At 41.6% G+C, this 144,179-nt stretch overlaps 1 protein-coding gene across 1 annotated transcript; it reads right to left on the bottom strand.

Moving 5' to 3' along the window:
- Window positions 1-41,630: 41,630 nt before the first annotated feature.
- Window positions 41,631-108,856, bottom strand: LOC112249089 (cadherin-11). The gene is made up of 13 exons (XM_024418735.2): window positions 108,637-108,856; window positions 108,375-108,532; window positions 60,132-60,653; window positions 59,013-59,307; window positions 58,202-58,321; window positions 54,489-54,656; window positions 50,992-51,179; window positions 47,768-48,021; window positions 47,192-47,328; window positions 46,455-46,576; window positions 46,158-46,275; window positions 43,723-43,974; window positions 41,631-43,323 (listed from the first exon to the last, which is right to left on the bottom strand). The coding sequence occupies exons 3-13, from the start codon at window positions 60,369-60,371 to the stop codon at window positions 42,827-42,829; spliced, it is 2,391 nt and encodes a 796-aa protein (XP_024274503.1). The 5' UTR covers window positions 60,372-60,653; window positions 108,375-108,532; window positions 108,637-108,856; the 3' UTR covers window positions 41,631-42,826.
- Window positions 108,857-144,179: the final 35,323 nt, after the last annotated feature.

Raw genomic sequence — 144,179 nt, forward strand, 5'->3', positions numbered from 1 at the left:
CTAAATGTGACTAATGCCTGTAATATGATCCAGATTATCACTCAAACAACTAAAGTGCATACCAATAGTGATGGATTTGTGACATCCACTTGTATTGATCATATCTTCCCTAAGGCTGCAGAGCTTTGCTCCAAAGCAATATCAGTTCCTATTGGATGTTGTAGCAATAACATGAAAAGCCAAAGTGTCAAAGGTCAGGCCTAAAGTAATTTGTTGAAGATGTTAAACATTTATGTTGGTCTGGTGTATATGAGGAAGTGAATCTAGATTAGCAAAATTATTAAATGGCAATGTTGACCAGCATGCACCTGTCAAGAAATTAACTGTGAGAACTGTTACAGCCCCCAGGATTGATGATTAATTGAAAAAGTGTTTTGCTCATAGAAATTATGCAGAAGAGGTGGCAAACAAGTCAGGCTTCTCAGCACTGTAAATTGAGACATTTTGTAACTAAATGGGTGATTCTATCCTACATATCAGCACCCGCAGCAAGTGAGGTCACTGAAATTCTAAACACGGGGATACAGTCAGTATCAGAATGGGTGATTAAAAATAAACTTGTCTTAAATACATCTAAAACTAAAAGCATTGTAATTGATTCAAAACATTCTCTAAGACATAAATCTCAATTGGAGTTACGCATAAAGGTTGTGACCATTGAGCCAATTGAGAAAGCTAAACTTCTAGGTATAACATTGAATGGTCAATTACCATGGCCATGTCATATTGACAAAGTTGACTTGGGTAGGGTCTGTTATAAAAAGATGTTCTGCGTTTTTGACACAAATCTACTGTACTAGTTGTTCAGGCTCTGGTCTTGTCCCATCTTGATTACTGTCCGGTAATATGGTCAAGTGCAGCAAAGAAAGACAGTAAATCTGCAGCTGGCTCAAAACAGAGCAGCACGCCTTGCCCTTAACTGCACATACAGAACTAACATCAACAACATGCATGCTAGTAATTCCTGGTTGAAGGCTGACGAGAGATGAGCTGCTTCTCTTCTATAGTAGTTTTTATGACAAATATTACTGTGATAAAATGTCAGATTGTATGGATAATCATGCCTCAGCAACCTTGGTCCCCTTTATCCCTTGACTGTTACTGATCTTCCCCCCTTCTGATGGTTTCACCACCATTCTGGTGGTAGTGGATAGATTCTCGTGTTGTTTAATCTCTCTTCCTGGTCTTCCCACTGCTCTCCAGGTTGCTGAGGCACTCTTGCTGAGGCACGCAGGTCTTCCAGAATTAAGGACTGAGGACATCGTCTCGGACCATGGCCCCCAATTCACATCCCGAGTATGGTGGGCCTTCTTGGAGAATCTCAGGGTCACAGTTAGCCTCCCATCCGGGTATCGTCCTCAGTCTAACGGGCAGGTGGAGAGGATGAATCAGGGGCTAGGGAGGTTCCTGATGAGGTACTGTCAGTACCGGCAAGGTGAGTGGGCACATTTCCTTCCATGGGCCCAGAACTCTCTACTGTCACGTCTGCTCCTTCTCCTCCCCTCCGGTGTACAACGTCAGCTGAAAACGAACCACCGGTCCTGTGGTTCATCATTACACACACCTTGCACTCATTACTCGCACTTGTGAATTATTATGATTCACACCATTACTTTCATCACTTCCTCCCCTTTATGGCACTCTCCCATGTTCACTCACCAGTTGGTATTGTTCTTGTTTATCAACGTACTGCCTTGTTAGTGTCGTGGTATTGGTTTTATTCAAACATTTCACCTGCTTCCGACTCACCACCCGATTACAGAAATGGCACAAGCAGACACACTATAACACTAACACAATCTACACACACATTATTATTTAGTTGTATTGTTTATATATCGTTGTATTTTACATTTGTGTAACTTTTCTTGTCTATCAGTGTGTTACTTGTCATTTTTTGTGTGGACCCCAGAAAGAATAGCTGCTGCTTCAGGAAAAAAAGCTAATGGAGATCCAATAAACCAAACCTACATCTTTGTTATGGGCTATTTTGATTCTGTTTTAGACAAAATCCTGGTTGCCAGGAGACTGAAACTTGGCCACAAATGGATCTTCCAGCAAGACAATCACCCCAAGAACACATCAAATTCAAGAAAGAAATGGTTAATTGGCCATCTCAGTCTCCAGACTTGAAACCCATTGAAAACCTGTGGTTTGATTTGAAGAGGGCAGGCCATGAGTATGGATGAAGGATATCAAGGATCTAGAAAGATTCTGTATGGAGGTATGGTCTAAAGGCAACAAATAACACTCTTAGAAGGATCTTATTTGAATGACTCATCTCTAAGTATCCCGTTCAAAGGTGATACAATGAAAAATGTCTCAAAGTTTGACACTGACAGGACAACATGGATGGTCTCTAATGCAGAGTATATAAAACAACTCCCAAAGATTCCCAAGTTATATGCACTGTGACAACCAACCCATGTGTCAACCAGTGTCTCATATCCTGATTTTCTATAATGAAACATACTGACATTTCCCATTCAACTCCATTAAATAAGATTCCTATGACCTAGACTCATACACTTGTCTGGATGTGTATATTATGTCTGTGTGTATGAGATGCCGTGGCATGTGTTCTCACAGACTTCGGTTGACAACAGGACTTTCTTATTTATGAGTGAATGGAATACGCAATAACCAAGCTGATGTCTAGAGGGCTCACATGGCAACATGTCTTATAGTCCCCTAGCATGGTGAAAATGTGTTCACTCACCTCCATCTGTGAACCGCATACTCCCATCTGCCAGCACTGTTTCAGGCCCACCTTGACACCCTTATTCGTCAGAGGACAAAGACAGTATCTGAAAGGTTGTTAAAGAGAAGTGACACCAAATCAATATTTGGATAAAAATGCAAATGTTCAAAATAAGAGACTATTTTCACAGATTATTAATCCAATTCACAAGAAGACTTTAAATAATCACTCTATCATACATGCCTACTCCTTCTAAAAACCTACTCTTTCATGTGTGTATGTATATATGTACTGTATGTCAACTTCTATTGGCTGAAAAACAGCGAAAACAATCAGAGGAGTAGTTACAATGCTCCAAGGCATACCCTATTTTTGTCTCATCTCTCTCATCTCATTTGGTTTTCCTACTCCCACTCTGATTCACCTACTAATTAGATTAAGACATATAACACTTCTCTGACAATTCTTTAAAGAACATAAAGGGAATATGAATAATTGAGACCCTATTATCCCTGCCTATTACTCAAGGATCACAATGGCAGTGTGGGGGGTGGTGGCGTGTCGCATGCTTGCTGAGAATTTCAAAGAGACATGTTCATATTTGATTCAAACATTTAATCATCTGATTGCCACATGAAAATGACAGACAAATACACATTCCCAGAAAAACAAATCTCTTTCCAGCTCATGGCAGATGTTTGAATGAAGGACCTCCTTGTGGGTGCACTGAGTCCATTCCAATCAGATTTTTTTTTTCCAGGGAAAGTGTGATATCTTTAACTGTTATACCCTCTCTGGTATGAGGGACAGCAGCTGAGTTTCTCTCTGCACCATATGGCTGAACGCAGTATCAATTTAGCAGCCTCAACTAGCAGTATCAATTTAGCAGCCTCAACTAGCGGTGTGCAATATTCTGGAACTCATTTCACCTACAAGGATTTGCCTCAGTGTACAGGGCAGTCATGTATACTGATGCAAATAGTTAATACATGATATGGAAATAAGTCAAGCCAGGGATATACGTAATTCTGATTCATCCCTTCTTGTATTCCCTCTGTTGTTTGGTTGTGGATTTGTTTGTGTGTGTACTGCTTACTGTACATTAGTCTCTGTGTAATGCTTAGATTGGCTTTTTGATCTAATCACTAATCAACATAACTCTAAATCTCAAGATCAGCCAAAATGGTGTTTTGAATGTAAATGTTGAAGGCCCTACCTCAAGCATCAGTAATCCATCTATACCATGACAGGGACAGGTGGTTAAATTCCTCTCCAGACCATGCAGACTCAGGGTCATGCTCTCACTTCTCCATAATGGGGTCATACCCATAGCCACCAAGGAGACTCATCACATTGCTTTAACTTAATTACACATGACAGGAGTGGTTATGGTTCAGACTGGCCAACCTAGTGGACTGATCCCTTAGAAGGTAACCTTTGAACTCAAGCAATCTTGCCAAAAGTGGGGTCTGACACTGGTCACATGCCCAAGTGTATGACAGCACAGGCTGTACATATCCCATTTAAAATGGAGCCCCTTGTGTCTATCCCCACCCCCCATTTGACCCAATATTGTGTGACATATACGTCTTCTACCCTTGACATAACCTCTGTTAGTCTCAAGTGGACGATTTATCATTCTGGTTGTTGAGGAAGAGAGGGTTCTTGATGGTGATTGGGGCTGACATTCTCTGGGGTGTAGCTTCACTCTGCTCATCTGTATCTTCATAGGGTTCCTTCCTTTCATCATGATCAAGGGAAACATACAGTCAAAATTATCGACACCTTTATGAGAGACGCTGGATGTTAACTTAAACCATTGGTCAAACTGAACAGGGCACAACTCAAGTATGTTACCTAGGGGTTTCCTTACCCCTGCCATCCCCCCTTGTCACTAGATCATTGCATGCCTTACTGGAAATATCCTTAGAAAAACCTGCCAGAGGAGAGGAGATGCAGTATTTGTATTTGTCAGACAAAGAGTTCCACATGTTCATCAATAAATGTGGTTTATTGTTTTGTAAGAAGGGAATAAGAGTGCATAGTGCTGGTAAGAAGGATTGATGCTTTTACAATCATATACAGTACTCACTATCCACTTGAGTCAATGAGTTGGAGGATAAAGAACTCCTGAGTGGCATTTTGTTTTTCAGGAAAATAACTACCAGCAGTAGGATTATCCTGAAATGAGCATGTGTTTTTGAAAAGCCTCTTATGGCCAGAGATTATCCGGTAATGTTAACTTCAGTTTTTGACTTCCTGCTTTAACACATACAGTTCTGAACCATACAGTGAGAGGATTTAAAACGTTGAGTAATGACACTAGTGCTTTTCTGACTGGAGTGTTACCCTGCTATTCCTCAAGCTGATTTATTTTCTTTTTGAGGAGCTAATTGCCAGTTTGTGTTACAAAAATAATTCATACTTCTTGATGCTGTATTTATTCATATAAAATGTTCCTTTAAGCCTGCTCATGTTCACAAACTCCGTAAACGACACTTTGACTTATTTTCTCCACTAAGTTCTTGCAAATTTAGCTGCCATTCACTTGGCACTCTAGTTCTAAATGTCACATGTAAAAAATCCATTATAGGGATCGGGTCCTAGCAATTACACCACAGGAATTACTGAGGTGTCCCTGACTAACCAGAAGGCAGGTGTTGTGTGGACACACTACCACAATGAATAAAATGAAAGGTGCAACTGTACCATTGGATCTCTGTCTCTGCCTCTCTAAAATGTATCCTATACAGCTTATTACTGGGCCGTCTCAACTCCTACACCCAATTTCACAACCACTATACAAACGCAAGTGTAAAATTATGATTAGCGTTGTCAAAATAATCAGTTTGTTGTATTCATAGAGGGTTGAGTATAATGACAGTGCTTCTATTGGTAGCAAAACAAATGGAGAGTAGAGGGGAGAACCCCTTCGGAGCTAAAAGCTAATGAAGTTCAGAGTTCTCGGGGCTCTCCGGCTTTCCTGTGTAAATTTATCAATTATAGGGAGGGCTCCACTAATGAGGTCCCTGGCCAGTTTGGGGAGTAATCAGAGCCAGACAGCTCCAGAGTTCGTGCTTGTTAAAAATGCCTGTTTAATAAAGCGGGCACCCATCCCAGGGAAAGGTCCTGGAGCGGAGGAGTCATTCTTAAAAGGACAATTCCACCACATTTTGATGTCATACTACACAAATCCTTGTTTTTATATTTTTTTAAGGTCGTCTACAGCAGGGCTCTCTCAACCCTGTTCCTGGAGAGTTACCGTCCAGTAGGTTTTCACTCCAACCAAAATCAAACGCGCCTGATTTTAATAATTAGTTAGTTGATAAGCTGAATCAGGTTAGTTACAGCTAGGGTTGGAGTGAAAACCTACAGGAGGGTAGCTTTCCAAGAACTGAGTTGGAGACCACTGGTCTATAGTGTACTACAATTCCCAGGCTGCATTTTTTCTCCCATGATGCAATGTTCCTCTTAGTTAGCCTGCAGTTAGTTTAGCTGGCTAGCAAGCAAAGATAAAGTTTATGTCATAAGTTTTGAGTTTATTACCTTTGAGTTGCAATCATATAGATATACACATGTCCTCACACTGTCAATTGCGTTTATTTTCAGAAAACTTAACAAGATTCAACAACTGAGACATGAACTGAACAAGTTCCACAGACATTTGACTAACAGAAATGGAATAATGTGTCCCTGAACAAAGGTGGGGTTCAAAATCAAAAGTAACAGTCAGTATCTGGTGTGGCCACCAACTGCATTAAGAACTGCAGTGCATCTCCTCCTCATGGGCTGCACCAGATTTGCCAGTTCTTGCTATGAGATGTTACCCCACTCTTCCACCAAGGCATTGGCAAGTTCCCTAGCCCTCACCCTCTGATCCAGCAGGTCCCATGCGATTGAGATCCGGGCTCTTCGCTGGCCATGGCAGAACACTGACATTCCTGTCTTGCAGGAATTCACGCACAAAATTGGCAGTATGGCTGGTGGCATTGTCATGGTGCAGGGTCATGTCAGGATGAGCCTGCAGGAAGGGTACCACATGAGGGAGGAGGATGTCTTCCCTGAAACGCACAGCGTTGAGATTGCCTGCAATGACAACAAGCTCAGTCTGTTGATGCTGTGACACACCGCCCCAGACCATGAAGGATCCTCCACCTCCAAATTGATTCCGCTCCAGAGTACAGGCCTTGGTGTAATGCTCATTCCTTCGACGATAAACATGAATCCAACGATCACCCCTGGTGAGACAAAACCGCGACTCATCAGTGAAGAGCACTTTTTGAAAGTCCTGTCTGGTCCAGCGACGGTGGGTTTGTGCCATTGCCGGTGATGCCCGGTGAGGACCTGCCTTACAACAGGCCTACAAGCCCTCAGTCCAGCCTCTCTCAGCCTATTGCGGACAGTCTGAGCACTGATGGAGGGATTGTGCGTTCCTGGTGTAACTTGGGCAGTTGTTATTGCCATCCTGCACCTGTCCCGCAGGTGTGATGTTTGGAGGTACCGATCCTGTGCAGGTCTTGTTACATGTGGTCTACCACTGCGAGGATGATCAGCTTCCGTCCTGTCTCTCTGTAGCGCTGTCTTAGGCCTCTCACAGTACGGACATTGCAATTTATTGCCCTGGCCAAATCTGCAGTCAGTGCCTCTTTGCATGACATCATGGGAAAATCAAAAGAAATAAGTTAAGACCTCAGAAAAAAATTCATAGACCTCCACAAGTCTGGTTCATCCTTGGGATGAACCAAACTCCTGAAGGTACCACGTTCATCAGTACAAATAATAGCACGCAAGTATAAACACCATGGGACCACACAGCCGTCATACCGCTCAGGAAAGAGACGCCTTCTGTCTCCTAGAGATTGTTTTTTTAGTGCAAATCAATCCCAGAACAATAGCAAAGGACCTGTTGGAGGAAACAGGTACAAAAGTATCTATATCCATGGTAAAATGAGACCTATATCGAAATAACCTGAAATGCCGCTCAGCAAAGAAGAAGCCACTGTTCCAAAACTGCCAAAAAAAAAAGCCAGACTTCGGTTTGCAACTGCACATGGGGACACAGATAGTACTTTTTGGAGAAGTGTCCTCTGGTCTGATGAAACAAAGATAGAGCTGTTTGGCCATAATGACCATCATTATGTTTGGAGGAAAAAGGGGGAGGCTTGCAAGCTGACGAACACCATCCCAACCGTGAAGCACGGGGGTGGCAGCATCATGTTGTGGGGGTGCTTTGCTGCAGGAAGGACTGGTGCACTTCACAAAATAGATGGCATCATGAGGACAGAAATTTATGTGGATATATTGAAGCAACATCTCAAGACTTCAGTCAGGAATTTAAAAGCTTGGTCGCAAATGGGTCTTCCAAATGGACAATTACCCCAAGCATACATCCAAAGTTGTGGCAAAATGGCTTCAGTATAACAAAGTTAAGGTATTGGAGTGGCCATCATAAAGCCCTGACCTCAAGCCTATGGAACATTTGTGGCCAGACCTGAAAAAGTGTGTACAAGCAAGGAGGCCTACAAGGAGGAATAGGCGAAGATTCACCCAACTTATTGTGGGAAACTTGTGGAGGGCTACCCGAAGCGTTTGACCCAAGTTAAACAATTTAAAGGCAATGCTACCAAATACTAATTGAGTGTATGTAAACTTCTGACCCACTGGGAATGTGATGAAAGAAATAAAAGCCAAAATAAATCAGTCTCTCTACTATTATTCAGGCATTTCACATTCTTAAAATAAAGTGGTGATCGTAACTGACCTAAAATAGGGAATTTCTACTCGGATTAAATGTCAGGAATTGTGAAAAACTGAGTTTAAATGTGTTTGGCTAAGGTGTATGTAAACATCCGACTTCAATTGTATATATATATATATGTATGTATGTGTATATATATATATATATATATGTTTGTGTATATATATATGTACGTATATATATGTGTATGTATACATATATACACTGCTCAAAAAAATAAAGGGAACACTTAAACACCACAATGTATCTCCAAGTCAATCACACTTCTGTGAAATCAAACTGTCCACTTAGGAAGCAACACTGATTGACAATAAATTTCACATGCTGTTGTGCAAATGGAATAGACAACAGGTGGAAATTATAGGCAATTAGCAAGACACCCCCAATAAAGGAGTGGTTCTGCAAGTGATAACCACAGACCACTTCTCAGTTCCTATGCTTCCTGGCTGATGTTTTGGTCACTTTTGAATGCTGGGGGTGCTTTCACTCTAGTGGTAGCATGAGACGGAGTCTACAACCCACACAAGTGGCTCAGGTAGTGCAGCTCATCCAGGATGGTACATCAATGCGAGCTGTGGCAAGAAGGTTTGCTGTGTCTGTCAGCATAGTGTCCAGAGCATGGAGGCGCTACCAGGAGACAGGCCAGTACATCAGGAGACGTGGAGGAACCCAGCAGCAGGACCGCTACCTCCGCCTTTGTGCAAGGAGGAACAGGAGGAGCACTGCCAGAGCCCTGCAAAATGACCTCCAACAGGCCACAAATGTGCATATGTCTGCTCAAACGGTCAGAAACAAACTCCATGAGGGCGGTATGAGGGCCCGACATCCACAGGTGGTGGGGTTGTGCTTACAGCCCAACACCGTGCAGGACGTTTGGCATTTGCCAAAGAACACCAAGATTGGCAAATTTGCCACTGGCGCCCTGTGCTCTTCACAGATGAAAGCAGGTTCCCACTGAGCACATGTGACAGACGTGACAGTCTGGAGACGCGGTGGAGAACGTTTTGCTGCCTGCAACATCCTCCAGCATGACCGGTTTGGCGGTGGGTCAGTCACGGTGTGGGGTGGCATTTCTTTGGGGGGCCGCACAGCCCTCCATGTGCTCGCCAGAGGTAGCCTGACTGCCTTTAGGTACCGAGATGAGATCCAAGGACCCCTTGTGAGACCATATGCTGGTGCAGTTGACCCTGGGTTCCTCCTAATGCAAGACAATGCTAGATCTCATGTGGCTGGAGTGTGTCAGCAGTTCCTGCAAGAGGAAGGCATTGATGCTATGGACTGACCCGCCCATTCCCCAGACCTAAATCCAATTGAGCACATCTGGGACATCATGTCTCGCTGCATCCACCAACGCCACATTGCACCACAGACTGTCCAGGAGTTAGCGGATGCTTTAGTCCAGGTCTGGGATGAGATCCCTCAGGAGACCATCCGCCACCTCACCAGGAGCATGCCCAGGCATTGTAGGGAGGTCATACAGGTACGTGGAGGCCACACACACTACTGAGCCTCATTTGGACTTGTTTTAAGGACATTACATCAAAGTTGGATCAGCCTGTAGTGTGGTTTTCCACTTTAATTTTTAGTGTGACTCCAAATCCAGACCTCCATGGGTTGATACATTTGATTTCCATTGATAAGTTTTGTGTGATTTTGTTGTCAGCACATTCAACTATGTAAAGAAACAAGTATTTCAAAATAATATTTCATTCATTCAGATATAGGATGTGTTATTTTAGTGTTCCCTTTATTTTTTTGAGCAGTGTATGTGTGTATATGTGTGTATATATATATATATATATATATATATATATATATGTTTGTGTATGTATGTATATACTATATATATGTATATATGTATGTATAAACAGTGGGGCAAAAAAGTATTTAGTCAGCCACCAACTGTGCAAGTTCTCCCACTTAAAAAGATGAGAGAGGCCTGTAATTTTCATCATAGGTACACTTCAACTATGACAGACAAAATTATTTTAAAAAATCCAGGAAATCACATTGTAGGATTTTTTATTAATTTATTTGCAAATTATGGTGGAAAATAAGTATTTGTTCATCTACAAACAAGCAATATTTCTGGCTCTCACAGACCTGTAACTTCTTCTTTAAGAGGCTCCTCAGTCCTCAAATCGTTACCTGTATTAATGGCACCTGTTTGAACTTGTTATCAGTATAAAAGACACCTGTCCACAACCTCAAACAGTCACACTCCAAACTCCACTATGGCCAAGACCAAAGAGCTGTCAAAGGACACCAGAAACAAAATTGTAGACCTGCACCAGGCTGGGAAGACTGAATCTACAATAGGTAAGCAGCTTGGTTTGAAGAAATCAACTGTGGGAGCAATTATTAGGAAATGGAAGACATACAAGACCACTGATAATCTCCCTCGATCTGGGGCTCCACGCAAGATCTCACCCCGTGGGGTCAAAATGATCACAAGAGCGGTGAGCAAAAATCTCAGAACCACACGGGGGACCTAGTGAATGACCTGCAGAGAGCTGGGACCAAAGTAACAAAGCCTACCATCAGCAAGGGCATTGAAGTTGAAACGTGGCTGGGTCTTTCAGCATGACAATGATCCCAAACACACCGCCCGGACAACGAAGGAGTGGCTTCGTAAGAAGCATTTCAAGGTCCTGGAGTGGCCTAGCCAGTCTCCAGAGCTCAACCCCATAGAAAATTTTTGGAGGGAGTTGAAAGTCTGTGTTGCCCAGCAACAGCCCCAAAACATCACTGCTCTAGAGGAGATCTGCATGGAGGAATGGGACAAAATACCAGCAACAGTGTGTGAAAACCTTGTGAAGACTTACAGAAAACGTTTGACCTCTGTCATTGCCAACAAAGGGTATATAACAAAGTATTGAGATAAACTTTTGTTATTGACCAAATTCTTATTTTCCACCATAATTTGCGAATAAATTCATTAAAAAATCCTACAATGTGATTTTTTTTCTCATTTTGTCTGTCATAGTTGAAGTGTACCTATGATGAAAATTACAGGCCTATCTCATCATTTTAAGTGGGAGAACTTGCACAATTGGTGGCTGACTAAATACTTTTTTGCCCCACTGTATGTATATGTATATGTATGTGTGTATATGTATATACATGTGTGTGTTCATGTCACTTTCACCAGTCAACTGCATTATGCCAACAACAAAAAAAGAAATTAGATGCTAACGAATTCTCACAATAAGTTACTCTGTCTGGTAATGGTTAGCTAGCATGCTAGCTAGCCCGACTGCTACTTCCAAAATATTGGTGATTGCAACAATAACAGCTGAATTGTATCTTTGTGACTGTCTTAAACAACAGTCTAAACAACATGTAGGCATGTTAGAACACCACATTTATTTATATTTATATTTATATTTATTTACAGGCAAATCACTGCAGAATCATAGTCTCTCATGATTGAAGCCATTTGCATCTTTGGTGCTAACATTAGCAATGCTAGCTAAGTAGCGAACCCTGCTGCATCTGAAATAAAGTGTTTTAAAAAAATAACAACTAAATACAGCTTTAGCGACTGTCCAAATAACCATCCAACAACACTGTAAGCCTATTGGAACTACTAAAAGTATGAAGTTTACAAGTAATTCACTACGAACGGGCGTTGGGGTATAAAAGAACTAGAGATGGCATCCATGATGTCCGACCACTGTTTTCAACGATATCTGAACACCTTTGCGTACTCCGATTCATAGACCGTCTATATCCGGGTTGCATGCGGTTTACTTGACCCAACTTTACATGCACACTAGCACTCAATGTGCCCAAGGAGCAGCACGAGGAGAGACAACGTCATGTCATTCAAAATCATGGCAGACAGTGGATGAACATAACATTTTTAATTTTTTTATCAGCCTCAGCAACGATTATATGAATAATATTAAGAATTTCTCAATCGGACTTCTCTGTGGGGCCGTCTATGGGAGATGTCTTTCTGGGCCGGTTGTCGGTTAAGTTGCAGTACCGAAACAAGACTGTAGTCGAAAGCGTGCTTCCAGACCAGAACCCTGGCACCATGGGAGTGGTTTTGCTGAATGGAATCATGGGAGTTTGAACCTTGAACAACAACAAAAATATTGGCGTTAGCTGACTGTAAATATCATTATATAGGTTTTTATTTATTTAAATATTTAAAGATATTATCAGATGAAGACAACCAGAGCAACATACAGTATAGCAGGGAGTTCCAATATGATCAGAAAACGACAGACAGGTTATATAGATTGCTGAAAATGTTCAGAATTTATTTTATTAGTCATCTCAGGGCTCCTACTTGAAAACGTCACAGAGAAGCAATTTCCAGTTTTGCACATCACTAAACAGTCAATAGACATGAAATAAAATTACACTAAAACTGTATAGGACATTCATCATTTATTATTAACAACAACCCAAGTTTAAAGTGGTGGAGTTACCCTTTAATATTCCTCTGGACAGGGACTGACAGAGGAGGCCATTAATTGAATATGTACTGTAGTTTTGTGCATGGATAGTATTGTGTATTCATATTGCTTGTATGTATAATTACATATGAATATATGGATTTGTTACTGTAACTTCATTGCACAAACAACTAACATTGTGTTCCACCTGGCATAATAAATGTACAGGAATTAAAAGGACTCAGTCTGTATTATTATATGCATATAGGTTGTTTTTTCCCCCACTTAAATGCAATGTCACACAAAAACTCTGTAAATGAGCCAGAAGAGGCTCTTTGACCTCATTGTGCTATCCACTGAAATGTTCATCTGACACCAAAGAGAGGACAAGAAAAACAGGTAAATGCTGGCCTTTTGATCTTACTGTATCCCTCTACAGTGCATGTGTGTTCAAAAGCATCAGGAGTCATTAAAAATCACCAGCATTGCTGTGAGGCTCTGTGCTGTTGAGATGAGAAACCAAGGTTACAGGAGAGCACTGGATTGTCAGGCCCCAGCCTTTACTCAAATGGGCTTTGAGGGCTCAGAAGATGAAGGACCACATCTACCAGGTTGTATGCCATTTTTACAGACCCAAACATTCAACATGCACAAATTGAAGGAAATGTATCGATGTTTATAATATAATGTGGGTATAATAATATAGAAATGCAGTTCATGTAGCAATTAAAAGTAAGTGGATCATCAACATCAAGTGTGTTTGAAACATGAGCCTTTTTGCTTTGCCTTGTTACACATTATATGGTTAAATGTCACTAGGGTGACCCTTTCTTGGGATCGATCAAAAAGATTGATCGATCCCAAGATCCATTACTTTTTCTATCAGAATTGCATTAATGGTGTGCAAAGGTAATGGGGGTCAATGAGCAATCTAAAAAGCCATAATCTTTCTCATGCATATTTGAATTGTGAACATGTAATACGAGAGTAAAATATTTCCACAGTCATTTATTTTCTGACGTGAGAAAAAAGTATATCATTCATCAATGGTGTTACATCAAGATCTTAAAGTGCCATGTAGCCTACAGATGTAGGATCTTAATTTGAGCCAGTTTGCTACAGCAGAAAAATAATTTAGCCGCAACAGGAAATGTGAATTATAATTAATGGACATATTTTTCGTTAGGGCAAATCAAGTCTGACATTTTAAATGGAAATTATAAACTTTAGAAACCTTTTTAAACTTTGAATAGACAAGTTTGCATTTTCTGCTGGCAGGAACATTCTTAGTAACAGAAAAGCTATCAAATTAAGATCCTACATCTATCTGTATGTTACTGGGTCAACCTTTCAGTTGCATATCAATGTTTTTCCATATACTATGGTTGTTGTTGCTGGCATAATTAGTATTTTAACCACTAAGAGCATACAGTTTCACTCTGAAGAGGAAAAGTAGCTATATGAAAAGTTATTTGAAATTATGTAAGTATGAGCCAAATCTCTTGAGCTCTGAAAAGTGTTACAGGTGCCTTGGTGTGTGAGTAACAGCTAGCATTAAAGTGCTCTCCCTCCAAGCAATAACTTTGGAATTGGAGACATAGTTGGATGTTGAATGCTCTATGAATTTCAATCATTGTGCCTTCTGCAAGTCCATCTCTTCTATTACCTTATGTACTGTATGTCTGAAATATAAATCTCATATGAATGGCAGTGGTCTTTTGGTGTAATCGGCATGAAGGGCTGTCCATTTTCAAAGGTTTCCATTCAAAGGTTCTTAAAGGACTTCAAACCTTCACTCTAAAATAAAAAGAAAGCTCAGTAAAAAAAGAAAAGGAAAAAAAAGACAGTGCAGTCCTATATTCACAAATTACAACGTGGTCTTGAATCATCAAAAAAAACAAATCTGCTATTAACGTTTCACTGAGGAATGAGAGGGTTGGGATGGAGAAAGATGGAAATAGAAGTGCAAAGTGATTAACTCATCAATGTAGGTCTGTGAATGTATGTCTTCTTGTACTCACAGACTGCAACACATACTTTCTACATAGTACACCTGCAAACTTTTAGCAACCCATAGATTGCTCAAAGGATTCAAAGGATTTGAGGCCTGAGGAAACCAAGGGTTGCAACATATACTGCAAAATATAGGCTACCGCAGTAGGGACAGATTTAACCATCTCCATGGCATCTTAGTTGACACAACTGCTGCTTTGGCACACTATCTACAGATATAAATGAGGGATACAAAGTATATTGAAAGCAGATGTTTCCACACAGGTGTAGATCCTGAGTTAATTTAGCAATTAACATCTCATCATGCTTAGGGTCATGTACAGAAATGCCAAGTTTCACATTATTTTGGCTACCATGGCTAGAAAAAGAGATCTCAGTGACTTTGAGGTGTCTCAAAGGAGCATAGGGAGTTTAAAGGGTGTGGGTGTGGGTGTGCGTGTGTGTGTGTGTGGGGGGGTTGTGGTGGTGTGTGTGTGCGTTAGCATGCGTGTGTGCATGTGTCTCTCAGTCACCAGATCTCACCCAATTGAATAATTGAATATGCATGGGAGATTCTGGAGCGGCGTCTGAGACAGCGTTTTACACCACCATCAACAAAACACCAAATGATGGAATGTCTCATGGAAGAATGGTGTTGCATCCCTCCAATAGAGTTCCAGACACTTGTAGAATCTATGCAAGGCGCATTGAAACTGTTCTGTTGGCCCTATTAAGACACTCTATGTGGCTTTATTTTGTTAGTTACCTGTGCATGCTGGCCAAAACACACTGGAACTCCAGAGTAAGGCTATGTTCCAATTCAGCAAAAGGGATCTGCACAGTCCACACGTCACTGATATGCCTTATTCAGGTGTGATCTGATCCATGGGGACTTCACAATGTTTAGTTAGTATGTAATAACCTGGGTGTTACCATACGGATCAACCAGTATTCCTCACTAGACAGGAAGTCATTTCCCAGTGGTCAGTCTGAATGAGTGGGGGCTGGTATATAGATTTATATATAGTCTAACTTGTTCTAACATGTTTAGCCTTTTTAAAGCTGTCAGATCAGATATACAGTGGGGCAAAAAAGTATTTAGTCAGTCACCAATTGTGCAAGTTCTCCCACTTAAAAAGATGAGAGAGGCCTGTAATTCTCATCATAGGTACACTTCAATTATGACAGACAAAATGAGGAAAGAAAATCCAGAAAACCACATTGTAGGATTTTTTATGAATTTATTTGCAAATTATGGTGGAAAATAAGTATTTGGTCACCTACAAACCAGCAAGATTTCTGGCTCTCACAGACCTGTAACTTCTTCTTTAACTTCTTGCGTCGAGCCATCCCGGATCCGGGATCGTGAATACGATTTTGTTAACAACACTGTCATCTCAGATTTTCAAAATATGCTTCTCAACCATAGCAAAACAAGCATTTGTGTAACAGCTAGCGCAGCTAGCGTAGCATTTAGCATTAGCATCAGCAGGCAACATTTTCACAAAAACCAGAAAATCATTCAAATAAAATCATTACCTTTGAAGAACTTCAGATGTTTTCAATGAGGAGACTCTCAGTTAGATAGCAAATGATCAGTTTTTCCTGAAAGATTATTTGTTTAGGAGAAATTGCTCCGTTTGGTGCGTCACATTTGGCTACCAAAAAACCCCGAAAATTCAGTCTTCAAAACGGCAAACTTTTTTCCAAATTAACTCCATAATATCGACTGAAACATGGTAAACGTTGTTTAGAATCAATCCTCAAGGTGTTTTTCACATATCTCTTCATGATATATCGTTCGTTGAAAGCCTCCTCTCTCCTCTCAATCACTGGATGACTGCGTGCAGCTTGTAGATTACGCACAAATTTAGACAAAGGACACCGGGCGGACCCCTGGTAAATGTAGTCTCTTATGGCCAATCTTCCAATGATATGCCTACAAATACGTCACAATGCTGCAGACACCTTGGAAACGATAGAAAGGGCAGGCTCATTCCCGGCGCATTCACAGCCATATAAGGAGACAATGGAAAACAGAGCTTCAAAAATTCTGCCCATTTCTTGGTTGAAGTTTCATCTTGGTTTCGCCTGTAGCATGAGTTCTGTGGCACTCACAGATAATATCTTTGCAGTTTTGGAAACCTTAGAGTGTTTTCTTTCCAAAGCTGCCAATTATATACATAGTCGAGCATCTTTTCGTGACAAAATATTGCGCGGGCACGGGCACGTTTTTTTATCCATAAATTAAAAGAGCGCCCCCTATATCCAAGAAGTTAAGAGGCTCCTCTGTCCTCAACTCGTTGCCTGTATTAATGGCACCTGTTTGAACTTGTTATCAGTATAAAAGACACCTGTCCACAACCTCAAACAGTCACACTCCAAACTTCACTATGGCCAAGACCAAAGAGCTGTCAAAGGACACCAGAAACAAAATTGTAGACCTGCACCAGGCTGGGAAGAATTAATCTGCAATAGGTAAGCATCTTGGTTTTGTGACACCCTGACCATAGTTTGCTTTGTATGTTTCTATGTTTTGGTTGGTAAGGGTGTGAGCTGAGTGGGCATTCTATGTTACATGTCTAGTTTGTCTAGTTCTATGTTTGGCCTCATATGGTTCTCAATCAGAGGCAGGTGTTCGTCATTGTCTCTGATTGGGAACCATATTTAGGTAGCCTGTTTGGTGTTGGGTTTTGTGGATGATTGTCCTTGTTCTGTCGCTGTGTTACTTTGCACCAGTATTAGGCTGTTTCGGTTTTCGTGTTACGTTTATTGTTTTTTGATTTGTGTTTACTTTGTTTGATTAAACATGGATCGCAATAGCCACGCCGCATTTTGGTCTGACTCTCTTTCACCTAAGGAAAACCGTTACAGGTTTGAAGAAATCAACTGTGGGAGCAATTATTAGGAAATGGAAGACATACAAGACCACTGATAATCTCCCTCGATTTGGGGCTCCACGCAAGATCTCACTCCGTGGGGTCAAAATGATCACAAGAACGGTGAGCAAAAATCCCAGAACCACACGGGGGGACCTAGTGAATGACCTGCAGAGAACAGGGACCAAAGTAACAAAGCCTACCATCAGTAACACAGTACGCCGCCAGGGACTCAAATCTGCTTAAGCCAGTACATGTCCAGGCCCATCTGAAGTTTGCTAGAGAGCATTTGGATGATCCAGAAGAAGATTGGGAGAATGTCATATGGTCAGATGAAACCAAAATATAACTTTTTGGTAAAAACTCAACTCGTCGTCTCCAGATCTCAACCCCATAGAAAATCTTTGGAGGGAGTTGAAAGTCTGTGTTGCACAGCAACAGCCCCAAAACATCAGCTCTAGAGGAGATCTGCATGGAGGAATGGGCCAAAATACCAGCAACAGTGTGTGAAAACCTTGTGAAGACTTACAGAAAACGTTTGACCTCATTGGCATGAGGTGGTTTCAAAAAATGCGGCACTTATTTTCCACCATAATTTGCAAATAAATTCATTAAAAATCCTACAATGTGATTTTCTGGATTTATTTTTCTCATTTTGTCTGTCATAGTTGAAGTGTACCTATGATAAATTACAGGCCTCTCTCATCTTTTTAAGTGGGAGAACTTGCACAATTGGTTGCTGACTAAATACTTTTCCCCCAATGTAGAAACATAATAATTGCAGTTCAGAATGGTATGCTTATGTGTCACAGCTATGAGAATAGAACAGAACCTTTCTAGACATTTATTAATCTTAAAAGCCACTTTTTCCTAATTTGATCAATTGTGTTATTTTCTCCCTTTGCTGTCTTGGTTGCAGTAATTACTAAAATCAAAGGCATATAGTTGCATCAAACACACGTAAATTAATATGTAGGGGCTTTGAAGTTAAATTAATCTCACTTCTCCATTATCCTCTACAGTGCTGTTTTTGAAATCACATGTCTCAGACAGCAACCTTACTGTAAATAATGGCTGCAGAGCAGCACATATCACATGACATTCTAGGATCTGCTAAACAGTGAAACAAACCTCTTCACACTGACAATGAAGAGGAATAACAAGTTGTAATTTGAATAGGATGAGCTATTCCGTTTAAAAACACCCAAGTTATTATACAGTCAAGAAGATTCCAGAAAATGGCTTCAGTATTAGTATGAGCTATGGTGAAATGTTTGATTTAAAATTTCCTTTTTCAAATTCTCTTTCCCCCGCTTTAGAGCTTGATGTCCGAAGTACAAAGCCAGTATCTTGAGCAAGTCTAATATCTCACTCTCATTAAATAATTTCAAATCATTCAATTGTATTGAACTGAGGAAGTTTCAAAGTCATATAATGTTCCATTGAAAGGTTTAGGATAAGTAGTTTACCCTTTTGTTGGTCCACAAGGTTGTGGTAATTATATGTTTTCACCAGGGACAGTTATTATTCAGATTTGACTGCCATGAAAAATTGCTTCTAAACCACTCTTGAACTGAATGCAAAATGTAGCAGATATGAATAAGTGCTCTTTTGATCCACTATTCTCAGCTCTCCAGTGACGACCTCTCTTCCAAATACACCAGAAGGTCAACAGCAAACTAAACACAAGCTTGTATTGGAAACTCTTAAAATGTTCTATTTAAGGGGATGTTCAACTACAATATCCATCTGTATCAGTATGTCCCGTGTACTTAAAGCCAAAGCTGAACAATAAAACGTGTTCTTACATTTCTTTTTTCTTTTTTTGTCTTTGCTGTCTAAAGGTTCCTAACTCAATAGACGAGGTGGGCCATCATCCACTTATACTCTTGGTGAATGTCATCCAGAAACATTCTTACTCTTCCGTCTGGCTCTCAACACCTTTTTACTGTGATTGAGGTCCCCTTCTTCAGTTTGCAAGTGTCCATAAATCTTACCCTTTTTTCAAAGTCATCACTCCGTCTTAATGCTACAATAGAGACTATGATTTGAGGACGTTTTAAAGCTTTCACCAGAAAAATGTGTCAAGTATCCCTTTTCCCTTTAAACATGTATATGTTCGATCCTTAATATATCAAAATAATCCACACTTATATGACCTGAAAATAAGCAAATAAAGGCTCATTGGCAAAATGGTTTACCTGTTAAAGGGTTTGTAAAGGGTACAAATATTTTTCAATGTTTTACAAACTGTTTAGCCTAGTCAGTGGTTTAAAGATGGTTTATGAATCAGTACTATATTAGCATACAGTAGTGGCACATTTATGAGTTACATTTTTCAGAGATCTCTGCATTTAGATAAGGAAAATGGAACCATGATGCTTTACCACCAACGATAGTTCCTTAGTCTAATCAGATTGGAAACCATTTCACAGATGGACTTGGGTATAGTTTATAATTAAAGTTAGTCATTTGAAGAAACGTTTGTCCTGGATGCAAAAATTATGTTCAACAATGGCACAACGGAGTCCCCCAGCTGCCCAAGCATTTACTCCGTCACGATCTCTCCGAAACATTGCTGATTATTTGGGCGTGAAAACCATCATAAACCTGGTCTTATTCCTAAATCTCTCCTTTTTTGTATACAATTTCTTATTATGTAGGGATTTGCCATCTGACTAGCATTTCAAAGGGATATACAAAGACCCAACTAATTAGGAATAGATGGCTGAGTTCCAATACAATGGGGGATGAAAGAACCTTGCTAGCCAATGCCTCTGTGTACAAATCATTTTAACCCTGGGAAGAAAAGGACATCTAGCAGCATTAGTGAATAAATTAGGTCACAGACCCCTCTAATGGGAAACGCTGTTCATATTCAGATGATGGGTGGTGGTGAAAGAATGGTGTGTCACAATACTCCCCCTGTCACATCAATAAACACAGATTAGCTCAATGGGCTGGTGGGCACTTTGTTTGAAACTGGCATTGTAAAGCTAAACCTTTTCTTTTTGCTTCAAAAGATTTTGGATCAGTAAATGCCTTACGTACCAAGTCCCTTCAAAGTGCCATTGCGGTGGTTTGATCACCAGACGCTGCTAGATTATACACCCATATTGGAAACACACTAGCACACACAGCAATAGCACAGAAATAGCACAGCAATAGCACAGCAATAGCATGGCTGCTTTTCAATTTCAACAAATGTGTGGAACCTCCATTGCTGTCTCACACTGTAAGATGGCTGAACCCCGGCCCTCCTGGAGAAAGGGATAACAACTTTCTCTTTGACATGTCGGAGGTGAGGAAAGCCTGTCGGACAATGGAAAGTATGGAACTGCTCAGTGTTGAAAATGGCTTTTTACAAAAAAAGACTAATTTCATCATGTCATACAGCAGCTTTGTTTAAGTCATTAGCACCTGGGTCTGTAACGGCTTTCTTCCTGGGAAGGAGAGGCGGACCAAAACGCAGCGTGGTTAGGGTTAAACATCTCTAATAAAGACAAATACCGAGAAAACACTACAAATATACAAAATAATACATGTGAAAACCGAAAACAGTCCTGTGTGGTGAAACAAACACAGACACGGAAATAATCACCCACAAAAAGCCAACACAAAACAGGCTACCTAAATATGGTTCACAATCAGAGACAATGACTAACACCTGCCTCTGATTGAGAACCATATCAGGCCAAACACAGAAACAGACAAACTAGACACACAACATAGAATGCCCATCCAGCTCACGTCCTGACCAACACTAAAACAAGGAAAACACACAAGAACTATGGTCATAACGTGACATTGTCAGATTAGGTAGCCTGAAATCAATTATGCTGTATCTTAATTCTGCATGCTATTTATGATGGCTGGATTTAGTTCAACTAATGATTTTAAATGCATTGCTAGCGCTAATCACAGCAAACTTCATTGTTCCTTTGCTAGTCCTAAAGTCAAATATCATCTCCATAGTTTCAATTGAATTCTGCAATAGTGAAAGAGTATTAAAAAGACAAATTAAATCTGTTTTCTGATACTGTAAATTAGGGATTGTCGTCCTGATTCAGCTGATTAGTACCATAAGGCGAATTGGACTATGGTTGCAACAAAAGTGTGAACACCCAGTAGCTCTCCAAGAGAATAGTCACCCTAGCTATGAATGTGGATTGTGACCTACATGTCACCAAATTTTGATTAGAACCCCAATGCATTCTTTTGTGAGAACATCTAAGCACAGAATTTTCAAATAATCTTTTTTTTTTATGGCTGCCCATAGTAAATAATTTCTAATACAGTATCTTGTTTTTGTTTGCAAATGTAATTCCACCTAAGCTCATTGTAGAGACAGCAGCTTAATTTCAGTGCAGACTAGACAAGAATAATAATGGAAGGACTGTGGCGGAATAATCACTAGGGCTTTGCATATAGTGGATTACCACGATGGCTACACTAGTACATTGGGATATTGATAGAAAATGTATCACAATTTTCCAATGGACAGTTTAGTTGGGGCTGGTTGAGGACAAAAGGTTATTCCTGAGGTTATCATATTTGTTAGGGTTGCGGAACTGGTGGCAATGCAGTCAGACGCAGGAGAGCAGAAATAGGTAATAGCCGGAGCAGTTTAATTTCAAAACCAACGGCAATAAACAAAAGAACCGACATGGGCACAAAACTCGACGCGCACCAGTAACATAGTGCCCAAGCTCTTACAAACAAACAAATTCCACACAAGGACTTGGGGTGAACAGAGGGTTAAATACACAACACTTAATGAGGGAAATGGAAACCAGGTGTGTAGGAAAACAAGACAAAAGAAATAGAAAGTGAAAAGTGGATCGACGATGGCTAGAAGACCGGTGACGCCGACCGCCGAACACCGCCCGAACAAGGAGAGGAAACAACTTTGGTGGAAGTCGTGACAGTACCCCCCCCTTGAAGCTCGGCTCCAGCAGCGCACCGACACCGGCCTCGGGGACGACCCGGGGGACGAGGTGCAGGGAGAGCCGGACAGAGACGGTGGAACTCCCGCAGCATTCCAGGGTCCAACACGTCCTCCACCAGAACCCAGCATCTCTCCTCCGGACCGTACCCCTCCCAGTCCACGAGGTACTGAAGGCCCCTCACCCGACATCTTGAATCCAGAGGGGGTGGAGGAACCTTCCGCACTTCAGACTCCTAGAGCGGGCCAGCCACCACTGGCCTGAGGAGAGACACATGGAATGAGGTGTTAATACGGTAATTGGGGGGAAGATGTAACCTGTAACTCATCTCGTTCAGTCTCCTCTGGGCTTTAAATGGCCCCACAAACCGCGGACCCAGCTTCTGGCAGGGCAGGTGGGGGGGGGCAGGTTTCGGGTCGAGAGCCAGACCCGGTCACCTGGTGCGAACACCGGGGCCTCAATGCGGTGACGGTCTGCGCCGGCTTTCTGGCGCAGCACAGCGTGCTGAAGGTGGACATGGGCGGCGTCCCATGTTTTCTCCCCGCACCAGAACCAGTCATCCACCACAGGAGCCTCAGTCTGACACTGATGTCAAGGAGCCAGAACCGGCCGATAACCCAGTACGCACTGGAAGGGGGAGAGGTTAGTGGAGGAGTGGCGGAGTGGCGGAGCGAGTTCTGGGCCATCTCTGCCCAGGGCACGAACGCTGCCCACTCCCCCGATCGGTCCTGGCCATAAGACCTCAGAAACCTACCCACATCCTGGTTTACTCTCTCCACCTGCCCGTTACTCTCAGGGTGAAAACCCGAAGTAAGGCTGATCAAGACCCCCAGACGTTCCATGAATGCCCTCCAGACCCTCGAAGTGAACTGGGGACCCCAATCAGATACTATGTCCTCAGGCACCCTGTAGTGCTGGAAGATGTGTGTAAACAAGGCCTCCGCAGTCTGTAGGGCCATAGGGAGACCGGGCAGCGGGAGGAGACGGCAGGACCACAACGACCAGGATCGTGTTGTTTCCCTGTGATGGGGAGATCGGTCAGGAAATTGATCGACAGTTGTGACAATGGCCTGTGGAACGAGTAAGGGGTGTAGCTTACCTCTGGGCAGATGCCTAGGAGCCTTACACTGGGCGCACACTGAGCAGGAAGAAACATAAACCCTCACGTCCTTAGCCAAAGTGGAGGCAGGAGGCCGGGAGTATGGGGGTGGGATCCATGGGCTGCTCCTCTGTGTCATACAGCCGGAACAGCGCGTCTGCCTTCGCGTTCTGGGAACCTGGTCTGTATGAAAGGGTGAAAACAAAACAGTGGAAAAATATGGCCCTCCTTGCCTGGCGAGGGTTCAGTCTCCTCGCCACCCAGATGTACTCCAGAATGCGGTCGTCAGTCCAGATGAGAAAAGGGTGTTTAGCCCCCTCAACAAAAACATGTGTGCAACAGAGGGCTCTGGGTGACAATGGTGCCTTCTCACCCAGGGTGACACCAGAGGGCCCTGCCTGCTGCCTCGGCCCCCAGAGGAACCAACCCGGCACCGACCGGCAGTGTGACCTCTGCGGCCACAGATGGTGCACGAAATGGAATCTCCTCCCGTCTCCCTGAGTGCAGCACTTCCCAACTCCATGGGCATCGGAGCGGTGGTGCTGGGGGATGGAACCAACAGACCCCGATCTGGATGTCCGCGGGTAGCCAGCAGGTTATCCGGTCGAATGGACAGGTCCACCAGCTGGTCAAAGGTGAGGGTGGTGTCCCTGCAGGCCAACTCTCGACGGATGTCCTCGCACAAACTTCAGTGATAGTGGTCGATCAGGGCTCTGTCGTTCCATCCCGCTCCGAAGGCCAGGGTCCGAAAGTACAAAGCAAACTCCTGTGCGCTCCTCGTCCCCTGCCGTAGGTGGAAAAGACGTTCACCCACTGCTCTGCCCTGTTGTGCTGGGGGAGGCGCTGGAGGAACTCCCTGTCTCTCCCAGTGGTCCATGGTTTGGACAACGCGGTCCATGGCGGCGCCGAGATGGTGGATCATCGCCTCTTGCTCCAGGACGCACTACTCGACCCCTATACCAGGGGCAGCTGCTCCTGCTGACTCCATATGGGTGGTGTGGAATTCTTTAAGGGTTGCGGAACTGGTGGCAGTGAAGTCAGACGCAGGAGAGCAGAAATAGGTAATAGCCGGAGTAGTTTAATTTCAAAACCAACGGCAATAAACAAAAGAACCTACATGGGTACAAAACCTGACACGTAAGTGTAGCAATTCTCATTGGTGGAAGAAGGAGTAGAAGAAGTAGTAGGAGTGTTCATCAAAGCACAGCGTGGTACGTGTTCATGATGCCTTTAATAAACTGAACACTGAATACAAACAAACAGAAGAATAAAGGAAAACCGAAACAGTCCCTTATGGTGAAAAACACTGAAACGGAAAATAATCACCCACAACTCAAAATGGGAAAACAGGCTACCTAAGTATGGCTCTCAATCAGAGACAACGATAGACAGCTGCCTCTGATTGAGAACCATACCAGGCCAAACACATAGAAAAAGAAAACCTAGACCTACAACATAGAATACCCACATCACACCCTGACCAAACTAAAAATAGAAACATACAAAGCAATCTACGGTCAGGGCGTGACAGTAAGCACAAGCACTTACAAATAAACAATTCCACACAAGGACATGGGGGGAACAGAGGGTTAAATACACAACACTTAATGAGGGAAATGGAAACCAGGCGTGTAGGAAAACAAGACAAATCAAATGGAAAATGAAAAGTGGATCGACGATGGCTAGAAGACCAGTGACGCCGACCGCCGAACACCGCCCGAACAAGGAGAGGAAACGTCTTCGGTGGAAGTTGTGACAGTACAAGTGACAATTAGTTGGATACTGTCACGTCTCCATAATGTATTTTTCTCCAAAATGCACCAAAATCTGTAGAATTTCAGCATAAATGCATGGCAAGAAAACCGTAATTTAGGAAGAATGCTTGTCAGAGTGACTTTGAATGGCAAAATATGAGTGAAGCATCATGTTATGGACATTAAAGCACAGTTCGTAAACTGTTTAACTTGCAACAAAATTGGCTCCATGCCCTGTTTTGTTGTTCAGTAAATTACCTTGAGTCAGCCGTGTAATGAATTAAACCAGATAAGGGCAGCATTAACCTTTAATGCATTTTTTTACTACATAGAAACTGATGAAATTTGGAAGAGATTGATTATCTACCCTGGACATTAATCATTGTTATTAAACCATGTATGAAATAGGGTGCTCAGAAATCTATTTGGGCACCGATAATTGGCAAGGCACAAATATTAGTACAAAACGGGCAGAGAATCAACTATGAACAGCAAGCTAGAGGAAGTAGTTAGAGATTTGTTGAGTAAGGAGAAGTCATGTGTTGAATGCAAACTATGGCCCTTTTTCAATTGAAGGTGAATGTGTTTAGTTGCAAATGCTTGTCGTGGGTGGAGAAAAACAACAAAGTGAATTGTTCAAGCACAACCCATTCACTTAAGGAACACCATGTCCTTGCATTCCATGGTGCAGCAAGGACTTTGTGAATGCACTCTGTCCATTAATCCTTGCTTGTATTCAAAGGAGGATTTTGATGTTTTCAACCCCTCAAGTGCTTTTATCTGACAAAGTGGTTGACCCAGCATTGTTTATGTTAGAATACCTCTGAACTCCTCTTACTGTTCAATCTACAATTATAAACTCAAGAGGTTAAAAACTCAATAGCAATTTTTGTTGTATATGGTCCATACAATATATTTATCATTTTGGGATTGCAATTGAATTAAATGCAAATAGTATGGATGGTTCCGTTCTGCTTTTGCCTATCGAACTGATACCACATCAGTCACAGACGAGTTCATCTAACAAAAAAAGTATGGTGTCAATTTCACGCCATATGTATTGAATTCAAAATAAAATAAATTGTGAACATGAAAAATAAAGTTGAGAATGTAAACATTATATTTTCGAGGACGGGTGAAATAATGGATGTTGAAATCAAAAACCAAACAATTGAAAGCAAAATGTATATAATTGTAAACAAAAATAAGACATCAAAAGCAAAACCTCAAAACTTGTAAGCAAATAATTTTAAAGCGAGAGCAAAACTCTATGACAAATGATAAAAAAATATATATATTTGAAAACGTATGCAAAAATTGTTTTTGGTTAATTAAACTTTTCCAGCAACCAATCCTATTGAATACATTTTGCCTATGCTCATGCCTGCATGTACTACCTTTTGGTTACGCTACTCATATGTTTACAATTCTATACATTTTGCTTTCAATTGTTTGCTTTTTGATTTCAACATCCATTATTTCACCCGTCCTCAAAAATATAATGTTTACATTCTCAACTTTATTTTTCATGTTAAGGCGATGACCCAGTAATCACAGATGTTCCAGAGGATGGCAAATGGCTACAATGTTCCACCTTTTTCTTCAAGGCAATACAATAACATTACACAATTGAATATCGGCAATAATTCTGAAAACTACACAAACCTGACATGGTAAAAGGCTTCTATTCGACTGCACCAAAAACAATATTTGCATATTATGTTTGAGTAGATGGTAGACTATCTCATTAGTTTGAATAACACATCATAATTCTATGACGAGACCGAGTTGATTGTAACGTTCTAATTAAACTTGTGGAGCATGACCATATAATAAATGACTTCAGTCCATTTGTCTGAGATATTGCATTAAGGTAGAGGGGTGGAACCTGAATGCAGATGTAACTCATCATGAGGAGAGTGAACCCTGGTGATTACCACTAACTGCCTGTAGTGAAGATAGAGGATTTTCTTTTGGTGAAAGGGAGCTTTGATTCTCCACAATGAATCACTGTTGCGTGGCCCCACTCTGAAGTCCTTCCCCACATAAGTCCCTCATCTACCTTTATCTTTGTTGTTATCTACAAGGGTGGGCTTAGCATGATTAAATAGATGTGAACAAAACCTGGTATACAGGGTTCCTGGATCTCCAAATCCTAGAGATAATATATATTGCCTCCTCTAGGCCTCTAGATACACAGCTGCTCCAGGTTTCAAGCTGTATTAACAAGATGGCCACTGGCAAATACCAAATGATAAGTTCTAGTCTCTTCTCTCAGCTTCAGAGAGGGAATAAATCTGATTAACCAGAAATTGAGCAAAATTCACATATGCTAACAAGGGACTGTTTACACAGAGAATATTCGCTGAGGAATGGTTGAGATCACTAACATGTCTTTTCATGCCTGTGGATTTTCTTGATCAACATGGTCTAGCTGGCGTTGCATAGCAACATCCGTCATCAAGGAGCACACAGCACAGTTGTGAACATGACCAATCCTGATATGCATATGTGTGTCTGGTGTTTTGTCAGTATAGATAAATAAGTGGTGATTTGTTACAGTACAGTATATGCTAGTGTATATCTAGTGTTGGCGAGTTGTTTAGTTATATTTCTAAGAGCAATGGTTGAAGTAGTTGTGTTAATTTATATTCAGGTCACAGTTAGGTGGATTTTGTAACAATCCAGTTATTGATTGGGCCCACATCTGTAGAGGAGCCTTCATCTGTACCCAAACTGGGTGCCAGGCCTCTGATGAGTTGCACCCTAGCCAGAGCTGTGACAACTTGGTGCCAATGGGAGAGGGTTCCTTACTGCTGTCCATACAGATGGTGGCTTACTTCACCACGATACCCCACAATAAGCTAGTGTATCACCTGTGGGATAGCTTTGACCAGAGCATGGACTCCTATTCTGGATCATAATTCCCACCTGGATCATCTATGCTAGATGTGTTGCTCCATATCTCCATCAGGTTATACACACTACAGTTTCATAAAGTGAAGTAATTAATCTACATTATACAATACACTCTGTAAATCATTGCGTCTCGTCCTGATACAGAAAACATCTCATAAAAGTGATTTATTTTAATTAACAGCTATTGAAAACTCCTACACATAGCAACAATATTTATCCTCAGAAAAATAATGGTATGAATTGATTTGTTTCAGAATCAAACCTTCAATTGATTTTTCCTAATTTTACAAGTGGAAGGGAATTTTCCAGATATGAGTCGTGTTCCTTCTTGATAGAAAACCTACTCATGCACTGTAGTGGAATTAGAAAAAGCTACGGTTTTCTGCTGTGGGACTGAAAGGTGCAGCCTGGGACCCCCAACACCCATACCTCCTCTTCAACCACTTTACTGGTACTCTGTTGTCATGCCACATGCTGCAGAGTGCATAGGCTACATACAGAAAGCTAAGGGCCTGGTTAAGAAATAGAAAAGGCAACAAAGTGCCTGAATGTGGAATTGGAGACAAGTGGGAGTGGAGTTGCCGTGTGGGAGATAGAATGATGATCAAAGATAAAAGTCAAAAATAAAGTCAAAATTAAACATAATCAAAAGTATGTTTGAATGACACTGAGGGGCAGTGTTTTTACAACTAATGCCAGTTTGCCTGAGGCTGATGCCATGTAGCTGTTTGTACACATGCATATACACACACTCTCATTCAAATAAACGCATACCAGAACACACACACACGTAATAGTGCCAGACATGCACACAAACATATACAGTTCGCATTGCTGTTATGATTTTAGTTGTCCTTGATGTCCTTTGTTTTCTTGTTTTTTGTTTTTTTGCATTTTTGTTTTCTGTCATTTTCTTTTTTTCTCTTTTGGTTCATGTTCTCGGTTGTTGGTGCATTGGGGGTTCCTGGGGGTGGGGAATGGAATTAATTGTATTTTCTATTTTTTATATTTCTTGGGGGGCCTGTGGGAGGGGTCTCGAATGGTTGAGCGACAGCTATTGGGGAACTGTGGGGGGGATCTTGGAGGGAGATCTCTCAACGTGCCCTTGAGCAGGGCATTGACCTTGGATGCTTCTGTGTGTCGCTCTGAATGGGAGTCTGTTGGATGACTGGTGTGGTGTAGTTGTTGAGCAGCTTCATTGCAAGTATATTGTAGGTTTCGGATATTCAATAAAAAATATATATTTAAAAAAAATAAAAAATTAAAGTGCCTGAATCATACTGGAGAGATAGGCTTAACTGAAGTATAGTTCAAGATTTGTTTATGATCTGCATTAATTTGTCTTGATCTGCATCTACCCACTCTACTTTTGAGCACTGATTCACAACAATCCCAAGCAACCATTTGAGTTGACAATAGGCTACCTACTCTATAAGGATTGGAGAGAGTCCCTTTAACAGACGTGATTACGTTGTACTTGATGTGATTAGTCTTACGCTTTAACTACAATGTGATGCACCACTACTTCTTTAATGGATTAGGAGAGGATTTCAGACCATCTTTATTCGATGACAGTGAGCGATCTGATCCTGTCTACTGAGTCGAGAGCACTGCTCCAGCTGCCTGTACTCTCTCTGCACTGCCACCATCACCACCTCAGGGTGTGATTAGATGTCATTTTGGATAAGAGCACTTCCTGAATGCGTCGTGTGCTTGAGCACTTGAGTAAACAGTAGCGCTCTGACAGTGGGGTCTGATTTCCCCTCTCTCCATTGTCAACACATCCTCATGGTAACCTGTAGGCTGTAGTCGTCTCTCACAGACAGTTCTAGTCAATTGTTTTCTAGAAAAGTGTAAGAGTCAAAGATGACCACCATGATGGCTTTGTCCAAACGTTTAGTTTGTTGCCTACCTGGATGATCATGCACCAACGATAGAGTGTGAGCATGAGAGGGGTAAGGATACCATTTTGATATATTTGAAAAAGGACCGCATTGTTCATGAAGAAAAGACAGCACTCGAACAGGACAGGATAGGCATACAGGTGTCAGACATCCACAGCTAAAGCTAAGGTTGGGTTATTTTAGTTTCACACACATAGACAGGTACAGATAATGTATCATATTGGCTGTCCTTGAACCACAAAGGTTGTGCCTTTGATATAATTGAAAAGCAGAATGCTGTATCTGTCTTAAAGTTGAAGGAAATAATAGAACTCTTGTTTTAATTAACCTAATTATGTGTGGTAATTTTAAACGGCCATATAGAAATGAGGTTACAAATGGGACTATTGGCCTCCACTTTAGAGACACAAGTTCACAGCAGTAGTATGCAAATGAAGATATCTAGTGGTTTAAAATAAGATATCTTACCTTTAGGTTAAATATATGTACATTAAATAGGTTAATGAATACTATTCAAAGATAGTCCTGCACATTTTCAAACAAGAAATTCAGGGAGCCTGAGACATTTAAATGTTCACATAAATATGCAATTGTATTATACACAAGTCTTTAATAAATATATGAAGCATTTCGCTACACCCAATAACATCTGCTAAGCATGTGAATGTGACCAATAAAATTTGATTAGATTTTAATTAATGGCCTAATTCGACAGACTTCCATTATTTGATAAATGTTGTGCAATGCACCATAACTACATGAAATGCACTTTAGCGTACTGGTTAAATCAAGATTATCATACATTCAGCATTATGAAATTTAAGTGATAATGCCCTCAAAGTCGGTGTTTGGAGAACATATTCGCACGGGTGTTGTTAAACCGTGCCAATATATCCTCCAAACACCAGCTTTGAGGGCATTATCACTTTAATACAACGGGTTACCAACAAATTCAAATAATGATTTCAATATGTCATAAAAAAATCATTTAATTAATGTATTCATACTATTTCATCCTTCCACAAGATATAGTCCCGACACAAATCTATGGTTGCTACCCAAGCCGGCTGGTTGTTTGTTCTTTCGGTTCAGTTGCCAGAGACGAGACTCAGTCGTTCAGACTTTTTGTTCTGTATCTATGGATGTGACCCAGTCGTTCGTTATAAATGTTCCATTGCCATACTGGCTGGCAACATTCTGTTTCCTTGCTTGCTAGCTAGCCAACTACAGCAAATTTACAGTAATGTCAAACATTACAGCCAGAATAAAGTAGCTGCATTTGCATTTGTTTAAGCTGTTTTCTAGTGACATTTATTTGGATACATCCATAACAATGAGCTAATGAGGTGCGATTTTGCCTCTCATAGAAAATGTGCTCGCTTGTCAGGACACTGTTGTTCAGAGGAGCTAGCCAACAACACAGCTACAGTATAGTAACACAATCACTTCAAACAGAAGCTGAAGAGACTGCAAACTAGCTGCACTTTGTTTCGTTTTACCTTTTTTCAATTGACCTTTTTTGTATATATCCATAAAAATGATGCCAGCTGATTCATGATTTCAACTGGCTAAGAAAAGCTGCATGTGTGTCTCATCATAACTCCCAACACGTTCATTACTATGGAACAGCAGGAGATCAAATGTGAATATTGGAACATTGTTGCAAATGTCAGAGACAGACAGCCAGGTTTATACTGGCTGGGCTGAAGAGACAGTAGATTGCACAGTCAGATGAAACAGAGTAAATAGGCATTTTAAGGTCATAGATTTAGCCGGTGGTAACTTGTTGAATAGACACCGGCTGGAATGCGGTTTTAACCAATCAGCAAAATAACAACGTGAAAAAACCTAAACAGTCCTGTAAGGTGCAGAAAACACTGAACAGAAAATAATCACCCACAAAACACAGGTGGGAAAAGGCTACAGAAGTATGATTCTCAATCAGAGACAACGAATGAACGACACCTGCCTCTGATTGAGAACCATACTAGGCCAAACACGTATAAAATATAACATAGAAAAAAGAACATAGACAACCCACCCCAACTCACCCCTGACCAACCTAACACAAAGACATAAAAAAGAAACTGAGATCAGATAGTGACAAAGGGATAATAATGAGGGGCTATGCGTTCTATGGAAAATAATGAACAATGTGGAAGGTGTGTTTCACACACGGCATTATTTTCCAGAGAACGCATATATAATGTAATGGGTGCGTGCTGGTGCCAGGGAAGTCAGGCGCAGGAAAGTGAACTTGGTATAAACGGAGCAGTTAAATAAATATACAAAAAACTTCGGAAACAAAAATATACAAAATAAAATAAGAACATAACTTGCACCAATACATAAAACAAACAATCACCGACAAGGACATGAGGGGAAACAGAGGGTTAAATACACAACATGTAATTGATGGGATTGGAACCAGGTGTGATGGAAGACAAGACAAGGAAAATGAAAAATGGATCAGTGATGGCTAGAAGGTCGGTGACGTCGACCGCCGAACACCGCCCGAACAAGGAGAGGGACCGACTTCGGCGGAAGTCGTGACATATAGTCCCGAGTTGATTATCCCTTTTATACCATAGCTATAATTGAACACATTTGCCACTAGAAATGTGTTTATGAATTAGCCTGTAAAAATGTGTTCAACATCCACTGAAGTAGCTAGCTAGCAGGTTTACTAGATAGCTACAGTAGTTACCATGGTAACCAAACAAACAGACTTGCTAATTTAGCTAACCAATTCATCAGACCTAGCTTGCCATTATGGAAATATAATTCAACAGTGCCAATAATGTTTTCAATTGAACTTTTTCTTTCAAAAGCAGCTCATTATAGGGAAATAATGCACGCTCTAGAATGCCCTTCAAGCTAATCAGAAACAAGTATATTCAACAATGCCATGGTACAATTTAAATTACCTCACGTTTCAGAGCAGACTCACAAACGTAATTCTCTATTATGTTAAAGTATGCTTTTTGTATTGCTGTAATGGCATTACTTTTCTACTGCCAGGTAGAGTCTACTGCAAGGCACTGTTAAGCAAAAAGGTAAAGTATGTAGGGTATACTGTGAGGAATTACATAATCGCAAAGTTATCATATTTCTTTTTTAATGAGATGCAGTATCTAATGAAACTCTAGAGTTAAAGCCAAAACATCTTACTGTGTATACCTGTATCATAAACTTACAACAGTACCTTATTAGCTACTACAGCAAAATCGAGTGAAATCAGATATATGGAACAAGCTCCACTACTTCAGCATGCACAGTGAACCTACTTATTAAGAGTTGAAAAGATATATGTTTTAATTAGCTATACCTCTAGTGAGTTAATCCTGAGAGACAAAAAAAAAGAAGTAAAATGTTAATCAAAGTGGCAAAAGAATCCTAATTGTTTTCCTACAGGCTCTCCTGTGTAGGTACTAAAATAATTCTGAAGCTTTTTTAAATCTTTTTTTTTTTTACTAATCTTACATGCTAGGTATTAGGCTGGCCTACTTACATGCTCCCTTGCCAGTTGCTGCCACATATAGTAGCTTTACCTGCTAGTTCCGAATGTGCATGCTCACATGGAACTGAGCAGAAAGTACTTCAAATATGTCAGACACAAACTCTCCAACACATTACACAACAGACTTGACAAAATAACAATATTAAGAGCTACTCTTATAACTTTTTGATGCCAACTCAAGTGTTCTTTTTTAGTAATACCAATATCCCTGTATTCTAAAGGCCCACAGGGCAGTAATCAATAACAGTGATGGAAACAAGTGGAGGTAATCAATAAACACATGCAGTGCATATTTTTGATCTCATTTTTACCTTAAATGCCAAGCTAGGCAGGTAACTTCAATAGTACATAAGTTAACACACATGATTGATTCTGAATATTCTGAGTTTATTATAAATATGTAATTAGATGAGTGCGGCAGGTTAAGAGCGTTGGGACATTAACCTAAAGGTTGCTGGTTCAAATCCCTGAGCTGACTACGTGAAAAAAATGTATTGATGTGCCCTTGAGCAAGGCACTTAAGCCTAATTGGTCCTGTAAGTCACTCAGGATAAGAGTGTCTGCTAAATGACTGAAATGTAATTAGAATAGTTTGTATTTTATTTTAAAGAAGTCAGTAGGATTAAGGCAGGAATGCCGGCATGAACACTACCTGCCCTTTCAAGAGTCCCAGGTGTTTGGTATGAAATTGGAAAGGGAGACAAACTGTTGAAGCAAAATATGTATTTATTCCCATTTCCTATTTGGGTGAGGGACATGGACCAGAAAAGCAATATGACCCTGAAGCTTTGTTAGGATTCTGGTGTGAATTATGGAAGCTAAACTATTGCTAGTTTCCTCTGACGTCCAATAAATCACCAGGCATGTCCAGCTTTTATTTTATTTTTTTTATTTTTTTCCTCCCACATTTTCATGAGGTAACTTTTACAGTACACAACAAAGTTCTACATTTTGAGGTGAAGACCGACACCTGCACGTCAACTGTTATAGACCAGAAAAGTGTTGGCCGTGGACATACTTTAAAGTCAATCTGCATGCTTAGAAGCTTAATTTGTGGTAGATAATTATTTGCAAAAATATATTTATTGAGTTCATTGACGTATCAAGATGTGACAATTGTTTAACAAGTGGCATAAAAAGGGACATTACTTAACCATTTTTGTTGGAGGATGCAATTTCTGGTAAAAAAAATAAAAATAAGCAATTACCCTTCCTACGACCGGTTTGGTGATACTGATGGTCTGTAGACAGCTGGAACATTTTAGCTAAGCATAACCCAGCTACGGACAGAAGTGACTTTATGTAGCAGGTTGGGAGAACTAACGCCGCAAGTTAGGGTAATTAATGCCACAGGTTAGGAGAATTAGGAGAATGAGGTTAAGGTTAAGAAAGGGGCTAGGGTTAGGCTTACTTAAATGCTACAGTTGTCAACAACTGTTATCCCCGACGCGATAACGGCAAACATATGACATGTCACATGCAAAAGAGGGATTACATAGCTGGAAGCTAACAACAGCACAGTAGGCCTTAGACCCGCTGTGGCGATGCTTTCCATTGACTGTAAAGCAACACACCTTAATTGTAGCAACACACCTTAATTAACCTAAACGTCCCTTGTCTGAAACAAATGTTGAATAAAATTATATTTGAACTTACTTTGACGATTGTCTGTGGGGTTGGTCTGTCGGGAGATTCTCAATTGGGAAAAAGTCGGTCCTCTCCGGTTTTGTCTAGATGGAGTACAGCTACAGGGAGAGGTGGCATGTTAGGAGAACTAAATCAGAAGGTTAGGATAATTCATGTATCAGGTTAGGATAATTAACATATCAGGTAAGGAGAATTAATGAATTCCTCTCCTCGACTCCTCCATCGTGGTCTCCTACGTGACCCAGCAACCGATAAATGATCGCCATATGTATGATAGAGAGAAAACTATGCACATGTTTAAAAACAATATTCTACTTACATTTTATCTGTAACATTTCTGGCACAACCAGCTACATTTCTTTTGAACCATTTTACAGATATATTTTGTAAATGTGCCTGACGTGTAGAAGGAGAGACTCATTTCATACAAGAGCATTGGTTTCCACATTTCCTCTACTTTGCCTCCTCTCCTCAATTACCTTTGACCTTTTTCAAAAGGAGGAGTGGTCCCTTCACAGATATTTGTTAACTCATTTGTTGGCTAATTAACCAGAGAGTTAGCGTTTTTACTGGAGTACATTTCAAACATCCACACAAATCCAATTGAGAATCTCCCTATGTCATGGCCTATGTCATTCAGAAAACATTGTTTAAATCATAATATCTGCCCCAGCTAATTGCATTTATCCAACAGACCTTAATAAAGACAACATTTTTACAATTAAAAGTACTATATGTATATGCAAATGTACTGAGTTTGTCCATTTGCAACGTTGGCAGCTAGCTAGCTACGTAACCTAGCTAACAAGCATGCAGGCCTAATTTGGGGGGGGGGTATAGCTAACATGAAATGTCATATTTATACACTTTTATCAAATATTTTCAAGCTTCCATACTATAGTCTGTCGTGGTTGCTTAAAGTTAAAGTAATTTGCTGCACTAGTTGGCGGCCATGCCCCTCCCCCCTCTAACTGCAAGGTATAATGTTGAAAACAATTTAAGCTGAAGGTACAGAGGGATTTACTCAAGCACTCCTGTTTCACACAAAAAACACATGATCATGGCACCATGTAATGGCATGGAACACCAAATCAACACAGAGAGGAAAATAATAAAGAGAGACAATATAACAATCAACTGACAGTCAGTGTTATGTTCCAAGTCTAAGGTTACTCAGCTACGGTACAATGCATAATTATCTGTGAGCAATTACACACAGACTGAGTCATTTGCCTTGGTCAGATTTCATGTTGCTGTCATGTTGGTTGTGCATAATTTATTACTATGATCTGCAGCCAGGGACAACTCTAAAGATGAGACAAACAGGTTGCATTCGTAGTCTGTAATGATAAAACAAGGAGTCCCTCGCCCTCTTGTCTACAATCTCCCACATCTGACCGGATATAAAAGGTAAATTGTGGGACTGCACAGAGCGCTGTCCACCGACCCCTGTAGTACAGAGTTAGAAGTTGTCTCTAATTCCCCAAACTCAGTGGTTCTTGACACACATTTGGATGTTCTAAACATACAACTACATACTGTACTTGACAAAGAGGTGTGTTTTCACATTCACCTCCACTGCTTTCAACCCCACAATACAATTGTAGCCACAAAACTAGATAATTGGATACTTTCCAAACTCCCTTTCCCTCCTATTCTTCTGGCCTCAGGTGGTGTTTGGTACCAACACTTAATGTCTACAGCACCAGTGTCAGAAAGGAACTATTGATTCATGGTTCCAGAGGAAGAATCTGACATTTTTTTGTGGATCCCAGAGATTAGAGAAAACCCTGCAGCCTGCTGGAGTGCATCATCTCCTCCCTCTCTGGCGCGTGGAGGAGAGAGGGAGGTCAAAGCAGCCGCCCAATCCCTGAGAGAGGAATTAGAGAGGCCCTCCAGGGGCTTGGGTGTGCAGGATAATCACCTCAGTGGCTTGGTTAATGGAAAGAGAGTTCAGCTAGGGACTCTCCTCAGCCTAGAGAGATGGGAGAGGGGGCAGACCGTTGGCAGGGCCACCCACAGACCTGTGACAGGTGAGTAAGACCAGCTGCCTACTCTGCCCTGCCACATCCATACACTCTGACACCTGATCCATACACCTCTCTCTCATACATCACATGAAGTTTACAGGCCCCATGGTGATATGTATATTTATCCAGACATATACATAGTCTGCTTAACAGTAGCTGTATCTACCTGTAATGTAATGTAATCTTGGTACAGCATGCTGACCTGTAGTCTTTCTTCTAAACATGTTATTTCTCAGGTCCAACAGCATTGCAGCTTGAACAGATATGGGACGTTACTCTTCGGATTTAAACAGGGTTGACATCCTGAAACACTGAGGATACACTGGCATCTGCATTTAAAAAAACAAGGGTTAATCAGTCTCTTTCGTGTAAGGCTAACGCATTATAGGGATAATAAACACAAGAAAGTGATTGACATTCATCCAAGGGTCAGAAGTACACAAATTGTAATTTCATTGAAGATATTGTCGATCAGTAAACCAGGGATGCTGCCACATGCCGCTTGTACATTTTAGATTACTCTCATGTTATCATCCGCTCTGACAAGATGACTGTGGTTAAGGCTTAAAGCAAACATGACGAAAGCAATATCACCCTGATTAAATTTACTCTGCTGATGTCTTCATTCTGGATACAGCTTGAAATGCTGGCCTTGTTTTTGCTCTAAAAAGAAAATGGGTCAAAGGTAATCTTGCACACTTAAAGGTGCAATATGCAGAAATTGTTCTGCCAATAATTTGCCTAATTTCAGTTTATGTGACAAAACAAGCAGTCATTGTGTAGAGAATCATTGTACCATCTAAACTGCAGTGAAATATATTTTCCATTACCACAAATATAGTATTTTAAGCTGTTTGAAGCTGGTGTACAAAACCAAAAATATAACATGCAAAAACAACATTTTAGAATGGGAACATAGAAATAGTGCACATAGAACAGGTCTACAGCTTCTTAGACCTGGTGTCAACGAGCATGACAGATCTATAACTAACATTTCTATGTGAATTTGGTCAGGTTGCCCAAAAAGTTACATATTGTAGCTTTAAGATTGTAATGCATAGCCCAATGGCAATGATAGCACTGGGGAAATATATATATATTTATCCCAAACAACCATGATATTGAAGGACACACCTTAGAGTGTATAACTACAGTAATTCAGAGGTCAAAATGCTCACACAGTGCTTTTCTCACTCACTTTAGCATGGTCCATGTGAGATTAACTGAATGTTTCTCTGTGTGTTGCCCCTCCACCAGAGGCTGAATCCCAGGCTCCCTCCAGACTCAGGTAGGGGTAGGAGTTTGAGACTCAGGTAGGGGAAGAAGGTTGAGTATCCTTCTGTTTACCTCCAGTTACCTCCCAGGGCAAATTGGTCGTAAGCCTCATTCAGGTGGAGGGAAGTTCAATTTTATTCCCTTTCTCTTCGCCATAGTTTTTCAACACTAAATACGCAGAGGCAGTCATTTTGCCTGCCAATGCATTTATAATGGAAATATCTGCCATTTTTAAAGTCATGCCCCTCTGTCCTTTCCTGAATAAGTCTATTTAACACACATACAGTACCAGTCAAAAGTTTGGACACACCTACTCATTCAAGGGTTTTTCTTTATTTTTACTATTTTCTACATTGCAGAATAATAGTGAAGACAACAAAACTATGCAATAACACATATGGAATCATGTAGTAACCAAAAACCGTGTTAAAAAAGAATTATCGGAACCGAAATCACAAACCAGAATATTTTTTTCATTTACTGACCTCAAAAAGCACTAATCAAAGCAAAATATATTTCCAAGAATAACTGCTGTTCCTTGCACTCCACACATGGTAATATAAACTAATGAAAAAAAATGTGTTCTAATGTTCCCCAAGACCTTCATAAACACAACCAAAGGATTATTTGTGTTTGTCACCCCAGCCTTAGCTTTCGCTTCCCCTCCTGTTCAACTCAGGCGTTCAGCGTCGCCGGCCTTCTAACTGCTTCCGAACCTACTGCTGGCAAACGCCCTTCACTCATCAACCCCGGACTTGTCTCGTCATCATTACACACACCTGGTTCCAATCCCCACTCTGTCACTGTATTTATACTCACTCTGCCATTTGTCTTTGTCGGTCATTGTAAATGTTACTTGTTTTCCTGAGAGGAATCTCTCCTACTATTCCCTGAGTACTTTATATTTTGTACTTTGGGTTCGCTCTGTGCCTTTTTGTTTATGAAGATATATTTTGAGGACAACAGCATTGGGTTTCGTCCCACTTTGATATATGGTGCTTAAATAAATTCAGCAGTTCTAAAACTACAACTGCCTCCTGCCTACTCCTCACTACACCAGGACATTGTTCTACAGTGCTTTCAGAAAGTATTCACACCCCTTGACTTTTTCCACATTTGGTGTGTTACAAAGTGGGATAAAGATTTATTTAATTGTCCTTTTTTGTGAACAATCTATGCAAAATACTCTGTAATTTCAAAGTGGATGAAAAATGTAACTCTTGTAAAACAATTATAAAAAATATAACACTGATATATTTTGATTTAATAATTATTCAACCCCCTGAGTTAATACATGTTAGAAACACCTTTGGCAGGGATTAGAGATCTAACTCTTTCTGGGTAAGTGTCAAAGAGTTTTGCACACCTGGATTGTACAATATTTGCATTATTATTTAAAAAATCTTCAAGCTCTGTCAAGTTGGTTGTTGATCATTGCTAGACAGCCATTTTAAAGTCTTGCCATAGATTTTCCAGCCAATTTAAGTAAAAACGGTAACTAGGCACTCAGAAAAATTCAATGTCGTCTTGGTATGCAACTCCAGTGTATATTTGGCCGTGGTTTTAGGTTATTGTCCTAATGAAAGGTACATTTGTCTCCCAGTGTCTGTTGGAAAGAAGACTGAACCAGGTTTTCCTCTAGGATTTTGCCTGTGCTTAGCTCTATTCCATTTATTTTTATCATTAAAAAAAACTCCCTCATCCTTGCCATTGACAAGCATACCCATGACATGATGCAGTTACCACCATGCTTGAAAATTTGAAGAGTGTTACTCAGTGATGTGTTGTCTTGGATTTGCCCCAAACATAACACTTTGTATTCAGGACATAAAATATAGATAGATGCCCTTCTTTGCAAGGCATTGGAAAACCTCTTTGGTCTTTGTGGTTGAATCTGTGTTAGAAATTCACTGCTCGACTGAGGGACCTTACATATAATAATAATATGTGTGGGGTACAGTCATGAGGTACAGTAGTCATTAAAAAACATTTTAAACAGTATTGTACTGTATACAGAGTCCATGCAACTCATGTGATTTGTTAAGACATGTTTTACCCCTAAACATATTTAGGCTTACCATAACATAGGGGTTGATACTTATTGACTCAAGACATTTCAGCTTTTCATTTGTAATTAATTTCTAAACATAAAAAAAATGTAATTCCACTTTGATGTTAAGGTATATCATGTAGGCCAGTGACAAATAATCTACATTTAATACATTTTAAATTTAGACTGTAACACAACAACATTTGGAAAGGTCAAGAGGTGTGAATAATTTCTGAAGGCACTGTATATGAAATGTACTTATTAGACAGCTAGAATGTTGCTGTCAAAATGGCTCAAAGTGGAGTCCCTCCAGGCCTGGCTTTTCTAGTGTTAAAGTGCACATTGACCTTTAGCTGGGAAGCATCCCTTGGAGAGGTTGAATAAGTTTGCTATGGAGCATCCCTGGGAGAGATACGTTAATCTCAGGAAATGGTCATTGGGAACACTGACATCCTGGGTCCATACCAGTGAAAAGCTCCATACATGAATGTGCAGTGTGTGTGTGTGTGTGTGTGTGTGTGTGTGTGTGTGTGGGCAGTGTGTGTGTAGTGTGTGCGCGTGTGTGTGCATATTCATGGTGTCACTGGTTGTTCTGTGGCACCATTTGTGACTATATATTGAACTCCTTTATTACTCTAAGTCCTCCCAGCATCATCCAGTAGACACCGTTCAATATCATAACATAGATCACCTCTAGGGAGAGAACAAATTGCTCTTTTGCTCTTACAGATTTATTAACACCATCAATCATTTTATAAAAAGCATTTATTTCAAAGTTTTTCGCTTCTTAGATAGAAGCACATAATAAAGCAACAGTACAATGTTCATAAAATATAAGTGTGATGCTGTAACATTTTCTTACATGTTGAAATACTGATATCTGCATGTGTACTAAAATAAGAACTTTTAAAATTGTACAAATAGGTACCATAAATTCGACATAGAAATTAGGCGTCATTCACTACAACAGGACAGATTGCTATTTTCTCAACAAGGGAGAAAAACATACGCCCCCAAAAAATGTTTAAAAAATGAAGAGAACAAAAAAATCATAATAATCATAATAACATTATCATAAAAAATGAGATTTACAAGAACCAATCGGCGCATGTTTGATCCTCAAGAGACATATTTGCACATTGTACTGTACATACGTTATATGTACTTTAGCTTGCTTTAGGATATATTTTTCAAGTTGCAAAAAATGCACTGTGATGCAAGAGTGTCCATTACTTAAGGCGATTTTTGAGCTCACAGGTCTTTCCTTGTGATTTATCATTGGTGAGATTGGGCTGAAAGGGGGGATTTTTCACTGGATTTGTGAAAAAACACTGTCTCTGTTTTTGTTGAATTCATCTTCCTCAGGAAGATGGAGGTGCTACACGAGCGACCAGTCTCAGTTTGCTGTTGTGGTTTTCTCATCGTTTTTTTCATTGATATAAGGCAACAATTTTTTATTCTCCTCTTTGTGAGCTCATTCACAGTATCAACAATTACATGTCTCTCTGTGACCCACATTCCAACCCCAAACCGTAGTAACCTACAAAATGAATAAAAAATTGAAATACCGAGTGTTATTTGATCTCTCACCACAAACATTAAGCATGTCTTAATTTTCCATACACACCAGTACATCCCACAGAGGTGTTTTTATTAAATGTTTTTAATGTGTTTTATATCTCTCTCTCTCTCTCTCTCTCTCTCTCTCTCTCTCTCTCTCTCGCACTTTTGTTTCCACCTCCTCAATTCCCTCTGTCCTTCCTTACCAAACATCCCCAACAGGTATCTAGTATACTGCAAGTATACTTTACACGTACAAATAACAAAGTTTACTATAAATAAAAATGCTTGTGGAATACTTATAGTAAACTTCAAGCACCACACAAAGTCAGTGGAAGGTTGGAGAAAGGGTGCAAGGAGATGGTCGGGGAAATGGGTGAACGTTAAGAGTTGTCATCGGCAGAGTCTTTGGTGCCGTAAAGGTCGGCCAGCTTCTTGAAGCGCGGGCCCCAGCTTTGGAGGTAGTCGTAGTCTAGGTCGGAATCTGTGGTCACCGACTCCAAGGAGCTGAGGGATCCAGCGATGGAGCCCCGGCCCTCGTAGCCATAGATCTGGATGGAGTCATAGGGAGGGGCCGTGGGGTCGTTGTCCGCGTCGTTAATGCGGGTCTTGATGAAATCATCCACATCCACACTGTTGGCCACGGGGTGCCCGCCAGGCCTCATTGGGTACTGGAGCTCAGGCTTGATGTCCTTACGGGGTAGGAAGCCGTTGGCACCGTCAGGGTTCTGTAGCGTAGCAATGTCGAAGGCCTCTGTGTCCTCCTCTCCGCCACCTTCATCGTCATAGGTGATGATGTTCTCACGGATGTCTTCCTCCTCAAAGACAATGAGCGGCTCCTTCTTCTGACGACGCAGGGCCACAAACAGCACCACGATCGCTGCCATGAGAAACATATCAGTCAGCCAATCATACAAGCTCTAGCTCTTATAGCTCTTAAAATACCTTTAGCATTTCACATTGCCTAATTAGACAGGCTTTAACAGATCATTTGGATTAGAAGTGCAAAAATATACAGAATTACAGGTGGTATGAATCTGTCTGACATTTTTTAAACAGTGTTAATTGCAAGCTAAATAATTAATTGAGCCTGTGTAAATAATCAAAACGCACACTATTAATATTCTGTCAAGCATCTGTTCCATAAATACATTAAACTATTCTGAAAACATTAAGGATAAGCACCACTCAGGATGGAAAAAAAGATCAAACATGAGTTAATATTAGATCAACAACAGATTGAATGCAAGTTGATGTTTTCTTTAGTGCTGATGCTCACCCAGGAGAATGACGATACAGGCTAGTATGGCGATGAGAGCTCCGGTGCTGAGGCCTGCAGGCAGGATGTAAGGCTCCACGTTACAGGACAGGATGGTGTCCTTACTGTCACAGCTGCACACTCGTATGGTCAGCGTGTTGGTGCTGCTCATGGGAGGAATGCCGTTGTCGTTGATCTCAATGGGAAGGAAGTAGACATCCTGGGTCATCCGACTGAAGCCCCTCCGGGTCACATATATGCTGGCTGTGCTGTCTGTGGGGAACAAGAGAGGAGCCGAAGTAGAATAAGTACAGAGAAAAGAGGGTCCTTTAAATAGCTCCTCTTGGGGGGGGGGTTATTTCCGGTAGTGTACAGACTGCTTAACACAATCATAGTTATAACCGAAGAGTTTTACTTATCCAACAAGTTCATAAGGCAGAAGGCAGACGTATAGCCGTGGGGGAAAAGCAATGAGCTGTGAATTTCCAGATATTAAATTATTGTAATATTGTGAACATTTATTAGCTTTTGGAAGTGTAATCAAAGCTCTAGCGGAGGTAGCTGTATTGGTTTTATTTGGAGCTGGGTGAGGGTGGAAGGATGCCAAGTGCACTCTCCTGACGCAGTGCAAGGTCGCTCTCAGAACAGAGATGGAGCGAGTTCATTTAGGTGCTTGTGGCTTAGTCATTTTCCCTCCCTCTCTCACAGCGGTGTCCTCAGCCCACTACACCTTTTTCAGAAAAGGTTTCTCATGACAAGGCTTTTGTGCATACAGAATGGAAGGGTGAATGGGCTCTATGAATCCTACGCTATTCATTATAGGTCTACATCATACTAAGAAAGGTTATCATTGCCTTGGTAAAGTATCTTTTAAGGGTTGAGGTAGAACACAGTCTAAAGAGAATTTAAATATCCTACAAGGTAGTATGGCTGAACGAAGCACTTCATAAGAAGCCACTTTTGAGGAACATTTTCTTCATAAAATTAAACTTAGCAAATGTTCTTATATCTGCAGATATGATAACGCAAGAAAAAAACTCAATAGCCCCTGCTGTCTCAGACAGACACCGCAAACTCTGAAAATCACGAGAAAATACATAGATACATTTAGATTAGAAAGCTGTCCATTTCAAAGGATGCTTTGGATTCTTTAAACCCAACAAATCAGAGGGGCTGTAATCTGTTCTGCTCATATTGTGGGCTTTTTGAAAACACTGCTAAAAAGCACTAATTTTGACTCTCATTAAAAAGCAGATCAAACGGGTAGAGAGCCATCCCTTGCCATGCTGGCTGCTATATAGTCACTGAAGCACTGCTTGGAACAGTCTGATATGACTTTATCTGGGGATTTAAAAAAATATCCCATTAAACTGCAATTAACACATTCATTCCCCCTCATTCATTCTCCTCCATCACAGAAGGAGAGATGCTTGGAAGTAGCTTGTGATTACGGCACGGTCGGGACGAGTATTAAAGCAATGGCAGAGGATGAAAAAAGAGCTTAAGTTGGCTTAAGTTTGTAGAAGAGAATATTGATGGATGCATGTCATTAAGAGAAGTGTCATGTAATTGCTTGTTCAAAGATGGCAATGCTGACTGAACTACTCGCAGCAGCTGTTGAATGTCTCCATCATAGTCATTACAATAGCTTTGTCACATGGTCCTGAGCAATCTCTATGGATATAAGCAAGTCTAATCAAGTAGTTTTATGGCGTCAAAACTCTGTGATTAACTTTTGCTTCTCATTATCTTTAATCCAGGAGTTTATAAACAAGGCTGATGAACGCTATCCCCATGATGAGTAATTCTCCTCTGATGAGAGATGGCATCCTCTGGGGATAAATACCACTGTGCCTCATCTGTTGAAATGGAATGTAACAGGTACTCTCTCTGATCAGCTCGCCTAAGCAGCCGCTCCATCACTGTGACTGGCAAGGGCTTTGAGCTTAAGGACAGCTGGGATGAGTCACCAGCCAGCCAGGCCCCCAAACACACTATCTCTCTCTCTCTCTCTCTCTCTCTCTCTCTCTCTCTCTCTCACTCACACACACACCTCTCCTCTCCACTCCTCTGGCTGATCAGTCAGAGTGTGATGTAGGGATAGCTAATGCAATCGCAAACACTGCAAACTGATCCAACAGGCTCAGTCTCCTACATGCAGCAGTTCACCGATGCAGAGGCTAGGACGCCAGAGAGACACCCGTGGTAATTAATAAGTGGGGAGCTCTATTGGATCTAGCTTCAAATCAAACTTCAGTCTACAAAGATCTGCTGAATCACTTCCGATCTGGATGTAGAGAAACCTGAATTGATGTAAAGAAGGAAAAATACCCAGTGATTTTCTATCTCACTGACTGGAGTCCTGGAGTGCCGACTAGCCACTATAAAGACAGTAAAAGTGTCCAAACAGAAGTCGCTCTTCTCATTGATGGAAATAGAATGCTTGAGCCACCCACCTCTGTTGTCTTTCAGGGAGAAATTCTGGTTGTTGACAGCCTCTGGGGCGATGCTGAAGTGGAAGTACTGTCGGTGGACCATCTCATCCTTGTCCACTGCACTGACTGTCTCTATGAGCTGAGTTGAACAACACCCACAAGAGTTAGTACAGACAGAGTCCACCAAAACACTGAACATATTCAATAAAATAGAAATATATTTTTGCACATGATGGTTACTAGTATGCATAAAGATCTGTCTTTTCTAAATGTGACTTGGGAAAAAGTACAATATACATTGTAAATGATTGGACTTACTTTGCCAGGGGAGACATTTTCACACACAAGGATTTCGTTCTGTGTGGCAAACTCAGGGGCGTTGTCATTCATATCTTTGACTTTGATGTTGACACGTACTTTTGTATCTTGGTGATGTCCCCCTGTGCAGAATGACAAAAATGAATAACAAACAAGTTAGTGATTCAGTGCGCATTCATGGGATTTGGCTTGCTAGAAAAACAAAACCAGCTCCCTCTGAAATTCACTGCAAACACAATGAGAAGACAGCACAGTATGACCCTATTTATTGTATAAGAAATGATGTAGGTTGTTGAATGCTTGGAAATGATGCTGTCAGACGAGTGTTGTGCATAATACAACAGAACTGCTTGATCTCTAAAGTTCCAGACATACATTTTTGATGCATCAAATTATCCCTGATAAGAGAGATGGAAATATTTGAGACAGATATACTTCAAAAGCAGACATAATAATGTGGAGTAGAATCACACAGACAGAGAACAGCAACTTCAAGATGTTTATTTCTGATTTGGGGGATGTGGATGTTTTGCAGTAGTCTCTAGCTACTCATTTCCCTTTTTGAAAGGCACTTTGTGGTAATCTTCTCTAAAAACATCTTGAGGGGTGGCGACTCTAGGACGACATAAGAGCCGAGGGGGAACACAACATTTCCTGGATTGGGAGGCATGGCGTCTCTGGTATTCACAGCTACTCTCTAATTTGAAACCTGAGGTGGATGGTGGAGGGTGGCGTACCAATCTCAGTGGCGCTGACAGAGATGTTGTGCCAGGGTAGTGTCTCCCGGTCCAACGGTCTGGTGGTCTTGATGATGCCATCCTCTGGGCCGACACTGAAGAACTGTTCCACGTCCGTGTAGCGGGGAATCATGTACCTGCAGTGAACAGTAGTGATAAGTAAACACGAACTGTATTCAATTAGGGCCTGGTTCCTTAGATAAAACAAAAGCCCAATTATTCTTGTGCTGTAAGAATGCATGTTTTGCACTGTTTGGATTAATGTATTCGATGGAACAATATTTATAGTTTGAAACTGCATATTAATTTAAATATTTGTTCTTGCAGAGCAGGAAATAATATAGGATATTTATTTTGTTTATTGATTGAGTCGGGCCCTGCAGTATTTTATAGTGACAAGGTGAGGCCTTTGAAACTGAAATCATCTAGGTATCAACATAAAATGGTCAATTTAAAACAGAAAGGATGTATTATAACACTATGAGACGGAGTGGGGATGATAATCAGACAACGGCGCTAAAAACAAACACAAAATTGTAACAAAGAGAGTGAGACAGAGTGTTCCAAGTAGCCTACCTGACAGGGTTGTTGGCCACGTCTGTGTCTTTAGCGTGTACACGGCCCACCACGGTCCCATCACGGGCATTCTCCTCCACCTCGAAGCTGTAGCTAGTTGCCATGAAAGCAGGCGGCTCGTCTGCGTCCTCCACCATAACCTTAACCGTGGCTGTGTCTTTGTAGGGGCCCCAGGCGATGAAACGGGGGTCCAAGTGTGTGTTGGATGCCTCTACCCTCAGGGTGTATGCCCTCTTAGTCTCAAAGTCCACAGGCTGGAAAGAGGGAGCAGCGTGGATTTAGTAATAATACATTTAAACTATATGATCATTAAAATCATGGGCCAATAAGGAGAAGGTTGTCTCCATGTAGTTCTTTCTATAATACTATTACTGCATCATAAAAATGATTTACTGTAGCTGTACACTGCTATCTAGAACCTTAGAGGGTTCTTCAGTTGTCCCCATAGGAGAACCCTTTGAAGAATCCTTTTTGGTTGCAGGTAGAACAATTTTGGTTCCAGGTAGAACCCTTTTGGGTTCCATGTAGAACCCTTTCTACTGCAAAAGGGTTCTACCTGGAACCAAAAAGGGTTCTAAACTGGAACCAAAAAGGGTTATTCTATGGAGACAGCCGAAGAACCCATTTGGATGCTTTTTTTCTAAGAGTGTCAAATCAAATATCAGTATGAAGTTGAGATGCTAGCTAGAGGGTGCTGTTGTAAAATAAGACAGTGGTTGTGGTCAACATCAGCACGAGACAACACAAAGACATTCTTTGCTCAGTCCTTATACGTAAGATGGCCCTTATTTCAGTTCAATGGCGTATCTAAGTCATAGCCTCAATCACCACCAGTTCATTTAATTGCAAGAAATTGGATAGACACTCCCAAATCAATTATGCTCAAAAATAGTTAATGGCCATATAGTGTGAACAACCCTCATCCTTCTACACCCTGCCTCCTACTGCTTTCACATATCCACCTGTTTTCTTGTTACCCTGACTCACTCGGCAGCCATCACTCCCACAAATTACCAAGTGAGACTTTAAAGTACCGACCGGAGCTGAGGGGGCAACATACCAGAATGCACACACACACACACACACACACACACACACACACACACACACACACACACACACACACACACACACACACACACACACACACACACACACACACACACACACACACACACACACACTTTATCTATCTCTGCCTGTATGGTGATTGATTTGAAGTTGTTTTCCTATCTCAGTTTTTTTGTTCATCCTTCAGTATTTTTTGCATGTCTTTAATGAAGCTGCCAACGGTGGGAACAGTCATGACCCAGTTCTTTCCTTTAACAGGTCGGTGAATGTTCCTCACTGACGTTGTCTCCTGAAGCTGTGGTCTTCTCTGTCTCACTCTTTTCCTCCCCCTCTATCTCTCTCTGTCTCCCCCTCTCTCTTTCTCCCTCCTCTCTCCTTTTCTTTCTGTCTTTTCTTTTCCTCCGTCCTCTCAATCTCTGCCCCTCTCTCTCTTTCTCTCCCTCTCTCTCTCTCTCGGTTCTTTTATTTTGGCACTTAATAATTTGCAGCTGAAACTAATCAGCGGTAGATAATATTCACAATAATGCCAGACTTCCTCTTAGCATTCAGCCTGCGCCTGGTAGCCCGCAGTTGAAACAGAATACTTGATTAAAATTCTGGCAATTCCGACAGTAATTTCGACTTTAATTTTCAACATGCTTTGAAGAGCAAAAGGTGATGATTTCCCGAGAGGTGTATAGTGGAGGCATTATGTTATTGAGAAGAGCAGGGCTACATCAAACTGATTGTTGTCGACACGCTGTATTGTCGTCGTCCCCCCCTCCCCTCCCCCTAACTCCTAACCACCCACCTCCACACACACACCACACCCAGCCTAATCAGCAGGCAGAATGTTCTCATTTGGGACCTGGGTCCTGGTATTTGTGATAGTCAAACACTGTTAAGAATTACAACCCACCCACCACCACCCTCTCTACTCAGCGTCAAGCCATTATTTCCTCTGATTCAATTCTTCCACTTTCCCCAGCTACAATTTGTATTACCCGGTGTTCATAAGACTTATTATCATTGGTGCCCTCCTCTGTTATGGAAATGAAGGGGATCTGCACTGAGCAGCAATGTCTGATCCCACTAGGGTTCATCTGGCCATAGAGGAAGTTGTTTACATGGCCGTTTTCCACATTTCAATGGCCGCTGTCGTGGCTTACCTGGTATAATCCTCAGGCATGATTAATAGAACAGCGCCATTTTTCAGCACATAGACTACACACTGGTACTCACACTCCACTGAACTGACAAAATTACCCAGCTTGCGTAAACCCTTGAGAGAATATGATTACTTCTCAGACACGCATGCAAAGGCCTCCCTCTCTCAGAGTTGTGTTAGTTTTGGAGAGGAGTAGAGGGGAGTGTGAGTGAGATTGCTGCTGATCTCTGAGTGTGAGGGAGCCTGTGCTGTGAAAGACAGTTGAGGGATTTTAAATAATGAAGCACCACCAGGTGGCAATGTTCCATCTAGGCTGCTGCTCCTGCTGCGTAGGGACCAGGGAGGGAAGCAGTGCCTCTCTCTCTCTCCTCTGGAGGCCCGGCTAAGCCTAACCATGGCAGGCAGGCGGCTCCAGGCGCAATGGTGCCAGTGATCACCCAGAGGCAGCCCAGGCGCGGTGCAGTGCAGTGCAAGGCTGACCTCCCCAGGTTGGTAAACGTCGGCATAATCCCAGCCCTGGAGCACAGCAGAGCTGCAGCGCCACGCTAGCAGCCGACCCACAGTCAGACTGCATAGATTCCTCTCCCAGAGAACCAACCATGAAAGTCAATGCTCGTAATAAGAAACTGAGGCGGTGTCATTGCAATCACAGAGTGGAACGGTGAAAAATCACTCCCCTCTCTCTCTCTCTCTCTCTCCTGCTCAGTGTGTGCTTCAGTCTCACACACAGGCACACGCTCTCTTTCTATTTTTCCCTCTCTTTCTCTCTCTGCCACACAGAAATTGCATATAGCCACCTTTACATATTCAAACACGCACAGACACACACAGGTGTATCAAGTAATGTCACGTATTGAGGCTATCATTTTAGTCCTCAGAATGTTAGTGAAAGGGCAGTAACAAAAAGGGTGATTCAATGCAGATGACTCTATAGACTGTCTCACACATTCTTTTCATTCCTCCATCATTTTTATGGAATAGTAAATCCCCTTCAGTCCCTTCTCACCTTTCTCAGTTTGATAACACCCTCACGGGTGTCAGTGTCGGTGGTAATCTCAAACACAGTCATCCCATCGCCCTCGATGAAACGATATGACACAAGTCCATTCTCCCCCAGATCTGGATCTTTAGCCTTCAGACGGCCTACCTCCTCACCCGAAACCTTGTCCTCTGAAACGGACATGGCGTATACACCTGTGGGGAGAAACAATAGAAACTGTTACAAATTTAAAAAATATATCATTCACACTTGTATTCGATGCCTGATGCCTGCTTTGACTTACTCCGAGGTACAGAATAGCATTCACCCAACTTTCCACTGCATTCATGTAATCTTGTTTTAAATGAGCCCCTGTCTATCCTTGTCACCATGGGGGCAGCTGTATATAGTTAGATACATGCACCTACATAGCTAGGTACTAGTAAAGAGGCTCCTAGTCTTCACCAAGTAGCTCAGATTGTCACTGCTCAATCCCCTTCTCTTCCTGTATTAGGCTATAGGCTTGGGGAATGTATGTTAGAAGAAATTGAAGTTGTAAAAGCCAATTATTGTTATTATATGCCTTATTCTTGAAACATTTTATAATTCCAGTAAAATTTTGATGACAATATACATGTTTTATTTAAAATTTATTTAACAAGGCAAGTCAGTTAAGAACACATTTTACAATAACCCTGGGCAAACTCTCCCCTAACCCGGACGACGCAGGACCAATTGTGCGCCGCCCTATGGGACCCCCAATCATGGCCGGTTGTGATACAGCCTGGGATTGAACCAGGGTCTGTAGCGGTGCTTCTAGCACTGAGATGCCTATCTATATCACTGAGATTAATGTTTTATATATATATATATATATATATAAATATATATATATATATATATATATAATGTTATGGTTCTGATAGCATGATGCAACTTGCACTTTGTTTTTAGGGTTGATTGAGACAATGTATTCCCCCCAACCTTATTCTTTCAATAATGTTTTTTAAAAATATTATATTGTGTATGTCTTTCCTTATCAAATGTAAGACTAAATGCCATTTGTAATATGTTTTGGTGCATATACAGTGAGCTCCAAAAGTATTGGGACAGAGAAAATGTTTTGTTCATAACACTTATTATGATTGACAGTCAAAATACAAAGTGCTGGAGTACAGAGTCAAAACAACAAAAACATTTTCACTGTCCCAATACTTGTGAAGCTCACTGTATGTATTTAAAATACTATCCAGATAAGAAAGTTAAAATACTATCCAGATAAGAAAAATACTACTAGTCAAGAAAACGGCTGTAACTCATTCACAGTAAAGTATATTACTATTCTGATTTCAGATAATCAATCTTTACAAAATATAAGAACGACTAAATATGCTCAGTTTTTCTCCATCTTCAATGGCAGCTGTTTGGGGACAAAAGCATATAAGATTGTCACGTTTGTCGTAATAATGGTCGGACCAAGCTGCAGCGCGATATGGTTTCCACATAATTTATTAAAGTGAAAACTTAGAACAAAACAAATAAAGAAACTAACAACGAACCGTGACTAACGAGATGCTACGTGCACTAACTCAAAACAATATCCCATAACACACAGGTGGAAAAATGCTACTTAAGTATGATCCCCAATTAGAGACAACGATAGCCAGCTGCCTCTAATTGGGAATCATACCAAAACACCAACATAGAAAAAACAAACTAGAACCCCACATAGAAAATATAAACCTGACTAAACCCCTAGTCACGCCCTGACCTACTCTACCATAGAAAATAAAGGCTTTCTATGGTCAGGACGTGACAAAGATACACATTTTCACAGGTGTTTTTTCTTGACTGATTAGCATTTCATTGATGTGGTCCTATCACATGTCATATCATTTGAAAGGGCTGTTTCTCAGCTTTCAAAATCTGTATCATGTTTTCATATATGGTTTGACACCAGAAAAGTATGCTCATTAATGCACGCTGAGGTCATCGTCTCAGTAATTTCAGGAATTCCTAAACTCTCCAAACAATGATGCAACAATACCAATATGGCGATTTACAGTTTATTTTTTATTTTTTATTTTACCTTTATTTAACTAGGCAAGTTGGAGTTAGCTGCTGTTTCCATTCATTTTTAATGCTGTAAAACACATTTGTGGTATTTTACTGTGCATTCTACAATGTTTTTAAGAGAAGTCTTACAGTGTAAGTACATGTCGTGGTCCATCTTTGAAAAACAGTGTGTCTTTAACTGTTCTGCATTTACACTTAATGACAGAGAGAGAGAGAGAGAGAGAGAGAGAGAGAATAATGGAGCACAAGAGATAACTGTGGAGGTCAGCTGGCCAGCACCTGAAGGCCTCAGCCAATGAGCAGTCAGTGTTTTGTGTTTGTATTTGCATGTGTGAGTGTGTGTCTACAGGGGTGCATGCACCTGCCTGTGGCCGAGCCAGAGCAGTAGGTCCATATGCCCTCTCCGCCCTATCTGCTCCACCTATTGAAGTGTTCAGAGCCAAACGCTTCAGCTGCATTTAAAAATAACTCTGGCATGGGAAGGAGCCTTTTAAAAATGGCCTGATGATACAAAGGGCTGCTACTTCAATCAGACTACATAGAAAACTATGGGATATTTTCATGAGAACGTTACTGAATCCTCCCAGTCTAAAATGGCTCTGACCTGGAATAAACATGAACATAATATCATAGGCTGAACAATATGACAATACTGATCTGTATGTCATCTGAAAAAGTATGTCATCACTTATTGAACAATGTTCCAGTTTTCATCATCTGGGAAATAGTTGACATTGTGACACGTGTTCGAGTCAGCCTAATGACTCAACCAGTTTCTCACCCCACCCAGGACTAGTTTACCCCAAATATGTCGATAATTTTCCATCCAAGAGCCACTGTTAGCAGGGCTACATCCGAGCCGCAGTGCTGATAGTAGGGGAAAGAGTGGGGCTCTCTGGGACAAATCTTCAGGCTCTACTCTCAAGAAGTAGGGGGAAATTGATGTAGGCCATTTCTACTATATGAGACATAAATCTGTGTTTAGCTCGCGGTTTAGAGCTACAAGAATTCCCCTCCATTCCCCCCCTGTCGAACAGAAATACTGACACAAGCACTGTTAATATTTCACAACTCTTTATCGGCTTAAGATACTTGCTGTCATCACATCTCCTATGAGCGCAATGAAACCATTTAATAATTAAGCTTCAATATATCCCCTTTAACATCTACACCCTGTATAAACCGTGTGTTGCATGGCCTCTGGGGCCAGCAGCGATCCATATTTTCAAGTGTCAATCCTAATATGTCAGCTGAGGCTTGAGGGGCTGGGAGAGCGCTAGACTGGCTAAAAGCAGACCTGTCCCTCTTGGATGATGGTGCTCGTACCTCAGCAGAGAGGGACAGTGACGGCAGGAAGAGAGACCATCTCAGGATCTCAGTCAGCTTAAGAAAACAGAAAAGAAAAAACAGAAAAAGTGAAAAAAAGAGAGACAGGACTCTTCACTTACTCTGAGGGAACTTCGGTGGGTTGTCGTTGACGTCCGTCAGGGTGATTTTCACTTCTGTTGTCCCTGACAGTCCCCCCATGTGTCCCCCCATGTCCTTGGCTTGTATGACGACGTCATATTCCTGCCGCGCTTCCCTGTCCATGTTGGGCAGAGCTGTCCGGATTATCCCTGGGGACAGGAGAGGAGGAAAATGGCTTTAATTCAAGAAGGAGCTGCCTGTGACCTTTCAACAGCCTACTACTCTGCAAGGCCTACTGGGAGGAGCAGGGCATGTTGGGTCATCACTGAAACGTGAGATCCCATTGTGACAAGTGCCATCGCCATCTCATTCATCAGGCTCCTTTTCTAATATTGGCGTAACTAGTGTGATATATAAAAGGGGAAAAGAAGTGACTTGTTTCATTGGAAACTGCAGAACAATGCTCAGAACAACAGCGAGGAACTGTTTTTTTTAAGCCAGTCTTGTTTATTTATTTATTTTTCTGTGAGGAAACTGGCGCTTCTCACATCACAGGAGAATATGATGGGGATGGTTGATCTCTGGTGATATTTAGATGAGCCTGTGCATGAAACGCAGATAAGCCAAAAACAAATTAGAAATGTGAGCATGGGACAGGATCCAGTGAAATATCCAGCTTTGGTTTATTAGCAGGATTTTCTCTCTCCAATCTCTCTCTCACTCTGAGATCTCCCTGTTTGGCTGGGGGTACTTTGGCTCCCAGGATGCTTAGAGTTCAACCAGGATATTGCTTGCCTAATCTGGCCGTGAGTTAATTCTGTTTGGCAAAGGACAGGTACACTCAGACTTTGCCTTGGAGAAATCCCAAAGCACGACAGGGCTGATCCTCAACGCCCCTTACTTGGCACGGTTACAAAATCAGAGAATTGACAGATTATCATAAGATACATTTAAATACATGACCGTTTTGATACGAGACATACAGTCGTGGCCAAAAGTTTTGAGAATGACACAGATATTAATTTTCACAAAGTCTGCTGCCTCAGTTTGTATGATGGCAATTTGCTTATACTCCAGAATGTTATGAAGAGTGATCAGATGAGCTGCAATTAATTGCAAAGTCCCTCTTTGCCATGCAAATTAACTGAATCCCCAAAAAACATTTCCACTGCATTTCAGCCCTGCCACAAAAGGACCAGCTGACATCATGTCAGTGATTCTCTCAATTAACACAGGTGTGAGTGTTGACGAGGACAAGGCTGGAGATCACTCTGTCATGCTGATTGAGTTCGAATAACAGACTGGAAGCTTCAAAAGGAATCATTGCTGGAATCATTGTTCTTCCTCTGTCAACCATGGTTACCTGCACGGAAACATGTACCTTCATCATTGCTTTGCACAAAAAGGGCCTCACAGGCAAGGATATTGCTGCCAGTAAGATTGCACCTAAATCAACCATTTATTGGATCATCAAGAACTTCAAGGAGAGCGGTTCAATTGTTGTGAAGAAGGCTTCAAAGCGCCCAAGAAAGTCCAGCAAGCGACAGGACCGATTCAGCTGCGGGTTGATTCAGCTGCGGGATCGGGGCCCCACCTGTATAGAGCTAGCTCAGGAATAGCAGTAGACAGGTGTGAGTGCATCTGCACGCACAGTGAGGTGAAGACCTTTGGAGGATGGCCTGGTGTCAAGAAGGGCAGCAAAGAAGCCACTTCTCTCCAGGAAAAACATCAGGGACAGAATGATATTCTGCAAAAGGTACAAGGATTGGACTGCTGAGGACTGGGGTAAAGTAATTTTCTCTGATGAATCCCCTTTCCGATTGTTTGGGGCATCCGGAAAAAAGCTTGTCCGGAGAAGACAAGGTGAGCGCTACCATCAGTCCTGTGTCATGCCAACAGTAAAGCATCCTGAGACCATTCATGTGTGGGGTTACTTCTCAGCCAAGGGAGTGGGCTCACTCACAATTTTGCCTAAGAACACAGCCATGAAAAAAGAATGTTACCAACACATCCTCCGAGAACAACTTCACCCAACCATCCAGGAACAGTTTGGCGACGAACAATGCCTTTTCCAGCATGATGGAGCACCTTGCCATAAGGCAAACATGATAGCTAAGTGACTCGAGGAACAAAACATTGATATTTTGGGTCCATGGCTAGAAAACAAAAACAAAAACCCACAAATTCTGACAAACTCCAAGCATTGATTATGCAAGAATGGGCTGCCATCAGTGTGGCCCAGAAGTTAATTGACAGCATGCCAGGGCGGATTGCAGAGGTCTTGAAAAAGAAGGGTCAACACTACAAATATTAACTCTTTACATCAATTTCATGTAATTATCAATAAAAGCCTTTGACACTTATGAAATGCTTGTAATATTACTTCAGTACTCCTTAGTAACATGTGACAAAAATATCTAAAGACACTGAAGCAGCAAACTATCTATCTATCTATCTATCTATCTATCTATCTATCTATCTATCTATCTATCTATCTATCTATCTATCTATCTATCTATCTATCTATCTATCTATCTATCTATCTATCTATCTATCTATCTATCTATCTATCTATCTATCTATCTATCTAACTAGATGAAGTCGGAAGTTTACATACACCTTAGCCAACTACATTTAAACTCAGTTTTTCACAATTCCTGACATTTATTCCTAGTTAAAATTCCTTGTCTTAGGTCAGTTACGATCACCACTTTATTTTAAGAATGTGAAATGTCAGAATAATAGTAGAGAGAATGATTTATTTCAGCTTCTATTTCTTTCATCACATTCCCAGCGGGTCAGAAGTTTACATACACTCAATTAGTATTTGGTAGCCATGTCTTTAAATTGTTTAACTTGGGTCAAACGTTTCGGGTACCCTTCCACAAGCTTCCCACAATAAGTTGGGTGAATTTTGGCCCATTCCTCCTGACAGAGCTGGTGTAACTGAGTCAAATTTGTAGGTCTCCTTGCTCGCACACGCTTTTTCAGTTCTGCCCACAAATGTTCGATAAGACTGAGGTCAGGGCTTTGTGATGTCCACTCCAATACCTTGACGTTGTAGTCCTTAAGCCATTTTGCCACAACTTTGGAATTATGCTTGGGGTAATTGTCCATTTGGAAGACCCATTTCCGACCAAGCTTTAACTTCCTGACTGATGTCTTGAGATGTTGCTTCAATATATCCACATAGTTTTCCATCTACATGATGCCATCTATTTTGTGAAGTGTACCAGTCCATCCTGCAGCAAAGCACCCCCACAACATGATGCTACCACCCCCGTGCTTCAAGGTTGGGACCTCCTCTTTATCCTCCAAACATAACGATGGTCATTATGCCCAGACTTTTCTATTTGTGTTTCATCAGACCAGAGGACATGTCTCCAAAAAGTACGATCTTTGTCCCCATGTGCAGTTGCAAACCATAGTCTGGCTTTTTTATAGCAGTTTTGGAGCAGTGGCTTCTTCCTTGCTGAGTGGCCTTTCAGGTTGTTTCGATATAGGACTCGTTTTACTGTGGATATAGATACTTTTGTACCTATTTCTGTAAACAATTGTTGGAAAAATTTCTTCTGTCATGCACAAAGAAGGGCCAAAACTATAGTTTGTTAATTAACAAGAAATTTGTGGAGTGGTTGAAAAACAAGTTTTAATGACTCCAAACTAAGCGTATGTAAACTTCCGACTTCAACTGTATACAATGTCATGCTACCTGGATGAATATGAAACAAGGCAGGACAGAGAGGTTGGGTACCTGTTTGTGGTTCCACTGAGAAGTAGGGTTGGCCTTGGAGAATGCTGTACACCAGTCTGGCACTATTCCCGTAGGTGGGATCATCAGCATCTGTGGCCGTTACCTGCATCACTGAGGTACCTGGAGGACACAAGAAACGCGGGTGTTATTATTTTCAACACCATTTATTTACCCAACATAATAGTAGACTTGCAATTTGTAAATCATTATGACATTTAGCTTGAGCCAATCCTATGTTTCTCAAATGAAATTCCTGCTCTATAGCTCCTGATGCTTGGAAGTTTTTGCCATTCTAGAAATCACTTAATCTTAACCTGAATGATGGTGCAGTCAGCATCCCTCCTATGGTTATAATGTCCTTAAGTGTTCATGGTTTTGGAATTCACACAAAGCCTAGCCGTTTCACCAGTACTTGAAATGAATTTGCCATCACAATGGTTTCTGAACATATTTGAAGCTGGGCTGGTTTAAACTGCCAAGTCTGAGCCCCAGAAGCACCATTTGGGTTGTCAGCGGGTGGAATCACAGGGTAACAGATTGTTACTCTGTGACAGGCCAGCATAAAGGATGTTGTATTACAAGGTGTGACCCCCCACAGACACACACACACACAAAACACTCACGAGGAAGAGGGAAATTGCAAAGCCACAACAACAACAGGAACACTTCCAATTTTGCCTCCCCCGGTCAGATTTCAGTAATTTTGAATAATGCATGGGAAACAAGCTGTTCACTGGTAAACAGTCTGAGGAAGGGAGAATTAGACAGAGGGTAGGGAATCCTTCACGGTCCATTCCCCAGCCAGACTCACCGACGTTGGACATTTCAGGCACCCTGGCGTAGTATGGTCCATGTAGGAACTCAGGTGGGTTGTCATTGATGTCCTGGACCTTGACTATGAACTCAGACGGAGGCTCCAGAGGCTTGTTGGTGGCCCTGTCCACAGCCTGGGCTGTGAGGGTGTACTGGGCCTGCTCTTCCCTGTCCAGTGTCTTGGTGGCATGGATGTTGCCTGTCTTGTCATCAATGACGAAAATGGTGCCTGCACCCTCCCCTGAGAGAATGTACTTGCAATTGCCATCTCCAGCGTCAACGTCTGAGTGGAGCTGGAAACAAATGGACAGCAGAACATTTTAGCAAAATTACTTGGGTAAAATATGTAAAAACCATTTAAAAATACTACATTCCAACATGTAGTGTGATCACTAGGAGCATGGATAAGGAGAAGCACATTCAGCCCAGGCAATCATGTAAATGTGATTATGCTAAACTGACTTGAAACCAATATGTTTCAACACAGAGAATCAATCTATATTTCCTCTGATGATAAACATTAGGTGCAACACAGCAACATTACAATTAGTGGTCTGTCACCTTATCAGGTAGTTAGCCACTTAGTTGATTGGTTCATTTCTGCAATTCAAAACACGTAGAACTATATTCCCACAAACGCATATGTGAATGATATTTTAATTTTGCAATATCTACCAACTTTCATTATATTCTATGAAGTATTCTTCATAGAAGCCTGTTCTGCATGCATGTTGTTTTTGTTGTTGATTGATGTCATGATTGATATTCCAATCCAATAATAACAAGGTACCATCTCTGTCACTGCTGGAATTAGAGGCAAATTTAGGTCCCCATTTGTAATCATCATTTCTGTGGACCCATAAATCGCTTGTTTCCCAGATGTCAGTGTCTTTGGGGGATGCTTTAATATTAAAAATGAAATCCAATTCATAACCTTTAATCAAGTGGGCCACTGATTGCTTTTGTGTAACAAATTGAAGATATTGCAAGGTCTCCGCTGGTAATGAAAACCCCTTGTGACTCTAATTCAGCAGTCAACAGATAGATAGAGGGAAAGAATGGGAGAGAAAAGAGAGGTGGGAAGGTGATGATTAAGAATTTAAAACAGTGACCTTACCCTGCCCACTAACACTGGGTCTGGCCCTGTGTACTCCTCAATGACAAAGAACTGGTTCCAGACCCAGCCTCTCTTGGAGCGATGTAGGACCTGTCCCTCTTTGCCTGTCCTCTCCCGGTGCCTGTGTAGGGAGAGGCGGTGGCGGTGGCTGTGCTCCAGGGGTGCCGAGGTGGCCACAGCGCTGCACAGCACGGCGCCCAGGCACATCAGAAACACCTGCAGTCCTAGTCCCTCCCACATCCTGCTGCCTGCTGCCTGCTGACCAACGCTACTCCGACCTTCCTCTGGGCCTTCCTGCACGTGTGCCTGTATCCCCTGAGAGGCACAACCCAGAGATAATCCTGGAAAAACCTTCCTAAGAGGTCCTTCCTGGACTGTGGCTTCACTCCACTCACTCACTAGCCTGGGGACTTGGACCCTAAGCCTCACCGGATCCTTTGGTTTTGCTTTATGCAGTTACTCATCACAACCCCCTTCTTCTTCTTCTCTCTCTTCCTCCTTCTTCTCCTCCCGACGTAGGCCCTGAAATGAAAATACACAGTCAGTCACAGGGGACAAAACAGTTCTGTACAAGAGTAGTTATCATCAGCCCACACTCCAACCAAAGTTTTAATTGACTCCTCTCTAAATCTCGACATATTAATTCATTTTGTGCCTCTATCTTGCTCTAATTAAGTGACAGAGGTTGTAAACTCATTTGCTCTTATTTAATTAGACATCAAGCCACTGGTGTTCTCAAATTGAAACGTTGCCTATGTTTTGTCCCTTGTAGTATTACATTGGGTGATTAGAGCAAAAGTGAAATTGTTTCCTTGAAAATTCTTATTTGGATAAAATGCATCACTTAATTTTAATTCCCTGACCATGCACCGATGGTCAACAACGCGACAATGGAGCTAAAAAGAGAATAGTCTAATAGTTGATTTTCTCAGTCACAACTGCAACCAAAAGCAGGCTTTACCACATGCCAATAGGTTATGTTACACATCCGACAATTAACCAGATGAGGTGTTGTTGTCAGTCCCATGATTGGCTTTCATCACTTCCTACTTGGCTGCTCATGGATGGACAGAGGAACAAATGGCCCTTTTGGGGATTTTCCTGTTCAGTGAGCCACTAAGAACCTTCAGCCTCAGCACTTCAGCAACGATGCTAGCTGGAAGCCCAACCACAACAATAATACTTTAACACACTGCTTAAAGCTGCCTCTCACTGGAACCAGTTCAACACACAGTCCAGCAGGGAAGAGAGTGAGGGAGAGAAGAGGAAAAAAACAGAACAAATCTCCAGCTTGTGTGACAGCGCTCATAAATAAAGTCCAAATAAAGCGCATCCACCAGTGAAGTAGGGAAATGGCATCCTAACTCAGCTGGACCTCTCCACTGTCAGCCCCCATAATGAACGCCTGATAACGCTTCATGCTTTCCAGTGTCTCAGCTGTAAATTGGCAGCTACTCTGGAAAAAATAATACATTTTATGCTTTCTTTCATTATTGACTGGCCACCAAAATGTCAGCAAACTGTGTGTGTAGGAGTGGTTTTATTGCCTCCGAAGCCCCATCATCTCAAGGGGAGTGTTTCCCATTTAAATGCTTCGGGAATCACAGGCATTCATTCCTTTCCAGTAAATCCAGATGGCTCCTATAGGCCCACTCTGCAGAGGTACATAAAAAAAATGGACAGCTAATGCAGCTCTATGCTATCATGTCGGAAATTCCTATGCAGAAGCAGTTATTTTCAATCTGTGTCAAATCAAAGGAAATGAGTTGAGATTCAAACAGCCGACTCAGAAGTCTGAGACACAAGTCTCCTACTTGTTTGATGATGAAATTACGTGACTAGGATCTAATCAACGCTGGATATTCCATTACATTCCACAGGATTTAAGCTTGACTCACACACCTTTCGTAGGTCTACATTGGGTGAAATGAAACCCACTCCATGTTTTTATTGTATTTTTTAAGTATTTCTCTTGGTATGTCCTCTAAAGAGGTCCTTGAAAGAGTGAGCTTCCACCCACAACATGTTGCAACAATATCCATGTGGTACATAGGGGCGGCAAGTAGCCTAGCATTGGGCCAGTGGCCGAAAGGCTACTGGTTCAAATCCCAGGGCAGACTAGGTGAATAATCTGCTGATGTGCCTTTGAGCAAGGCACTTAACCATAATTGCTCCTGTAAGTCGCTCCTCTGGATAAGAGCGTCTGCTAAATGTAAATGTAAAAAAATTGCGGTCCTATAACTTTGCCTACATTTGATTTAAAATGCATCCCCACTCCAAGACGAATCAAGAGGGTTCTAATACATGATTCACCCCCAGATCGATCTCTATTTGCTTCCGTCTTGGCTAAGACAGATGTGCTGAATAAGTAGTCTGGTCCAAAGTCACTAATTGATGGTAAGTGGTTCACCAGTGATGCAAAATCTCTCATCTGTTACAGTAATACAGTGATTGTGATTCATGTATTAAGTATTCCAGTGGAAGGCTAGACAGCTAAATGTTTCAATGCAGCACCACTATGGAATGGTGAGAATTTGTGAATATGGAAAAATACACTGAATATACCAAACATCAGGAACACCTTCCTAATATAGAGCTGCACCCCCCACTACCACCTTTTGCCCTCAGAAAAGCCTCAATTCGTCGGGGCATGGACTCTGCAAGGTGTCGAAAGCATAACACAGGGATGCTGGCCCATGTTGACTTCAATGCTTCCCACAGTTGTGTCAAGTTAGCTGGATGTTCTTTGGATGATGGACCATTCTTGATACAAATCAAACTGTTGAGGATGAAAAACCCAGCAGCCTTCCATTTCTTGACACAAACCTAACTTTTGTCTTGCCTATTCACCCTCTGAATGGTACACATACACAATCCATGTCTCACTTGTCTCAAGGCTTACAAATCCTTCTTTAACCTGACTCCTCCCCTTCATCTACACTGATTGAAGTGGATTTAACAGGTGACATCAATAAGGGATCAAATCTTTCAACTGGATTCACCTGGTCAGTCTATGTCATGGAAAGAGAAGGTGTTCTTAATGTTTATATACTCACGTGTATATCAACACGCTATAGCATCTTGTAAATATTGTAAAAGGAGGGATAGGCCATAGCTGCAGACTGTAATATATGCAGGTTTACTGTCATGAGTCTTGCCCTGGAGGCAGGACTGAGCGACTGCAGCAAAATTGACCAGCTGCAAAGTGAACATTGGCTATATTGTAAAAATGTATGAAAACTAAAATGTGCTTTTTGGTCTTAATTTAAGGTTAGGGTTAGCAGTTGTGGTTAAGGTTAGGGTTAAGGTTAGGTTTAAAATCAGATTTTATGACTTTGGGGCTGTGCCAGCTAGTGACCACTCTGCAGAGCTGCCTCCAGAACAAGATTCATGAAGAAAAACGCTAAAGAAGAGTATCATGTTCCTCTTGAATAAATAACTTAATGAGGGGTAAGAAAATGCCACAGCTGCTTGTAAGTGAAAAATTATTACTGAGACAATAATTATGGGAAAAAGGGAAAAAAATAGCTTGTGCTCCAGAAGATACTAAATTGCCAGCTACAAATATCCTTGTTTCTTAATTGTAGTTTGTGACTCCAGCTCTATTTCTACTGTTCAAGCCCATGGACAGTGGTGGAGAGGGGATGCCTGAGGAGAAATGGAGAGACCTGACATTGAGGGACAATTAAAACAATCCCTCTAGTCTTTCTGCAAGTCTCCGCTATTCTAAAAGTAGCCAGTAACTTCACACTATCACAGCCATAAAAAGAGAAGATCAGGAGAGAGGCACTGGGCAGAAAAATCCTCCCTCTCTTTCAGAGCAGTCTTTTTGACATTAAGCAAGTGACTTCAGTATCTCATAGAGGTGCTGTAACAGCACGTCTTAGTGCACTGCCAATAGGACTATTTTAAAAGGAACCAATGGGAAAGTGGAATGCTTGAGTTTGTTCCATGCTGATGTTTCATATTGAGTACCAACACATCAATAGACTCTAAAAGGCATACGATCCCACACCATTTGATTGGGGGGAACCCCAAAAAGCACTTATCAGCTCAGTGGGGCTCTTACATAATTGAACTCTAACCAGCAAGTATGGTCCTCAAAGGAAATATCATTAAGCAGTACATACAAAACATATTTTACTGGTTCAATGCAGGGCTTCATTAGGGTTATAATAAGAATCAAATATCTCATGATTTTCACACAGTAGAAAGGGGGCCTGTCCTCAATAAGTAAAGCATTTCTTCAGCCTCTGAAGGTGCATGTGGGGGTTGGGGTTTGTTTTTACAGCTGGGAGATGTGTTCTTCTTTTTTAAGTAGGAAGCACAATCGCTCCCCAATGGTTATTGGAGCTATAATTTTTTAATCGCAAGCAAAACAAATGCATTTTAACAGAAGACAGAGGATGGAATTGTATGCTCAAACCCGAACCTCCCTGTGCAGAGGGGTTCAGCTTACCTACCATTAAAATTGTACAAGGGGGCTTTCTTCTCTCTCTCTCCCTCTCCCTCTGCCACTCCCTCGCCCTCTCTCTCTCTCTCTTTCTCTCTTATTCTCTAGTGCCAGTTTAATTCTGTAAGTCCAGTCACACATAGGCATAGATGGAATGGTCTGTGTAGATTTGATATATGCCCCTGTCTTCCAGAACCCTGGAGGCTCCACCACTGTTCTCACAAGTGTTTAGGACTGTATTGTCATACTAGTGTGTGTGTGTGTGTGTGTGTGTGTGTGTGTGTGTGTGTGTGTGCGCGCGCACAAAGTATGTCTATTGAGTGTGTACATGTACTGATTGTGTGAATGGTGTGGGCAAACAGTATATTTATTGGGTGTTGTCATTATACAATGAATGGCCTATGCTAACCTTTACTAGGCAAGTCAGTTAAAAACACATTCTTATTTACAATGACGGCCTACCAAAAGGTGAAAGGCCTCCTGCGGAGACAGGGGCTGGGATTAAAAATACAAATATAGGACAAAACACACATCATGACAAGAGATACACCACAACACGACATAAAGAGAGACCTACGACAACAATACAACATGGTAGAGAGAGAGAGAGAGAGAGAGAGAGAGAGAGAGAGAAATACAGAGAGAGAGGGTGGAGAGAAATACAGAGAGGGAGGGTGAGAAATACAGAGAGAGAGAGAGAAATACAAGAGAGAGAAAGCGAGGGAGAAAGAGAGAGGTAGAGACTCCAGTCTAGCGTTACAAATGGGGTTGCTGAGAGGGATGCAAGCCGCTTTGGAATTAATTCTCCATGTGCTGCCTGCATCCTGGCCTTCCCTTTTCGTGACCAGCTTTGAAGCACTTACTGGAGCAGTGGAGGAGGGTTTAGTGCTTGGTTTACTGTGCAGCTTGAGGGGATGTAAAAGAGTGGAGGTATTTCTGCTCTAAGAATGGCATGTGTGACATACCTTTGCACTGCTCGAATGCGATATTGAATCATTTCTCATCATAATTACCTAATCTATAAGGAATAAAATAATGAACATTACAACAATAACAAATACCATTAAATATACAGTCAAATGTATTTTCATTCAAGTTCCAAGAAATGTTAAATACAGGGAATAAGATTGCACCTCTAAACAGTAGGCTATGCATCCGTTAAAGATACAAGCACGGTACTGTACAGGTTATACGGATAAGAAAATGCTTGCACTCAACACAAAGTGGCCACATGATCACGGCAGATTGTTAGACAGACCATATCATAATGAAAGTCAACCACCCCTCTAAGCCAACCACATGCTCTGCAATACGCCACTTTCATGGAAAAACAAGGTGCACTGCAGTCTGTATATTACACCATAGGTGCTGAGTGTTTCCCTTTAACAATGCTGTATTTTGGAGCATGACCCCTGTATCCGCCTGAGTGGTGGTTCTATTCCTAGGACTCAAGCTTTCTCGGAATCTTAACCCCTTGCACACATAAAATCTTTGTTTGGATAAAGAAATTGAGAAATAACACCACCGTCACCACCTATTCTTACAGTGTTGAAATAAGCAGATCAGGGTCAAGTGATCAGGACTGTAGTCTTGTGTAGTCCTCAGAGCTTCATCATGCTGCTTCTCACTCTGACAGGTAATTGCTCCAACACTATTACCATAGAGGACTCTTGAGATCAGGAGGTTCTCTGTTATTCTCCTATTAATTTTAGAGAGAGATATTTTTTTTCTTTTAAAGTTAATTTCCTGGAATTCTACACATTTTGCTATGGGGAGCAGAGAACATGTTGCTGTTTTAAAGCAAGCTTTCTGCAATTCTACACATTTTGCCATGGGGGAGCAAACATTTTGCAATCTTATAACACATTTCACACAATTCTACCCATTTTGCCATGGAGTGTAGAGAACACTTTTGCCAAAATGTAGGCCATGTTAATGATAGCTGAGTGATAGTGAAAACAAAATCAATGGGGGTCCCCTGGCAGACAGGACCCCTGGGCACCTGCCCTGCATGCCCAGTCTCAATTCGGACATGATAACTATAAGTGTAGTTAGCTGGCTAGACTAACTTACCAAGCAAAAAATTGTTTGCTGACATTCAAATTTAGTGACTTACAAAAAAAGAGAGAAACTGCTGAAGCGCAACCAAATTTCGAAATTACACCTTTTGTATTCTACTATTCTAAGTTGCAACAGTAAGTTGAGACACCGACTGAGTCCCTATCGGCAAGGGGCCCTAAGCAACCACTTGTGTCACAAATACCCTGCTGACAAGTTTGTCAACTTTGAAAATACTGTCCTGTTTTTACCTTTTGTATACGACATGGCTTCTGTAAATCAATGCCTCACAACAAAGACATGCTAGTATATCTACAAAGATATCATAGCATTCATGGCCTTGACGGACTAAACTCTTTAAAAGAAGACATAAGAGGATAAACAACAACAACAAAAAACGATTTTCTATTCAATACGACTGCATGGAAAGAGGCTTTGAAGCCGCACTGCAAGGAGGAAAAGTGGTCTTTGGTTTCTGGTTACTGTGGGCTGCTTCCTGTGGCTTTTATAAGCAACAAAATAGAGAAAAGAAACCAACGATTGTGCTCCCAGGACATATCCTGACTCTTAATTGCCATTCAATTACACAGACTAATCAGTGTAGGTGTTTCACAAACAAAATACCCCAGTCTGGCTTTCTGCACTTCAGAAACAAAGAGGTCATTAGTATTCTAACAGGTGAGTGATGCACCTGCTTTTTTTCCCCTCTGAGCTGACAGAGTTAGAATAATATGCTAAAGCCATCATCCACAATGTGGCGTCACAGCTACAGGTGAAGGAAGAGTGCATGTACAGAAGATACTGTTACTGCTGCTACAGCCTTTGCATGCTGCTGTTCGTGTTGCTGCCGATGCCGTTGTTCGGAGGGATGTCAAGAGCCGTGGAAAACGACTGATTCCACGGATAGCAGCCAGTAATTTGCACTATGGGAGTAAGGGAAAGCAACCAAAAAAAAAGAGCGAGGGAGAGGATGCAGAGGATGCAGCTGAGCTTGAAGCGATGGTGGGAGTCTCGTTACCGAGACGGCTGGCTGTGGGATGGAGATGGAAATGGCGGAGGAGGTATGTATCACAGAGGAGCTGCACTCAAAGTGATGATATTTCAGATCAGCCCTAGGCTTCTTTCCTCTCTGGTGTGCTCAGGAAGGCAGTGCATGCCCTTGGAGTTGAAAGGTTTATGACTGGGTATCATTTTACTGTGGCAAACAAGGCTCAGCACTCAGGTTAAGTTACCTTGAAATATCTGAAGGTTAGAAGCCCTGCACAAGTCAACCACAGTGCTTCTTCTGTATACCTGGCTACAGGAGTGTGGGTGGGAAGGGGTTTGATAGAGCACTGTGAAGGTAGGATGCACCTGTCACTCATGACTACAACAAACTGGACGGAAAACAAGATGGAGAGTAAGAGAAGGACAAGAAGCTACAGCTGAAACAGTACAGTCCATACACAGCCTGAACAAAGGGCAGTCACAAACAAACCACAAAGGGAATGATAAGGTTCAGCGAGACAAACATGATTGTTCCACTTCACAGGAGCTTCTGACTATGTGTGTTCATGTGTGTTGCATGTATCTGGTGGAGTAGGGGGTATCGGATCTCTCTTAAGCCACTACATGAAGTTAAGGAGTAATTATTAACTACAAGTACCCACATCAGTTTGTTCATAGACTAGTAATCCTAGTCTCAGAGGACATGAGTACACTGTATTATGTATATGAACACAAACAGCATTAAAAATAGGCCTATCTAGGAAGTCTGAAAGGTAACTTATTCATGCCAGTATCCCCAAACTCTGTCATTTAGTAAATGTATATTCAACTTAAAATGAATAAAGCAGAGGAAAGACTATCTTTGTAAATGACGAAAATGGTTACGTGCGCACAGAAGTTATGCATCTTGTTAATGAACATTTACTTCAGTCAGCAAAACTGAATTGATGTTGCAATTGCACAACAATACCATTAACCAAAGAGTTGTATCATTAAGAAAATGCTGAATAACTATTCAGCTCAAAAATACACTTTCTAAACAGCTGAGAATACAATTAAAGAAACAAAAAAGCAGTAAGACATTTGAATCGGAAATAGCTAAATAGACTGTAATTGCAAGCACCAATCTGAAATCTCTCCACTGAATGTGAAACTAAATGGCATGTACTCAAAACCTTTACAAAGGGTCTCCACTACTGACAACCAGCAGACGTCAGAAGGCAACGCATGCTATGGTGGTGCCTCCAATTAGTAAGAACCAGGGTTTCTCTTTTTGTGTCACATCCATAACATAATAATTATGTCTTCGGTTATTATGCAAGTCTAATTGCTATGCCTCATTGCTGTGTATCCAAGAATGTTAATGACTGGATATATAGAAAAAGTAAGAAAAAAAATAATTGAAGACATCTGCATCTCTTCCGCTATTCAATCACCCACAAGACAATTTAACCATAATTAAAATGTGTGAGGTTTATAAAAAAATCCTGTCTTTTCCCTTTTGTCTAGCAACGAGATGCTAGTATTTTAGTCACAAAAAGAGGAATTGCCAGCATAATGTCTTTTTACAGCTACACTCAAACTGTGGAACAGTGGAACTGTCAGTTTCCAAAGCCCCAAACTCCCCAGCCTTCTCCTATTCCTGGAAATGAAGGAGTAGCTGGAGTTTCAGATGGCCCAGTCCAGCCAGCCTGATCTAGGGAGCAGGAAACTGTGGTGTCTGGAAGTGATTTGAAGCAAAGGGAAAATAAAATACTTCAGATTCTTAAGGATAGGGGACAGGAGACAAAAGCCCCAGATCCCAACCATTATGGCTGGGGGATGACACACGAGAAGGATGGAGCAAAGTGAGAAACTGTAATAGGGTGGGGTTTTTGTTAGTTAATTCTGTGTTGAAATGCCCAGAATGAAAATGGAGACCAGAAATGCTTGGAGAAAAGCCTCATACACAAAGTGTATGCACAGAAGGAAAAAAATACCTAAATATTTTTTGGGGGGAGAGCACCTTTTCACCAGACTGTATGACCAGACTTTACTTTTCATAACTGTCATACTTGAACTTAACTAATTAGAATTAAAAAATATATATATTATCTTCTGTGCAATGTATTCCCTTGATGAACAAATGGATGGACACCTTTCCTACTTGGATTTTCTATAATGATAGAAAATCTCATCTCCTTTTAAAGAGGTAATCCGCATTTGAAACAATAACAAAGCATCTCCCCACCACTTTTTTCCGGGTAAAAGCTGAGGGCTGGGGCTTGAAAAATGTAACCACTCAAATGTATTGACAGAGCTATGGATGCAAGGACTGACCATCCATGATCTCAAAAGTATAGTTTTAATGTCATAGCCAGCATAATAGGTCATTTTAGACATGGCTAAAAGTAAGTCATTGGTCAGTGGTAATGAATCTGCCAGGTTGAATAATGATATAGAAGATAGTCTACACTGTGGGTTATGTATCAATATATTGTATCAGTAGAATCCATAAAGAATCTCACAAACCATCTAGCTACCACTGGCTGGTAATCTGCCTTTGCAGCAGCCAAAGAAAAAAAAACATTACTAAACTCACAATTTCATAGCCACTGAACTGATTTCTTTCATGGACAAGAGCAGCAGACCTGAAACAGTCTCCATGGTTGTTAAACAAACAAAGAAGACGTCAAGGTGATGAGCGAGAGAGAGAAAGGAAGAGAGAGAGAGAGAGAGCAAAGTGATCAAGATGAGCAAAGAGAAATCTAAGGGAAAGCACACAGAATGTTAGGGACAACTTCAGTGCTTCAAAGTTCCCCTTATTGATGATGAAGACAACCATGTCAATTCACAGAAAGAGATTTCAAATTGAATGCATACCACTAGTTTCCGGATCAGATTTCAGTTGACCCATAAAATACACTGACCTTGTTGGCTTTTTCCATAAGCAGTTGTCACAACCTACTGGACACAAAGTGGATGAATCAACGTTGTTTCCACGTAATTTCAACCAAAACAAATTTATGTGATGACGTTGAATCAATGTGGAAAACTGATTGGATTTAAAAAACACATTAGTTGACAACTCAACCAAATTTAAATAAAAAAAATCTAATTTATTTGTCACATACAGTGAGGGGAAAAAGTATTTGATCCCCTGCTGATTTTGTACATTTGCCCACTGACAAAGAAATGATCAGTCTATAATTTTAATGGTAGGCTTATTTTAACATTGAGGGACAGAATAACAACAAATAAATCCAGAAAAATGCATGTCAAAAATGTTATAAATTGATTTGCATTTTAATGAGGGAAATACATATTTGACCCCCTCTCAATCAGAAAGATTTCTGGCTCCCAGGTGTCTTTTATACAGGTACCGAGCTGAGATTAGGAATACACTCTTAAAGTGAGTGCTCCTAATCTCAGTTTGTTACCTGTATAAAATACACCTGTCCACAGAAGCAATCAATCAATCAGATTCTAAACTCTCCACCATGGCCAAGACCAAAGAGCTCTCCAAGGATGTCAGGGACAAGATTGTAGACCTACACAAGACTGGAATGGGCTAGAAGACCATCGCCAAGCAGCTTGGTGAGAAGGTGACAACAGTTGGTGCGATTATTCGCAAATGGAAGAAACACAAAAGAACTGTCAATCTCCCTCGGCCTTGGGCTCCATGCAAGTTGTGGTCAGATGAGACCAAAATAGAGCTCTTTGGCATCAACTCAACTCGCCGTGTTTGGAGGAGGAGGAATGCTGCCTATGACCCCAAGAACACTATCCCCACCGTCAAACATGGAGGTGGAAACATTATGCTTTGGGTGTGTTTTTCTGCTAAGGAGACAGGACAACTTCACCAAATCAAAGGGACGATGGATATGCCATGGGTGAGAACCACCTTCCCTCAGCCAGGGTATTGAAAATGGGTCGTGGATGGGTATTCCAGAATGACAATGACCCAAAACACATGGCCAAGGCAACAAAGGAGTGGCTCAAGAAGAAGCACATTAAGGTCCTGGAGTGGCCTAGCCAGTCTCCAGACCTTAATCCCATAGAAAATATGTGGAGGGAGCTGAAGGTTCGAGTTGCCAAACGTCAGCCTCGAAACCTTAATGACTTAGAGAAGATCTGCAAAGAGAAGTGGGACAAAATCCCTCCTGCGATGTGTGCAAACCTGGTGGCCAACTACAAGAAACGTCTGACCTCTGTGATTGCCAACAAGGGTTTTGCCACCAAGTACCAAGTAGTCATGTTTTGCAGAGGGGTCAAATACTTATTTCCCTCATTAAAATGCGAATCAATTTATAACATTTTTGACATGCATTTTTCTGGATACTGTTGTTGTTATCCTGTCTCTCACTGTTCAAATAAACCTACCATTAAAATTATAGACGGATCATTTCTTTGTCAGTGGGCAAACTTACAAAATCAGCAGGGGATCAAATACTTTTTCCCCCCACTGTACACGTGTTTTCCAGATGTTATTGTGTAGCGAAATGCTTGTGTTTCTAGTAGAGGTCGACCGATGATGATTTTTCAACGCCGATACGAATTATTGGAGGACCAAAAAAGCCGATACCGATTAATCGGCCGATCTTTTCTTTTTTTATTTGTAATAATAACAATTACAACAATACTGAATGAACACTTATTTTAACTTAATATAATACATCAATAAAATCATTTTAGCCTCAAGTAAATCATGAAACATGTTCAATTTGGTTTAAATAATGCAAAAACAAAGTGTTGGAGAAAAAAGTTAAAGTGCAATATGTGCTATTTAAGAAAGCTAACGTTTCAGTTCCTTGCTCAGAACATGAGAACATATGAAAGCTGGGGGTTCCTTTTAACATGAGTCTTCAATATTCCCAGGTAAGAAGTTTTAGGTTGTAGTTATTATAGGAATTATAGGACTATTTCCCTCTATACCATTTGTATTTCATTAACCTTTGACTATTGGATGTTCTTATAGGCACTTTAGTATTGCCAGTGTAACAGTATAGCTTCCGCCCCTCTCCTCGCTCCTCCCTGGGCTCGAACCAGGAACACGACGACAACAGCCACCCTCGAAGCAGCGTTACCCATGAGCAAGGGAAACAACTACTTTGAGCGAGAGCGAGTGATGTTTGAAACGCTATTAGCCCGCGCTAACTAGATAGCCATTTCACTTCGGTTACACCAGCCTTATCTCGGGAGTTGATAGGCTTGAAGTCATAAACAGTGCAATGCTTGACGTACAACGAAGAGCTGCTGGCACGAAAGTGCTGTTTGAATGAATGTTTACGCACCTGCTTCTGCCTACCACCGCTCAGTCAGATACTTAGATACTTGTATGCTTGTATGCTCAGTCACATTATATGCAATGCAGGACAAACTAGATAATATCTAGTAATATCATCAACCATGTGTAGTTAACTAGTGATTATGATTGATTGTTTTTTTAAGATAAGTTTAATGCTAGCTAGCAACTTACCTTGGCTTACTGTATTCGCATAACAGGCAGTCTCCTTGTGGAGTGCAACGAGAGGGAGGCAGGTCGTTATTGCGTTGGACTAGTTAATTGTAAGGTTGCAAGATCGGATCCCCCGAGCTGACAAGGTGAAAATCTGTCGTTCTGCCCCTGAACGAGGCAGTTAACCCACCGTTCCTAGGCCGTCATTGAAAATAAGAATGTGTTCTTAACTCTCTTGCCTAGTTAAATAAAGGTATAAAAATAAAAATAAATCGGCAAATCGGCGCCCAAAAATATCGTTTTCCGATTGTTATGAAAACTTGAAATCGGACCTAATTAATCGGCCATTCCGATTAATCGGTCGACCTCTAGTTTCTAGCTCCAACAGTGCAGTAATATCTAACAAGTAATATCTAACAATTGCACAACAATACACACAAATCTAAAGTAAGAAATGGAATTAAGAATATATAAATATTTGGACGAGCAATGTCAGAGCGGCATAGAATAAGATACAGTAGAATAGGACAGAATTCAGTATATACCTATGAGATGAGTAATGTAAAATATGTAAACATCATTAAAGTGACTAGTGTTCCATTATTAAAGTGGCCAGTGATTTCAAGTCTATGTATATAGGGCAGCAGCCTCTAATGTATTAGTGATGGTTGTTTAACAGTCTGATGGCCTTGAGATAGAAGCTGTTTTTCAGTCTCTCGGTCCCAGCTTTGATGCACTTGTACTGACCTCACCTTCTGGATGATAGTGGGGTGAACAGGCAGTAGCTCGGGTGGTTGTTGTCCTTGATTATTTTGGGGGGCCTTCCTGAGACATCGGGTGCTGTAGGTGTCCTGGAAGGAAGGTCGTTTGCCCCAGGTGATGAGTTGGGCATACCTCACCACGCTCTGGCGAGACCTGCGGTTGCGGGCGGAGCAGTTGCCGTAGCAGGCGGTGATACAGCCAGAGAATGTTGCTGTAAAAGTTTGTGAGGGTTTTAGATGCCAAGCCAAATTTTTTCAGCCTCCTGAGTTTGAAGAGACACTGTTGCACCTTCTTCACCACACTGTCTGTGTGGGTGGCACATTTCAGTTTGTCAGTGATGTGTACTACGCGGAATTTGAAGCTTTCCAACTTCTCCACTGCAGTCCCGTTGATGTGGAGAGAGGGATGCTACCTCTGCTGTTTTCTGAAGTCCATGATCAGCTCCTTTGTTTTGTTGACGTTAGGTGAGAGGTTATTTTCCTGGCACCACACTCCGAGGGCCCTCACCTCCTTCCTGTAGGCTGTCTCGTCATTGTTGGTAATCAGGCCTACTACTGTTGTGTCATCTGCACACTTGTTGATTGAGTTGGAGGTGTGCATGGTCACACAGTCATAGCCTAGGGATGCCATCTGGGCCGACAGACTTGCGAGGGTTAACACGCTTAAATGTCTTACTCACGTCGGCCACGGAAAACTAGACGTTGAACTGACGTCTGTGCCCAGTGGGAAAGTGCTTTACAGATACCCAGCCTAAAACCACAAAGAGCAAGCAATGCAGATGCCGAAGCAAAGTGTCTCGGAAAAACTCCATAGAAGGCAAGAACCTAGGAAAAAACCTAGAGGCTCCGAGAGGTGGCCCGTCTTCTTCTGGCTGTACCATGGTGGTCATTTAAAAGTACATGCGGCCATTACATGGGTGAAATGTTTTGTCATTATTCTGAAGATAAATGTAGGCTATTTACCGGAGGTTATACCATTAAAACCCCGTACAAATTAGGGCTGGGAATTGCCAGGGACCTCACAATATGATATTATCAGGTGCTGATACGATGTTTATTGCGATTCTCACAATTCTCACAATTCTATATGTATTGTGATTCAATACTGCGATTTCATTACGATTGAATGTTCCAAACATATTGCTCACTATATCTGCTGCAGAGAGGCAAGAGTTTTGGCGCATGTACAGCGAACTAGCTTTAGCTGACTCTACCTAAAGTAGCAAAAAAATAAAATGCATGTTTTTATTTTATGTTACAAATCGATACTTGGAGTCAAATATTGATATAATATTGTAATAAAAATTATGTTGTGATATGTTACTGTATCAATTTTTTCTGTCCAAACAGAGATGGGACTGTTCAAGTGCTACTACAACCACACACTGCTGACTAAAACGGACCATATCCGCCTTAAGAAACATTAGTATGACAGCAACAGTTGATAGGCTTAATCCCTTCTTCTGATTCAGTGAAAGTGAGTAAAAATGAGCAAAGCAAGAGGATAATAACTCTTAGACACAACAGAGTGGCGAACAGGGGAAATAAACAAGGGAAGGAAGATATGAGACAGGAAATGTGATCCCACGTGTTATCAATCTTACCGGGTCTTGGCGGTTCAGTCCAGCCACCATTAATTAGCAATATCCTTTACGTCTGGGACTGATATGTCTATTTGTGAATAAAAATCCCATATATCATCTATTCCACAGACGCAGGTTAATGAGTCACATTCTAAAGTCAATTATATCCAACTCAAGCCTGTGGGAGTCACCATTGAGGAAATTACCCATCACCCTCTCCTCTCATAGCACATGATTGTGAGACTAATTGGAGAGAAAATGAACGATGGTGTGTTATGACCTGTCTCTAAAGATCCTGTGAAGATTGAGCACTGGCAGGATATCTGCTCATTTAAAATTAGATATTGACAGAGATGTTCAACTCCATCAAGGTCCTCAAAAGATAATTGTGTCAATTCCGAGCAGAGGTATGAAAAGGGGGCATTTAAACTATAACACATAGACCAATAATGGATGAGGGGCTCTCATCATCTCAGGATGAGCACAATGTGCTGGGCCTAAATCAACACACATGCTCTACTTTTGAATAGGGGCACAGGGAGGAAAAGTGAATATACTGTATTTTACACAGTACAGCGTGCTACAAAAAACCCAAAGCATGAATGGACACATTGATAACACAACAATGACAATGATCTGTATGCACCCTTAACCCCTGTCTCTAAAGAAGTCGGCCATGGTTAATAAAATCCCAGTTCTCTGCAGCCTGTGACAGCAGTGACCTTTGGCAGTGTTGTGAGGCGGAAGGCGATATAGCATTATCATCAGGTCTGTCTCCCGGAGCCCCAGAGCCCTAGGCTAGGTATTCTCTGGGTTTAATCCAACATTTAATGCAGCATTACTGTATCTGTATCTTGGCCTTTGCTTTATCCTTTTCCCTTTATATAAAGTGATATTCTTTTCTGCAGGCAATGGAAGAAGGGGGGAAAACATGCCTGACAGGGAATTCACCCTCTACACACAATCCGCCATTTCAGGTAACGCACAAAGGAGACAAAAAAGAAATGTAGCCCTGCCTCGCTTTGACCGGAGCTGTCTAGGCTCTGATGCACAGGGCTATGCTTTATCCCATAAATTGCAGAAATTAATACATTATTAATATGACACATATCAAAGGAGGAATAGAAATCCTCTTTTCATTCTTGCAAGCAGAGAAATTAGATTGTTAATCCTCAAGGGCTTACATTTGTTTTCTGTATCTCTGAGTTTGATTCCTTTGGGATTTATGAACCATGGTAATCCCACAGGAAGTGAGTTCAGCTTCTTTTTTTCCCTTTGCACTGGGACAGCATCAATATTGCTTTGATCTGTGTCACTGGAGCCTGGCAAACATTTGGTTTGATTTGGGCACCCAGACAGAATTCTAATTCTTCCAGGTGACCTTGATGCCCAGTCGATCAGAGTATCGAGGCATAATTTCACCGTTTGACCTTGCTGTCAGGTTTGGATTTAGATGATGGATTGTTGAAAGTATTGCAATGCCCTAAGTCCCAAGAAATACGGAAACTTCTAATGAATTGTAAAAAAAAAAAAAAAGAAGGAAAACTGGTTACATCATGTCACTCAATGTTTAGCTAATTCAATTCATTTGCGCAGTGAAATAAATATCCGGCTGCTACTTTAACTGTACTGTTTGTACTGATTTGTCAGTTTTCTACCCTACATTTGTTCAAATCTCCTGGTAACAATCAATAGTGTTACTGGGTATAAAACACAGCAGTGGCACAGGAAAGATCCCAGCAAATCCGCCCCAACAAGGAGATGGATTTGGCAAAACCAGTCAGAACCAGGTATTCAGACAGAGGGAGGCTGTTTATCTATTTATAGTGACAAACTAAACACTAAAAGAAAATCAGTCTTCTACCATGGCAACAAGACAACAAGTAATTGTGTAGCGTGGCTGAAGCAGTAATCTGCAGCTGAAAGCCCTGACGCTAAGCGCTTTTGTCCCTGTGCGGGATGTGCACAGAGCTGATGCTCCACCCTAAATGTGTCTGCGAAGAATAGAAATAATCTGCATATTCAAAAGAGTTAAGGCTGAAATAAAAGTCCCTATATCGCTGATGGATCTGGCTTTAGGACCAGGGGTCAGGGGTAGAGATAAGTGGGGAGGCCTTCTGCTGGAGATATTGACATCCTACTGCCTTGCCTTGTAACTAAAACAGCTGCCATGCTGTCTGTCTTTTTCTCACATTGCAGGACTTTTCTAAGATTAGAGACTCTGGTACTCTCTGACATAAGGTCACCCAGGGACACAATCCTAATAACTACATCTCATTTAGATAAATATTTCTAAATCATACATTATTTAAAAAAATATATATAATACACGTGTTTCTCAAATTAGTGTTGCTCACAGAGGTGGTGGACAATTTACACGCTTTTTGATTTCAAAACACCAAGGGATGTTATGAAGCACAGTTTCTACATAATTCCAGTCAGTTATAATCAAACCATGTTTATTCTGTGGCGGCCATGCTTTCTATTTATCGATGTAGCATGAATTCCATATGACAAGAAAATCACATAGCATAAGTCAACCAACCTAATGAAATGGTCATGAAGTCCATTAAAAATATGGAAAATTAATAAATGTACCCTCAAACATGTTACAGTGCTGCAGCGAATCCACAAAGTTGTATATTTTAATAAGGTCAAATCAATTGCCTTTTTGTAGAAGTGAACTCACTCTCTTTTAGAAATGTGCATTTCCATGTAAAAAGCCCCATGAGCACTAACATGTGAAGTTCATAGGAGCGCATACAATTTGGTGTCAAATGAAAGCTAAGAGTCAATTTATTCATTTTTTATTAAGGCATATATACACTGAACAAAAGTATAAATGCAAGAAGTGTTGGTCCCATGTTTCATGAGCTAAAATAAAAGATTCCAGAGATGTTCCATGTTCACAAAAAGTTTATTTTTCTCAAATGGTCTGCACAAATTTGTTTACATCACTATTAGTGAGCATTTCTCCTTTTCCAAGATAATCTATCCACCTGACAGGCTTGGCAGATCAAGAAGCTGATTAAACAGCATGATTACACAGGTGCACCTTGAGCTGGGGACAATAAAAGGCCACTCTAAAATGTGCAGTATTGTCACACAACACAATGCCACAGATGACTCAAGTCCTGAGAGAGCGTGCAATTGTCATGCTGACTGCAGGAACGTCCACCAGAGCTGTTTCCAGAGAATTTAATGTTCATTTCTCTAGCATAAACGTCATTTTAGAGAATTTGGCAGTATGTCCAACCAGCCTCACAACAGCAGACCACGTGTATGGCATTGTGTGGGCGAGCAGTTTGCTGATGTCAATGTTATGGTAGGGTTATGGTATGGACAACAAACACAATTGCATTTTATCCATGGCAATTTGAATGCACAGAGATACCGTGACGAGGTCATGAGGCCCATTGCTGTTCCATTCATCTGCCGCCATCACCTCATGTTTCAGTATAATAATGCACGGCCCCATGTCGCAAGGATCTGTACACAATTTCTGGAAGCTGAAAATGTCCCAGTCTATGATTTATTAAGTGTCATTCTGTTACCAAATCTGTAACAGATTGACCAAAACACCTGTAACAGATTGACTGCAACTGAATTGGCAACAATGGGAAGTCATAGTAGTCACAAACCACAGTTGGGTCACCTGCTTCTGTCCTCCCTTCCAGTGGCATACTGTTGTGTTCAGCTCATAACTGATTTCTTTCTATTTCTGTCAAAGCAAGAGTGTGAAAACTGTCTGGACAACCCGTCCCTCTCTCTGTGGTCTTGTTTGGGGGTGGAACTCAGAATAATAATACCCCAACATGCAAAGGAAAATGTCCTACCTTTGTGTACCTTTTCAGGATGCATCACCATGAAGATAATGGCATTCACAATTATGCATTTCTGTATAGTACAGATCAGGGACTGGTGATGAAATTATCTTACCAATATTCTGTTACCGGGTGTTAATCGACTTTACTTACTGTAGTCCGATAACCAAAATAGATTTTTTTCAAACCCGTGTCTTATCATAGCTGACACCCCATTATTTCTGCAGACATCTTTGAATCTTAATTCCGAGTAGCTATATAACCGAGTTCAGGGGAAAATATAGTCACATACAAAACTGAGGAAGATTATACCGCCATTCCGTTGCCAAACTTTACATCTGCACTGTTCGAGTAAACATATTTTTGTAAAATGTTCTATGGAAATTTGAATAAATAGTTATTGTGCATAGAGCTGTATGCTTTGTTTAACTTTGAAATCAATGGGTTTTGTTTGCCATACTTTTAAAGTGAAAAAGCAGTCTCAGCGTCATTCTGTTACCATTGAATTTGCCCACATATGAAAATCCTCTAGTTTTTGATTCTCTGGAATGAGTTATCATCAACTGTTCTCTCTAAACTATACAAAATTAAGCTGTTTAATAAAAGTATTCCCGTGATTGAGTGTACAGTAACTGCACACTCCAACAGTCTACATTACATTATCAGGTTGAATACCAGAAAGTTTTGCTTATACATTCTTACAATTCATTTTATTAGCCACATAAAACCTCTCACTCACATACTTGATTTATTTCACTGTAATGTTGTAAAACTGGCATATACTACTTACGTATAAGACAGCAGTGAGGGAGGAATACTTTTTGTAAATACTGTAGCAATGAAATAAATTGCATCAAGCTGCAAGGACATTTGGAAGGGATTTGAGTAGATCTCCATTTTTCTCCCCAAGGAACAGTTACACAACACCGACTTCACCCTACAGCAATCATCATTTCTCGCTTTGTCTTTTAAACGCTGCAAAGTCAGATTATTTACACACGATGACACACAGAACTATCAAATCCATAAAGAGTTCATTTCCCCCTTGATGACAACATCATCAGCCTTACAGACGACATCAATCAGACACAAATCTGGTGCACCGTTAGTATGTCCATAGACATTCACTCTCATCTAAGAGACCACAAAAGAGCTTTCCACATTGAAATGCAGTACAATTCGATCAGCTACGCACCTCCATCTGAGGAACTTTTATAAAAATTGAAACGTTATATATTTCACATCTCAGTCATTCTTTGAGACCCTGCAATGACAATGGTCTGCATACAAACACTGGTACCATTTCCATAATGTGGTTTTCACTCTTGATTAAGATAACAGTATATTGGACCACATTTGTGGTGACCGTCCACCTCTTTTCTCTCCATATTAAATGATATACAGTGCCTTCATACCCCTTGACTTATTTCACAATTGTTTGTGTTACAGCCTGAATTCAAAATTGATTCAATATTTTTTTTTTATTTTTTTTTACCCATCTATACACAATACCCCGTAACAACAAAGTGAAAACAGGTTAACATTTTGGGGGGCAAATGTATTGAAAATGAAATACGGAAATACAGTATCTTGTTTACATAACTATTCACACCCCTGAGTCAATACATTGTCGTTGATTCGCCCTCAGTTTTCTCCTATCACATCCATCCAAACTCTGTAGTTGTTTTGAAGTCACCATTGGCCCCCTTCCTCTCTGGAAACAAGGACGCCTGTATCGTTGCAGTTGACTGGGTGCATTGATACACCATCCAAAGTGTAATTCATAAACTCACCATGCTCAAAGGGATATTCAATGTCTGTTTTTTTTCCACCTATCTTCCAATAGGTGCCCTTCTTCGCGACGCTTTGGAAAACCTTCCTGGTTTTTGTGATAGAATCTGTTTGAACTACACTGCTCGACTGATGTGTGGGGTACAGAGATGAGATAGTCATTCAAAAATCATGTTAAACGCTATTATTGCACACAAAGTGAGTCCATGAAACGTATTGTGACTTGTTAAGCACATTTTCACTCCTGAACATATTCAGGCTTGCCATAAGAAAAGGGTTGAATACACATTGACTAGCTTTTCCTTTATAATTCATTGGTGCAAATTTCAAAAAACATCATTCCTCTTTTACATTATAGGGTATTATGTGTATGCCAATGACATAAAGTCTAAATGTAATATAACACAACAAAATGTGGAAAAAGTTGAGGGGTGTGAATACTTTCTGAAGGCACTGTATCTGCATACAGCACATCATCATACTGATCATCTTAAACATAAGAATATTATTGCTAGTGGATCTCTGGTATCTGATTCACTCTGACAACACAATGCCACAATAGATGGTCATGGATGGTCCGATATAGGCTCCTTTGGAAAAACATTCACACAACACAGTGAAAGTAGGTGTATGTCTCTAAATGTTTGTGCCACTGAGGCCTCCTGAGGTCAACTCACCCTGGTCTGTGATTCTACAAATCCTCTACTGTGAGATAGGGATTACCAGCAAACAGCAGTCTGACAGAGCAATTATTATAAGAAGGAACAAGATATTGTTGAAATAAGGTTTGTTTTTGGTGAGATCAATTATGGGTGACTGCTCGGACATAGGAGAGGGCACACAAATGAAATTGAGATCTATGTCCCTAGAATTATGTGTTGTAACACCAGCTTCCTTTCAGGCCTTGGTATTCAACCTCAACAGAACCTTGACTTCTGATACTGCGAGAGCAGGAGCAGTGCTATTGGACCCAACCTATACTCTACTATGCGCTTACCTGTGATGCATGGCTGCATGAGCAGAATCAATGAGAGGGCTTTCAGGCAGAAACAGAATTATACCAGCTTTCGGGAGGATTTTGCAGGCCACAGCTGTGTGGAGTTGACAGGTGGCAACGATGCCAATGTTTCGAAGTCACTCACACACACACACACACACACACGACCAACGTAGCTGAACAAGGCCACAACCACACCAAAAAAAATGTCAGTGCAGAAAGACTGAGTTCATCTATTCTGCAAGTCTGATTAAGAGGACTGTCAAATGATGCCAGGCAGAGATGTTCAAAGGACACGTCTTCATCCTGGCGCACTAGGGCCAGTATTTACCCCAGATAACAGTTTCCCACTTCCTCTACATTAGATGTTAGTCATTCTAGTCACACACACACACACACACACACACACACACACACACACACACACACACACACACACACACACACACACACACACCACTGAGCACCTCTGGACACATTCCTGGTTTAATCACATATAAATCATAGGCTATTCTGAAATGTCCTTCAACTTCTCACATTTTCCACAGTTCCTTTGGTTAAAACCATTGTAAGAGAAGCTCATTGAAAAGCCTAAGGATGGCTTGCTGAACATAACATAAGCAGATATTTAACAGCTTATTGCATTACAACAGGGATGTCAAACTCATTCCATGGAGGGCCTATTGTCTGCTGGTTTTTGCTTTTTATTTTCCATTAAGACCTAGACAACCAGGTGAGGGGAGTTCCTTACTAATTAGTGACCGTAATTAATCAAGTACAAGAGAGAAGCGAGAACCTGCAGACACTCAGCCTAATGTGGAATGAGTTTGACACATGCTCGACAAGAACACCTGCCCACACGATGTGTTCTGCAAGCAAAATGTAAATTTAGACATAAAATATATATAGAAAAATAACAAATTGCCAAAGTCAATATAAATGCAAAGTAACGTAACAATAACCACCTTAAAGAAACCCAGTACTACAAACCTGCTGCAATCCCCCGGAGATGTGTTCATGGTGCCATCGCTGACAGCTCTGTATAGGCTTGATTTCACCCACTTCAAATGAAACGTGGGAGAACAAACTGAATGAATAAGTAACCACAAAACAACATGTGCCACCATACACAGCAAGTGCAAAAGGTAATTGAACGGAATCAGAGTAAATCTCCACAGAAGAGACTAGCATTATCCATGACACATTGATTTAGTGAACCAAGAACAACAACCCAAATCCTTCTAGCCATCTGACAGGACTATCGAGTAGAGGAGGGCCAGAGGGGGTTGTCCAATACAGAATCAAAATAAGCAACATTTTACATTTTATAATACGCATTGCAGCGCTGGACTAAGGAATATGGTGGCTCAAAACAGCTTGGATGAAATCCAGTATTCAGAGTGGATCGGCTTAATATCAGTCCCCAATAGAATACATCAATGCCATCCTAGCAAGGGAACAAAAATAAGGTCATTGGAGTAGAAAAGCCTATCAGTACATCAGCTTCGACAAGCATCATTCACCCACTCTTCCTTTCAGAGCCACTAGGCTTTGATAACAGACTACCCTTTGTGTGGCCCCTATTTGACACACCCATTGAGCTGTTGATAATGACAAATGACATTATTCAAGTCAACTCTCCTGTCACTCTTTTCAGCAGCTGTATTTTTTTTCCAGTCCTTTAAAAACAATAAATATGTGAGACGGAGGGAAAGGGAGATGAAAACACCCCGGCAGTTTTTCTTTTTGCATTTTGTAGGAATTATACAATAGGAGCACACCCTCGTAATGAGTTTCAGGGCCATTTATTTGACCTTCCCCCTTCTTTATCAACAATACTCAGCATTTTTCCATGGTTGGAGAGAAGATTACCTAGCCAAGGTGAGTGAGCCTGTGTGTGTAATGACAGCAGGAGAGCCAGAGTGAAATTGCACAGGTAATACATTTAGAGTCGAGAGAGGTGGGAGTGGGAGTAGGGAGGAGGGGACATAAAGTAGGCCTGGACAGTTAGGAGATAAAACGCTCAATCCCAGAGCCTGAATCTTTTCCCCTGTAGGTTGATATTCAGAGCAGTGCTCACCTCTTGTGGATGATGTTTATGGATAAGCTGATGAATATGTATTTGCCAGATTATGAGCTTTTGCCACCAAACGACCGTCCTTTATTTATCCAGATAGAGGTCGCTGACCTCCTCTGTTGACGCGTACCCTACTTGTGCCCGAATTAAATCCCTCCACTTTGCCTCCTTGACTGGTGATTCATTCTGAAGGAGATGCTGCCACTGCATCGTATTACCTGTGTAGAAAACCTGCAATTGAGGGAAATTCAATATGCTTTTAACATACATTTAGCCTCAGCAGCATGGGTGTCAGATTCAAAATCTATGTTTCACCCAGGAGAACAAAAATTAACATCAAATCATTGAAGTCCGTCTTTCAGTTTATAAACCATACTATTTTACTTCACAACAGAAAGCAAATGATTTTGTCTCTCACCAGTGCTGACTAATAGGATGTGTAGCGGCTGATATTAGATCGCATCAATTTATCTCCATACATCTTCAAACTGCATAGGAGTAGAGTACATGCTGTGAAAATGATAAAGTGCTATTTAGACATGAGTATTTCTTTGTTTATGATATTGCAGTTCTCTCTGTGGAGGAGATTTATTTGTGTAAAAAAATAGCATAGAATTGAATAGCCATGCAATACATAATAGATAATTAGTGTGTTGGTGGACGTTTGAAGAACTCGCCGTATTTAAGATAAAGCAACTGCATTTAATGAGATAAGGCCTTGGGTAATCTGCCATACTCTAAATTCCTGAACTTTGCCTTACACCATTTCAATAGTCAATATAAATGTCGAGCATGATTTGCATTAATATTTCCACCATTCTCTCCCCTTGTATCGAGCCTGTATCTAATGGCAAGCTGGAACCATCAGTCCTCAAGGATAAGACAGCAATCTTCCTCTTCTAATGACAAGTAAGTGCAATTTCTCTTCTTTGCTTTTTTGTTGTCATTGGTAAGTAACCTATAGTATCTCTTTTTTTTATTTCCTGGAGTAGTCAAAAGAGCTGGGCCACCGAATGGTTATCTTGATAGGAGTAAGCCCTGAGCTAGTCGCGCTGAGACAGCCTCCAATGAATATCAAGTGACATGAGTCAGAGTGGGAGACGCTCCGGAAAAAAAAATGCTCTTCCATTAGAGTCGCCTTTTTCATTTAAACAGCCATTTCTTCACAGCACACTGGCCAGAGGTGAGGCGGGGGGCGCTGACATACACCCGCTGTCGCTTGCCAAATTAAAAGAGGCTCCGGCCTACTTTGGTGAATACTAAACATCGCTTGGCTCGCTCTCTATGCCACTAATTCATTCCCTCCGATTGGACTTTCACAATTTGCCCACACACTGCAAACTCTCCACAAACCCTGTTACATGGGTGGGAGAAATCGATAACTTTGAATCATTTGATGAATAAGGCTTTGGCATGGGCTTATTTACAGGTGTTAAGAATCATTGGTGCGGACGAAATTGGCTGCAGCAGGATGCTAAAGGACTCTCTCCTCCAACCACCCCTCCCTCCCTCCCCCTACCTCTCCCTCCCTCCCCCTACCTCTCCCTCTCTCTCTCTGTGCCAGCCTGTACGCTGTATAATCGGACCCAGTTGGGGCTCATTCATCAATGCTGGCTAGTCTCCTCCCCCCACACACGCCCACTCACTGAGGGGACCAGGAGATGTAGGTTTCCCACTGTACGCTCCGCTCTGCCACTAATGACTAAATCTGTCATTTTCAATGTTATGAGGATTTCTGTGCATTCTGCCTACAACTCCATCATGGCTGATTAGTTCCGGTGAGCTAGATCCAGTGTGAAATAAGCTCCTCGCTTTCAGACTCGACCTCCCTCACTCTCTGTCCCCTCTCTCTTCCTTTACAGTATCTTCCTCACTCTCTATCTCTCACTCTTTCACCATGGCCCTTGATTATTGCACAGACTACAATGTGAAATAATTCATACCATAATGAAAATGGTTTGAGCCAGCCAGCTCGACTCCTCACTATTTAAATAATGCATCATTCAATAATTTCCATTCAACGTGCCCTGCTCTCCAGCTTCTGATGGTTAATGGTTGCATATTAACTTTTTCTTGCCACAAAATAGGATAAGTTAAATTGGATAACAGCTGAAGTAAACACAATTCATTATATATTTGGAAGGGGGGGACAAGTTTGTATTATTACTAGTACAAAACATATGCCAGCTGTGTAGACCCTCATTACCACTTGAATTTAATTATTTACCTATAAATAATGGAAGCACTTGAGCAAATGAGAGATACAAATGAAATCCTCACAGGTGTGGTTCCTAAGTTAATTAAGCAATGAACATCCCATCACGATTAGGGTCATGTATAAAAATGCTGACCGTGAACTTAAGCATGAGAATAGCGTGCTATTCACCTGCTATTCGTTTTGATCGTGTGGAGATCTAATAATTTAAGGTGTGGCAGAGGTGTGTTTACAGATACGCTGTATTCTGACCTTTCCTAATAATTCCACAACCTTTACGCAGGAGAAAACCATGAATGAGGTCTCGCGAACCTACCAGTTCCAAGTGGAAAAAACTTAATAGACTTAATTTTTCCCAATAGAAATAACACCATTCTCCACGCAATGTGATTTACAACTTGATAAGATATATTGAGTAATCTGTTCGGATAAGGGATTTGTAAATATGAATTGTTTTAGATATATTTGATTTTATATTCGCTACAGACAAATGTGAAACCAGTCATATGGCAGTAAACTGAAGCATATCAATATATATATATTTAACTTGCAGGAATGGGCACTCTCGAATGTCTTAATTATAGGCTACCCCGACTTTCTCTGTTTCCTGTTTCTATCATGTAAAATATTAGCCACTATCTGTACCAACTGTCGGTAGGCCTAATAACAACATATATTCAACTTCCAATTTACTGTCAGTTCCCTTCAGTTGGTATAGCCTACATTATCATGCCATTTAATTACATTGTTTTGTTTACCTTCATTTGCTTCCTCTGTAAACAATGTCACAGCCATGTGGTTGTTGCGGAGGATCATTAGTAACCGTTGTTAATATTAAAAAAAGACAAGTAGGCAAATTAAATCGTTACGGAGCAAATCGCAGACCAAGCGTAACAGTTTGAACCCAACTCATGGCGCAATACTTGGCTGTGTCAGTACACAGTTCCTTGGTTACTGCAGGCAATAGACGAGGGTATATCCTACTATTGTAGACTTTTCTCCCTATGATAATGTTATGTACACTAATCTTCCAACATCACAATGGGTTAAATAACGAAATATTCAGAATGAATCAAACCAACGTTTTCTTTCTTTCGTGCATGAAGGCTCTCCAAACCTGATTTTTATGATTCATAAATACATTCCTAACCCTAAATAATCTACAAGATCAGAGTATTTTCAAATATAGCAAAAGGTGCTGAAACGGCTTGATTTCATTGATCCCTAATATTCTGAAACCATTCTCTCGTAATATTCAAACTAAAGTGTGCACAATTCTTTAAAGGAAAGGCTTAAGATAAATGTACTGAAAGCCATATTGAATGAAAACTCCATGAGAAAATCTGTTGGCCAGCAAGAGGGAGGGTTTTCAGCGGTTGAATTACAATTATTCAGCACGTGCAAAGGAACCATGCCTGCAATGCCCGTTACGCACCTTCATACGGTAAGTCTGAATACCAAGTGCGTAGGAAAGGTGTGCGTAAGAAAGGCGTAATTTCCAATGTCTGAATGAATGCCCTATATGCTTAGGCATGTGTGAACAAAAATGTGAATGGAAGTATAGGATCTCTATGGGCACAGAGATCGTCCAGAGAGAACCCAGACAGCACAAAGCCACTCTCACCATGTTTAATCTAACAATAATTAATGAGAGAAAAAACACTCAATTTGTTTCAATGTAATTCCACTTGGTAACCACTTAGAATCAATGAAAAGTCTGAACTTAAAATAAGGGTCAAGACAATCAATTATGCAGTTATCTTAGACCTAAGTCACACACAGTCTCTGACTCTCTCTCTCTCTCCCTCTCTCTCTCACACACACACACACACACACACACACACACACACACACACACACACACACACACACACACACACACACACAGTCTTGTACAGCTAACCTTGTGTGGATGCAATGCAGTCCCATTCAAAATCCTATTACCCTAACCTGTATTCTTATGTAACCATGACCCTAACCTTAACCTTAAACCCTAACTCAGTCTCTGACTCTCTCTCTCTGACTCTCTCTCTCTCTCTCCCTCTCTCTCTCACACACACACACACGCACGCACGCACACACACACACACACACACACACACACACACACACACACACACACACACACACACACACACACACACACACACACACACACACACACACACACACACACACAGACACACACACACACACACACACAGACACACACAGTCTTGTACAGCTAAACTTGTGTGGATGCAATGCAGTCCCATTCAAAATCCTATTACCCTAACCTGTACTCTTACGTAACCATAACCCTAACCTTAACCTTAACCCTAAACCTAACCCTAAACAATTTTTGTTTGTTTACTAATAGTTAAACAGGTCCACACACACACACACACACACACACACACACACACACACACACACACACACACAGACACACACACACATTATGCCCTGTCTGCCTCGCAATACTGGAAAGTCCCAGTCTCAACCATACTCCCACAGTGACTAAACTTTCCATTTAATTATTTTTTTCTTCTCAATCTTCGTTTTTTCAAGTCAAACCCTCGACTTCGAGAACTGCCACTGGCCAGTCATAATCTGTTATTGTTTCCCTGAAACCATGTGCGATTATACTTTTTTTTAAATTCTTCTAAATGAACTATCCAGGCTGATTTGACATTGGGCGGTATGATGGAGCTGCACTATAAATGGTTTATGTCATAGGTTTTGTCAAGTTCCTTTCCCTTGCAGCTCCACTTTGTCATTGAAAAGCCATTTCAGAATAAGATGAGTTAAGGGGGCTGACCGGCTATGTTTGCTGCATTCTGAACACTGACGCTTGGGGAAAATGGGCGATGAGCGGCACTGGTCAACTTTATTTGACACATTATCAAAGCAGGGGCTCGCAAAACCCAGATACCAACTGAACCCAGCAAGTCTCACTGGATGCATGTATGCTTGTGTATCAGCTAAGTTAGAGTAAGATGAAGTAGCTGCATTTTTACATTGGCTCTTTTGAAAACGCCTGTTAATAGCCTGCCAGACAGAATTGAAAGGTGCAGGAGAAAAAAATGAAGTCAATTTAGTATCAATGTCATATCTGTGCAAATCCATTCAGAAATCTCAGTCGAGGCCGAGCAGATTCACTTTCTAATGGCTTCGGCAGACATGCACATTTCTGTCTGACCCTCGATCTCTCTCTCTCCCTCTTCCTCCATCTCTCTTTCTTCCTTTACCTCAGTCTTTCTCCCTCCTGCAGAGGCCCCCAGGTGCTGCTTTGCTTGCAGAGCGAAGGCTGGTGATAAATGGCCACATCTGCCTGTCTTTAATGCCAAGTGCAGCTCGAGCTTCAGTCCCTAATGTAGCCACACACAGTATCACAGGGCCACTTATCAACCCATACAAACACCCAAGAGACTCAACTAAATCCCCAAAACTAAGATCTCACATTCTAGTCAGGCATGTAATTGCTCATATTAAGTGCAGGTGGTAGTCCAAGTGCTGTACTGTTTAGTGGCTTGTGAATGGGAAAAATAAGTCAATCTGTATGCCCACCTCAGCATAACCCCTGATCATTTACACCCACATTTTTCATGGATTTAAAAATATACAGCCATCAGTATGAGCTACTATACACCTGCCATATTTATGGGCCTAACAGGTGAGCCTTTACACTTTTTATCAAGTAGTGTCTGACAGATCAAGGCACCAAGGACGAGGGAACAAGAAACGTCAGCGTTTCCGCCAAACACAAATCTAACTGTGAGGCATGCAAGCGCCTCCTTCTTCAAAGCCACGTTGGCAAATTGTTTTTGAAATGCTTTATTCAGGTGGATGTGTGTGCTGAGACCAAGGCTGCTGCACCTCTCTCGAAACAACAGCAGACACTGGCTGCGTCTGAATATCCATACTAGCGTACTACATACTTAAACTGCATACCATGTACTCATTGCCGCATACTTTTTTAGCACGTACTGCTTTAGTCAAAAGTATGCAGTGTGCCACAGCCACAACGCAGTAGCAGCTGAGTAGGTGGGGCGGGACCAAGTGCGGGTGGATTTTTCCAAATTCAACAGACATGCATAGTATTAATCAGCCTGATAATAGCTTGTTTCCTATTCAATTAATTTCTCTAAACTATGAATAGAATAGAAATGAAGTTATAGGCCTACTCAGGCTGGTTATAGGCAGACTATCACATTAGACCTATACCGTAGCCAATATAGCCCATCTATCCTATTTAAAAAGGACAGAAGACAGAAACAGATCATTGAGTTCCATTTCAACATACAGTATTCATCCGTGAAACCAAAGTGCTGTAACATACAGTACCAGTCAAAAGTTTGAACACACTTACTCATTCAAGGGTATTTCTCGGTTTTTTACTATTTTCTACATTGTAGAATAATAGTGAAGATATAAAAACTATGAAATAACACATATGGAATCATGTAGTAACCAAAAAAGTATTTTTTTAAATCAAAATATATTTTAGATTTTAGATTCTTCAAAGGAGCCACGCTTTGCCTAAGATGGATTCTTAAGTTTACAGTGTATCGTATAGGCATCACCTAGGAAGCCATTGAATAAACCAGCGCTCTGCTGTAACTAAGGAGAGTAGTTCAAATGGAAGCAGCTGTCAGGCCTGCAATAATGCATCTGGCCTTCAAAAGTAAAGTAGGTTTCCTCCCTGTGTAAAATAAATAAAAGGCGAATGGTTTGATTGCTGGGAAGGGATGGCTAAGTACTAACTTGAACGAGCCTTTTCGGCAGCAGATGAAAAGACTACCATTTTACATGACAGAAAATAGAAGCTGGGGATTGTTTGCTCTCTTGTGTGTATTGGTGGGAGTGTCGGGGGTGACAGGGTTATGGTATGGTAAGGGGCCTGGTGTTCTGGTAGAAGGCACAGCAGGAGACATGCCTTCCCATCTCCCACTCCTGCCCTCCATTACGATCAGGTCCTCGTTTACTACACCCATCTGAGTGTCATGTTAATGACAGCCCTCCTGGAGTTTACAGCCCCAATGTCCTTGCGGGAGTGACAGGCATCTTTCAGCCCACAGCCGTTTCCATTGAGCAGGCCATGACATTCCTGGTCCTTCACTGGTTGTGCTGCTCATGCTCAACTGCCTCAATTATAAAGGGAGAAAAAATTATTTCCTTAAAGGGATGTTTCAGGATTTTGGCAATGAAGCCCTTTATCTACAGTACCGGTCAAAAGTTTGGACACACGTACTCATTCCAGGGTTTTTCTTTATTTTTACTATTTTCTACATTGTAGAATAATAGTGAAGACATCAAAACTATGAAATAACACACTAACTAACTTTGCACACTAACAGGTGGCCTTGTTAAAAGTTCATTTGTGGGCCTCCCGGGTGGCGCAGTGGTCAAGGGTGCTGTACTGCAGTGCCAGCTGTGCCGCCGGAGACTCTGGTTTCGAGCCCAGGCGACCTCCCGGCCATGACCCGGGAGGTCCGTGGGGCGATGCACAATTGGCCTAGTGTCGTCCCGGTTAGGGAGGGTTTGGCTGGTAGTGATATCCTTGTCTCATTGCGCACCAGCGACATCTGTGGTGGCCCGGGCACAATGCACACTAACCAAGGTTGCCAGGTGCATGGTGTTTCCTCCGACACATTGGTGTGGCTGGCTTCCGGGTTGGATGTGTGCTGTGTTAAGAAGCAGTGTGGCTTGGTTGGGTTGTGTATCGGAGGACACATGACTTTCAACCTTAGTCTCTCCCGAGCCCATATGATAGTTGTATCGATGAGACAAGATAGTAGCTACTAATAATTGGATACCATGAAATTGGGGAGAAAAAAAGGGGTAAAATTCAACAACAACAAAAAATTAACCTGTGGAATTTATTTCCTTCTTAATGTGTTTAAGCCAATCTGTTGTGTTGTGACAAGGTAGGGGTGAAAAAAGACAGCCCTATTTGGTAAAATTTGGTAAAATACCAAGTCCATATTATTGCAAGAACAGCTCAAATAAGCAAAGAGAAATGACAGTCCATCATTACTTTAAAACATGGTAAGTCAATACGGAAAACTTAAAAAACCATCAAGCGCTATGATGAAACTGGCTCTCATGAGGACCGCCACAGGGAAGGAAGAACCAGAATTACCTCTGCTGCAGAGGATACGTTCATTAGTGTTACCAGCCTCAGAAATTACAGCCCCAAAAAATGCTTCACAGAGTTCAAGTAACCGACACATCTCAACATCAACTTTTCAGAGGAGACTGGGTGAATCAGGCCTTCATGGTCAAACTGCTACAAAGAAACCACTACTAAAGGTCACCAATAAGAAGAAGAGACATGTTTGCGCCAAGAAACACGAGCAATGGACATAAGGCCGGTGGAAATATGTCCTTAGTCTGATGAGTCCAAATTTGAGATTTTTGGTTCCAACAGCCGTGTCTTTGTGAGACGCTGAGTAGGTGAACGGATGATCTCTGCATGTGTGGTTCCCACCGTGAAGCATGGAGGAGGACGCGTGGTGGTGTGGGGGTGCTTTGCTGGTGACACTGTCAGTGATTTATTTACAATTCAAGGCAAAATTAACCAGCATGGCTACCACAACATTCTGCAGCAATATGCCATCCCATCTGGTTTGCGCTTAGTGGGACTATCATTTGTTTTACAACAAGATAATGACCCAACACACACAGGCTGTGTAAGGGCTATTTGACCAAGAACGGGAGTGATGGAGTGCTGCATCAGATGACCTGGCCTCCACAATCACCCGACCTCAACCCAATTGGAATGGTTTGGAAAAGTTGGACCGCAGAGTGAAGGTAAAGAGGCCAACAAGTGCTCAGCAAATGTGGGGACTCATTCAATACTGTTGGAAAAGCATTCCAGGTGAAGCAGGTTGAGAGATTGCCAAGAGAGTGCAAAACTATCATCAAGGCAAGGGGTGGCTATATATTTTGATTGGTTAAAATTTCTTGTTGGTTACTATCTGTTATTTCGTTGTTTTGATGTCTTCACTATTATTCTACAATGTAGAAAATAGGAAAAATAAAGAAAAACCCTTGAATGAGTAGGTGTGTCCAAACGTTGCTTATGTTTTATGTTTCTACATGCAGTTTGAAGGAAGTTGCTAACTAGTGTTAGCGCAATGACTGGAAGTCTATGGTAACTGCTAGCATGCTAGTAGAGACCATAGATGTCCAGTCATTGTGCTAATGCTTGTTAGCATTGGCACGTGAAACTTCTTCTAACTTCCTTCATACTGGATGCAGAGACATAAAACTGGTATCCAGGAGTTCATCTGACTCTGGGGAAGTAGATGGCCAAAATACCAAAGTATCCCTTTAATGGGTACCTACCCCTGGGCCACCCACAATGTCAGCCACTTAACCCATGTAGTAACAATTTCTGCCCTGCTGTAAAACTCATCCCAAGAAACAAAGGCCATGGAAAGATTATCAAACTGCTTCAATTACCTACAATATAATCTCAAGCCTTTAAATTATTCTCAGAAGAAAAGTTTTAAAGTAACAGTTATAAAGAAATCCCTAGATATGAGGGAGTTAAAACAGAGGTAGGAAATTAGCTGAAACTTGGCCTCATACCAATCAGTGGGGCCTAAAATACTTTAATGCACTTTCCAAACACACAGAATGAGAAATGACCCAGAGGGGTTTCCAGTCACGGAAAAGCCATCTCATTGGAGGCTGACAAACAGCTCTGGGACAGAAATCAAAATGGCTTCCCTGCAGACACAGTGGAGGAGCTGGTGGGGTCTAATAGGTGCCAATTCCAGAGTGGTGAATGGGTGCACTGATGCAAAGCTACCCTGACAGTTTGAAACAACCCAAGCGAACAACACATAATAGATGCAAACTTTTTTCTTTCTTTTCTCTCTTTTTTCCCTATTTTGGTTTTAGCATTGTCTGCCTTATTACCCATGGAGTCAAATGGAAAGTGACAACATACTTCAAACTCTTACAGACAGTGCTGAGTCTGCTGGTGTCCAGGGGTAGAGTGTGGTCAGTATTGACTATTCCCCTTTCCAGTGTCCTGAATCAAGGGGTCTGGCTCAGGAGAAGAGAGGGGGGGACTCAATCCTTCATTGTTGCGAGCTGATAAAGAGATTAGGGCACTGTGAAAAGAGGCAGGACTGAATATCCCAGCATCTGAGACGCCTGTATGAAAGGGCCCTGGTACACATCCTGCCTTCCCTAAACACTTGACAACCTAAACAGTGCACAAGAGAATTCCTGTGTCAAACAAAACTCTGCACCAAAAGTTTATCAGCCTCATTTACAAATGTATGCCTTTGTGACCAAATAATTCCCCATTAGTAAAAATACTAGAAGCAGAACTAAATAAATTATTCAAAGATTCACTGTTCTTAATGGTTAAAAAAGAAATACAACCGTCTTCATGACCACATGACTGAGTAAAGAAAAATAAGTTGATTAAAAAGTGCCATGCATTAGTTTGAAAACATGTGGTGGTAAGGTTTTTCTCTAGCATTTGTGTGTCACTGAGTTTGACTGGTTTGTGTGGTTAGAATCTGCACGTCAAAAGCAGAGAAACCATTTGAGTGGGCCACCAGATGTACCATCACAATGGGATTCACATGAATACAGCCTCCCCCCCTAACCTATTGATTCCCATACAATTTCCCCTGGAGGAAATTAGAACTTTAGATGTGCAAAATGAAAGAAACAAATGTAATCAATGACACTCCATTTCTTATTATAATGACAAATAAAATCTAAAATGATAAATGGGAGAAAATAATTTGCATACCTATACAATTTTAATGCATCCAGGATGGAAGCAAAGACCACATTATACCACAGTACATAGCCTGCATCCCTCTTCCACAAGAAGTAAACAAACTACTGATGATGATCCGCGGGGGGTATTTTTGTTTCATAATTCATATGAGACAGATTTCCTTCCATGGGTAATTCTGAAGCTCGGAAGATCGCTGGAACAAAGCTGTGAATGCCAAAGACCACATAAAGGTTTTCAATGAGTCAACAGACTACGAGTGCAGCATCTGGTCTCCTTGTTTCACCCCAGTATGTTAAGGCGTATGATGCCCTAACAGCTTCTACAGTATGTGCTGACTGCACTTCCCCTTACATGTGTGCTAGCTTCCCGATGAATTCCAAAACCTTTGTCTCGCCAACTCCCTCTCCTGTGAAATATATGCTCACTATTGGAAGTCAAAGATCATATGCAGCCAGTCCAAGTTTGACTTAATCGTTTTTTTATGTCAATAAAACGATATTACATTCTCCAGACAATTCCTAATTGGCCTCTGGTTAGAGCATTTTATTTAAACTTGTTTAAACTTTTATTTAAACCTTATGACCCCTTCTGAGGAAGAGGGTGACCAAAGGATTGGGACAACTGGGAGCAGACCCTGATTATTCCCTCTCCATGGAATTGTCTAACGGTAGGATTGACAGTATTAGTATACATTGCCAAAGCTTTTAAGACCACATATATCCCAGTTATAGCATGGAGGCCTTAGGGCTCTGTTTTGTCTTACTGTCCTCTAGCTGTGACTGATAAGATGACACCTGGTCTAGTGTAGCTTGTGTTTGGCCTATCTCAAAGTGATCTTGGATTCCCCAAGGAAGACAGGCCTACATCACACAGACACATTAAATCCAGTATTTTTTTTGTGAAAGGTGCTGAGAGGGGAGCCTGGCTGACTGGCAGGGTGCTAACAGACTGATGAGGGATAATACCAAGTGAAGAAGCCTCAGCTCAGACAGAACAAGCTGATAGGGCTGCGGCTGAGCTCAGAGAGGAAGGGAGGCCTGAGATTAAGAGTGAAGAAAAAGCAGGAAAAGCAGCCAACATGTGCTCAGCATATGTGGGAACTCCTTCAAAACTGTTGGAATAGCACTCCAGGTGAAGCTGGTTGAGAGAAGGCCAAGAGTGTGCAAAGCAGTCATGAAGGCATAGGGTGGCTTCTTTGAAGAATCTACAATCTAAAATATAATTAGATTTGTTTAACACTTTTTTGGTTACTACGTGATTACATGTGTCATTTCATAGTTTTGATGACTTCACTACTTTTCTACAATGTAGAAAATAGTACAAATAAAGAAAAGCCCTTGAATGAGTAGGTATGTCCAAATGTTTGACTTGTACTGTACTTCCCCAGAGTATACCATTTTATGTTTCTGTGTGCAATTTGAAGGAAGTTGCTAACAAGTGTTAGCGCAATAAATGGAAGTCTATGGTAACTCCAAGCATGCTAGTAGAGACCATAGATTTCCAGTCATTGTACTAAGGCTAGTTAGCATTGGCTCGTGAAACTACCTCTAACTTCCTTCCTACTGGATGCAGAGACATAAAAATGCTATCCAGGTGTTCATCTGACTCTGGGGAAGTAGAGGGACAAAATCCCAAAGTATCCCTTTAATGGGTACCTATCTCTGGGCCACCCACGTCAGCCACTTAACCCATGTAGTAACAATTTCTGTCCTGCTGTAAAACCCCCAAGAAACAAAGGCCATGGAAAGATTGCCAAACCGCATTCAATTACCAACAATATAATCTCAATACTTAAAATTATTCTCAGAAGAACCGTTTTAAAGTAACAGTTTGCAGAGAGGTAGAAGTAGTGAGGTAGCAGGTGGACAACACTAAGTAGAGCCAGGCAGCCTGAGATACAATGGGATAAGTTTCACAATCCTTTATTACAGACAGTGTGACATTTACAGACCTACTCTGAGTGGGGAAGAAGCCGGACACAGCTCTTGGCCTTCACTTTATTACAAGCAGCACCTCCACAATATACACTCACCGGAGAGTTTATTAGACACATCATCCTGTTCACAAAAACGGACCACTCCTACAGACAGTGAGTCACGTGGCCATGGCTTGCTTTATCAAGCAGGCAGACAGGCATCGAGGCATTCAGTTACTGTTCAATTGAAAATTAGAATGGGGACAACAAGTGACCTAAGTGACTTTGAGCATGGTATGATTGTCGGTGCCAGGCGTGCAAGGATCCAGTATTTTAGAAACAACCGCACTCCTGCGCTTTCATGCAAGACAGTGTCTAGGGATTACAGAGAATGGTGCGACAAACAAAAAACATCCAATAAGCGGCAGTCCTGTGGGCGAAAACAGCTTGTTGATGAGAGAGGTCGAAGAAGAATGGAAAGAATCGTGCAAGCGGGCTACAAACAGACAAATAACAGCGCAGTACAACAGTGGTGTGCAGAAGGGCATCTCGGAACGCACAACTCGTAGGACCTTGTGACGGATGGACAATTTCAGCAGACGGCCACACCGGGTTCCTCTCCTATCAGCTTTAAAACAAGAAGAAGCGGCTCCAGTGGGCACGCGATCACCAACACTGGACAATTGAGGAGTGGAAAAACAGAGCCTGGAACAAGACAGTGAGTTCAGTTTACTTGAGTGGCCAGCGCAGGACCCAGACCTCAACCCAGTAGAGCATCTTTGGGATGAGATCGAACGGGCTGTTCGCACCATGAATGTACCGCCATCCAATCTGCAGCAACTGTGTGATGCCATCACGTCAGCATGGACCAACATCCCTACGGATCGTTTCCGACACCTTGTAGAATGCCTGTTCTGGAGGCAAAGTGGGGTCCGACCTGGTACGATGGATGTACCTAATAAACTGGCACAATGCAGAAAATAAGGACAGCGAAAATGAAAAGGCCTATTGAAATATGTTGCCACTTACAGTCTTGATCTATCAAGCTTCCAATCATTTTCATATGTTTTATTGTGGCAGCGTAGCCTAGTGGATCGAGTGTTGGACTAGTAAGCGAAAGGTTGCAAATTCAGATTTCTGAGCTAACAAGGTAAAAATCTGTCGTTCTGCCCCTGAACAAGGCAGTTAACCCACTGTACCTAGGCTGTCAATGAAAATAAGAATGTGTTCTTAACTGACTTGCCTAGCAAATTTTTATAAAATAAAAAATTGTGTTTCCAATGTTACTATCAAAACCCTTCTTTCCCTAGAAAAACACATTATCAATCCTAGCTACCTCCCATGGAGTAGCCCAAAAAGTGGGCCCTTTTCAAAGTGTCTTCAGACAGTATGGGAGTACTTGTCCAAATATAAGCCAGCATGTAGTTTGCTCTTTGCATCTCATTCCAAATTACATACAAACGGATGCAAAAGAACCAGACACTGTGAAACACTGTAATTTCCACCTGCCATTTTCTGTTACTTTGCTAAATTCAGCTAATTTCACAGGCTGCTGAAGCAACTGATACACATTCAAAGATGGAATACGCATCCGTGATTAACATGGGCTCTTTTCATATCTACAGACACAACTTTCAAATAGCTACACATCAACAGAAAATTGAACAACAAGCAGGTTGTGATTCACAGTTCGCTTTCATTCTTTCTTTCAGGATCGTCTAAGACGTATAATTAGACTATTTAACGAAGAGTGCACATCACTGAGAAGTTGAATTGCCCTGAATCTCACACTGCCAATAGGCACAGCAAATGATAAAAGGAAGAGAGCTAGAGTAAGCATTAGCTGATTATGCAAATGTATCACCATATGCCAGCAAATAATGAATGAACCTAGTGCACTTAGCACTCTGATTGCAGACTACAGGTGATTTATAAATCAAAAAGATGTTATCTTAGCATTAGAGCAAGGGGGAGGATGGGCTGCACATTTAGTGCCTGCGTATTCCATCTTAGTGGTTCCTTTAAACAGAAACGCTTTCCCCTTGTCCTCTTTATGTTTAGGTGCTTTCTGTTGTTGACTGGGTTGGTGTGTGGGCAACCAGCAAATAGGGTTATTGCAGATGTAGAGTGGGTGTAATGGAGCCTGTCATTGCTAATCAATTCCTCCTCCACCCCTTACAGGGCTAAAAAGGAAAGTAAATGTTGAGGTTGATTACAAGGTGCACCTCCGAGATGCTTAAGATTATTGTTTTCAACCAGGGGTCTGCATTTATACTTCGGTCTTAGGTCAACGCAACAGAGTTTTCTGTATATGCTTAGCCGTCCGCATTTCCATAGTAAACCGAGACCATAATCCTCTGAGTAATAGTATCTTATTAAAAAGGTCAAAAGCAAGCTAATTGCTTTTGTTCAGCAAGCTAATTTATGTGCCCCTTCCATCGCTCCCCTCAGTGCCCTTGCTTATTGAACCTATAGTACAATGGCATTAGATGTCAAGTGCAAAGTCCTATCAGAAATACTCAGAACACATCTGCTAATGCCTTGGAGCAACAGTGAAGAAAAGCACCATGCAGTGACTGTCAGTTGTCCGTGAAAAACAAACAAAGACAATACCCAACAAACAGCATATAAACTTTTTTCGTCTTTGAAATGGAAAAGATATGCACCTCTGCTCTCAGGAAAGTAGGGCTAAGAAGGTCTCCTAAGGCCTGGGAGAGAACTCAGCCATATTACCATACATACAGTATATTGAAGCCAAATCCCTTATGGACTGTGTTTTATTTTTAAAGGTCAGCTTGGCCATAGCTCTTATCAAAGCAGTTTCTTTCGATTATGCCATGAAAAATCTCATTTAGGAATCAAGTTTGCACAGAAAATACAGGACTTATTGCATACATTCATATATTTGAATTTTTATTCAAGGACTGGTATGCAAGCAGAGTAAACTAAGCAAAAAAAAGAAACATCACTTTTTCAGGACCCTGTCTATCAAGGATAATCCAAATAACTTCACAGATCTTTATTGTAAAGGGTCACTGTTTCCCATGCTTGTTCAATGAACCATAAACTAATAATGAACATGCACCTGTGGAACGGTCGTTAAGACGCTAACAGCTGACAGATGGTAGACAATTAAGGTCACAGTTATGAAAACTTAGGACACTAAAGAGGCCTTTCTACTGACTCAAAAAACACAACAATAAATATATATATATATTTATTTTATTTAACCTTTATTTAACCAGGTAGGCTAGTTGAGAACAAGTTCTCATTTGCAACTGCGACTGGCCAAGATAAAGCGTAGCAATTCGACACATACAACAACACAGAGTTACACATGGAATAAACAAAACATACAGTCAATAATACAGTAGAACAAAAGAAAACAAAAAGTCTATCTACAGTGAGTGCAAATGAGGTAAGTTAAGGAAATAAATAGGCCATGGTGGCGAAGTAATTACAATATAGCAATTAAACACTGGAATGGTAGATCGGCTGAAGATGAATGTGCAGGTAGAGATACTGGGGTGCAAAGGAGCAAAATAATTCAATAAACAAATACCAGTATGGGGATGAGGTAGTTAGATAGATGGGCTGTTTACAGATGGGCTATGTACAGGTGCAGTGATCTGTGAGCTGCTCTGACAGCTGGTGCTTAAAGCTAGTGAGGGAGATGTGAGTCTCCAGCTTCAGAGATTTTTGCAATTCTTTCCAGTCATGGGCAACAGAGAACTGGAAGGAAAGACGACCAAAGGAGGAATTGGCTTTGGGGGTGACCAGTGAGATATACCTGCTGGAGCGCGTGCTACGAGTGGGTGCTGCTATGGTGACCAGTGAGCTGAGATAAAGCGGGGCTTTACCTAGCAGAGACTTGTAGATAACCTGAAGCCAGTGGGTTTGGCGACGAGTACAAAGCGAGGGCCAACCAACGAGAGCGTACAGGTCACAATGGTGGGTAGTGTATGGGGCTTTGGTGACAAAACGGATGGCACTGTGATAGACTGCATCCAGTTTTCCCAGGGTCCCTGCTCATCTGCTTGAACGTGCCTTAGGCATGCTGCAAGGAGGCATGAGGACTGCAGATGTGGCCAGGGCAATAAATTGCAATGTCCGTACTGTGAGATGCCTAAGACAGCGCTACAGGGAGACAGGACAGAGAGCTGATCGTCCTCGCAGTGGCAGACCACGTGTAACAACACCTGCACAGGATCGGTACATCTGAACATCACACCTGCGAGACAGGTACAGGATGGCAACAACAACTGCCCGAATTACACCAGGAACGCACAGTCCCTACATCAGTGCTCAGCCTGTCCACAATAGGCTGAGAGAGGCTGGACTGAGGGCTTGTAGGCCTGTTGTTAAGCAGGTCCTCACCAGACATCACAGGCAACAACCTCGCTTATGGGCACAAACCCACCGTCGCTGGACCAGACAGAACTGGCAAAAAGTGCTCTTCACTGACGAGTCATGGTTTTGTCTCACCAGAGGTGATGGTCGGATTCGCGTTTATCGTAGAAGGAATGAGCATTACACCGAGGTCTGTACTCTGGAGCAGAATCGATTTGGAGGTGGAGGGTCTGGTCATGGTCTGGGGCGCTGTGTTACAGCATCATCGGACTGAGCTTGTTGTCATTGCAGGCAATCTCAACGCTGTGCATTACAGGGAAGACATCCTCCTCCCTCATGTGGAATCCTTCCTGCAGAACGAGCTCGTTCTGTGCGTGATTTCCTGCAGGTCAAGAATGTCAGTGTTCTGCCATGGCCAGCGAAGAGCCTGAATCTCAATCCCATTGAGCACGTCTGGGACCAGTTGGATCGATGCGTGAGGGAAGGGGCCATTCCCCCCCAGAAATGTCTGGGAACTTGCAGGTGCCTTGGTGGAAGAGTGGGGTAACATCTCACAGCAAGAACTGGCAAATCTGGTGCAGTCAATGAGGAGGAGATGCACCGCAGTTCTTAATGCAGCACGTGATACTGACTGTTACTTTTTATTTTGACCCCCCTAAGGGACACATTCTTTTATTGCTGTAAGTCACATGTCTGTGGAACTTGTTTAATCAGTTGTTGAATCTTGTTATGCTCATACAAATATTTACAAATGTTGAGTTAGCTGAAAATAAACACAGTTGACATAGTGGGAGGACAATATTTTTTTTGCTGAGTTTATATAAGAGAATATTGTCAATGTCTATTGTTTGTTTCTTGAAAGACAAAAAATAGCTGTAGGGATTTCAGCTGTGGTACAGATGTACATACAGTGCATTCGGAAAGTATTCAGACTCCCTCCTTTTTCCACACTTTGTTATGGTACAGCCTTGTTCTAAAATGTATTAAATTAAATTAAAAATGTTCCTAATCAATCTGCACACAATACCCCAAAATGACAAAGTGAAAACAGGTTTTTAGATTTTTATGCACATAAAAAAATTATAATACAGAATTACCTTATTTACATAAGTATTCAGACCCTTTGCTATAAGACTCGAAATTGACCTCAGGTGCATCCTATTTCCATTGATCATCCTTGATATGTTTTTACAACTTGATTGGAGTCCACCTACTGTACTTTCAATTGATTGGGCATGATTTGGAAAGGCACACACCTGTCTATATAAGGTCCCACAGTTGACAGTGCATGTAAGAGCAAATATCAAGCCATGAGGTTGAAGGAATTGTACGTAGAGCTCTGAAACAGGATTGGTTTGAGGCACAGACCTGGGGAAAAGTACAAAACATGTCTGCAGCATTGAAGGTCCCCAAGAACACATTGGCCTCAATCATTTTTAAATAGAAGAAGTTTGGAACCACCAATACTCTTCATAGAGCTGGCCACCCTCCAAAACTGAGTAATCGGGGGAGAAGAGCCTTGGTCAGGGAGGTGACCAAGAACCCGATGGTCACTCTGATTGAGCTCCAGAGGTCCTCTTTGGAGATGGGAGCACTACACTACACCAATCTCTGCAGCACTACACCAATCAGGCCTTGATGGTAAAGTGGCCAGACGGAAGCCACTGCTCAGTAAAAGGCACATGACAGCCTGCTTGGAGTTTGCTAAATGGCACCTAAAGAACTTTCAGACCATGATAAACAAGATTGTCTGGTCTGATGAAACCAAGATTGAACTATTTGGATTGAATGCCAAGCACACAGCCAAGACAATGCAGGAGTGGCTTCGGGACAAGTCTCTGAATTTCCTTGAGTGGCCCAGCCAGAACAAAGACTTGAATCTGATCGAACATCTCTGGATAGACCTGAAAACAGCTGTACAGCGACGCTCCCCATCCAACCTGATAGAGCTTGAGAGGATCTGCAGAGAAGAATGGGAGAAACTCCCCAAATACAGGTGTGCCAAGCTTGTAGCGTCATACCCAAGAAGACTCGAGGCTGTAATCACTGCCAAAGGTGCTTCAACAAAGTGCTGAGGAAAGGGTCTGAATATTTATTTATATTTTTTAAAACCTGTTTTTGCTTTGTCGTTATGGGGTATTGTGTGTAGATTCATGAGAGGGAAAAGCAATTGAATATATTTTAGAATAAGTCTGTAATGTAACAAAATGTGTAAAAAGTCAAGGGGTCTGAATAGTTTCCGAAAGCACTGTATATCCCATTACAGTATCTCCATGAGCACACTCATTTTTATGCAACAAAGAGCCTGCCAGAAATTCACATTCAGTGGGTCCTTAAATGAAAGAGGGAAGATGGATGCAGCTTCAAAGAATGTTAAAAGAATGCTGATATGTTGTGGAGGACACGCTGATTGCAATGGAGTTATACGTTAGTAGCCTTAGCCTGCCAACCGCTAGGATGTTATAGATAGATACTGTCTTCACTACTGTATGTCTATACTATATCTATCATATCCTCACCTAGCTATCGTAAGACGAATGCGCTAACTGTAAGTCTCTCTGGATAAAAGAGTCTTCTAAATGACTAGAATGTAAATGTAATCGGAAAGTCTGTTATTAGTTTTTTGAAAGTCAGGGTGAAATTCAGCCAAACCCTCTCATGACAAAAAGCTTTCCAGTTCACAAAATGTACTCAGAGCAAATGTACAGTACAAAACTTGCCATTCTCAAAAGTTATGGAATTGTTTAACTTTGTGTGACTTTGACCCCCTTTTCCCAAGTGCATGTGTTCCAAAAATGTATACACACAAAAGTTACGAGGGGAAATTTGTTAGAACATCACGACAAGCACCAAGCTTAAAGAAAAGCAATGGGGTAATGCGTAATTTGATCAAAGTGTGAATTTGACATCAGAGAAAGACTATGCATGCTGCTGCCAGACATCAAATCCAGTTCAGCCAACATGTCCCCTCCAGGAAACAGTGGAAGGAAGGTTGATAAAGGCATTAGAATGTTCCTGAGAGGTCTGTTTTAATGAGTGGATAATTCAGACTGCAACGCTGTTAGTGTAAATGGGGCCCTACCTAAATCAACCCCATAATCAGTTAAGCTTCATGCAGCATTTGGCATGTTGGCCTTCAGTATGTTAAGCTTGTGCTTTTGACACGCATATGGACACAGTTTGAGCATGTGTCCACATATCCACACTCACATAGACGCTGATGCTCATACAGTATCATATACACAGCTTGTGCACAGCTTCAGAGTTGATCACCAGCAATAAGATTCTAACATATTCCCTTCTTAAAGCTACCCTTCTATCCACAAGCTCTAGAGAGTATTAGAACCCCTAAAGTATGTTAATCAGAAGCATTAAATTAAAATGCCATGTCAGAAAGCAAAACATATTTATACGCAAGTTACTGTCATGAAAAGGTAGCCCAAAGGAGAAGGGGACTATATGGCCTCAATGTTGACACCCTTTGAAATAGACATTGACTCACACATTGCCTTGCACTTATGGGTGAAGAGAGAAAATAAATACTTCATATGGCCTTCAACGAAGAGTCCTTTCAGATTACAACATTGTACACTAAAGGTGGCATGGAAGGAACATGGTGTTCTGGTCTTGTAGTATCTTAACACACTCAGGGTCAAGTCTACCAGCCCAAGTGTTCCTGTTGTTTTCAGACTGAAGAATAAGCATGTATTTTACTTGGACATTCCTACATGTGTTATGATTGTCTTATTCAGCAAGTATGTACATAAGTTGAAATAACTTGTGTTTATATTGCTTGAACAGGAAATCATTATCAATGATGCTCTTGAGGGTAAGTGACAGTGTTCTGTGCACCCACATAGTGATTTACCCATCAATAAGTAGAGTGTAACAATAAGAACAGCTTTGAATAAACTGAGCCATGGTCATACTTTCATCAGTGTCAAGCAATATTGGTACTGCATAATTCTCTAACTATTCATTAAATCTCTATAATTGTCCACCCACTATCAATGCCGTAATTAGTGAATGAAAATAGATTCAAACACCACTATTCAAGATTATTTTTGTCCAGAATGCTTCATTAAATGAGACTTGCTGGTTATTCTACTACCTGACTATTACTATCTTCATTCGTCCTCAAAGTCACCGTAAATATCCGTCTGAAGAAAAGTCCAAGGCTAAGGTTCAACCAGCAATGCCGTAATACCTTCCTTTCATGTCCCATTGCTTGTGAGATAGATGGCGTGGGCATATCACGGGACTGCCTAAAAACCACCTCGCCTGACCTTAATGTCTGTCACATGACCTGAATGACATGTAAACAACAGAGACGCACAGGGAATGAAAAGAAGCCTAGTGGTAACCAAGCAGTAGACACGGAATATCTACTGTCTTGGATTGTGAAATGGTACCACACCATTTGTCCCACGACATGAGGATAATGATTCAATCCAATCTCTCACCCTACTAGCTGCTGATGGAGAGACACAGACGTCCCATATTAGCATACTATCGAACAGTGACATGTAAGCACGGTTAAGAAGAAGTGTCACATATTCAGATAACTTGATGCCTTAACTAGGCTGCCATGCGCCCCCAGGAGGACCAAGGCCTAGGTGGCATCCACTAATAATTATACAGGTACTGTGTGTTTAAAAGTTGTAATATTGTTATGTCAAGTCATTTGTAGACTACCTTACGATTAGAATCCATACCAAAGGACACATGGCCAAACAAGAACTTCTTGCTTTACTTCCAAAATTGATGACAATATTCAGATATTTTTCAGCTCAAAATCAGCAAACTGCGAGCTGTTTATTTCTATTTAGCTGACGGATGTGCATTTAGTCTACATTTTAAAAAGGGCACACTTTGGCGTCTTTCCTTTTTTCCCCCGAAGTAGAAAAAGAACTCCTTGAAAAGCTCTAGCTGGCAGTCAAAATAACAAATGCCTTTATTTGTTGAAAATGATGGAGCCTCTTCCTCTATCGACTCACAGTAATGTGGAATTGGAATTGCACAGCGTGGAGCAGAGCAGGAAACCGGGTCCTCGTTTTTCTCCCCTCCCCAGAACTCCAAGGTGGTAACGTGACACCGAAGGTAACAGAAGCCACTGACTAGAAAGATGTTAATCCTGACAAAGTGCCACAGCATTAGCCAGAGCCTCTGTTAGATTGAATTCTCCGTCCCCTGGGACCATGGGCAACACCGATGGTGGCGCTCCATCTTTTTGAGTGTCCCTCAGAGACTAGTGCCCGAGGTAAGCAAACTGGGCCAGCTGTCCACAGACCAACAGCACCCTCTATTGATTCCTTGAATACATGTATTTTCTTCCTCTGGGGGGTTTCAAGACTGTTGCCTGTAACTGTAGTTATAGAGGTCTATTCAGTTTTGTCATTCAACTATTTAAGTATGGTCAGTCAGTCAGAAACTAAACGGATCTTTCAGTTAACTATGATTCTGAAATGTTTTTTTGTTGTTGTTGTTCAAAACTGATTTGAAAAGGTTTTGAGTAAATTTGAAATAGGCTATGGAATAAGAGATGAAACAATCTATGCAATTCTTTGATATATGTATATCTCTACTATTTTCAGCAGTCACGTCACACACCAATGCCTCAGTTGTGACTGGAGCTAAGCCTTCTCTAATGTGTCATTCACTTCTGGTTATGCTGCTCAAAAGATTTCACCATCAAGCATTATTACACTTTCATTTTTAATTCATGAATTATTGTTTCATCAAATTGAGCATTGGGAATGAATTTCGAGGGGTAAAATCACCATTAAATACAATCAATTAAATGATAAACCCTTTGATGTGCATTATTTCATTTCAATACCTTGTTAGGGCGTAACACAGACCAATAATATCAGTAAAAGCATGTTCAAGAAGGAGAACGTTAAATTATTATATGAATGGTTCCCACAAGAGCACATGAAGGGAAGCAGAGCAGACATTTCGCTGAGCAACAGTATGGTGGGGGTATAGAGGGGTAGCGGGTGGGGGGGGGGGATTATTTTCTTCTCGCAAGCAGCAGTCATGAGCTGTGGACATGAATACTGAGGGTTATGTGAATACACACAGTCAATGCAATGAACCAGTTACGCACGCTGTCTTCTTTAGGATTCGTTCTCCCTATGAATAAAACCTATTGAAAACATGTTAGAATTGTTGAGTAGTTTAGCCTAATAAGATGTCCATGATCAATGCAACAAAAATGTGCACTAGGCTATATCGCCTTGGTTAGAGACGCAACAAGGGGAAAAATATGTTTTGCCCCATTCAGTTTGTATTCAGTTGTAAGTGATACACCAACCTGTTATCACTATAAAACTGTGACTCAGAAGTAGGCTAAACAAAAAGATTCAAACGACAGCTATCAAATAGCAACAAATACAAAACATACACATTTGAAGAAAATTTAACTGACTTTAAAAGATAATATAATAAAATATATTATGAATGCAGGACGGAGAGAAAGTGGAATATCGTCCGCATTACAATGAATACAATATACATATGATTTGGCTATTCATCCCATTCAGTTCAATTAGCTATTTAACTACAAACACTTTCAAGGAAATGTATCCCCGTATACCCTACACGTGCAGAGAAAGTTACCGTGTAGAATATTCGTCACAAAAACCTGAAAATGGATCGATGGGCTCATATACGTAGTATAGCCAACCCGTGTGTCAAACAAGCCGTGAATATATGTAATTGGACCGCCAGGCTTCCGATTAGAAACAGAGGATATATGAAAAAATTAATGACAAGAGATAATTCGATATGTGCTATGTTTACCGTCCTAATTTACTACATTTAAAGTGCTGGACATACAATGGACACAGTCCACTCAGACTGCGTATAAATGTATCAAAAATGTCGCTTCTGAGAGATAGGTTTTATCATTTGGAAAAGCAATTTCGGTCCAATCGCAGGACTATCACATTTTCCAGTTCAAATGACTCCAGAAATTCCACAACACAACTGTACTAAAATAAATTGACAGGACAATAACTATGGGCTAAATCCTTTACCTTGCTTGAAGTCAAACCAGACTCAATGTTGTCAGTCCACTGCTTGTCCCATTAGCAGCTCCAGACTATGACCACTTCTTTATGGCTATGAACATCCAACTCGACCGGTCCTTGCGTTATCACTCCTGGTCCAAGCGCCTCTCCTCTTGTGCGTTCCGCTGGATAAGAGAAATACCGTGGACCGTTTGAGAAGACAGTGGAACTAGACGCCTAGGGCGAGTATAGTATCATGAGAAAATGAGAATGAGTGAAGGATTAAAACCGTAGCATCCCCAACGATCAATCCGGTGCAGACGCTTAGGAGCGCACGTCCTCTCCAGCTTTCTAGTGAAACGTAACGAAGCTTGCAGATCTTAGTAGTAATGCAAACAGGATGTCTTGCCGAGGGCGCCTAAGTAGAATCAACCCCTTTTCCCTGCGATACCAGATGGAAGCAGTTTCTCATCTGTCGCGCGTTCCCAGACCCAGACAGTGCAAGAGAACAGCGCGAACGGTTAGACTAGGTGAAGAAATCTTCGTCCAATCAAAACAGGCGGGTGGAAGTAAAGCCCTCACTGGGAACCGAGAGCACTCAAGGGAGATGGAGACAAAACTCATCTTCAAAATAAATGTACATCACATGAAAATAAAAACTTTCCATGAGTAAAGTGATATAGTTACAAAGTATTCAATTTCATGACAAAACAGTTTTGCTTCCAATTACAGGTTAGCTTCCCTTCATTATTACCCCTACTGACCTTAACAGCCTACTGTAGGCCTATGTTGCAATGGTTGAGCCACTGTTTAATTAGCCTGTAGGGAAATAAAAAAAAATTTAAGTGAAAAACATAAACCTATAGCTGTAGCGTATGGTAACACATAATATTACATTGCTATTAGGTAATAAACCTGTAATTGCATAGCATTTTAGTATTAGCTTTGTAACTGCATAGCAACATTGAGAGCTGTGGTGAAGTACACTAACATGGTGTCTCACGGCCAAGGGGGTGGCATGTAGGTGCTGGACAAGACTTTCAGATTTGATTTAAAGCCAGGTGATCGGTGTTTAGCAGTCGAATTGTATATACACAAATGGATCCAGAAAATATAAGCTATTTTTAGCAGTCCACCTCCTAACTCTAACCCTAAGGTCTGAAACAGACTGTCATAAATAGGCCATCAGTTGGCAACCCTTGTACCTGGATTTGGTCATACCAACTCACTTCTCCAGAGAGGTGATGTTATCGCTCTAAAATCAAATCAAATCAAATTGTATTTGTCACATGCTTCGTAGACAACAGGTGTAAACTAACAGTGAAATGCTGGGTCCTTTTCCAACAATGGAGAGTTCAAGATAAGATTAAAAAATTAAAATAAAAACAATTTTTAAATAGTGACACGGATATACATCATCGTAGGCTTATTACACTCATAACCATGGCATGACATTCCAAGATGAATCAGCATAGAACAAATTGTACATACCTCAAAGCAGAAATAATGAAGACCTCATACATTTATATTCTCAGAATAACAAACAGGGAGAAATTGAACCCCTGTGCCATTGGTACCTCCAAACTGGGCATGAAGGGGCATTGGGCACCCAATCCGGAACGTCCCCTTTGCCTAGGACCAGGAAGTCAACGTCGGACACGCGGCAAACATTGTAACAAATGCCACAAACGTTACTAAAGTGAGTAATATATTACTTTTCATAACTGAAAAATTTATAATAGTTAGCGGACCATGTAAACTAAGGGCTGACTGTGTTTAAAAATCGAATGCTAGGCCTACTAACATGAAGGGGAAATCAAACAAACACTGAAACAAGGTGAATGAAGCTATGCATATCTCCAACCACAATAGGCCTATGACTGAAAGTGGTTAAAATGACTTTAATAGTGTTGCTGTTGCAAATAGCTACTGGCATAGCCACGGGAAGTAGGGGTGGTGAGGGTTGTGCAGCACCCCCTGTAAAAAAAAAACATATTAATACTCAGTGACTTTCAACGTGGCACCGTCATAGGATGCCACCTTTCCAACAAGTCAGTTTGTCATATGTATGCCCTGCTAGAGCTGCCCCAGCATTGTCCTGATGGAAAAACCAATCCTCAGAGTTGGGGAACATTGTCAGAGCAGAAGGAAGAAAGTTTTCTTCCAGGACAACCTTGTACAAAGCTTGATTCATGCGAGACCTGGAGAGGCCTACAAGCCACAGTGTCTCGCACCCACTGTGAAATTTGGTGGAGGATCGGTGATGATCAGGGGGTGCTTCAGCAAGGCTGGAATCGGGCAGATTCGTCTTTGTGAAGGACGCATGAGCTCCAGAATTAGTCTGTGGAGATGGGAGAACCTTCCAGAAGGACATCCATCTCTGAATCTCTCCAACAAACAGGCCTTGATGGTAGAGTGGCCAGATGTAATCCAGTCCTCAGTAAAAGGCACATGACAGCCCGCTTGGAGTTTGCGAAGAGGCTCCTAAAGGACTCTCAGACCATGAGAAACAAGATTCTCTCGTCTGATGAAACCAAGATTGAACTCTTTTACCTGAATGCCAAGCATCATGTCTGGATGAAACGTGGCACCAAAGCTACGGTGAAGCATGGTGGTGGCAGCATCATGCTGTGGGGATGTTTTTAAGAGACAGGGACTGGGTGACTTGCCAGGATCGAGGGAAAGATGAAAGGAGCCAAGTAGGGAGAGATCCTTGATGAAAACCTGCTTCAGAGTGCTCAGAACTCTCAGTGGGACGAAGGTTCACCTTCCAATAGGACAACAACCCTCAGCACACAGCCAAGACAAAGCAGGAGTGGTTTTGGGACATGTCGCTGAATGTCCTTGAGTGACCCAGCCAGAGCCCTGACTTGAACCCGATTTAACATCTCTGGAGAGACCTGAAAATAGCTGTGCAGCAACGCTCCCCATCCAACCTGACAGAGCTTGAGAGGATCTGCAGAGAAGAATGGGAGAAACTCCCCAAATACAGGAGAGTCAAGCTTGTAGCGTCATATCCAAGAGACTGTAATCACTGCTAAATGTGCTTCAACAAAGTGTTGAGTAAAGGGTCATGTTATTTTTTTAAATATATACATTTGCAAAAATGTTTTTACTCTGTCATTATGGGTTATTTTGTGTAGATCGATGAGGAAACAAAACAACTTAATATATTTTAGAATAAGGCTGTAACGTGGAAGGAGTCTGCATACATTCTGAATGCACTGTACATTTTTTATTATTTAACTAGGAAAGTCAGTTAGGAACAAATTCTTACTTACAATGACAGACCAGGAACAATGGGTTAACTGCCTTGTTCAGGGGTCAAACAACAGGTTTTAACTTGACAGCTCGGGGATTCGATCTAGCAACTTTTTGGTTACCGGCCCAATGTTCTAACCACTAGGCTACCTGCCACCCCTACATATAGGATATATTTCTTCTTTTGTAGCATTATGTGGTGATTTCCATCTGGCCATGTTGAGATTAGCATAGCAGGGCTGCCATAAAATGCGTGGGGAGCTTACATTTGTCGTCACACTTTTGATTCTCGTTTGATATTTTCTACATTGTAGAATAATAGTGAAGACATCAAAACTATAAAATAACACATGGAATCATGTGGTAACCAACAAAGTGTAAACAAATCAAAATATGTTTTATTATTTTAGATTCTTCAAAGTAGCCACTATTTGTCTTGATGGCAAGAACAGCTCAAATAAGCAAAGAGAAAAAACAGTCCATCAGACATGAAGGTCAGTCAATCCGGAAAATGTCAAGAACTCCAAAATTTTCAGTCGCAAAAACCATCAAGCACTATGATGAAACTGGCGCTCATGAGGACTGCCACAGGAAAGAAAGACGGAGGATAAATTCATTAGAGTTACCAGTCTCTGCTTCACAGAGTTCAAGTAACAGACATATCTCAACATCAACTGTTCAGAGGAGGCTGAGTGAATCAGGCCTTGCTGCAAAGAAACCATTACTTAAGGAAACCAATGAGAGGAAGAGACTTGCTTGGGCCAAAAAAACATGAGCAATTGACATTAGACCGGGGTAAACCTGTCCTTCGTCGGATGAGTCCAAATTTGAGATTTTTGGTTCCAACAGCCATGTCTTCGTGAGACGCAGAGTAATTGAACAGATGATCTCCGCATGTGTGGTTCCCACCGTGAAGTATGGATGAGGAGGTGTGATGGTGTGGGGGTGCTTTGCTGGTGATACTGTCAGTGATTTATTTAGAATTCAAGGCACACTTAACCAGCATGGCTACCAAAGCATTTTGCAGCAATACGCCATCCCACTTGGTTTGCGCTTCGTGGGACTATCATTTGTTTTTCAACAGGACAATGACCCAACACACCACCTGTGTAAGGGTTATTTGACCAAGAAGGAGAGTGATGGAAAGCTGCATCAGATGACCTGGCCTCCACAATCCCCTGACCTCAACCCAATTGAGATGGTTTGGGAAGAGTTGGACTGCAGGGTGAAGGAAAAGCAGCCAACAAGTACTCAGCATATGTGGGAACTCCTTCGAGACTGTTGGAAAATCATTCCAGGTGAAGCTGGTTGAGAGAATGCCAAGAGTGTGCAAAGCTGTCATCATGGCAAAAGGTTGGCTTCTTTGAAGAATCTCACATATAATATATATTTTTTATTTATTTACACTTTATATTTACACCTTTTTTGGTTACTACATGATTCCAAATGTGTTATTTCATCGTTTTGATGTCTTCTCTATCATTCTACAATGTAGAAAATAGTACAAATAAAGAAAAACCCTTGAATGAGTGGGTGTGTCCAAACTTTTGACTGGTACTGTATATTCAAACTTCAGTTGGCTAGGCTATTGAGACCTTACCAATCCAAAATTACTGACTGGAATAAATGAATCAACACAATAGTGATGACATACTGTGTGAGTAACTTTTTAATCACAGATGCAAATGTCACTATGCAACCCTGCATAAAGCAAGCCCAGCCCTGTTAGTTCTATTGTTCAATCACAGCTGTTGTCTAGTTTTTAAAAGGCTTTTTGTGCGAATACAGGTTCTGCGCATGTGTTATTTTACACACACATTTCTTCTACGTAGATGCTGTTCACACTGCCCTTCCCTTTACGTTTTCCTCTTTACTCACCCTCTTCTGAACCATGATGATGTAACCTACGTCTCTGCCTCATATTTCCATATATCTGCTAGCCAGAGTTGCTGAAAAAGAACACTATTACTTTGACTGCCTGTCTGCCTCCTGCTTAGCCAATGTTTGCAATGATGATAGAAAAAATAACATTAAATTACTAATTAGACTGTGTGTCTGTGTCTTGCTTGTGTTTGAAATGCTGCCTAGATAGCTGCATGTATACTGAGTGTACAAAACATTAGGAGCACCTTGGTAATATTGAGTGGCACCCCCTTTTTCCCTCAGAACAGCCTCAATTCGGTGGGGCATGGACTTTACAATGTGTCAAAGGAATTCCACAGGAATGCTGGCCAAAGTTGACTCCAATGCTTCCCACAGTTGTGTGAAGTTGGCTGGATATCCTTTGGGTGGTGAACCATTCTTGATACACACGGGAAACTGTTGAGCAGGAAAAACCCAGCAGGTTTGCAGTTCTTGACACACTCAAACCGGTGCGCCTGTCACCTACTGCCATACCCGTTCAAAGGCACTTAAATATGTATTGTCTTGCCCATTCACCCACTGAATGACACACGTACACAATCCATGTCTCAATTATCTCAAGGCTGAAAAATCCTTCTTTAACCTGACTCCTCCCCTTCATCTACACTGATTGAAGTGGATTTAGCAAGTGAAATCAATAAGAGATCATACATTTCAACTGGATTCACCTGGTCAGTCTATATCATGGAAAGAGCAGGTGTTCCTAAAGTTTTTTACACTTTAGTGTAACTCCCCACTTAAGTTTTGCATTGGGGAAAAAAATGACAGTATCTGCGAGTTTGTACGAACATGTTGATTATGTCTTTTGTTGACAACATGTAAAAAGATGCATGTAGCCTTACTCGCCTCCTCAAAAAAGTGCATGAAATCGAGTTTATGCTTAATGACCTACTGAGGAATGGAACGCAGTAGGTGGAATATGTCGATCATGTCCTTTGTGTACACCATGAAGATTGTAGGCTACAGCAGACAAAGCCGTTCATCACTGATCAAGAAATCTCTCTCTTTTTTTGCCACGGCAAATCAGCTTTCCAGAAAATCTGGAACCGTAGCCATCATAGCCCACTTAAACCATTTTACAGCTGATTTATTACTATGTCATACCCTACAACTAGGATCCAGAGGTTTACCTGGTTACATTAGCTTACCAAATCAGGAAAAACTCTGGGCCCACATTGGTGGCAGGAATGGGCTTTCATAGGAACAAATATATTTTCTGCATGCATATATTTACCTGGCATATGAAGCAAAGACTCAGATTTGTATTTTTTTTATTTTTACATTGGACATACAATGTAATAAACATAGCCTAATCAAACAATGTGTTTATCAGTATTCAATTTTCTCTGATTACAAGTAGAACAGTGGCCCCTCCACTCTGGGCGGTGAAAGCTCATTTTCAGCCACAAAGTCCTATTCCTGTCCTACCGCAGGGAATATCAAACATGATCCTTCCTGCATTGGCCATTTGTCTGGGAATATAGTGAACAATCAATTCCGTCAGATTATTAGCCCGTCTAATAATTGAATGTGGCTGTCGCTGGGGTAATGGATTCACTGTTCACACAGCCGCATTTAGCAGACTAAAGCAGGGAGAGGGAAGGAAAAACAGATACCATGTCTGAGGTGACACTGGTGGATGGCATAGCAATCAGCAAGTGTGGCAGGTTTTAATCAGTTCTCTAAAAGCACAAATTAGTCATTGGGTGAGAACAACACCTTCCTTCTCTCCTTTTATTGGCTGCGATGTGAACCACCATTTTGCTTCTCTTTTGAGTCTGGTAGGAACTGGGCCAGTGATCTAAGTAAAATAACACACATCAGACATTGCTCTATATACAGAACCAATTACAGTTTCAACAAATAAGGTATGGGGCAAATAACTTTGGACTAACACTTATTCTGTATGACAAAAAAATTCCTTTATTTTCAGGTATGCATTGATACATTAATATGGTTACTTGAAGAATACTGAATGGCTTATGTAGGCTAACCATCTTTGTGACTCCCAAAGATCAGGAATCAAATGTAGAACCAAATCAGCCTACAATCAGAATTCTGAAGAACATAGCTATTTATTATAGCTATGAACATAGCTTCTGAAGAATATAACTACCCCATGTTGACTTTTTTATTATATAAATATGGTGTTTGTTCTGTCTGGTCCCATTTAAAAGTCTCCATCCAAAAAGATTGATTTCTGCTGCAAGGTCTGATGCATCAGCAGGCAGCCCACAGAGCATGTTAAAGAGGATGATTCAAATGTTTTTATGCTGTGGGAGTTCAGATTAAACAAAAACAGAGCAGCTCCCATCATATGGAGAGAGCAAGATATCTGACACCTTATCAGTCGGTGGGCATTGGAGCATGGACTGATTTTCCTCTCAGAGAGAGAGAGAGAGAGAGAGAGAGAGAGAAAGAGAGAGAGATGGAGGGTACCCCACTGTGCTTAGTGACAGTAAAGACACAAACTGTACTGCATCATTGACCTAATCGCACCAGGGCGTAATTGCTAAAGAAACAGAGGGATTTCACAGGCAGTGTAGGCAACTAAGATTGTGGTTTATTAAAAAGTCAACCAATATCACTTTCTTCTCACATTATTTTGTAACTTAGGTCATTTGAGTTTTTCATGGTCAGGTCACATGGCCAGAAAAATAACTGTTATTCTTGGTTATAACAACTTTGTTCATTTTTTTAGTTATTACACAATTATTCACAGAGGTAAAGGGGGATACCTAGTCAGTTGTACAACTGAATGTATTCAACTGAAATGTGTCTTCCCCATTTAACCCAACCCCTCTGAATCAGAGAGGTGCAGGGTGCTGCCATTATCGACATCCATGTCTTCGGCGCCCTGGGGAAAGTGGGTTAACTGCCTTGCTCAGGGGTAGAACCACAGATTTTTACCTTGTCAGCTCGGGGATTCGATCCAGTAACCTTTCGGTAACCTCTCCCGTGAAGAGCAATGCCTCTCCACGGGAACACCAATAAATGTTCGACTCTAAAACAATTTCTATGTGAAGGAGTGTACAAAATACAGGTTATATAAATAATTAAATGCAAACATTAAAAGCAGGGCTTATCATGTTGGTGTCTATGATGTTCTTTTTCTGATGATGTCAACCTTTTTTGATCAAATTTAGGCTTGTTAGTGTCTGAGTTGTTAAATAGATGCAGTGTTTGACAGATATATCAGGACAACCTCTTCTTAGATATTGTGAGTGGAAGAAAGACATTGCATTTCTAAATATACGAACGTCTGCCAAGAATGCTTTAATTAGAGTTAATGCAACTGGCATCCTTACAATAAAAAGTAGACTCAATTTTTGCATTCAAAGAAGTCCACATACACAAAAAAAGGTTTGATTTCATCTGAGGTTTAATTTAGTATAACTACTGACTACTCCTTGAAAGAAGAATCATGTTTGAACATAATGACTAGGGCAGCATCAATGTTAAACTTGAATAAAAATAAAGTATTGGTGGTAAGAGTGCCTTTGTCTCTTGTTCTTTATTCTCTTTATTCTTATAGGTGACAGATCCTGCATTTGAATGGGGATACTCAGCGGTGCCATGGACAGTTGGCTTGATAAGGTAGCGGCGATGGATGGTCTGGCTGGCGGTGCATTGCTGGGGAGCAGGGGAGCCATTGGCAGGTACAGCAGATGTAATTGAATGAACGTGGGGCCATTGCCGCGCCAGTTAATGGAAAGGAAACAAGCTGCTGGGCAGAAATGAGAATCTCACAGACCAAACAGGGGGTGTGGGCCAGGCGGGAGGCGGGGGCTGCTGCATTGGTGATATCCAGTACATAGGATAGATCCTTTCAGGGATCTGCCTGCTGGATCAGGGGCAGGGGGCAGGACCCTTAGATGGACCTTTTAGAGGGAAACCCATTCCAGTCCATCTACCATCTATCTACTATCCCCTCCTCCTTTTGACATGTGTGGCCTGCTAATCTGATCTCCTGTGGTGTGATAGCCCAAACATAACCTCCATTTATTGACAGAGATGGATGGTCACTGAAATACATTCAGGACTGTATTTCATTTAATTAATTATTATGACTTGGCTCATATGATATGCATACTGTAAAAAAAAGTTGGATATGTCAGTAAGCTGTCGGTCTATACTACACTCTTGTGTATTAACACATGCAGAATATTATAAAACCAGAATCATTTGCATTCTCACCTCTCTCTGAACCCCATGATAAGAGGCAAACATTCCCCACTTCAGTAAACAAAGTTTTGAAGCATCTCCACACAAGGGACAAACAAAGCTGCACACATTATTTGTTTTAGTCAGTGACAGATCTTATTTAGGTTGATGAAATCCAGACCTGGAGGTACAGCTTAAACACAACAAAGCCACACGGAAAGCTGTTCTGCCCTCTCCCACCAAGAGTTTTATAACTGGTTCCAAGGGCACATTCATGAATTCATGAATTCCTATATTTATTCATATCTCCACAGATGCTTGATATGTGGTGGTGGGCTTCCTGACACAAAATGGACACAGTCGCAGTAGCATCACCCAGGAGTCTGCTACATTATATAGATAGTGGATGAGGTTAGTTCCCCCTTGGCAAAGTGTTATATAAATCCTGTCTGTTTAAAATGTGGTACTTTAGTAGTTATGTAATGTGACTAAAGTAGCTTTCAGTCATTGATATGCTAAGTAAAACAAAGAAACCATCATTCCATGGTTTCTCATTGTATTTCAATCTTGGAGAATAGTTTTCTCGCTCTGCTGGAAGCCATCTCAATCAGCCCAAACATCACCTGAGCCATACCTGTCAATTACTGGTCCTGTGTTTAGACAGAGAGGCAGAAGCATTATCCTGCCCAGTTGGGGACCCTGGACTGGACCACATTAGGCCCTTTCATTGCCCCTCACCCTACCCCATCCATCACACTCACAATAATGTGCCACACATATTGTAACACGATACATCCTCCACATTGTTACAAGAACAAATGCTACTCCAGGCCGACAACAAACAGCCTTTTCTTTCTCATTCATACCCAAGCTGGCCAAGTAATCTGACACATCCATCATGACCTCTGCAGCTCTGTTTAATTTAAACCTCACTGGAGACAGTGTCCAAGCCCCATGCATCATTAAGGTATCTGTAAATATTTACACTGCAATTTCTGAAGACTTTTCACAATGGATCCTTTTCAATGTTGAAATGGGCTCTTGTTTAGGGTTCTGAAGGGGGTGATGGGGTATGACCATAGTTTCCTTTATCTTTATTTTTCTGCCTTTAGTTATTTTTAGGTAACAATAAAATATCCTTGTGGGTTCCCTGGAATTAATTTACACTCCTTATGACTCAGAGTCCTGTATTCGTTTTGCAGAAAAATCTGAACTCTTCATGTCAAATTAAGCAAGGCTATTCAGAGAATTCCTCCTCTTCCCTCTATACTGTTTTTTTTGCATAAGGAATTTATAAGAGGCGTTTGTGCTGTAATGTGAACTGGCATTAACAGTAGACAATGGTTTAGGGGGATTTTTACCATTGAGACATGAGCCTATGCAACAACAATGCTGGATTTGCACATATCAAAGAGATTAAACAGCTCGTGAACAGCGACCACACTCCACTCCGCACTGCATATTTTAATATAGATGTAGTAGGATTTCGTGGACCCCCAATTTTTTTTAAATGATAAATTCCAGATAAAATTAGCTTGGAAATACATTTTTGCTACATAGTCACATACATTATGATGTTTATTAGTATACATGAAATATTTCCCTCACTTATCAAGAATGCTGGACTGGATTAAAAAAAAATACATATACAGACTGTTTAACCCTTCCTATTAGCTATATTTTTTATATTTTTTGTTTATTTTACTAGGCAAGTCAGTTAAGAACAAATTCTTATTTTCAATGACTGCCTAGGAACAGTGGGTTAACTGCCTGGTCAGGGGCAGAACGACAGCTTTGTACCTTGTCAGCTTGGGGATTCAAACTTGCAACCTTTCGGGTACTAGTCGAACGCTCTAACCACTAGGCTACCCTGGGAACAAACCTACAAAAGAATACAAATTGCAACAGATTACAAAATGTGGACAATTGCCAAACACAGTACACATAATTTCAGTACACATAATCAGGACAATCATTTAATAATTCATGAATGAATATCATTGCCTGGGAGCTACGAGCCAGATACAGGAAGTTTGTTTTGCTGGGTCTTACTAAAATAATTTGAGGAACACTATTTGGCGGATGACAAAATGTATTTTGCTTTTGTGACCACATTTTTAAGGGATAGCCATTTCATGGACTAGAATTGAGAAACCGTCTCCAAGACATGTTAGTCATATCCCTCTGTCTCCCCAAACAACCCCTTTAGTCACTGACTAAGTTGGAATGGACTGATGTTCTCTATTTAGGGTTAGTGTGTGTAATGATTTTATGTGCATCATTCAAACAGTGAAGAAAATGTCATATATTTTATCCCATTGCTCCTTCTCAGTTCTCCTTTGTGATTTGTAACACCTGCATTGTGCTCTTAACTTCCACAGCTGGAGACATCAGTGGAAAAAGCATGCTACTGAGCTATGCTTTTATTGGTGGCCGTTTAAGACATATGGTAGAAATGAAAGACACACAAAATGGCATGGGTGTAACTAAGCATATGTGGAGTGAAACAGACTGGAAATTCTAACAGTGAATCAAAGCTTCAACTGTGTAATTGTTCACTTGTGTGTGTGTGTGAGACTGTTCATGTGTCGTGAGAATAGCTGTTTCATCTGTGCTCAAGATGGATGTGTTTATGTTGCTGCCAAGTTTGTTGTTTGATCGTTGTGCATTTTTTGAAAGAGCATCTTGATCTCTTCTGGTCACCTGCTTCCCTAATCTCTCAATCACCATAATTAGGGGTCAAAGACTCAGATGTCAATTTTTGATTGCTCACAGGCAATTATTGCTACAACAGATGTGTGTAACTGGGGCTTTGAAGTGTGCATGGGTTTTCATTAGAAAATGTCCATTAAGATTCTAAACCAGGGATGGGCAACTTTTAATGGGGGTGGGGGCCACCAAAAATCATGGGGGGCCGCAGCATCTCACATCCATTATTTTTTAAATGTAACCTTTATTTAACTAGGCAAGTCAGTTTAGAACAAATTCTTATTTACAATGATAGGCTGCCCCGGCACTGGGCCAATTGTGCACCGCCCTATGGGACTCCCAATCACAGCCATATGTGATGCAGCGTGGATTCAAACCAGGTACTGCAATGACGCCTCTTGCACTGAGATGCAGTATCTTTGACCACTGCCCCACTCAGGAGCCCATACCCACACATGCAGTCAGAGCCGGCCCTAAGCAACATTTTGTTGACACAGGGTGGATAGAAATGTTTGCAGTTTTCAATATAATATCTAAGGGACAAACAAAATCAATACCCCCCCAGTCGGTGATTCGACCATGATCACTACATGTTTATATAGCTGGCCGCTAGACTAATTTAACAATCTAAAATAAATTGCTGACATTGGCTAATTGAGTGACTGTCATTGATTGACATAACAGAAAAACTGCTGATGCACAGCCACATTTCAAAATTGCACATTGTGATTTCGACGATTCTGAGTTCCAAATCTGGAAAGCCTACAAAAGGGGGTCATGCATCCTGCGGGCCACTAGTTGCCTATCCCTGTTCTAAACAAACCCAAATAATATCAATGTTGCCAAGGATTACAAATTATAAATATGCTACATGGAAACTTAAATCTTTAAAATGCTGTGATATACTGTAGATTCTACTGTATATCACATTTTGCAGCAGTGAGTGAGACAGCCACTGTGTCCTTCGGCTTGTAGCCACAGCACACAAAGGAAGTCTCTGAAGAGCCCTTTCAAAAATAAATATGTTCAACCCCTTTAAATATGTCCAATGGCAGGTACAGAGATGCACAGTGCCCCAGGGACTGTGGTCATCTGAGTGGAGAGAGGACACTAATGTCACAGATGTCTGCCTGTTTGTTTGAGAGGCAAGTTGAGTCTAATGTCATTGCAGAGAGACAGGGCTCCGTCTCCACTGTGGTCTCTGGTGGGCTTCTATCAGCCTTCACCGCCGGGGGAAGGGTCAAGTAGATGATTTCTTCACACAGATCATACCAGAGACAGAGAGGAAGAGAAGAGATTTTCTTGCAGTAGATTGTGTGTTACATTTGAGAACTTTCTGCATTTGACTCAAAGGGGATTGGGTTTATCTTCTGAAATGTACGTCTACATGTGTGCAGCAAATGTTTTGTTACCCTGAAGCTGCATTTTGGTTTTCCTTTAAACAGGCTCCAAAACAAGACAATTGGATAATTGAATTACTTTCAGGGACACTAAAATGAGTCCAATCTATCAATGTCTATGGACCTTGTTGACTGGCCTTTTTGTTTCATTCTGTCTTACTGGAATGCCAGGTGACTTGACATGCACATGGCTAAGTGACTCAAAAAAAACTATTTCAGTCTCCTGCAGTGAATGCGCACAGTGAATCCAGTGTATTCCTGAAAAATATCCTTGCAACAAAAGGTATACAAATGATTTTAAGAAAGTATTTGTAAAGAAGAGAGCTTTTAAGAATTACTGTGCAACTGTTGACGATAGACAGGAAATCCAATGAGGGGAGACAGAAATGGGCTATACCAGCGGAGAGGGAGGAGTTCTGATCCTGACATCTGCTGAATAAGGTTAATAACTTAACATTTTTCAATCCCCCAAACTGTCATAACTACATAGCAGCAAAACTTCAATTCAGAGCCATTTACTATATACACTGACTTATTCAGCCTGCTGTCTGCACACACTGGTGTGAATAACAGTCTCACTGTCTCAAAAGGCTGAATACAGCATCAGTATATATAACAATTATGATAATTCCTACATCTGGGTTTAGGCGAAGCAGCAGATTCTCAATCAGAGTTGCTGTCTGGTCCAAATGTTAAAGCCTGGTTTGCCTGGGGCCCTATCCTGTAGGAACATATCTGATCATAGGGTCCATCTTCTGGGAGATACCTCAGTTACAAAACGTGAAGCTCTGAAGTCCCATTCACTTATCCATGGCTCTCTGGTCTTAATCAAAGTAAAATTATCATTTTCCATTTGCCCCCCTCTTCAGCTATGCTTTGGTAAATTGTCATGAGAATTTTTATCCTAATGTTGTAAACTCAACTATCACTTAAGCTTTGAATAATTCCCAGGGGTTGTAAATCCCTGGTTAATGAAGAATTAGACAAAGTCCCAGTCTGCAATAGGTCAAAAGTTTATTCAGAGAATGTTCTAAAAAATAAAAAAATCATACAACGCACATAGCCTTTTATACCTCACATTTGGTCATATAAATGCCCCTCCTCCTCTAACACTGTCAATGCTGTTTACAAGAAATTTCCAACAAATACATTGCTTCAATACGTTTCATAATCTACTGCAAGCCTAACGGTTTCTCCCCTCCCTGGGTGGGGAGACCTTCTTCCCTGTTATCAGTTTCACAGTGGTCACAAGTTGTCACATTCGTCGTATGAATCGGACCAAGGCGCAGTGTGGTATGCTTACATTCTTCTTTATTTAATAGAATGAACACTGAACAAACTAGCAAAACAAAATGAACCGTGAAGCTAATCTGAATAGTGCAGACAGGCAACTAAACATAGAACAAGAACCCACAAACACAAAAGCGAAAAAGGCCACCTAAATATAATCCCCAATCAGAGACAACGATAAACAGCTGCCTCTGAGAACCATATCAGACCACCATAGACATATAAATACCTAGACCTACAAAACCCCTAAACATACAAAAACCCTAGACAATACAAAACTACCATACCCACCCTCATCACACCCTGACCTAACCAAACTATAAAGAAAACAGAGATATTAAAGGTCAGAGCGTGACAGTACCCCAGGGTGAGTGTGAGGAGGAGGCACAGGACGTACTGGACTCTGGAGGCGCACTGGAGGCCTGGTGCGTGGTGCCAGCACTGGTGGTACCGGGCTGGAGACACGCAACTCAAGGTGAGTGGGGGCAGGAGACACAGGACGTACTGGACCGTGGAGGCACACTGGTGATCTGGGACGTAGAGCTGGCTCAATGTGTCCAGGCTGGATGCCCATTCTAGCCCAGCAAATGTGAGGAGCTGGAATAGAGCGCACCGGGCTATGAATGCGAACTGGAGACACCGTGCGCATCTCTGCATAACACGGTGCCTGACCAGTCACACGCTCCCGACGGTAAACATGAGGAGTTGGCTCAGGTCTCCAACCTGACTCAGCCAATCTCCTCGTGTGCCTCCCCCCCCAAAATAATTATTAGGGCTGCCTCTCGTGCTTGCCTCGTTTGTATTTCTCCTCGTAATATTGCCGTTCCGCTTTCGCTGCCTCTATCTCCTCCTTAGGATGGCGATACTCCCCCACTCCATCCAGAATCTTTTCCATTGTCCATTCCTCCTGAACACGCTGCTTGGTCCTTTTGTGGTGGGTTCTTCTGTCACGTTCGTCGTATGAATCGGACCAATGCGCAGAGTGGTATGTGTACATTCTTCTTTATTTAATAGAATGAACACTGAACAAACTAGCTCAACGAACCGTGAAGCTAATATGAATAGTGCAGACAGGCAACTAAACATTAAATAAGAACCCACAAACACAAAAGGGAAAATGGCCACCTAAATATAATCCCCAACGATAAACAGCTGCCTCTGATTGGGAATCATATCATGCCACCATAGACATATAAATACCTAGACCTACAAAACCCCTAGACATACAAAAACCCTAGACAATACAAAAACTAGCATACCCACCCTCGTCACACCCTGACCAAACCAAACTATAAAGAAAACAGAGATATTAAAGGTCAGAGCATGACACAAGTTGTCTGCCACAGTTCCTTGTCTGTTAACAGTTCCTCTTTTCCTATGCACATACAGTGGGGCAAAAAAGTATTTAGTCCGCCACCAATTGTGCAAGTTCTCCCGCTTGAAAAGATGAGAAAGGCCTGGAATTTTCATCATAGGTACACTTCAACTATGACAGACAAAATGAGGGAAACAATCCAGAAAATCACATTGTAGGATTTGTAATGAATTTACTTGCAAATTATGGTGGAAAATAAGTATTTGGTCACCTACAAACAAGCAAGATTTCTGGCTCTAACAGACCTGTAACTTCTTCTTTAAGAGGCTTATATGTCCTCCACTCATTACTTGTATTAATGTCACCTGTTTGAACTTGTTATCAGTATAAAAGACACTTGTCCACAACCTCAAACAGTCACACTCCAAACTCCACTATGGCCAAGATCAAAGAGCTCTCAAAGGACACCAGAAACAAAATTGTAGACCTGCAAAAGGCTGGGAAGACTGAATCTGCAATAGGTAAGCAGCTTGGTTTGAAGAAATCAACTGTGGGAGCAATTATTAGGAAATGGAAGACATACAAGACCACTGATAATCTCCCTCGATCTGGGGCTCCACGCAAGATCTCACCCCGTGGGGTCAAAATGATCACAAGAACGGTGAGCAAAAATCCCACAACCACACGGGGGGACCTAGTGAATGACCTGCAGAGAGCTGGGACCAAAGTAACAAAGCCTACCATCAGTAACACACTACGCCGCCAGGGACTCAAATCCTGCAGTGCCAGATGTGTCCCCCTGCTTAAGCCAGTACATGTCCAGGCCTGTCTGAAGTCTGCTAGAGAGCATTTGGATGATCCAGAAGAAGATTGGGAGAATGTCATATGGTCAGATGAAACCAAAATATAACTTTTTGGTAAAAACTCAACTTGTCATGTTTGGAGGACAAAGAATGCTGAGTTGCATCCAAAGAACACCATACCTACTGTGAAGCATGGGGGTGGAGACATCATGCTTTGGGGCTGTTTATCTGCAAAGGGACCAGGACGACTGATCCGTGTAAAGGAAAGAATGAATGGGGCCATGTATTGTGAGATTTTGAGTGAAAACCTCCTTCCATCAGCAAGGGCATTGAAGATGAAACGTGGCTGGGTCCTTCAGCATGACAATGATTCCAAACACACCGCCCGGGCAACGGAGGAGTGGCTTCGTAAGAAGCATTTCAAGATCCTGGTGTGGCCTAGCCAGTCTCCAGATCTCAACCCCATAGAAAATCTTTGGAGGGAGTTGAAAGTCTGTGTTGCCCAGCAACAGCCCCAAAACATCACTGCTCTAGAGGAGATCTGCATGGAGGAATGGGCCAAAATACCAGCAACAGTGTGTGAAAACCTTGTGAAGACTTACAGAAAACGTTTGACCTCTGTCATTGCCAACAAAGGGTATATAACAAAGTATTGAGATACACTTTTGTTATGGACCAAATACTTATTTTCCACCATAATTTGCAAATAAATTCATTAAAAATCCTACAATGTGATTTTCTGGATTTTTTTCTTCTCATTTTGTCTGTCATAGTTGACGTGTACCTATGATGAAAATTACAGGCCTCTCTCATCTTTTTAAGTGGGAGAACTTGCACAATTGGTGACTGAGTAAATACTTTTTTGCCCCACTGTACATATAAGAATTCTAGTCTTATGATTCAAACACATTTCACTCCATTATACAGTGACAGGGTGGAATACTGTTAGTTATTACTTTATCATTAATTTGAACATATAAATCATTTAGTCATTATCTTACCATTACCTTAAACATATAAATCATATGAATTTCTATAACATAAATTGACATCTCTGTAATAGTTCTGAATGTCTACTCACCAGTGTACTACTGAAGGTAGACATCTTCAGTAGTAGGATCTTGTTAGTGGGGCAGGAAGTGAGGGCTGCTTGCTATTATAAGGACATTATATTTAGGAATAGAACAGAGAAACAGATAACATTACAAAAATTGCTACTATTGCAACCTGATACTCTACTACAGTATGGGTACCATCATGTTCTTAGTACATTTGTAAACACTGTATATTGATTTTTCTATTGTGTTACTGACTGTACGTTTGTTTATCCCATGTGTAACTCTGTGTTGTTGTTTTTGTCGCACTGCTTTGCTTTATCTTGGCCAGGTCGCAGTTGTAAATGAGAACTTGTTCTCAACTGGCCTACCTGGTTAAATAAAGGTGAAATAAAAATACAAATAAAATAAATTAAAATGTTGTGGCTACCATTACATTGACTTTTACTACAACTACCACCATAACTTTTCCTGCTACAACCACCAGTATAGCCATCATCTTTGAGGTTGATGTAACACAGACACCTTCTTCATAATTACATTTTGAAATCAATTCAAAATCTAAACGGACGCGACTCTGGCAGGTGATGGTGTCATCCAATCCCAAAGCATGAGAGGGTTAGAGAGCGTGAGTCATACCTCATATTGGCTATGCCTGAGAGACAATAAAAATCGGTAAGCCATGACTCAGACAGCAGGACACCAGTCTTGCAGTTGACATGTTGCATTTCCAGTGGACATTTACAAGACAGACTAAATAAATTGTGCATAAGGTTGGCCTTCTATTTCATGTTACAGACAAGGCCATTGACGGGAGTATTTGTTTCTCATTTACTCCTTGTTCTCTCCTTAAATAAGAATGAGACTCCCTCATTCTTATTTAAGAGGCAAAGGCAAAACACCGCTTGTGGCCCACAGCACTTTGAAGCGAATGGATGGTTCAAAACAAATGAGGCAATGTCAATGTGGGAAATAGGCCGACAGAGATGATTAGTGTTCTACTACAGTCTGATAAGGTTTGACCTTTCAGGGCTGCCATAATAATTCCCTGCCCAAGTCATAGTGAGTGAAGATACCTAGTTGAGAACGAAACAACACAATACACAATACACACTAATCACAGTAGATAACACACAATTATGTTGTTTAGGTAGTTTAGGTAGGGAAATATTCCCATTCAAGGATTGGACATCAGAAGACACTGTTAGGAATATCAGACATATGGTACACTAGTACAAATCATGTTTGTTTCACAGTGTCCACATTATGAATAGGTATAACCCATGTGATAATTATATCTATATTGTACTTGGGTTAGGCCTATTTGTCAAATACACAACCAAGGTAAACAATTGTATAGTAACATGGTTAGAGAGGTGGTTTTAGGCTCAGGATCATCAATTAGATTCAGCCGTGGGCCAATTTATTTATTGAGCGGATGGTCAGGGTTCCGGAACATACAGTATATTTGACTTAAACATCATTTCAAATCTTGCTTACATGATATTGTGATCACGTCTCTATAATGCTTGTGAATATTTGGGAACAGATTTACTCAATTTAAATCACTTGGAGCCGATTTCCTGGTGTTGTCACAATGAAAATGCTAAAAAAATAAATACAAAAAAATAAATACAAAATTGAAATACAAAATCAGCCCGTAGTCCACTAGTTGGGGAACCATGTTTTAGGCCATGCTAAAATAAAACGTATTCATGCAAACGTGTGTCAATTGAGCAAAAATGAATGCCATCTAGTATGCTAAAACAAACAGAAACATGTGAGGCATGTCTTTTATCATGGTGGCTCTGATAAACACAGGCCCCCTGCCAGCATCCATTTACTGAGCCTGGTAACGTGGGCTCTGATATTACTCATTTGCCGCCTCGCGGCCAGCTGCGAGTGCTGGGGAAACAGAGATTCTTATGTGACACAAACAGCAGCACACTCAGTGGAAGATGGACGCTGCAGGCCTCGGCCTTTGCCAGCGTTAATTGCTTTAAATTATTCAATTGCATCCGATGCCGACGAGGGCACAGAGCACTTCTCTAGTGTGCGCTTGCTGGGCACACAGCTGCTAAGGAGATGTCACGTGCATGCGTTGCCCCATTCACATTCAAAGACCGACCACACTCTTCATTACTCTACGAAGTGGGTTAATGTGAGTGGGCAGCATGGCTGATCTGGTCAAATCCCACAGTAAGAACAAGCATCACTCAAGCCATCATAAGTCTAAGGTTATTGATTTGCTTTTCTCATGTGTTTGTCCTTGATGCTCTCTCTCATAGCTTACATTTCACATATATCAAACCCACATGTATGAAGGGACATGTATTGCATCTTCCGATACCACATACTACTAGGGATGTCTAGGGATAAAATGATGCAAGATGCATCTTGTTTTTGCCCTGCAACCTAGAGGCTCAATAATGTCTTCTTATGAGGATGTCATATTGCATAAACAGTCAGCTCTTTCAGGACACACACACACACACACACACACACACACACACACACACACACACACACACACACACACACACACACACACACACACACACACACACACACACACACACACACACACACACACACACACACACACACACAGCACTTTAGAAACTCTTCAAATGTAATATCTGGATCTAAAGCCTTCTTTCACTCTCAAACAGAGGAATTTAGTGGGATAGAGGCACAGGAGATTTATAATAAGGATTGTATGTACAGTATTACAAGCCCATTTCAAATGTATGTGTGATGTTTTTTCCAGCAGTATAAATACGGAAAGAGAAAAGGGAAATGTTATATCACTCGTCCCATTATGTGAGCATGCTAGGAGATACAAACTGAGTCATACATGATTCATTGGATGGGTTTGGGACTGAATGTTGGGGTTGTGTTGGCCCATTGTGTACAATGTCTTCCTCTGTTCTCGGAACATCAGACAGCCTCCTTTGATGATTTAATGCCATGGAAGCTAGAGTCTTCCCCCTGACAGGCTTTCAGGACACATCGAAAACAGCTCCAGATAGGCAGCATCTCCAAACCAGCATGGAAACTGAAGGGAAGAAAAATGGGGAAGAGAGTAATGGGTTTAGGGTGGGTTGGAGTGGTGAGCTGAGGTGATCCAGATGGTGGCTATGACAGGGGTGATGTGACTGTTGATTACCATAGTAAAACCTTTATCAGAAGTTTAAAGAAATACTTGGCCTCCTTGCACAGATTTCACATCCTGTTGCCTTAGAGCCTGTTATTTTGATGCATTCAAGTAGAATTTTCTTTCACAGCTTGTGCAAATTGCACATTTGGCAGCTGAATCAGAGGTAGTGTAGAGTACAGCCAGCCTTTCAGGCTGCCCATTTCAGTGCTGCTCCCTTGCTTTTAAAAGCCTGTTATGCAGCAGTTCACCAAGGCCTTACGAAAGGTACTGCTTGTTGGTTGTCACATCTCTCCTCTTCTCCTTATCGTTTTTTTTTTTTTTTTTGCTAGGCAGCTGAGTGGAAGGGGGAGGTGGGGTGTCAGAGGGAAGTGGGGAGTCCTCCGATGAGACAACAGGCACCCTGTGTCCAGTGTGAAGCCCCCACCTCTTCACTAGGAAAAAGCTTTTTGCGACCTGTCACCAGATATGTCACAGCTTTCCTGTTCCACGTTTTTTATGTGTTGTTAAAAGAAACAACTCTCCCACTATCGAGCATCAACATGTCATGGCTGTTGGGAGTTCTCCCTCTCCCCCCTCCCCTTCCTCCAGCCTACCCCTCCTCCCTCTCACTCTTTCCATAATATCTTTGAATGTATATTTACTCAAGGGACATGATGGATGTAAAATATACATACTGTGTTATATTTTGTGCATGTGTAGCTGAAGTAGGCCGACTTTTTTCTCTGTGAAAGTACTTATAAATGTTATCGGTATACAAATCCATAAAGAGCCAATGAATAACTCAACTAGCATGAGACTGAATGATCACTGTCAGCTTGAGTTGAGTCTTCTGGGTTGACATGGCTTTCCTTGCATCTTGTATAGGGACTGCCACTGTCTGCCAGCATGATGAAACGGGTTACAGAGCGCCAAAGACATATCCAACAACGGGCACCAAAGATATATCCAACAGAAGCCTGGCAATCCTACAACAAGGTATTCGTCACTCACCAGGGACTATTTGTCATGCGTCTGAAAGCGAGAGGATACCTCTGGAGAAGCTACGGTGGCACATCATCAAGTTGAGTAAAATAAATAGTGACAGTCAGGTATATCCAGAAAGTCACTTGAAAAAGTCAGATCTGATTCTGTCAAGCTGGAACACTTACCATCAGAGTGGGGCAAGCACCAGATGATATCCTTCCTAACTGCAGAAGACAATGATGATTTTCTCACTCCTCTAAAGACTTTAGGGTGTAACAGACAAACACCTGTAAATTCCCAGTTGTCACATTCTGTTACGGTTCTCTTGTGGTGAAGGAGAGTCGGACCAAAATGCAGCGTGTAGATCCATGTTTACTAACGAACGTAAAACACGAATCAATAACAAAAACTACAAAAAACAACAAACGTGGAAATGTAACGAAAACCGAAACAGCCTATACTTGTGTAACCTAACACATGGACAGGAACAAGGACACTAAGGACAATCACCCACGACAAACTCAAAGAATATGGCTGCCTAAATATGGTTCCCAATCAGAGACAACGATAAACACCTGCCTCTGATTGAGAACCACTCCAGACAGCCATAGACCTTGCTAGATAACCCCACTAGCTACAATCCCAATACATACACACCAAAACCCCAAGACAAAACACACCACAATACAAAAACCCCATGCCACACCCTGGCCTGACCCAATACATGAAGAAAAACACAAAATACTTAGACCAGGGCGTGACAGAACCCCCCTAAGGTGCGGACTCCCGAACGCACCTCAAAACAATAGGGAGGGTCCGGGTGGGCGTCTGTCCATGGTGGCGGCTCCGGCGCGGGACGTGGAACCCACTCAGTCAATGTCTTAGTCCCCTCTCCTCGCGTCCCTGGATAGTCCACCCTCGCTGCCGACCATGGCCTAGTAGTCCTCACCCAGAACCCCACTGGACTGAGGAGCAGATCGGGACTGAAGGACGGCTCGGGACTGAGGCAGCTCGGGACTGAGGGGAAGCTCGGGAGTGAGAGAAAGCTCGGGAGTGAGAGGAAGCTCGGGAGTGAGAGGAAGCTCGGGAGTGAGAGGAAGCTCGGGAGTGAGAGGAAGCTCGGGAGTGAGAGGAAGCTCGGGAGTGAGAGGAAGCTCTGGAGTGAGAGGAAGCTCGGGAGTGAGAGGAAGCTCGGGAGTGAGAGGAAGCTCGGGAGTGAGAGGAAGCTCAGGAGTGAGAGGAAGCTCAGGAGTGAGAGGAAGCTCAGGCAGGTAGGTAGATCTACCAGATCCTGGCTGGCTGGTGTTTTCAGCAGATCCTGGCTGACTGGCAGATCCTGGCCGACTGGCAGATCCTGGCTGACTGGCGGATCCTGGCCGACTGGCAGTTCTGGCAGATCCCGGCTGACTGGCGGATCTGGAAGAGTCTGGTTGACTGGCAGATCTGGAAGAGTCTGGCTGACTGGCAGATCTGGAAGAGTCTGGCAGATCTGGAAGAGTCTGGCTGACTGGCAGATCTGGAAGAGTCTGGCTGACTGGCGGATCTGGAAGAGTCTGGCTGACTGGCGGATCTGGAAGAGTCTGGCTGACTGGCGGATCTGGAAGAGTCTGGCTGACTGGCGGATCTGGAAGAGTCTGGCTGACTGGCGGATCTGGAAGAGTCTGGCTGACTGGCGGATCTGGAAGAGTCTGGCTGACTGGCGGATCTGGAAGAGTCTGGCTGACTGGCGGATCTGGAAGAGTCTGGCTGACTGGCAGATCTGGAAGAGTCTGGCTGACTGGCAGATCCTGGCAGACTGAAAGATCTGGCTGCTCCATGCTGACTGGCGGCTCTGGCTGCTCCATGCTGACTGGCGGCTCTGGCTGCTCCATGTAGGCTGACAGCTCTGGTGGCTTCTTACAGATTGGCAGCTCTGGCGGCTCCGTGCAGACTGGCAGCTCCTTGCAGACTGGCAGCTCCTTACAGACTGGCAGCTCCTTACAGACTGGCAGCTCCTTACAGACTGGCAGCTCCTTGCAGACTGACAGCTCCGTGCAGACTGGCAGCTCCTTGCAGACTGACAGCTCTGGCTGCTCCATGCAGACTGACAGCTCTGGCTGCTCCATGCAGGCTGGCAGCTCTGGCTGCTCCATGCAGGCTGGCAGCTCTGGCTGCTCCATGCAGGCTGGCAGCTCTGGCTGCGCTGAACAGGCAGGAGACTCCAGCAGCGCTGTAGAGGAGGAAGGCTCTGACAGCGCTGAACAGGCGGGAGACTCCGGCAGCGCAGGAGAGGAGAAAGGCTCCGACAGCGCAGGAGAGGAGAAAGGCTCCGACAGCGCTGGAGAGGCGGGAGACTCCGACAGCGCAGGAGAGGCGAGGCGCACTGTAGGCCTGATGCGTGGTGCTGGTACTGGTGGTACTGGACCGAGGACACGCACAGGAAGCCTGGTGCGGGGAGCTGCTACCGGAGGGCTGGGGTGTGGAGGTGGTACTGGATAGACCGGACCGTGCAGGCACACTGGAGCTCTTGAGCACCGAGCCTGCCCAACCTTACCTGGCTCGATGCCCACTCTAGCCCGGCCATACGAGGAGCTGGAATATACCGCACCGGGCTATGCACCCGCACTGGGGACACCGTGCGCACCACTGCATAACACGGTGCCTGCCCGGTCTCTCTAGCCCCCCGGTAAGCACAGGGAGTTTGCGCAGGTCTCCTACCTGGCGTAGCCATACTCCCTGTGAGCCCCCCCCCCAAGACATTTTTGGGGCTGACTCCCGGGCTTCCTTGCCAACCGTGTTCCCTCGTATCGCCGGCTCCTCTCTCCGGCTGCCTCTGCTCTCCTAAGTGCCTCCACCTGTTCCCATGGAAGTTGATCCCTTCCCGCCAGGATCTCCTCCCATGTGTAGCAACCCTTGCCATCCAATATATCGTCCCATGTCCAATCCTCATTGCGCCGCTGTTGCTGCCTTTGTTGCTTCTCCTGCGGCTCCTGCCTGTTGACACGCTGCTTGGTCTGTTTGTGGTGGGTGATTCTGTTACGGTTCTCTTGTGGTGAAGGAGAGTCGGACCAAAATGCAGCGTGTAGATTGCGATCCATGTTTAATAACGAACGTAAAACACGAATCAATAACAAAAACTACAAAAAACAACAAACGTGGAAACGTAACGAAAACCGAAACAGCCTATACTTGTGTAACCTAACACATAGACAGGAACAAGGACACTAAGGACAATCACCCACGACAAACTCAAAGAATATGGCTGCCTAAATATGGTTCCCAATCAGAGACAATGATAAACACCTGCCTCTGATTGAGAACCACTCCAGACAGCCATAGACCTTGCTAGATAACCCCACTAGCTACAATCCCAATACATACACACCAAAACACCAAGACAAAACACACCACAATACAAAAACCCCATGCCACACCCTGGCCTGACCCAATACATGAAGAAAAACACAAAATACTTAGACCAGGGCGTGACACGTTCTGACCTTAGTTCTTTTGTTATGTCTTTGTTTTAGTATGGTCAGGGCGTGGGTTGGGTGGGTGGTCTATGTTCCGTTTCCTGTGTTGTGTTTGCGTTTGGCCTGGTATGGTTCTCAATCAGAGGCAGGTGTCGTTAGTTGTGATTGAGAATCATACTTAAGTAGCCTTATCCCACTTTATCCCACTTATCCCGTTTGGTGGGTGTTTATTTTCTGTTCTGTGTTTGTACTGTATTTCACCGTTCAGGACTGTTTTCATTTTGTTCTCGTGTTTTGTTGGTTTTGTTCGAGTATTCGTTTTCATTAAAAGATAATATGAATACTTAACACGCTGCACCTTGGTCCTCCACTCTATCTCCCAACGACGAGCGTTACACCAATGGGCTGCAGAATTATTCAATCTGATCGTTGTCTCCGTCTATGCCCCGCAGTTAAAAGAAGAGCCAGATTCAAGCAACACATTAACTTAACAGGAAGAATATTTCGAAAACCAAACAGACCAAAAGGTTTTGAATGTAAGAACAACAAAAATGTTTTTTTCCCACAAATATTTTACAATGACAAGCTAGTTGGTTAATGATCCTCCTCCCCCCAAGCACACAAGCAAACTTGCACACACACACATACATACAGTTAAAGTCGGAAGTTTACATACACTTAGGTTGGAGTCATTAAAACTAGTTTTTCAACCACTCCACAAATGTCTTGTTAACAAACTATAGTTTTGGCAATTCGGTTAGGACATCTACTTTGTGGATGACATGACCCGAAACGTTTGACTCAAGTTAAACAATTTAAAGGCAATGCTACCAAATACTAATTAAGTGTATGTTAACTTCTGACCCACTGGGAATGTGATGAAAGAAATTAAAGTTGAAATAAATCATTCTCTCTACTATTATTCAGACATTTCACTTTGAAATTAAAGTGGTGATCCTAACTGACCTAAGACAGGGAATTTTTACTAGGATTAAATGTCAGGAATTGTGAAAAACTGAGTTTAAATGTATTTGGCTAAGGTGTATGTAAACTTCCGACTTCAACTGTACATAAATGCACACACACACACACACACACACACACACACACACACACACACACACACACACACACACACACACACACACACACACACACACACACACACACACACACACACACACACACACACACACAAAACACATAGCATATCATGTTCTCTAAACATCTCTCTCTGCTGATTTTTTGCCTTTATCGCCATCTGTGTCTGACAGATTTTGAGGCAACACTGTGGGGCCATTCGTTCCACACAACCTGTTAATTAGAAACAATCCTATTTAGTTGCTTTATCCCAGATGCATTACTCAAGCTTTCAGGAATGTAATTTTTAGTCAAAGGTATATAGTGTTGATAATAATGGATAATAATGGTTGATAATAATGGTTGATAATAATATGTTCTCCATTGAAATCTCCAATAGACCCACATCGGATGATTTTTGATCATAATGGCGTAATCAAGAATGTATTGGTAATAATATATCGATATACACTATATATACATACAGTGAGGGAAAAAAGTATTTGATCCCCTGATGATATTGTACGTTTGTAACGGCTCTCCTCTTCGTCTGATGATGAGGAATAGGAATCCTCGGACCAACACGCAGAGTGGTAAATGTTCATAGTAAATTTAATAAAATAAACTGAACACTGAATGACCAAAAAACAACAAAGAGAGTGAACGACACGAAACAGTCCTGTAAGGTGAAAAAACACAAAACAGGAAACAACTACCCACAAATCAAAGGGGAAAAACAGGCTACCTAAGTATGATTCTCAATCAGAGACAACGATTGACAACCATACCAGGCTCAACACATAGAAAACCAAAACTAGAACACATAGAATGCCCACCCCAACTCACGCCCTGACCAACCTAAACAAGAAACATAACAAAGGAACTAAGGCCAGGACGTGACAACGTTTGCCCACTGACAAAGAAATGATCAGTCTATAATTTTAATGGTAGGTTTATTTGAACAGTGAGAGACAGAATAACAACAAAGAAATCCAGAAAAACGCATGTCAAAAATGTTATAAATTGATTTGCATTTTAATGAGGGAAATTATAGACTAAAATTATAGACTGATCATTTCTTTGTCAGTGGGCAATTGTACAAAATCAGCAGGGGATCAAATACTTTTTTCCCTCACTGTAAGTATGTGGACACCCTTGCAAATTAGTGGATTTGGCTATTTCAGCCACAACCATTGCTGACAGGTGTATACAATTTAGCACGCATCCATGCAATCTCCATAGACAAACATTGGCAGTAGAATGGCCTTACTGAGGAGCTCAATGACTTTCAACATAGCACTGTCATAGGATGCCACCTTTCCAACAAGTCAGTTCATAAAATATCTGCCCTGCTAGCTGCCATGGTCAACTGTAAGTGCTGTTATTGTAAAGTGGAAACGTCTAAGAGCAACAATGGCTCAGCCGTGAAGTGGTAGACCACACAAGCTCACAGAACGGGACCGCCGAGTGCAGAAGCACGTAGCGTGTAAAAATCGTCCCTCCTCGGTTGCAACACTCACTGCCGAATTCCAAACAACCTCTGAAAGCAACGTCAGCACAACAACTGGTTGTCAGGAGCGGCCGAGCAGCCGCACACAAGCCTGAGATCACCATGCGCAATGCCAAGCGTCAACTGGAGGGGTGTAAAGCTCTCCGCCATTGGATTCTGGAGGAGTGGAAATGCATTCTCTGGAGTGATGAATCACACTTCACCCTGTGGCAGTCCTACGGACAAATCTGGGTGTGCCGGGTGCCAGGAGAATGCTACCTGCCCCAATGCATGTGGCAACTGTAAAGTTTGGTGGAGGAGGATTAATGGTCTGGGGCTGTTTTTCATGGTTCGGGCTCCTTAGCTCCAGTGAAGGGAAATCTTAACACTGCAGCATGCAATGACATTATTTTTTTGTGGGAACAGTTTGGGGAAGGGCCTTTGCTGTTTCAGCATGACAATGCCCCCGTGCACAAAGCAAGGTCCATACAGAAATTGTTTGTTGTGATTGGTGTGGAAGATCTTGACTGGCTTGCACAGAGCCCTGACCTCAACCCCATTGAACACAATTGGGATGAATTGGAATGCCAACTGCTAGCCAGACCTAATTTTATTTTATTTTATTTTACCTTTATTTAACTAGGCAAGTCAGTTAAGTCAGTTTGTGGATTAACTGCCTGTTCAGGGGCAGAACGACAGATTAGTACCTTGTCAGCTCAGGGATTTGAACTTGCAACCTTCCAGTTACTAGTCCAACGCTCTAACCACTAGGCTACCCCGCCCAACATCAGTGACCGACCTCACTATGTTCCAACATCGAGTGGAAAGCCTTCCCAGAAGAGTGGTCTGTTATAGCAGCAAAGGGGGGACCAACTCCATATTAATGCCCATGACTTTGGAAGGAGATGACATGCAGGTGTCCACATGCTTTTGGTCATGTCACGAATCGGCTCGAAGTTCGTAACAAAAAAGGGAGACGACGTGGAGATAAGGAATACAAAATATATTTATTAACTGAAGTAAACAAAATACAATTAACAATGGTGTGTGTAGTCAGTAATCAGTAGTGTAAGTGAGTGTTTGCGTGTTTGTGTGTATAAATGTGATAATGAGGGGTGTTGAATGGTGCCAAGGCAAACAAACAAAATGGCCACAAAAATGCCACAACCAAAATCTATCAGTGTGTCTGCATGGAGAGAGTCTCCTCAGTTAATGGGGAAAAGGTGTATTTATCCCGGATACACCCGGGCCCAGGTGTGTCCCATGTCACCGACATCCTAATAAGGAAAAGAAGAGCAAAGAGAAAGAATACGGCAGACAGAGTGGGAGGGTCGTCACAGTCATGTAATGTATCTTGTGATTACTGTAATCTTTAAATAGTAATCCCACCATTCTCCCAATACCACAATCCATCAGCGATCAGAAGCACCAATTCTCATTTTTAATGTACATGTCCTCTTCCCACCACTCACTCTACCAATGGGGCCTAGACGGCTGAGTAATCTTGGACTCATCTATCGATTTTAGTTCTCCAATGTAAAGTGAACCAGTTGGTTGACCATGGGGCACAGTATTGATTCACGATGTCTGGTATTGAACCTAGGCACTGGTGTCCTATATGAATTACATGTATTGGGATCCATCAACCATGTGCAAAGCTCTTTCTGCTGAGGCTAAGAAAACACTGTAATCTCATCCCCCATTGCCTACCTTTGCGATGGTCTCAGGCTTTGTATTTGAAACCTGTGCATAAGGATATTTAATAATTTATTGTCTGGACACTGTTACTACCCTATGTAACACATTACATCTAATTGTGCATTCGAAGAATCTCTTTGATAAGAAGATCAGGGTGCTAACACCACTAGCCATCACACCCGCTCTGCCTTTCGTGGTGGGTGCATGACCATCGGTGAGGGGTGTAAAGATAAGTGATGAGAGGCAGACAAAGATGTCATGATGCACAGCAGCAGGCCAGCAGGCCAGGGGAGCCAGGGTAGAGCAGAGCACATCAGCATATCCCTACTGGGCTCAGGGGATCAGCAGCAGGGGACAGGAGACAAATGGAGAGGCGCCCAGGTGGAACTACCGCAAGGTGATCAATGGCCACGCTTGAAAGATTCACCTGTGATGCCAAGGCGATCATGACGTGCATACTAAGTGCCTGAGACAAAGACCACATTTAGAAGCTAAACATATTTACCGACTGTGATTTGTCAAATCAAATCAAATGTATTGGTCACATACTGTACACATTTTTAGTAGATGTTATAGTGTAGCGAAATGCTTGTGTTTCAAGCTCCAACAGTGCGGTAATATCTAACAAGTAATATCTAACAATTTCACAACAATACACACAAATCTAAAGTAAAGGAATAGACATAGATAAATCAAAATATTTGGATGAGCGGAATTAAGATTATATAAATATTTGGATTGTGCCACGTGTTCATGTCTCATTGTCATGTAAGAAAACAGCAAAATTAGCTTTGGGTAATTGCATAGGGAAAAACTGTATTGAAATGATGGTGGCATAAGTAAAGTTTATGACCCATAAAAAGTGATATAATAGTTATTGGCAATATAATAGGTACGTGATGTGTTACACATGTCCATCTTACATGTCCTTAATCAAACACGTATCAGAAGAACCATGAACACAATGATGAACACAATGAAGCCATTTGATTCTACCTGCAGGGGCTGGCTGGCTATTGTCGATGGTCGAAATTGTAGCTACTGTAGGATGTCCAGATATCTTTTTTTTGTAAAACAGAATAATCCAAGGCAATATACAAGTTTAGAAATGTGTTATTGTCAAGAGTGAAATTGGGATTTTGTAGAAATGTCTCCAAAACGGATTGTTTTGACATGGTCATTTAACAGCAATCGGCTTAATTCCCTCTGTAACGTACACTGCCTAACAACAGCTTTGTGTTTTGAAATGGGACCCTTTTTATGAGGCTGTCAAGCTTCTGAGGGAGGACCTTGCCACGCAATTTCAACAATTAGTGTGTCATGATTGAAATATGTTTCATCATGTAGCCAGGCCTTTGGCAAAGAGAGAGAGAGGTACAAGCTCTAGGGGCATAAAATCAAAACAAGCGTATAATCGGAAGATTTCTACCAAGGGAAGGCTTCCTGCCCCATGCGGCTCCTTCTGCAGCCTTGTCCACGAATGGCTGTGCACACTTGGATAAATAAACAGAGATGGAAGGAGATGGACTTAATCTGCACTCATCCTCTCTTGTTGGTTTTCCACTTTGAAAGCAAATATCACTTTTAAAGGATCCGTTTGAATGGACCACAGGCTCCCTCGTGTCCAGATAGGAAGAGGAATTGTCCTGCCATTTTATTCTGGCATGTAAAAAATGCATGTTGAAATCTGATACAAAGCATATGTCATATATACAGCGTTGAATTAATCATTGGTTTTTAAACCACTCACAAAAGTCAATGGCGTTCTAAATAATAGGCATTTTGGGTATGCAAATAAAATAACATTTAACAGTATTTGAAATTTTGTATCAAATCAAATTGTATTTGTCACATGCGCCGAATACAACAGGTGAAATCTTACAGTGAAATGTTTACTTACAAGCCCTTAACCAACAATGCAGTTATGAGAAAAATACCTGAAGAAAAATAAAGATAATTAAAGAGCAGCAGTAAACTAACAATAGCGAGGCTATATACAGGGTGCCGGTACAGAGTCAACGTGCGGGGGTACCGGTTAGTCGAGGTAATTGAGGTAATATATACATGTAGGTGGAGTTATTAAAGTGACTTGTGCATAGATAATAACAGAGAGTAGTAGCAGCATAAAGGGGCGTGGTGGGGGGGGGGGGCAATGCATATAGTCTGGGTAGCCATTTAATTAGATGTTCAGTAGTCTTATGGTTTGGGGGTAGAAGCTGTTGAGAAGCCTCTTGGACCTAGACTTGACTTGACGCTCCGGTACCGCTTGCCGTGTGGTAGCAGTGAGAACAGTCTATGACTAGGGTGGCTGGAGTCTTTTAGGGCCTTCCTCTGACACCGCCTGGTACAGAGGTCTTGGATGACAGGAAGCTTTGGCCCAGTGATGTACTGGACCATACGCACTACCCTCTGTAGTGCATTGCAGTTGGAGGCCAAGCAGTTGCCATACCAGGCAGTGATGCAACCATGCCCTCAATGGTGCAGCTGTAGAACCTTTTGAGGATCTGACCACCCATGCCAAATCTTTTCAGTCTCCTGAGAGGGAATAGGCTTTGTCATGCCCTGTTCACGACTGTCTTAGTGTGTTTGGACCATAATAGTTTGTTGGTGATGTGGACACCAAGGAACTTGAAGCTCTCAACCTGCTCCACCGCTGCCCGATAAGAATTGGGGAGTGCTCGGGCCTCCTTTTCCTGTAGTCCACAATCATCTCCTTTGTCTTGATCACATTGAGGGAGAGGTTGTTGTCCTGCCACCACATGGCCTGGTCTCTAACCTCCTCCCTATAGGCTGCCTCATCGTTGTTAGTGACCTGGCCTACCACTGTTGTGTCATCGGCAAACTTGATGATGGTGTTGGAGTCGTGCCTGGCCATGCAGTCATGCCATGCTGTGTAATGACTCAACAATAACCTGCAAGAGATATTGTTTCGATGTATGGTATAATCTATTTATTTTCATTCTTAGTTGCTTGGTGCAGGCCGGCATTGTAAATTGTAAATAAGAATTTGTTCTTAACTGGCTTGGCTAGTTAAAAAAAGGTTACATACTAAAAACAATAATAATAATTTTGAAAATACAATATACACAGGACCTTCAAATCAGCAGATTTTGCATGGGTGGAGTTTTGGCTTGACTGGTGACATCACCAGGCTGTGTAAGTTAACAGACCAATAACAAAGAGTACAAAACCTCACTGACAATAAACAGTTTGTTTTCAGGTTACATATCCCTCCCACTGGGCCCCTTCACTCTGGTGATGAACTTCGGTTAATCCACTTCTTTGATTACTTTTTACCATTTGAATAGAATAAGATTACTGTAAGTTACTTAATTATTACCCACACACTGGCCCTTTAAGACATACCACAGAAAATAAGCTTAAAAGTTAGTTCACTTTCTAGACAATTGCATATTTAAGAATAAATCACTGGGGAAAGTATTTTCTACCTGACCAACTTACATTCACTTCCATAACTGTGAGGTGAAATAATAGCAAGTTCATCCATGCACTCTCACAGACCCAATTGGGGGAAATATATTTGTTGTTGTTCAGAAGTCACAAAAATCTGCCGTCTTTAATAATTCACCACAGTTGAGCAGTGATTTTATACCCCCTTTCAATCTTTAAGTGTTATCTCTGTGGCCAACTGAGTTTGAAAGAATGACTCTGGCCTTGAGTGTATTACTTAGGTGATCACAACGAACAGTACCCTTATAAATTGAATATAAGCAGCAAACTTTGACGTGACATAATTAAGTTTAGGTCTGGATGTTCCCTTGCCTGGCATGACCTACATCCATTTATCAATGTAGAGATTTCATCATCAAGTCACAAGTTAACTCAGTGTTGCCACTTACCAGTGTTTTCTGAAGGCAGAAAAAGTTAGAATAAATAATAAAGGCAATTCCTGGGAGGTGTTATCTTGTGCACTTTCATTATTTACCTACAGCAATTTGCTCAAAAACAGGCACAATGTGTGAAGAACCAAAGTGGACAAAATTGTTTTCTAGGGAGAGACATTTTGCTTGTCGTTGAAGGGCCTTACCCAGCCTCAAAGGTGAGCTGGAGCACTTGCCGTCATACAGTACAGTACTTTCTCATTGTAGGAAGTTCAGTCTTTGTTTTTACTTTTTTTTATCAGTGACCTTTCTCCCTTTTAATCACCGATTCCTGCTTGCCTGTACTTTCAATAGCAAAAATCTCCTGGTCTGTAGTTTTCAAAGAACATGTTGGATAAACTGTATGACAGTATGAAGATTGACCTTTGTGATGTGTTTGATGATGTATAAATGCAACATGGACAGATGAGTCAAAGATGGTGAAAGTGATTGTATGCTAATATAATCTAGTTGGGTCTAACTTGAATACTGCCTGCAGCCTCACAAAATTTGAGATTGGCACAGACCAGTGAATCATCATCCACTGTAATTGAATCAAGTGGCCCTCTTCCTGAGTTATATTTAGGGCAGCCAGTTGGAGACACAGGCCATGTTGTCCAATCAGAACACTTGAAAGGCTCATTTTTCCTCACTTGGAGTAAAAATTACATATTTTCTTTCGGAATGTATTGTAGTAAAAGTAAATGTTGTCGAAAATATCAATAGTAAAGTACAGATACCCCAAAAAGTAATTTAAAGTATTTTTACTGATGTACTTTACACCACTGTCTGAGTCTAACATAAAACATACAAGTTTATATAGGCCTAGTCATCTAAAATCAAGATTCATAGGCTACAAAAATATAGATAACCTGTGGCACTGAGACATAAAAGGGAAATACATTTACACTGAAACATCAGGTCAGTGATACTGATAAACCTGAAAGAAACAGATGGTTCGGCCTCCTCTGATGCATTCCTCATATTCATTCCTCATATCTTATCTCTGTAATGTACAGATAGTTCCTGGTCTCATGACAAAGTTATTTGTTACTAAACATGGTCCATAGATGAAATCCTGACAAACCTGTGAATTCCTGAGAAAATGTAGAATAATTTCAGGTCCATCCGTATATTATGATCAAATCAAAGTTTATTTGTCACGTGCGCCGAATACAACAGGGAACCTTACAGTGAAATGCTTACTAACAGGCTCTAATCAATAGTGCAAAAAAGGTATTAGGTGAACAATAGGTAAGTAAAGAAATAAAACAATGGTAAAAAGACAGGCTATATACAGTAGCGAGGCTATAAAAGTAGCGAGGCTACATACAGACACCGGTTAGTCAGGCTGATTGAGGTAGTATGTACATGTATATATGGTTAAAGTTACTATGCATATATGATGAACAGAGAGTAGCTGTAGCGTAAAAAATAGGGGTTGGCGGGTCGTGGGTGGCGGCACACAATACAGATAGCCCGGTCAGCCAATGTGCGGGAGCACTGGTTGGTCGGCCCAATTGTTGGATATATGTTGGGGGGTGAGAGTCCTCTCTAACTTCCTCACAGTAAGAGCTCTTTGTGAGAAATGACTCCTCTACCATGTCATCCTTTGGAGTGGGCAGCACGGCAACATTTATCACTCAGATCAGTGTGACATCTGCCATGACTGATAAAGTGAGAGAGAGCGGGAGTACACTTTTTCCAAAAGTGTCTTCTTTTCTATCCTTGTTTGGTGAATTGTGTCAGTAAAAGAAATCGATTAATACCTAAAGGTGAAGTCAGAGATGAAGTCCTACTATCCCTTCTTATAGGTTTGACTCCTATTGGTGTACCACAAAGTCACATCACTTTATCTGAGTTGTAATTAAACTTGTATGCAAGTCACATGCTACAGTATGTAACGAACACAAATCAAACACACAAACAACTTGTCTTTAAAAGAGGACTTTAATGTACGCTTGCTGGTTTGCATAGCAGACGAGGTGACGTTCCACAAATGGTAGGTTTAGTCAGCCTCTATGTCTTGAGTTAGCATTGATTACAGTTGTAAAATGTGTATACTTAATATTTAGACATTCTGTAGTCTCTGATTTGTAGGCCTTAAATCCCTGGCAGGGATGTTTTTTGTGGTTGCAGGGCAGAATCTGTAGCTCAGGTGCAGTCCCCAAATCAGTAGGGGAAACCAG

The sequence above is a fragment of the Oncorhynchus tshawytscha genome, linkage group LG04 (genome assembly GCF_018296145.1).
Source record: "Oncorhynchus tshawytscha isolate Ot180627B linkage group LG04, Otsh_v2.0, whole genome shotgun sequence".
Lineage (NCBI taxonomy): Eukaryota > Metazoa > Chordata > Actinopteri > Salmoniformes > Salmonidae > Oncorhynchus > Oncorhynchus tshawytscha.

Excerpts from the sequence above, each read along its gene's own strand:
- LOC112249089 (XM_024418735.2), bottom strand. The coding sequence starts at position 60,371 with ATGTGGGAGGGACTAGGACTGCAGGTGTTTCTGATGTGCCTGGGCGCC. Across the intron at positions 59,308-60,131 it reads ACCCAGTGTTAGTGGGCAGG|CTCCACTCAGACGTTGACGC; the intron begins GTAAGGTCACTG and ends ATTTGTTTCCAG. Across the intron at positions 43,324-43,722 it reads CTGTATCGTCATTCTCCTGG|CGATCGTGGTGCTGTTTGTG; the intron begins GTGAGCATCAGC and ends TTCTCATGGCAG.